General features: G+C 42.3%; 2 protein-coding genes across 4 annotated transcripts; one reads left to right on the plus strand and one right to left on the minus strand.

Annotated features, from left to right (window-relative positions):
- Window positions 1–43,240: 43,240 nt before the first annotated feature.
- Window positions 43,241–97,670, minus strand: USP12 (ubiquitin specific peptidase 12). Of its 2 annotated transcripts, XM_054039866.1 has the most exons (10): window positions 97,518–97,670; window positions 68,082–68,162; window positions 62,458–62,671; window positions 61,121–61,347; window positions 59,479–59,555; window positions 58,466–58,549; window positions 55,242–55,439; window positions 52,471–52,549; window positions 48,727–48,790; window positions 45,620–45,706 (listed from the first exon to the last, which is right to left on the minus strand). In XM_054039866.1, exons 1-9 carry the CDS (start codon window positions 97,563–97,565, stop codon window positions 48,773–48,775), a joined length of 1,026 nt encoding a protein of 341 aa, XP_053895841.1. In that variant the 5' UTR covers window positions 97,566–97,670; the 3' UTR covers window positions 45,620–45,706; window positions 48,727–48,772. The 2 variants fall into 2 exon arrangements, with proteins under 2 accessions (XP_053895839.1, XP_053895841.1); XM_054039864.1 differs by lacking the exon at window positions 48,727–48,790 and having other exon boundaries at window positions 43,241–45,706; window positions 97,518–97,667.
- Window positions 97,671–103,283: 5,613 nt separating this feature from the next.
- LOC128843207 (ras-like protein family member 11A-like) lies at window positions 103,284–115,703 on the plus strand. 2 transcript variants are annotated; one of them, XM_054039822.1, is made up of 4 exons: window positions 103,284–103,673; window positions 105,081–105,137; window positions 109,043–109,125; window positions 114,235–115,703. In XM_054039822.1, the coding sequence occupies exons 1-4, from the start codon at window positions 103,529–103,531 to the stop codon at window positions 114,700–114,702; spliced, it is 753 nt and encodes a 250-aa protein (XP_053895797.1). In that variant the 5' UTR covers window positions 103,284–103,528; the 3' UTR covers window positions 114,703–115,703. The 2 variants fall into 2 exon arrangements, with proteins under 2 accessions (XP_053895797.1, XP_053895798.1); XM_054039823.1 differs by lacking the exon at window positions 105,081–105,137.
- Window positions 115,704–121,896: the final 6,193 nt, after the last annotated feature.

Here is a 121,896-nt window from a genome sequence, read left to right on the forward strand (position 1 = left end):
CATCAAATCAAAGCACTGACCTATGAACTGAGAGGTGAAGGAAGCTGGAGCACCAGGCTTTCAGTGAACCCACAGTGTTTGCAGTGAAGGCAGCGGAATCACTGTTTCATATGATATGATCTCTCACAATTCTCAGAATAACAGCTCATTCCCAAGTGGAAATTTCCCTTTGTTAATTACCTTACTTTGAAAAATAGACCCGCCTCTGCATGACCTGCCTGGCTCGAGTTCAATGGCAGAAGAGTTACTAAGGCAAAAGAAGGTTGTATTTTTCAGAAAAGCTATTGTGCAACTCGGGCTTTCAGCACCGCTTCCCTCTGAATCCTCGCTGGGAGTTTCTTTTTCCTTAACTACTTTTCAGTAAGCATTGCGTGCAAATACACATTAGAGTAAACAGAAGATGTAATAACAATAATCTATGGTAATTTGGGCAGTTTTATCTTTGAAAATAGAATAGGGTAATAACAACACATATCCACCCTTATTAGTGTAAAGGTAATGCACGTTTATACACTCATATGTATCCTACACTTTCAAAAGTGATTAGTGAGTTTGAATGGCCAGCTGGAGTTGTTTTAAAGGGGTAGGTGCTCCAGTCCCTCAAAGGTGTCTCAAGTTGGGCACCGAAAAATGGGGACACTGAAAATCACTAGACACTTAAAAAAAAATGTAGGCCATACATTGTTAAAGGGACGGGGGCAGTTGGGTAACTGAGCCCCTGGGACAGAGTCACTGTTCCATTATGCTTTGCAGGTGCCATCTAAGCGGAGGAATGTAGAAATAATGAAGAACAGATCATAAAAGAAAAGGGAAGATCTGTTTGAATAAGCAAATCTTGTACTATGATCCCACTACAATAAAATTACAAAGATTCTCAGTCATCTGCCTATAGGCTGATCATCATCTAAGGGCAGGAAGGAATATCTGCCTGTGGTGTAACTTTACCCCACAGGTGTAATTGCATACAAGTGTATTTCATGGACTGTATGAAGCATTTGGCCACTGTCAGAGCCAGGATACCATATTGTCAGCAGTTGGGTCAATATAAGATTCTCTGCTCCAGGAGTGGCTGACCACCAAGGGCACTGGGCACTAGGCTTCCTCTACTAGGTGTGCCAGCACAGAATAGGATGTAAGGAGCCATTTCATAAAGCCTCCCAGAATTTGATGGTGCTGGTATAGTGCCCTGTGTCAGTCCCTTAGAATGCAAGCACTACATCCCCATGTGGCAAGTGATAACGGGAGGAAGGGAGAAAGCCGTCTCTTGCATTCTCCGTATGCTGCTCTTATGACCCAAGTAACAATGGTATTTTACAGGATGCTTGTAAACTTTAGCTATCAAACCCCCTCAACATCCAGCTTGACATATGGAAGAATCAGTATCTCCACTTCTTGATGGGAAACATCAGAGCCAGGATCAGATCTCGGGATCTGATCCCAGTCCAGTGCTCAGACACCAGATCACACGTCTCTTTCTCTCTCATGTGATCAAATGGGGCATCTCATGAGACATAATATTAACTCTGCCCCTCCCGGTATGATATGCACACACAACCGGATGTGAGCTACATTTACAATTACCCTAGAGTATTTAGGTAGCAGGATGCATTGCTATGTCCACTTACTACTGTTTCTGAGTTCCCACCAGTCAAAAGGCCCCCTTTCCCATATCAGTAGTGAATGACGAATGCCCTGGGCAGGACCCAAAGAATGCTCAGTGAATTCGGAGTACCCATAGCAAATAGCAGAGATAGTACAACAACATGGTTCCAGCAAGACCTGAGGCAGTGAATGGGATGGTAGGGCTTCATGTGCCAGGCCTCTTACAGATATGGGTTAGCCCTGTCTGCGAAGATTAACTCCAGTAGCATTATATGCTAGATCAGCCAGGTTGTGTGTATCAGCTATTACTGGGTTATGTCTAATTTGGACTGAGACCTCAGTGGCAGGGACCTGCAGCCTGCCCACATCTAATGCTCTGCTATTCTGAAATTTTGCAGAGGCAAGTAGGTGAAAAACACAAATCAAGTTTACATTCCAGTCCCGATAGAGATTTCAAGACTGTCCTTATGGCACTGCTCAGCACAGGGGACAGCAGTAATATTTTAAGGTGCAGGGACATTTCCAAAAACAAAGAAGAGGGATGTAGAGGAATCAGTCCTATGCAGGACTATCACCTTCCATACATTTAGTGCTGTGAGCCCTCAGATGGAGAGACAGTAGGGGGGAGCTTTGCATTGTGACAGAGGAAAGCTGCGGGCTGGACCTGCTCAACATGTAGAGTTAACATGAAGTGGCAGCAAGAGGACCTCAAACCTACATTTCCTGCTCAGCATTATTGGAGATCCTGCTTTAATAAACAACAGAGTGAATTCTCTGCTTTGAGGCCAAACAAGACCACAACAGAAGAATCTCACCAAATCCAAGGACCGTTGGGTCTTTTTATTTATCTTAAAACCAGGACTTCTGACATTTAGACAGGAACTGCAGCAAATCAAAGACCTTCCCTGCCCCAGATTCTGTTCTGTGCATCTGTCTAGTGTGTGTATGGCTTTTTTTTTTTTTAAAGTGCCCATTAGCCAGCAATTAATAATAATAATATCATGGGAGAACCATCCTACATGAATCATAGATTGACCCAGCTCTGTTTGCCCTCATATGGTTAACAAAAGCCATGACTAAACTGAAACCCACATCAAACACCTATGCCTCAAAATTCAAAGCCCAAGCCCAAGCCCAAGCCCAAGCCCCGCCTAGTCTCCTAGTTTGCACTACACCCCTCTAGTGTTAGCGACTAGGCCACTTTTATAGGTTACCTTAATTGGCCTACTTAAAGATAACAAGGCCACCTGCCCTGAGCAGATGAAGCCAGTTGCTTTTCCTCAGCCAGACAAGCTGGAGAGAAAAGGAGTTCACATTCAGCCACTCCTCACTAGTGTGACTCCCAACACCTGCATGCTGGCTAGGACCAGGTCAGAACTGTATATGGATTTTGCCAGCCTGCTGTAAGACCCAGATCCACAAAGGGATGCAAGGCCTAAGTCCCACTCTTAGTTGCCGCTGCCATCCACAACCCTCCTACTCAGCTGCCACCTACCTATAGGTGCCTACATTTTGGCTGTAAAAGTTCCCTAGGCGCCTAAGTTTCTGCCTCTCGGCATGTCCACTGCTGCCTCCATCTAGGTATCCAGTGCGATCCACAAACCAGATGTTTGCTCATCTATCTTGGGTTTGGGGCCGAATCTAGTAGGTGGTCTCTGAGCATGCTGATTGATTTGGGTCCCATTCAAAATCTGGCTGACAGAGGTAACAGCAGCCCATGTATAACTATTAGCCCTGTAGTCAGGGCTCTCAGCTGGGGTGTGGAATACCTAGGTTCAATTCACCTCACCCCCAGGTAGAGAGAAAAAAATGGAATATGGTCTCCTGCATCCCAGCTGAGTGCTCTAGACCCTGGGTTAAAAGTTAAACAGTCACCTGCTTCTGGTGTCTTGCATGGAGTGAGGCAGGTGCCTAACTCATTCCCACAAGAAACAGCTTAGGTACCTATGCCACCTGACTCCAAGAGAGATAGGTGCCTCACCCTATGAGAGGGGCAGGGCTTAGGACACACCCCTTTCATCAGCATCTCCTATTGGCTGGCTTAGCATGCAGGCTTTTTTGGATCTCATTCTTAGGCACCTGTCTCTCCCCAGTCATTGTAGAGAGCCTAGGTGCCTAAACTCAGGCTTTGTGGATCCCATTGTTGTTCCAGTGATTTTCTAGGCACCTAAGTCCCATTGTGGATCCGGGCCTAGATGGCTTTCCTAGGCAGCTCCTGGTGGCCTGTAAATATTCTGGCACCTTTTTCAATGCTTTTGGTGGTTTAAACAGGTGTTGAAAACGGGGGCAGGTTGATTTTGGCTCCAGGAGATTTCCTCCGAGGAGCCCTGCGGGATCTGTACATTCAGTTATTACAAAAGCTAGCACCAGAATGAAAAGACCTGTGGCAGCTTTAGGGTTAGGTTCATCAGCGCATCGGAGTGTCTGCACAGATCTGCATGCGTGTCCACACATGTCTGTTGCACATACATGTTATGTGTATTCCTTAAAGAAAACCTAGTAGCTAGAAGTAATTACAAAGAAAACTGGGGTTTGTATGCTCTATGTGGAGGGCATAATTGCAGAGTAATTACTAAAACACCCTGTAATGCTTCCAGCTACTACTGCAATGGAAGATACAAATGAGTTCATCCATAAATAACATCAATATATTCTCATTTAGGGATAATGCTACCAGGGAAAGGCCAGGGAAGAGTGGGGGATATAGATCTTCAGATTGATTCTTCCCTTAAGTATTTTCTTGGCACCCAGATATCATGGTGATGGGTGCTGATGAGATGAGATTAGACACCCAAAGGAATACGTGCAGTTGCAGCAGTGTTATTGTTGACTTTTCTTCACAATGTCATCATCTTGGGTCTTACGTCAAGACAAGCAGACTATTGAATAAAGCTCTCACTCTTGCTGAGAGGGCATGTGGTTGTCTGGGGAGCAGAAAGATTGTTTGCTTTAAAATCAGATACTCAGTCAATGGCACAGCAGGGAGATGCAGCTATTCCGATGGGAAATGAAGTTTGGTTTTTAAGGTTCTTTTTACAAACGAGGCATTTCTGTCCCCTGGCCAACTATTCCCTTGTCAAAACAGCACCACTGCAGGTTAACTGGCACTTGCACAGATGCGCCAAAGATGTTGCTAACTACCTGTTGACAGTGATGGTTTCCAGCATATTATCACTGTATCACATGTATGTAGCTCATATTCCCATGACATGCTGCTGTTTATAATTAAACACAAAAAACTACACTGAAGAATAGTATTATGTCTGCAAAGTCAAGTGCTCAGAAGTTTAGGAAAGGCCAGAATTAAGGTTGCTTGTGCATGTGCATTACAATACAGTCTTTAATTACATGGATCACGTAAGTATTTTTCCACAGGGCCCCAGCCAGCCCGAGTGTCTCTTTCTGGGCTCCTCATCCAATTCCTCCCTCACTCCTTCCTTGGGGCATTGTCCCAGTCTCTTTGCCCAGCCAGCCCCAGTTCTCCCACCACACCTCAACTCCATGTCATATATGTCTCCTCTCCATCTCTTACCCCATTCCCGCCCTACACTGGTTCCTAGTCCCAGTCTCCTTGCCCAGCCAGTCTGTTTCCTCAGCTTCCCCCCAGCTCCTTGTCTGATCTTAGCGTTTCCCCTATTGGGATCCCCTCCGAGACCTTCTCCACTCAGCTTATCCAGTACCCCTTGTCCCGATTTGGGAGAACACTTTCTCCAGTTCTCTGGGATCCAAAAACTCATTCGACTCCAACTCGTCATGCAGGTTACTTGAATAGGCATGTAACAGCCCTATGCCCTGGCTGGCTAGGCCCAGACGCAGGGAACTTAGGTACACCACAATTCCAAATCATGTCACACACTACACAGTTTATGGATATTCTTCCTAGCTGCTATTTTCTGTACTTCTTGAATCTTGGACATTGCACAGATCGTGTAAGGACCAATTGCTTACGTCCTCACCTCGTCCACATTTCAAGCTTATCAGTTCAAAGCGTGTCTGCTTACCTCAACCAGCCCCATAACACCATCTCCAGCCTGTTACTCCCTTGCTTACAGTTTAACCTTGCACTCAGATCAGGAATGCCCAGCAAGAGCTATGCCTACACCCCCCAACTAACTGGCTCTCAGTTTCCCTCACCAGCTCCCAGTCCCAGTCTCCTTCCCCAATCAGTTCCACTCTCCCCCTACCACTGGCTCTCAATCCCAGTTTCTGTGCCCAATCAGTTCCAGTCTCCCTCTGCCCCCTCTTTTGGCTCCCCATCCCATTCTCCTTACTCAACCAGCCTGCCCCCCTCACTCCTTCCTGCCTTCCAGTCAGTTTCTCTTCCCCCTCCAATCCCAGTCTTACCAGACTCCTTGTCCCAGTCTACTCCTGTCCTCCGCCCTACCCCCGTTCTGGCTTTTGTCCCAGCTACATTTGACTCAGACAGTTTCCTCCTCCACACTGCCTGAGTGCCAGCCAGGGAGGTCATTCAGAGCACAGGAGAGACAAGCTCTCTGCTCTCGGCACTAGTGCCCAGCCTGGCGCAATTGAGAGCAACCATTAGTCCAGCTTTGCCTCAGTCGTCCTAGGCTGGCGCATGCTCAGTTGCTCTGATAGCAGTCTGGTTAGCTTAGGAATTGGGACAGGCTTGAGCATGCTCAGGGAGGACAGATTCTTCAGAGGTTTTGGCTGAAAACATGGAAAAAGTCTCAATTGTGATTTTTCAAAGGCTTATAACTTGGCCAAATTTGGGTAGTTTGGGGACAGCAAAAGGCACAGGCTTGTTGGCAATTTTAGGTAGGAGTCCTACAATCAGGCTCGAGCTAATCACAATATTTTGCGCAAGGAGTGGATTTTATCCAGTGCAGTGAGGATATTTCCAGAAGCCTGAACATGCAGAGTGCCGTGCTGTACAGTGTTCTGTGCCTTCTCTCCTAATAAGCCTGGCTTGTGAGTGTTTGCTTAACAGTACATTATCCAGGGGACACAGGGTGTATATTGTGCACAGTGTATATATTGCTGCACTCTGCCCACTAATCCATCTCACTTGGGCTACCTGCACCATTCTAGACCGCTAAACAGCTTCAAACAGCGGCCATTTTTAAAATCGGCCTGTCAAGGAAACATTTCCTACTTTCCCATCCAGTTATGGAATTTGTCTTCTAAATTTCACAGGCCTCAGACTTAGGATGAGCTCAGTCCTAGCTCAGTGACTCCTCAGGGCTAGAAATAGGAGCTTTATACCAGGGGTTACCGAGGATAAAGCTTTTGCCTCTCGCCCTGGTGGATGGTGAGATATTTACCTTTGAATCATGACATTACTGAGGCTAGAAACACTACTACAGGTCAGTCTGGAGGTTTATTAGCTCTGAGGCTTGTATTTATGGTACAAAGGCAGCCATAGGGACAGGACAAATATCACCAGTGAATATCTTTAAAATCCTACCTATCTGTTTTATAGCCACACATAAGGCCTTTCAAATGGAGTTTGAATTGCAAACGAAGCTACATTTCCTTTAAAATGCAAGGCGTACAATGTACGAAAAGCATGATTCAGTGGAGTGGCACAAAGGTTGTATTGGCTCTTGGTTGGGATAAGCTGCATCACTCACTCTTGGCTTCATCACAGGTGAGTCATGCAGGATTCCAAACTCATGCAAATAAAGCTGAAGCCAGCTGCTTTGCTCTCTATCTATTTATGTGTCTGTCTGTCTGTTTATCAATCCTGAAATCCAGGAGCAGAATTAAGTGGGTTTTATGATGTTAGAACCTGTAGAATATTTGCCCTTTAATTAAAAGAATCTAAATATGGCCTTCTCCTGGCCAGAGAAGGAGAGACACCCCTGTCAATAGCTGTTGATCGGATCACATTTTCTGTAGCCACTTTTGTGCTGGTTTTTTGGCAAAAAGGTCAGCTCTGTTGTCAGAGATACATGTCACAATCATCTTCATGGATATCAGTGTAATTGTGTTTGATGACTCACTTGTTTAACAGGAACAGACTGCTTGTTGCTATAGCAATTCTTCAGTGAATTCTCCTTGGAGGGAGAGAGAATACCTTAATTACAGTAATGGCTCTTTGTCATGAGAAAACACAACCACCAACAATTATAATCCCGATGAGTTGTGAACTCAACCCTAGTTCGCTGTAACTTTTAAAGAGAAGTTTTACATTTAACCAATTTTGGTAGATGTGACTTTATTTACTTGTAGCAGCTGCCAAGGAGGGCTCTATTCAATCTTACTGCTAAGGGGATGGAGCATGCAAGAAGCCCTTTGAGTGCAGACTGCTCTTTGACTTCAGTGGGAGTTCCTTGCACAGGAGGCTGATGGGAGCAAGAGTTTTCTATCTGTACCTAAGGCCTTTCAAAGGGAGTTTTGAGGAGGATGAAGCTGTAGGCCCAGATTCTCAAAGGCATTTAGGCTCCTACCCTTTCAATGGAAGTTAGGAGACTAAATATCTTTGAGGATCGGGACCATATCATTGGGAAGAGTCTTGGGGCTAGTCCTCAGCTGTGGATTGATTGCAGGTGTAGCGGGGAGGCTTGGCTTCCCTCAGAGGCAGACACAGAGGGAATGCCACAAGCCGCCTGGTGGTCAGAGCCAGGGGGACCACACCCCACATGCCGGAAGCAGAAGGGCGGGACAGGAAGAGGAAGTATAAAAGGCAGGCCCTGCAGCTCAGTTGGGAGGGAGCTGCTGAGGGAGACAGATGTATCTTCCCTGCTGCTGGAGCAGGACGCTGAGGACCGCGCTGCCTGCCCTGAGGGCCTCCACGAGCTTCCCGAGACCCCGCCACTCCTGATGCTGAGGAGCTACCACTGCTACCCTTGGCAGTATATCCCGGGGAGACAGAGGATGACCCTGGGACGCAGGTACACCTGAGGGCGAGAATAGGAAGGAGCTGCTGAATGGGTCCAGTCTTGTCCAGCATCACAGCATCAAAATTTGCTGCTTGGGGAGACAGCAGTTCAGCTCCCAAGAAAATACCGAGTGACCTAATTTGCAAAAGAGATGAGCTCCCAAAGCCTCATTGGTTTCAATTAGAGCTGTGAATATTCAGCCCCTTTGGAAATTAGGCCACTATGTCCTAGAAGTTAGAGCTGGGAAATACTTGTGGGTGGTCAGTAGGCATTCAAAGCCAAGGAATCTGGCATAACTGCTGGTTCCAGCTGGCTCTTACCAGAGCCTCTTAAAGGTACAGTTCCCCACAACACTCAGTTAGTCATCTAGACTACTCTCTTGCCAGTGCCTGACTGCTTTCTACCATGTGTTGTCCACTGCTTTATACAGTCTAGTTTTAATAATCTCAGGCGGAATTCATCACTCCCCAGATCTTCTGATGTCCAGCTGACATTTTTTTCTTCTCCTTTATTTCATCCTGGTTCACTGAGTTTTGCCCCTCCTGTCTTCCCCAAATGTATGGAATCATTCATTTAGCTAAGATACTGCAGTAGTGTCCTGCTCATTTTCAGATTGGATCTGACCTTAGTTTTTTAATCAGATTTCTAGTTGCACATAGGTCAGACCTGTCTCTGTGGCTCCAAATGCCTGCCGGGTGCCCACATACAGACGTTTCAGTCTTTTGAGATCCTGTCTCTCTGCAAATAGGCCCTTTTCCCTCTTCTGGGGAGACCTTAATTGTATAGTTCTTAATTAGAGAAATGGTAACTATCACCATTGTTCATCGATGCCTTTTAACCATCCTGCTAGTGTTTTGTATAGACATGCTAACTTTAGCTTTAGTGCTTATTCAGTTAATTGCTTCAGAGAAACTAAACACATGTGATCATTCTTTATGTTATAGTCAGCAGAATCCAGTCCTTCTATCACTCAGTGGGGGCTGACTTTCCTTAACCCCAGCTTGTTTACCGTGCTATGGTCCCACCTCTCTGAACTGTGGATAGACATTACTGAGGCAGTCCTGCTAGCCCACGCTAGCTTTTTGTTTAGGTTTAGAATGGTCCTATAATATTTAGTCTTGATGTTAGGGGATATTTCTGTTTGTTCTCATCTTATACTAGCTCAGTTTTAACAACTATTGTAACTGATTAAAAACAGTGCCGGGGGAGGGGAGGCTGGAAAGTCTCATCCTTTTATTTTATTTACTAAAGTAATAAAAATAAAAACAAACAATGGAGCATGACCGAGAATTGGGCATCAATTTCAATACATTATTCGATTTCATTATTATTATTCTTTTCTACTTGTGAATGCAGAGAAACTCAGGAACCAATACTCGTATGTAACTATTACATCAACACCATAATGGATGAAACTGGACTTGGAAAACCCCTTAACTTTGTCTCTCTCTAGCCTCCTTCCTGTTAGATACTTTTCTTTCATTTGCAAAGAGTGAAGCAGAATGTAGGTTAAGCTGAACAAACAGAACTTTATTAAACCTGTGCACTGCTCTGGCTATGTGGCTGCATTGCTTTTGACCTTACTCTCCACATTCCCTGTTTTCCTGGTGTCCCATCAATAACAGCCCCTCCAGTGAATGTGGGCCCTCTGGCTCTAGTTCCACTCATCATGATACAGCCTTTCAATTTGATAAACATAATAATATAAAGAATTAATTGATGCCCCACTCCGTGTCCTTTATTTAGAGGTTGTTAGCACATAGCTGAGTTGGCGTCTTGTCTTTACCATAGACTCAGCTGGTTTACATGGTCTTTGATACAGTTTGGTCTCCTCAACAGGTGACCACACTGGGAATTACCGAGCTCTGTCTCCCCACCACCTGTCTCTGATTCTAGCAAGTGATCTCTGTGCAGCCTCCTCCCTTCCTGTGGGCTTGGCCTCTGAATGATTCTGTCTCTTTGTTTTGTGAAGTCTCTGTAGGCTCTCTCTGGCTTTGTCTGATGGCTGGTGTCTTCTGTTCCTTCGGATCACTTGTCCCTCTTGTGTAGTCATCTCAAATGACCTGGGTGCCACTGCATGACTCCTTTTGTCCATTACTTCTGGTGTCTCTCTAATGGCTGTATCTTCACAAAAGAGCCTGTCTTCAGGGCCAGCTGGTCCTTGGCTGACCTGTCATACTCTAGTATCTGCTTTCTCTGATTGTTGACCATCTCCTCTTGATGGAGCCTCCCCAGTTCTGGCTGCAACAGGTCTTCCCTCACTGGTAGCAGGGTTTTGGTTCCTCATCCCATCAGTGCCTGTACTGGACTGTTTGGCACGCCTGTGATGATGTAATTCCTAGGTGCCAAAATGCTAGCAAAGGGTCTGAACTAGAAGAAACAGCCTTATGTAAAAGTCTCTTCGCTCTTTTCACAGCGGATTCCACTTTACCATTACTTTGTGAGTATGCTGCCGATAGGGTTGTCAGATGTCTGATTTTTTTTTTTACCAGAATGACCAGTCGAAAAGGGACCCTGGTGGCTCCGGCCAGCACTGCTGACCGGGCCGTTAAAAATCCAGTCAGCGGCGCAGCGGGGCTAAGTCAGGCTCCCTGCCTGCCATGGCTCCGCACAGGTCCCAGAAGCACCGGCATGTCTTCCCTCCATCTCCTACGCGTAGGGGCAGCTATAGGGCTCCGCACGCTGCCCCTACCCAAGCCCTGGCTCTGCACTTCCCATTGGCCGGGAACCACAGCCAATGGGAGCCGCAGGGGCGGCGCCTGCATATGGGGCAGCGTGCAGAGCTGCCTAGCCCCACCTCCACGTAGGAGCCGGAGGGGAGACATGCTGCTGCTTCCAGGAGCTGCCTAAGGTAAGTGCCACTCAGATGTGTAATTGCCTGATGGCTTCTCTGTTACCACCATGCTGCTGATTCAGGTTGTTCTGGCCTCTACAGGTGCTATGATATCCTTGCTCTGCAGAGACTTTCAAGCTCCTTGCGTACTGGATTATGCAATGCCACTGGAATTTTCCTTCCTGTAAGCACACAGGTTCCACTGTAGGGTCTACTTCCAGTTGCAGCTTTCCTTTGAGGTCTTTGAAAACACCCCTATATGCTTTTAAAATTGTCTCCAATGTCCATGGGACACCCCCTTTTGCTTCTTGCACTGCAGCTATAAAATTCTGATGCTGCACCCTGATCAGATCCATGGCTTGTATGGCCATATTCCCCCAGAAGGGTCTGCGGTGCTTACCATCCACCATCACAAACTTCAGTTGGTACCATCTGTTATTTTTTGGGATACTTACTATGAGGTCACATTTTCCTATTGATTGCATTATATTCTCATTTACATTATTGGATTGCAACTGCTCTTTGTAATGTGTGTGTGCGAGTCCAATTCACCTCGAGGAAACACATTGCAGGAGGCCCTGCTATCCAGCTGAAATCGCATGACGTTTCCCTATTGACATTGTTGCATGCATGGAGGTTGGTATTGTCCCTTGTTGCTTTCCTGTCTTGACAGCCTGAACTTGATATGCTGTGGGACTCAAGGAGAGAGTCATGGTGTTATCACCACTGTCTGATGAGCCATCCCCCTTTTGTACAATCTGAATCTTCCTGAGAGCCTCTTCTGCTCTTGCACACATTGCTAAATGGTCCAATTTGCCACATTGCAATGCTCTCCTAGTGCAGGGCACTTCTCTTTACTCACTCATGCTGTCTACCAGAGTAAATGCATCTCACTATGGGCACGGAACACTGCTCTCCTTTGCTGTCATCTCACTGCATGTACCTCTGGGGGTGTTGTGCCCGCTATGGCTTTCACCATGTCTCTTGAGGCTTCTGCCGCACACCCCATGTCTAGGCATGTGTCCAGTGTGAGATCACCTTCCTGAAGCAGTCCGTCCTGCAGGGGGTGTTCCCAAATGCCACAGACCAAACTGCCCCAAATTGGAGGATCTGTCAGGTCTCCAAAATTATAGCAGGCACTGTGCGTAAGGCAGTAACCTAGGGTCCCTCCCCTTCAGATTAATCTCTAGTGAAAAGCCTGCGTCACTCCACAGATTCATTCTGCTTTGGGGACCAACAGGTCTCCAGCGCTCCTTGGACTGCTGTGATGAACTTCTGCGGTGGTGAGCTTCAGAGTGTTGCTGAAATCTCTGCCTGGCTCCCCAATAAGGTGAACTCATAGTTTTACTTTCCTGCTGTTGTCATCCTCCTGCATGACCAGGTCTGGGTACAGCTTGAACTCCTCCTTCCTCTGGGTCCATCCTTGGCTAGGTTTGGTGTCTGCATCCTTCCTGTTAGATACTTTTTCATTTGCAAAGAGTGAAGCAAGGCTTCAGACTGAGTGCCCTGGCTCACGCTGCCAGCTGCTGCACTTCAGAGAACTCACCGCTCAGATGTTGCTCCCACGTTTCATTAGCAAAGCACGCAGCTGAGTGCAGGCTAAGTTGAACAAAGGGAATGTTGTTAAACTCTGTGCACTGTTCTGTTCATGTTCTGTTCTGCTGAGTTGCTTCCAGCCTAACTCCCGCATTCCCTGTTTTCTTGATGTCCTGTCAATGGCAGTCCCTCCAGGGAACACTGGCGCTCAGACTCCAGTTCCCCTGATCAGGATACAATCTTCCTAGTCCACAAAGCAGTATCATGCCATACAAGTTATTCTCGCCACTGTACAAAACACGAAGGACATTGCCCCTGATCTCATGAGTCTACATTCTGAACGAACAGCTCAGAGACACTGAGGGGCCCACAGGAATGTGTTATTTTAGTGTATTTTTATTGATGGATTATTGGTAATGGATTTGGGATTGCTGGTGGAAGTCAGTGAGTGGGCTTTGCAGAAGACATTGTGACGTTTTTATCCTGCCTGCTTTGTACATGCCTATACATTCATAAATCATTTTCTTCAGATAAGGCTTTGAGCCAACTTTCATTGAAGTCAGTGGGAGCATTCCACTTGAAAGCAGAGGGAGCTGGAAAGCAGTCAGGCATAGCCGTCGAATTACAGGAAACTAGAACCTCCTATTTACAGGAACCCACTGTTTTAATTCTACATCTGAGGACACTTTAGCGATGTGAGTACCATGTAGTCACTTTAGCTATGACCGAATGACCGTATATTCCTGGGGAAGACGTTTGAGAGAAGCATAGTTAAGCTCCATTATGCACAGAGTATACTTACCGAGTAAATAAAAGACTTTTCCTACATTGTAACATTTCTGTTGCCACCTTCCAGAGCCCCTGAGGAATGGTGAGATATGGAGAAATTATTGCAACAAGAGTGGGGAAAGGTAAGGAAATCATTCATTCATTAAACTAAGATGTATTTGACGTTACCTCATCTCTGCACAGGCTCAGCTGAATGACTCGGTGCTTAAGACACTTAAGCCTTGTCTACACTACAAAAATTACTCATTGCTGACAATGGGAGTCAGCAATGAGGGAGTTGAGTTGGTGCTAAGCAGGTTTTAGATGCAAGTGTAGCCAACAACAAGGCATACTAGGTCACTTTTCAGAAGCCTCTGTTAAAACCTGCTTGTCGATGGAATTTCACTGAGGATGATTCTGGCTCCGTGTCTGTGAGCCTGAAGTGTTTTTGACAGACAGCCAAGCACCTGTTCTGACAAAGGGACTGTAAGATGGTTGGGATGGAGCTGTGACACACAAGTTTCCCATAGTAGGTGGGGGCTGGGTTGTGTGTTCGAAGCAGCCTGTGTAGAACTAGCAGACAGAGCTGCTGCTGGCTGGAGCCCCAAAAGGGCTACTGCAGCTTTTTATATTCTGTTGCTCCATCCAGCCTTGTTCAAAGCATTAATGGGAACTATGTAGCTTCTGTGGCTGGATCCTGCACCACTGATGACAATGGGGGGGGGTTATTATTGATGTCCCCGGAAGCAGGATCAGAGCTACTGGAACTACAAACAGTTCAAGAAAGATTATCCTGAGGTGTAGCCACTTATTTGTCTCCCAACAAAGCATTAACCCATCCCAGAATTCCTCACCCTTCTTGGCCACGTGTAAGACACAATGCATGTCTCATTTACAGTACACTCTGACAACCACCATTTTTGACTGAATACTCTCCTATATTGGCAGGCACCGTTACCAGGTAACAGGCAATGATGACTCAAGGAGCTGAGAGAAATCTCATAGCAAATTGTTCCTTTAGCACTTCCAGTCACCTGTTACTGAACCTCTGCAGGGATTTTTCCTGTTCTCTTTAAGCCAGGAAATTCTATGTCTCATGGTTACCTGATGTATGTTATGATGCTATCAACATGCTGTTATTGCCGTGCAGCCTGTTTTACTTGATGCTGCTGAAAGATGCCAGATTGACAAGCCTAGAGGTCCTCTATTTATCCACGGAATAGGAACAGCTCAGAAAAGGATGGTATAAGCGTCCCCCATGCTGTCTCTCCAAAGTGCTACAGTTCTGACCCGTACATCTGACCTTTACATCTCTGACCATCCTTACTAACAAGAGTGGTAATTGAAACGATAGCTTTGTAGTTCACTTCTGCAATCCCTGCATCTTTGTGTACAGCGCTATTCCAGCATTGCTTTGGAGGTGTTTGCTATCTCAGCCTGTTTGTTTGCAAACACTTGTATCATGATGCCAGAACGTGTTGAATTGCAGAGTGAATCACACATGCTGCTCAGTGTCTCAGGAACACTTGGGGCTTTTTATTATTAATTATTATTATTATTATTCTACTGTTTGTAAACATCTGCATAAAGATGATACTGAGATTTTTTTTAATGTTCTAGAATGAGCTTTGCACTTTACAAAATTCATATTCTTATTTAATATTTGTATTACAGTAGTGTCCGGAGGCCTTGCTCAAGATCAGGGCCCCACTGTACTGGGAGCTCTTCAAATAAAGACATGGTCCCTGGCCTTGAAGAAATTAGAGTTAATGATATAGGAAGGGTGGGGGTAAAGGGCACAATCAAGCTTTTATAGACATAGCTACTGTGATCTCATCAGATCTCTTAAGCAATGTTAAGCTCTTTAATACTGATATGGGAGCTCGTCAAGGAAAATCTAGGTAGGCTGTAACAGCGGTGCTGGAACAATTTGTATAGTTGTGGTGTTGAGAGCCACTCAACCAAACTGTAAACCCTGTATATGATGGAAATCACTTCAACCCAGGGGGTACAGCAACACCCCCAGCCATCTTAGTTCCTATGGGCTGTAGGAAATGATATAAAACAGGTTAGTAGGTGGCATGCTTTCTTCTGAGAATACTATGAAAGCTCTGGAAATGGGGTTGTAAACTGCACCCCTCAACCTCACCAGAGGGCGCTGCAGAGCACTTCTGCTTTGGTTTAGTGAAAATGGGACGTTCTGCAATGGTTTAAGGTTATATCCCAGTTCTATGTGGTTACAGTTACCTACAATCATTTGATGTTTAGCTTTTTATAACCTAGGCTGATGGCTTTTTATATTTCATTTGTGGTGACAGTGACATGGCAGCATAGGGAACTTTGTACAAAAAATAAGATGAGTGGGAGCTCAGGCTAAACTATACCACTAATAGATTCCTCATGTTACTAGTATTATTTATCAGGAGCCTTTAGCAATATGAGCTAAACCATAGGTCCTGATTTCCTCTGTTCATCGTGGAAGTGGACTCCTCTCCATACCCTGTCTCCCCCAGCCAAAACATGTATATCCTTGGGTCACACATGATATTTAAAAACAACCTTTAAAATATTATCTAGCTGAAATAGCTTTGAATCGTAGATTCAGGGCACAGCTGACGAGGCAAGTCCCAGTCATCTGCCTTTGCAACCCTAGCAGACAAGTGGCATCTGTCAAACAGACACTCTGACAGAAGCACAAGGAAAAGATAGGGCATGAACTAGTAATGCCTGTTAGCATGCTAGAGTTAATAGAACAATGAGTAACAATTTTAACTCAGTGCGCTGGGATTTATCTGACCTGCCAGGCAGAGGATGTGGAATCTCAATGGACAGTCATATTTTAATGGTGTAATCTGACACTGTTCACTCTGAGTCCTCAATGCTTGGAGCAAAGAGCATTGATGCATGTAGCTACAGTGAAACCTTGATCCTTTCTCTCTGCTGTGCGTAGCAATGGGTGCTGAGTAACCAAGAACCTGAATCATTTGTTCTGTGTGCACTAGAGAATAGCCTTGATGTTAAGCTGAAAACCTGCCTGAAAAGGGTGTCAAACAACCCCTAGTGGGGTGAGGGTCTAAGGTGATTTAACTTGCGGCTTTCAGTGTAACAAGTGTTGGTTATGCCTCAAGCTGAGCAAACTCACTCAACCAATTTCTTCTGCGTCTGTCTGCAAATTGCTGCCAGCCACCAGACAATTTTCTCAGGTCTGTTTGTTTGAAATTATTCGCCAATTTTTTTCTGCAGACTGAGTTATTTGCAGAGATTAGTTGCAGATCTTACATGGTATTATTGGAGAAACAGCATGTTATCATGTAACTATCAATTGTGGTCCTGATTTGCCTTTAACTTTGGACTCAATCCTGCAAGGGAAGGAAGTAGGGGAACTGGCAGGGGTTGTGACTGCTCCATGTGGTAGAAGGGTATGTTCACCCCTTGCCACAGAGGTTCAGAATCTTGGGGTACTTTTGGACCTGACCCTGCTCTTGGTAGCAACAATGGCTCGTATTGCTTTTTTACTTTTCTGCATTGCTGACGGTTTTTAGCCTTCTCTTGATAAGGCTGATCTCACCACAGTTATAGATACCTTTGCATCTCCAGGTTGAACTGTTGCATTGAACTATACTGGGAACAATCCCAAAGACAGCTTGGAACTTACAGCTATGCAAAGTGCAGTGGCCCACTTGCTTAAGTGGAATGGGTCAGCTATAAAGCAGTATACGGCCTGGGACCTACCTCTTGTAGGGTCCATCTTTCCCCTTGAATACTATTGCAACTGCAAAAGTCAACTGAAGAACCCACTCTAGTGGTCTGTAGAGGTGTGCTCTTGAGGACTGGAGGCAGGGCATTTTTAGGAGGGGTTCCTGGCTGTGACATCCACTCCCTCTCAGAGCAGAATGCAAGGCATGTTTGGTAGTCTAGCATCGAGCATATAGACCGGGGTAGGAAACCTATGGCATGCGTGCCAAAGGCAGCATGCAAGCTGATTTTCAGTGGCACTCACACTGCCCGGGTCCTGGCCACCAATCCGAGGGGCTCTGCATTTTAATTTAATTTTAAATGAAGCTTCTTAAAAATTTTAAAAACCTTATTTACTTTATATACAACAATAGTTTAGTTATATATTAAAGACTTATAGAAAGAGACCTTCTAAAAACGTTAAAATGTATTACTGGCACGCGAAACCTTAAATTAGAGTGAATAAATGAAGACTCGGCACACCACTTCTGAAAGGTTGCCGACCCCTGATACAGACCATTGCTAGGTTAGTTACGGTGATTGCCTAGGCTGTTACAGGAAAGGGAGGTGTTGGTACTAACATTTGTTGGCAGTTTATTGTGTTGCACCCATTGCTGTGGTTGCACAGAATAATTTTTATCAGTCAAATATGGGAGCACACTGGGGTCCTTTCAAACAAGGATCTGTCTGACAAGAGACAGTTAAGCACTAGCAGATAATGTAGATAGTGGTTTGTCCTCTCACCGATGGTCTGATCCTGGAGCAGACTTAGCAGGTAGCAGAGTTGTCCACCAGGTGATTAGATTTGCCACACGAATGAGTTGTGCACAATGTAATACCCAGCAAATGAACCAAGAGCCCTGTGGTCTATAAGCAGTGGTTCTGCTGGATGGAGGGAGCCACTCTCCTTGACCAAACAGGGAGGTGCTGGTCTTTCCTTGAAGGTGCTTGTAGTGGGGCAGCCACCCCACTCCCTGAGAATTTAGGCTGCAGGAGGCCAGTGGGCCTGCGCAGACAAACAGCGAATAAGAGAAGAGCTTATTGGGAGCCAATCAGAGCCCAGATTGGAGGCAGTCAATCAGGGCCAGGCTCAGCCCTATAAAAAAGGCTGCTCAGAAAGAGAGCAGTCAGTCTGTCCCAGACCTTCATGGGGGAAGGTCCCTCTCTAGAGGGGGAGACTAGCACCTGGGACAGCGCAGTGCTGGGCAGGCCCCGGGGAGCAAAAGGGAACTCCAGCCTGGTGTCTGCCAGACTACAGGCCCTGAGGGGAAGGGCCTAGCCGGTGCAAGGGGCCAAAGGGGAAGTGGACAGACGGAGGGGAGAGAAGGAGGACAGCGAGGCTGCCGCCAGAAAGTCCCTGAGCCAGGATCCAGAGTAGAGTGTGGCTGGGTCCCCCCCTTCCTCCCCTTGCAGTACACCCAACTGTCAGCCATTATAGACTACACCAGATCCCTGACCAGAGGGATTAGATGTTGGGGGGGGGGGTGGTTTGACATGGAGGCTGGGGTGTAGAGAAACCGCTGATCAACCTCTCCCCCCCCCCCCCCCCGGAAGGGGGTGTGGATGGACTAAGGGGCACTGCCAGAGGGCAGTGATCCGGAAGAGGACGCTGCGAGTTGGGAGCAATGCAGGTCCACCCACCAACCAAGGGCGGGATGACGGACGGGACACCACCAGGATGGGGCGCGCCACTGGACTGAGCTAATTCCCGGAGAAAACCAGCAGGAGGTGCCAGGTGGTGAGTCCCAACCCTGTCACGATGCTCTAGGCATATCTCCCAGACAGACACATCTATGAGCTCTCTCCTGGCTGGGGTGTCTGTAGTGCTATCTGAAGAGCTGTGCTACAGCAGTAACAAACTTTGGCTTTACAGGGTCCTCTTCCTGATCCAAGCCCATCAGTCAATTCTCTAGTCACACATAGGACTAGCTAAGTGGACAGCCATGGATAGAAACCTCCCCCGCAACCCATAACCAACTCCCAGTCATTCTGGCCAACTCTCCTGCAACTCCAGTGTAAGTGGACAGCTGAGGATACATGGCAGACGTGCTCTGCTATCACAAGGGCCAGCATTACCCACCTTTCCAATATGCCTGCTGGGAACAGGAGGTAATTACAGGCAGAGGGAAGAAACACATTCAGCTAGTGCAATTGCTTTCACCTTCACACTGGCTCTGGCAGAAAGACTTCATTTACACTTTGCTTACACTGTCAACTGTCTGTCACTTCACTTTCCCTTGTTTCTGCAGCCCTATGCTGCCGTCTTTTTCTTTTCTGAGCAGCTCCTATTTGGGAAACATCACATTTGCTTTGTATAGATGTACAGTCTGCCGCAGCTCAGCTGCCAGTCAGAGTTGGGATGTATGGGTGTCTGTTAGCAGGGAGGAACATGGGAAGGGGCCACACTGGGTCTCACCATTGGTCCCCTCAGCTCAGCATCCTGGTGTCAGGGGTGCTATGCCTCCAGCTATAATTCAGTCTCTCTGTGAGCATCTCCTTTATTGTGCCAGGCCCCAGGCTTCCCTTTTTTTTGCAAGGGTTAGACCTGCGGCTCCATTACCCTGAGACTGGGCCTTCTGGCTTCTGCACTCCTGTTTCTCACCATGGCTCTCCAATGAATTCAAATGAGTTTAGACCTCAGGTAGAGACTTTACTCCTCTGGAGAGCAATTCCACGAGCTGGCCTGTGCAGCAATGCACAGCAGCCTTTTCAAAACAAGCCAGCATTTATTAGTCAACTGGAACACAGTATTCAAGAATCCCTAGGCTAGTCCAGAAAAGCACAACTTCACGGAGAGCCCATGTAGGCAGTGTTACCTGCCGCCTTCCCCAAAACCTCTGAGATTTCATCTCTCCTGCCCTGGGCAACAGCCATCATGTCTCATAGTGTGCTCATACCCAGCCCTTTGTCTCAAGTTGCAGCACGCTGCACATGTTCCGCTTCCCTTGGCTTCCATCATTAAACGTTCGTGTCCACTGTTTGGCCTCCAGTGTATCTCCTAGGCAACTGCATTCATATGTGGACAGTTCTTGATAGTTCATTCATATGAGTGCAGATATCAATACCCCATCCATTATCTCCAGGTCCCAGAGGAGAATTTAAATCTTCCACATCCAGAGGATAACAATACCAAGCAAGTGAGGAAACAGAGTCACATATTATCCATTAAAAATATTATTGTACACATTCTTCACACTGGGTATAGCCCTTCCTAGGGTCCTGATACTCATGGTCTCACTGGTGTCCTTTTTTTACCTTCTTTTCCACTCATCACTTTTGTTGCTGATGAGAAAAGGGAGAAGAAGAAAAAACAGATTCCATGAAGGACCTCCCTATTACTCATTTATTTTACCTGGAAGGTGATAAGGGCCAGATCTTGTCAGATTTAATGGGACTTAGGTGCTTAGGCACTTCAGAAAATCCCCCAAGGTGCCTAGCTGCATCTTTAGCACCTAAATATCTTCTAAATGTGGCCCTAAAACATGAGAATGATGGGTGGCAGTACAACACAGCCAGCCAGTCCTCAATTGTTGTATCATGTTGAATTTAGTCTGTAATCCGTTTGGGAGAAAAGGGTCATCTCTTCACTTGTTTATGGGAAGCACCTCGCATACTTTTGGGGTCTCAAAAGGAATAAAAATGTGTGGCTATGTAGGGGAGGAATGATGTGCTGGGGGGCTGGATACAGGATTTTGGTTTGATCCTGTTTCTAGTTATTGCATCTGGACTACATTTCCCCCTTCAAGTGAAGTTTCAGTCCCAAGGAAATGTTTAGAGAAAGTTCTGAGCAACTGGGATGACGCAGCACTCCTTGGCTGATTCGGTGAATGTGGGAAGAGTCGGGAAGAAGGAAGTGTAATCTACTCCTATGCTACAGTTTTGGAAAATCCGCCTCACTCTGTTGAAATCATTTCACTCATTCACCTGCCATTTCTGACACCGCCGTGTGATTTCTCGGCTACGGAGTGAAATGCACAGCCCCGTTACCTTGATTTATTGTTCTTAAAAAAAAAAATTGAATTCAACCGGTGAATACATTAATAGCCGTAGGTGTCCTCATGCTGATTGATGAGATGTCTATGCCAGCGCTTCCATGTAATTGATCTCTGGGGGCAGATTCATAAATGCGCTTATGAAACTAGAATTTAAAAAATGTCTGCAGGGACAATGTGGCAGGTATGAAGGAGGAAGTCACAAAATCAGCTCAAATAGCTCCTGCACAGATTCCTGGATCCTTGTTTAATTTTGTTAAGTGAATTTGATGCCGGTGCAAGTTCCCATATTGACAGCACCGGACAGATGTCTTTTGCTTAGCCACAGAAAAGCTGCATCATAGACAATGGCAATATAAGCATTCCCTGCACCATCAGACCTGGCTTGGACAGATACACCTCTAAGAAAAGGAAAGTAGTTCAAGCTTCACACAATTGTTGGTCCCTGTACAGAGACAATGCCAGCATTGCGGTTGTCCGTGTAACCTTAATTCAGCCCCCTTGTGCGTATTGTGATAGACCCAGGCCAGTTGGGTACAACCAAGTAGTATAAGGCAGATATATTGGCCACTGGATTAGCAGTTTTCTGTTCCCTGACTGAGGGGCTGCTCCGGGCTAATGAGAACACCTGACTCCAATTAATCTGCAAAGAGTCAGGTAAGGCCATGATTAAGGTAATGTGAACACTTGACTCTAATTACGGTCCTTCTGAAGGGCTCACTCCAGTCAGGCTGAGGAGAGCCAAGTAGCCAGAGGAGAGGAAGTGCAGCTGAAGGGCTGGTTAATGAAGACCCCCTGAAGCCATCAGTAAGGAAGCCCTAAGAGAAGGGTGAAGAAGAGAGAAGCGGGAGAGCTGTGGGGAAGTGGCCCAGGGAAATGTAGCAACTCTTGCAGTGAAAGGTTGGCTGCCAACAGCTGCTACCATTAGGGTCCCGGGGCCAGAACCTGGAGTAGAGGGCGGGCCCGGGTTCCCCACAACCGGCCACTACAGAAACACCTCCTGGGAGGGGAAGACAGGTCCTTGTCAGGACAGGAGGCTAAACTGTTCTGAAATAAGCCCCTAGGGATAACAGAGACTGTGGGAGTTCTCTCACCAACCTCCTTGCTGGCTTACGATGAAAAGGGCTCAGTAGACTGTAACCCTGGCCCTAGAGAGAGAAGGGCTATGTGGAGGGTTGCAGTGAGGAACTGAGGCTATCATAAACCGCCTAGAAGCGCGGGACCCATGGGGACAAGGTTGGAGCTTTACCACAGTATGCATTATGATAGTCTTAAATTGCATGATCAGATATTATTTTCTTCACAGAACTCCTGCCTCATTCAGTACACAGGACAGACAATGCTTGAATAATGAGCAGCTATTCAATAGTTTGTTTTCTCCTCATTGTTCAATGTGTGGCCCCAGGCTATATTTATGGCACACTATTCAAACCCTACTCTGAAAACAGAATTATGAACTTCCTCAGGGCCTCTTCTGTGGTGCTCATCACTATAGTACTGTATCTGAATCCTTCATAAACATTAATGAATGTCTCTTTACAACACCCCTGTGAGGTGAGGGAGTGGTATTATGCCCATTTTACAGATGGGGAAACTAAGGCAAAGAGAGAGTATTCACTAATTTCAATAACCCAAAAGTATCCATTAATGTTGGGTACCCAGTAAGAGACACCTGATTTTTTTTCAGAGTACTAAGCATTATATAGCACTTTATATGCTCAAATCACAGCTTGCAGCTGTCAGTGCTCAGCACTTCTGCAAATCAGATCCCTGGGTCTCAGGTGAGGTACCCTGAAAAGAGGACCACACAATTAGTTACACCTGTGAAAAGTTTGGTTTAGATGAGGAAGTCTGTGACCGAGGCACGGGTAGAATCCAGTTCTCCAGGGCAGCACTTAATTGCCTTAACCTTGAAGCTATCCTTTCTCTTCCTGCAGTCCCCAGCCTCATTCACTGCACACCTTCATCTTCGGCAACAAATGAAGCAGGTGTCTTCCAGACAACCACCTCCTTCAGTACACAACTCTGATCCATCCCCAGAGCAGATCAACTCTGTGCACTGAATGAGGTACTAATAGGCTTTGGTACAACATATGAAGGTGGGCCAAGCCCAGGGTATCTATACAAGTGTATTTTTTTTCCCCTGTAAATCAGAACATAGTGATCTTGAGTTTTAAATGCACCACATGATCAGAGATGGAACTGAAGCAAAACCCTCTGTTCTGAGCACCCCTGAGCTCCAAAGACGGCTGGATCCAGACCAGGATCTTGCAATTCAGGCCCACCTGCATAGCTAAACTGGCCATTTGAATGGGAAAGTAAAAGTTTTGTCAGGGGGCTCTTTGCAAGATGGCAGCCGCAAATGTATTCTCTGGGCTGTTCAATCCATCCTCTTAAAATAGCCACGCACACTGGGTAGCCACCAGCCAACACGCAAGAGTGAAAACAGGATGCAACAAACTTCACACAGCTAGCTTTTCAGCTTTGAAGGTCAGCTCTGAATAGCAGCCTGCTGGAGATTCACACTGTAATATTCCAGACAGGCTAACATGGCTCTATTTTTAGCCTCCAAGCCCTCTTAAAACAACAACATCAACAGAAAAACCTCATGTGTTCTGTCAAAAAGAAAAGACCCAAAATATTTCAAATCTGCTGTATATCCATTCATAATGCATCTCCCATCCCTCTGCAAAACAATGAGTGAGACCCCAAGCCTTTTCCCCAGCAGTTTCAATGAGACTGCTCTGAATTCAGTCTGACAGCAAACCATGACCAGTTATCATGGCTACACTGCAATCTCTGATCCAAAGGTATTAAAGCAATGCGAAAGTTGCAAGGCAGGATGTAGAGACAGGCCCAAACCACACCTTGGCTCCCCACAAACCAGAACTTCAGGAAACTCACTCTGTGGCTCTGGCTATCCTTAATAACATGTGAAAAGGTGGGTCTCAGATTGCCCACATTATACTTACCTAGATTAGACAGCCCACTTCTGTGTCCATCTTAATAGCTACAACATGCTCCTCAGAACATAGGCTGTATCTTCTTCCTTGTGCACAGTGACAAGCTGTAATAAATAACAATGGTGATGACAATAATGTGATGACTATGCTCACATAATAAACGTCATCTGATAAATTGCATTCATTGTCCCCTTGTGACTTCCTCACCTGCAGTTATCCCCACCAATCCACCCCTGCCGGGAGCACTCGTAGCTTTCCAAGCCCAGTAAAACGGACAAAGCAGAATCTCCCCAACAACCCTGACCTGGCAGAGGGGAGGTAGAGATCATGACCTAAGTGGTCATGCTCTCTAGCCTCGGGTTCCATGATGTTCTAATCAATTGCCATGCTGACGGGGATAAAGTGACCTACTGCATGTCACTTCAACCCCCGGTGATGGGGAGGAGTTCAATGCAAAAAGCACACGTTGTTTATAAGAAAAGGTGCATCTCTTTTTGCCTTCTGAATGCCACCTGCAATTATGGCTGTTACAGCTACTGGAGGACATACACACAGTGCTGGCTGGGCTTTGCATACCAAATTGCATGATGCCGGCTGTGATGCTGTATGATTGAAATATGACAATTTGTATCATTAATATTGCCACTGTTAGACAGTTGCAACAAATCTTGTACAAAATATGTCATGTAAGGTATCAAAGGAAAAGTTACAATCTATCAAATATGATTATCCTGTTTGTATGTATGTATCATCTTTGTATCTAAAGTGATGAATATTGACTATGGACCAATATTTCCCATGTGTTTGCTCGTGGAGTAACACCCACAAGGTAGTTTACATTCAGTCTAGCCAGCACATTGTGAATGAACCATTCAAGTCAATGGCCCATTAAAGAACACAATAGGACATAGAAGAAGCTTGTCCCCTCCAGGTGAGTCTTCCTCTGGACACTTCAGCCAAAATATGGGTAATGGCTGCTCCTGTGAGTCATAAAAGCATGCAAGGGCATGTGACTTGCTCATGTGATCCTGGACTCCATTTTGTACCTGTAATTTCCCATAAACTAAAATTGAGAGCAGCCCCTCCACATGTGAGAAGGTATAAAGGACCTTGGACACATCTCCATTTTACCTCTTCCCTGCTCTGCTCTCTGGACTGTGGACTTACACTAAAAGGAGCGTATTGACTGAGGACCTTCCAATCTTCTGGAAGTTACCTGAGACTTTACAAGCCAGCAGTCTGTAACATCAGTGCTGCAAATCTGATCCAAGAACATGCAATGATTGCATGTATATGACTTCCTAAACCATTTTAACTCTCCTCTTCTTTTTGTTATAAAAAAACCATTAGATTTTAAAAGCAGCAAAGAGTCGGATGCATCCAAAGAAGTGGGTATTCACCCATGAAAGCTCGTGCTCCTATACGTCTGTTAGTCTATAAGGTGCCTCAGGACTCTTTGCTGCTTTTAAAGATCCAGACTAACACGGCTACCCCTTTGATACTTTAGATTTTAGTTACTACAGAATTGGCAACAGCATGATTATTGGGTGAGATCTGAGTTATATATTGACTTGGCTATGTGGCTGATCTCTTGGGATTAGAGGACACTATATGTGATTTTAAATTGGTTTTCAGTAACCACTCATTATACAGTCCAGTGTCTGGGCAGTAAAGCAGGGAGATTGCATTTTGGACTTCTTGTTAACCAGCACAGTGAGACAGAAGTTTACTTTTGTTACTAGTTTGGTATATCGTATGGAAGAATAATCACCAGTTTGGGGTGAATCTGCCCTATTTCTCAGCAGTCTGTCCTGAATCTAGTATTCTTAGCTGTGACCCACTGAGGCACGGTGACACCAGCTCCTAAAACCCAAGGGCTGTCAGGGACCTGAATCTTGAGAGCAGGAACTAGTGTGTATATCTCTATACTGTATTATCTGTATATATCTACTGTATTATCTGTTTCTTTAAGAAAGCAAAATGAGACCAGCCCTTCACTCTGTTTACACATGGTAAACTATCTGGAGAATGCTGGTGGCCCACCTACTGCCACACTACCCATTCTGCTCCTTTATGATGCATCAGCTCAATACAATCCCAGAGAATCAGAGAGGGAAAAGACCTAGTCAGTACCTTCCCATGGCCAATGTCAGACTGTTCCCCGTGGTGCCTTTGCCAGGACTTTGTCCAGTCCACTTTTAAATGATGCAAAGGATGAGGATTCCACTGGGGAGACTGGGGCTAATAGCCTGCGGTGCTAGAACTGTCTGAGCCAAGTTTGTCTTTAATGGGGTTACACTAGAAACAAATCTGGCCCTCTCCCCTGCTGTATAGTCTATATTTGCCTTTGCTTGGCTTCATCCCAATATTCTTAATTATATCCCACCCACTCGAGACCACTACAAGCAATTCCCTTTCCTCACCAGTGGAAACCCTTTACACCCTTTGTACCCTTGTGTACATTGCTCATGCACAGCTTTCATTGTCACTTGGCCATGCTCTCTTTGTCAGGCAGCATATACTCCCCTCTGCTGGATGGCAGAGACAGGAGTACAAAATGCAGTGAGGAGGCCACATGAAGGGTTAAGAGAGCTCTGGAGTACATTGTCTAGGCTGTATAGCTGCCCACATGCCTTCTGAACACTCCTAGGCTGCTCCCCCATCTTTCTACTCCTGGTCCTCACTATTATGGCATCTGAACCACCTTGGTACTCTCCCCCTTTCCCCTCCCGCTCATATCCCATACCTCGGCCAGTCCCCATACTCCAAGGGACAATGTGGCACAACAATGATTCTGCCAAAGTTGCAGGTCTTGCCCAAATAAGATTTCTGTGGATATTTAATGAGATAATGGGTGTCTATATCACTTAGCTCGCTCCTTAGAAGTCATTCCCTCCAGCCCCTTAAATCTCTGTGCTAATCTTCTCTCTCAAACCAGTATCATTCTGGCACAAGAGACAGTTTCAGAACATGTTCTAATCTGAGTCCCCTGCAGATCACTGGGGGATCCTGCAATGGTAAGTGAGGCACTTATACTTGTGCCAAAGTATTATAGAAATATAACTGATTTTTTTTCCCAGTTGTAGCCTCATCCGTAGTGGGAGCAGTTCATGTGACAGGCAAAAAGTGCCAACGTTCTCATCTCAAACACATGCACCAAGACAATGACCATTCTACACACAATCAGACATCCTCAGCAGCAGCTAGTGCTGCTGTCTAAAGCACCCTGGTTTTCCCAGTGTCGGTATTGTTTCCTACATATTCAAAAGGGAAATAATGTAAAGTGTACTTCTCCCGCCTCCCCCATCAAAATTGTTCTCTCTGCCTCCTTGGAGAATGACAATGGAACAGTCTGTAGAATGTTTCGTGGCACAATGGAGGCTGTGATATTTACCAGCTGAATGATCTAGTTAGATGGATAAAAATTCCAGGTGGACATGATTAGTGTTGATTTAGCACCCACAATATGTTTGATACTATATTGTATACAAAAATAAAAGCAGTCTTTTCCCACAAGAGCGTACAGGAAATCTCCATGAGACTGCAAAATGCTGCCCAGCGGCGAACCTAAAGACACTGAGGAGAAATGGGATTAACACTTTTCAGCAGAGTTGATGGGTTTAAATTCAACTCAAAGAGCTGAATACCACAGCAATGTGGGAACAGATCCAAACTCTCTCAGGTGGGCTGGATCCAAATCTCTAGCTCTTTTGGAACTTCAGATTTGACTTTCAACTGAAACCCAAAACATCTTCGCGGCCTCCAAATAAGCATGGATTTTTCAAAATGGAGTGATCATGACTTTGTGGAAGAATTACTTCTTATGTCTTGCTTACAACACTCCTGCTAATACATCCCAGAATGATGTTTGCTTTTTTTGCAACAGTGTTACACTGTGACTCATATATAGCTTATGGTCCACTATAACCCCCAGATCCCTTTCCGCGGTACTCCTTCCTGGGCAAACATTTCCCATTTTGTATGTGTGCAACTGATTGTTCCTTCCTAAGTAGAGTACTTTGCATTTGTCCTTATTGAATTTCATCCTATTTACTTATGACCATTTCTCCTGTTTGTCCAGATCATTTTGAATTATAATCCTATCCTCCAAAGCACTTGCAATCCCTCCTGGTTTAGTATCGTCCGCAAACTTTATAAGGGTATTCTCTATGCCATTATCTAAATCATTAATGAAGATATTGAACAGAACCAGACCCAGAACTGATTCCTGCGGGATCCCACTTGTTATGCCCTTCTAGCCTGACTGTGAACCACTGATAACTACTCTCTAGGAATGGTTTTCCAACCAGTTTTGCACCCACCTTATAATAACTCCATCTAGGTTGCATTTCCCTAGTTTGTTTATGAGAAGGGCATGTGAGACAGTACCAAAAGCTTTACTAAAGTCAAGATATACCAAGATATACCATGCTTTCCCCCATCCACAAGGCTTGTTACCCTGTCAAAGAAAGCTATCAGGTTGGTTTGACATGATTTGTTCTTGACAAATCCATGCTGACTTTTACTTATCACCTTATTATCTTCTAGATGTTTGCAAATTGATTGTTTGATTATTTGCTCCATTATTTTTCCGGGTACAGAAGTTAAGTTGACATACAGGAGTTCAGCCTAGTTGATCTAATGGGCCCTCAAGTTTGGTGAAAACAAATAACCTAGAATCCATGTGCCTCCCTCTCCCCAAACTTTAGCTTATATTTGTTAGTATGTATTTATAGAAAGCTTTGACTCACAGGAGTTTATCATGAAAACAATCATGAATATCTTATTACAGGCAGCAAAGTAATGCTCCTCATTCGTGATTGCAGAAGGTCTGTCATTAACACCCAGGCCTTTGAGAAAGAGGAAAGGATGTTATGCTTGTGATAATGCAATGCTTTTTCTTTTTATGGCTCTTCATTACCAGCCTCTGTCCCCTGATATAAAAAACTGGATTCTGATTCAGCTCTATTGACAATCAGTGAATGGCATCCTTGCTGACTGCAGGGCAGGGGGAAATCGAAACAGGGCCGGTTGCCAGGGGTGTTTGTTACAGAGGAGGAAATAGCAAAGATGCTCTGTTTAAAGAAAACCTAGAGCCTGATTCCATTTTCAGTTACGCCATTTAAATCTGAAGTGACTCCACTGATTTCAGTACATTTATTCTAGACTTACACCACTGTCACAGAAAGCAACATCTGGTTCAGGAGCTGTATTTTTCCTTTGTTTTGCTTGCTGCAACAATGCATCCTTTAAACTTTTTTTCAATGAGTGGATGCTGATGGCTCCCTATCAGCATCCTTGGTGTGACACAGACCATTCAGAAAGCCCTCCCAACCCTGAAGATCCACAGTAGAAAATTTTTTGGGATTGACCTCTTATTGTGTCCTGCTGGGTGAGTGTGCTCACTAGGGCTTAGCATGAAGCGAAAACCTGCCCTTGTGGAAGAGGAATGATGTTTCATTAAGAAACACAAAGTGTCAGCTAACGAATAGTCTAGGACACTGGGATGTCACTTCCTGGGCTCCCAGACACACTTGTGTGAGAATTGTATTGTAAAATAAATGAAGTGGAACACAGAAGCCAAATAAGAAACCTTGGCAAAGTGTATACGCATGGGGACAGGTTTATGAGCCCAGTCACATCCACCACTAATTAAGCCTGAAAAAAAGAGGTCTCTCAGAACCAGCCCTCCATTAATTTTCATTGGTCCCTCGCTTCCTTTTTACTGCCAGACAATGTCAACTCAGCTTTATTAGTGAGCTGCCAGCACTGTCAAGGAGCTGCTCACTGCTGTACTTCTCCTCAGACAGCACCATTAGCAGTGTGGGCACATCCTACCCCATTCAGATTCACAAAGGAGCCAAAAAGGGATTGGCTGATATAGGTGACAATTATAACTCTGGCTATCTTAATAACATTTTGGAAGGGATACTAAACCTCCTGCCCCCATGCTTTAGTCAATGTCTCAGTGCAATCAGGATGAGACCTGACGTGAGGGGCAGAGTATTCTACATCTGCCTACTGGAGGGTTATCTGGTACGAGCCCTCATTGGAGACTGGGTACTGAACTAGATAGCCCCTGAGTCTGATCCAATGCAGCAGTGCTTATGTTTTCTATGTTCCTATCCACAGCATGATCTCATTTAGACCAATATAAAACCCAGATAATCTCACCAAATTCAATAGCCATCTCTAGTATAAGCGCTCTTAGAATCAGGCCCTAGCATTTCTACATGCTGCAGTCAATAGACTCAGAGTGGCCCTTTTAACATGCCAATTTCAGGTCCCTTCTTAGAGTTCATCAGCCCCACTGATCTTTTTCCAACAGCTGCGAGTTTACCAGCATCGGTTCCTTGTTCTCACATTCAACGACCTGTCAGTTGTGCTGAGACTAGTGCCTTGAATGCCAAGATGGACGAAGATTTTGGGAAAGTGGAGTGCAGTTAGGGACAGATGAAGGCAATACACAGCCCACGGCACACTATGATTTTGAGTCCCCTGGAGTTCGGCACAAGGAATAACACTTTGCATGTATTTGATTAAATTCTGCCCTCATCTACATCAGTGCAGCTGTACTGATGTCAACTAGTTTGAACCAACATAACAGAGAGGCAGCATTTGGCCCAGAAAGTCCCTTTCGTCTGAAACTCTCAAAGCACTTTACAAAAAGGAAATATTATTAACATCATTTTGCAGAGGGTGAAAACTAAGGTACAGCGAAGTTAAGTGATTTATCCACGAATCAAGGGAAAATTAATGGCAAATTTGGAGTAGCCTCCAGGTTCACCTGACTCCTGTTTGCTTAATATAGTGTACTGTCTGTAATACAGCGGAGTTCACTGGTAAAAACATTACTACATCTCTCCTAGCCTTATGGGCATGAGCCCAAACTCAAACTGGAATTTATATGACAGATAAATTTAAATACGAGCCTTTCTTGTATTTTCAGCTCGTCAACGACCCAACCCAGCATGTGAACCATTGATTGCACTCATAGGCATCAAGAAGATACTTACAAATTGGTGCAAACTGCGCCATAGGCTGGGTAACAGGTAGTTATTAGATAATCAAAGGTGTCTGGATTTCCTACGGGGCAGAACGTACCTGTACTCTAGTACAGTTCTACTACTAGTACCCAAAATGGGATGTTACTGGAAGATGCCTGAGATGGAAAGAATCCAGCTGCAGTTTCAAAGCTCAGCATGCGTTTGTGGCAGTGAAAGTTAGAAAAAAACATCTTTTTACTTGCAAACTAAGCAAATTCGACATGGGAGTTACCAGGACAACACAGCCCCTCACAATGCCACCTCATGAAAGGATGGCAGCATTATTGAATGCATGCAACTCAGCTGGAGCGCCTTTGGAAAATCTGGAGTGGAATTTTGTATGGCTTGTCTGAACTTCTGTTCCTAAACCCTGATCAGAGCCACAGATGGGATGCGGGGGAAAGAGAATCCGTATGACTGGAAGGGGGTGAGATTCCACCATTGATAGGAGACTCTCAGAAGCTGCTACAGCAACTTTGACACCAGAAATCCCAGAACCTGAAGACAGTCACTCAAAGAGGAAGAGCTGGGCTTCCTTCCAGAAAGCTTCTCAAGCCCTTCATGTTATTTTTCACTGTGCTGCGATATAATTAGTTACAGTTCTTTAGTAACTGTCATTCACCAGCATGCTGGGTTTTCTTTTCTTAGGAATATGACTAACTCAGGAGTGATTATAAAGGCTTTGGTGGGAGGGGGAGGGGGAGGGGAAGGAGCATTCACATGAAAAGAACTTCAGGACCCACCTTTTATTTCACAGAAGAGTAAAACGTTGACAGTGTTTAGGAACCAGTTTGTGATTGGTGTATGACTCATGCCTGGCAACCTCTGGCCACAGGAACAATTGTTGCACAATATACAACAGGGGGTCTCAACCTTTTTCTTGATGAGCCCTGCCTCAACATGCTATAAAAACTCCAGGGCCCAGCAGGGAGAGGGACCTCAGGACTCATGGCCAGGCGGGGGTGTGACATTGCACACCATATGCTTTATGAAAATATGCTTATGGATGTGAATATGATGTAACTGGAATATGCTTTATCCAAAAGGTCTCTTGTAAGGTATCATTACAAAGCTTATAATCTACCAAGTGTGTTCATCCTATTTGTTTGCATGTATTATTTCTATGTCTGGAGCTGGGAGAATAAGATATAAACTTGTATTACCAATGTAAACATATTAAGTGGAAGCCATTAAGGGTGCTCCAGAAACAATCAGTGGTAAACGGCCCTAGTTACTTGAGAGCCTTCCTATGTACGTGTGGGCCAACCCATGGGGAATGGAGACTAGGGGTCTTACAGTGACATGTGACCATGTCACCTGATAATGAAATCCATCTTAAATCTGGTACTTTTCCATTTAGGAGGAGGGGTGGGGACCCAGAGAGACAAAGGATTCCCGCCTTGTGCCAAAGCTATAAAAGGAGGTGCAGCAGGACAAAAGGGGCCAGTCATGAGAAAACCGCTGCTTACCACCTAAGATGTCTGCTGGAACTAACAAGGACTGTACCAGGGAAAGGATTGAACCCAGACTAGGAAGGAGTCTAGTCTATGAAAAGTTTATTGGAACATCGCTGAGGGTAAGATATTACCTGTAATCAGCTTCTTAATCTATTAGGTTTAGACTTGCGTGTTTTGTTTTATTTTGCTTTGTGACTGACTTTGTTCTGTCTGTTATTACTTGAAATCATTAAATCCTACTTTTTATACTTAATAAAATCACTTTTGTTTATTAATAAACCTAGAGTGATTAATACCTGGAGGAGCAAACAGCTGTGCATATCTCTCCATCATTGTTATAGAGGGCTGACAATTTAGGAGTTTACCCTGTATAAGCTTTATACAGAGTGAAACGAATTTATTTGGGGTTTGGATCCCACTGGCTGCTGGAGAGAGAACCTGCTGAGCTGTTTTTGGTTACAGTTTGCAGCTTTGGGGCCATGACCCAGACCATGAGTCTGTGTTGCAGCAGGCTAGCGTGTCTGGCTCGACAAGGCAGGGTTCTGAAGTCCCAAGCTGGCAGGGAAAATGGGTTCAGAGGTAATTTCAGTACATTAGGTGACAGTCCGAAGGGGATCCCCGGGACCGAACCCATCACAGGGGGCCCTTGGGAATAGGTGTAGTTTTACTTTTATCTGGGGGAGTGGGGGGCAAGGGCTGGTGTGGCTTGAGCCAGCTCCACAAAGAGGGATCCAGAGACGGAGTGCCACCTCCACTCAGGGCCGGCTCCAGGCACCAGCGCAGCAAGCAGGCGCTTGGGGCGACCAAGGGAAAGGGGCAGCACGTCTGGCTCTTCGGCGGTGGGTCCCTCAGTCTCTCTTGGAGGGAAGGATCTACCGCTGGATTGCCGCCGCAGAAAGAAGCGGCGCGGTGGAGCTGCCGCTGAAGTGCCGCCAATCGTGGCTTTTTTTTTTTTTTTTTTGCCGCTTGGGGCGGCAGAAACACTGGAGCTGGCTCTGCCTCCACCCCAACTCACTCAGGAGCCACCCAACCTGTCTGGGCTGTAGGGTGCAACTAAACAAATATAACTCAAAGGGCGGACTCAGTTCAAAAAGTTTTAAAAACCGCTCAGGGTGCAGGGAGGGGGTAGCTAGGGGCTGTGTGGGGGAAGTGGGGTAGCTCAGGGTGCAGGCAGAGGACAGCTAGGGGCTGTGGGCAGGCAGAGGGGTAGCTCAGGGGATAGCTAGGGGCTGTGGGCAGGGAAAGAGGTAGCTCAGGGTGCAGGGAGGGGGTAACTCAGGGTACAGGGAGGGGATAGCTAGGGGCTGTGTGAGAAGAGGGTAGCTCAGGGTGCAGGCAGGAGGTGGCTAGGGGCTGTGTTCAGGCAGGCAGGGTAGCTCTTGGCTTTGGGTGGGGGCGCAGCTTCAGTCCCATGCCGCTCCCAGCTTCAGGGGGAGGAAGGGGCATCGGCATCAGACCTGTGCCGCTCCCGGCTTCAGGGAGGGAGGGCACCGGCTTCAGCCCCGCACCACTCCAAGCTTTAGCACTAGGGCTTGGAGCACTGGGTTTCAGCCACAGGGCCCTGCAATCCCCTGAAAGGGCTCACAAACCCCCAGAGGGCTGATCTACACCACTGTCCAAAGCAGCTGCTTTGCTCTTGAGACACAGATCCAAGGCAAAGTAACTGGTCCTCCAACAGAGGGGGGAGACTCTCATTCATGTATGAGTGCTCTCACCATCCAATCCCAACTCACTGTATCATATCAAAAAAAGGTTCTGGCTCCCCTCCTGGCAAGTGATGAGGATAGGAAGGGCTCTATCCCCAGGAGCCTGCTTTAAGGCACCCCTGAAGTTCGGGGCACTTTTCCTATATCAGCCAAAGAGCCAGACATTATGGTGATGAGCACAGTGCAAATGTTATAGGAAGACAAGTCAGCGGCACTGCTATGGGTACCTGCATGGCTCCACAGTATGCCAACATCTTTATTGTTGACTTAAAACAACACTTCTTTAGCTCTCGTCCCCTAATGCCCCTTCTCTACTTGCACTACATTGATGATATCTTCATCATCTGGACCCAGGGAAAAGAAGCCCTTGATGAATTCCACCATGATTTTAACAATTTCTATCCCACCATCAACCTCAGCCTAGACCAACCCACACAAGTGGTCCATTTCCTAGACACTCCTGTGCTAATAAACGATGGTCATATAACCACCACCCTATACCGGAAACCCACTGACCGCTATACTTACCTACATGCCTCCAGCTTCCATCCAGGACACACCACACGATCCATTGTCTACAGCCAAGCTCTAAGATACAACCGCATTTGCTCCAATCCCTCAGACAGAGATAAACACCTACAAGATCTCTATCAAGCATTCTTAAAACTATAATATCCACCTGCTGAAGTGAAAAAACAGATTGACAGAGCCAGAAGAGTACCCACAAGCCACTTACTACAGGACAGGCCCAACAAAGAAAATAACAGAACGCCACTAGCCGCCACCTTCAGCCCCCAACTAAAACCTCTCCAGCGCATCATCAAAGATCTACAACCTATCCTGAAAGATGATCCCTCACTCTTACAGATCTTGGGAGACAGACCAGTCCTCGCTTACAGACAGCCTCCCAACCTTAAGCAACTACTCACCAGCAACCGCACACCATACAACAAAAACACGAACCCAGGAACCTATCCTTGCAACAAAACCCGATGCCAGCTCTGTCCACATATCTATTCAAGTGACACCATCATAAGACCTAACCACATCAGCCACACCATCAGGGGCTCGTTCACCTGCATATCTAGCAATGTGACATATGCCATCATGTGCCAGCAATGCCCCTCTGCCATGTACATTGGCCAAACTGGACAGTCTCTACACAAAAGAATAAATGGACACAAATCTGACATCAGGAATCATAACATTCAAAAACCAGTGGGAGAACACTTCAACCTCTCTAATCACTCAGTGACAGACTTGAAGGTATCAGTTTTGCAACAAAAAAACTTCAAAAACAGACTCCAAAGAGAGACTGCTGAACTCGAATTAATATGCAAATTAGACACAATTAACTTAGGTCTAAACAGAGAGTGGGAATGGTTGGGTCATTACACTAATTGAATTTTTCCCCCCATGTTAAGTTCTCCTCACATCTTCTATGGGTCATCTCGATTATCTCTTCAAAGTTTTTTCTTCTGCTGCTACTGATAGCTCATCTCAATTGATTGGCCTCTTACAATTGGTATGCGTACTTCCACCTTTTCGTGTTCTCTGTATGTATAAATATCTTCTGTCTGTGTGTTTTACTCTATGCATCTGAAGAAGTGAGCCATAAGCCCACGAAAGCTTATGCTGAAAAATTCGTTAGTCTCTAAGGTGCCACAAGTACTCCTGTTCTTTTTGCGGATACAGACTAACACGGCTGCTACTTTGAAACCAGAGAGATGAATGGTATTTTGAGCCATAAAAGGATTAAACAACAAATGAATGCACTTTGTACCACGTTCTGCTCTCTGTTACCTGGGAAGGCATATTTTTTTGGGGGGGGGGAGGGGGGGGAAGTCCTATGGTTCTAGCCCGCACTTAAATCACCCTTTCCTGCTCTATATAGCTGATCTCTGAATGTTCAACCTGAGAGGAGTTACAGCTGCTTGGCTCCTTTCAGGATCAGGTCCTTAAGCCAGGAAGATATCTGCTCTCCTAGGAGATCAGAGCCAGAGGAATCTCTAGAAGGAAGCAGGACTATGACTGACTGTAAAAGCAGCACATTGTCCGTAGGGTCTAAAGTACGACCTCTCTGAGTTTGTGTAATGATGAATCTCTCCAATTTTCTTCACAAGCCAGTGTTCTCTGGGGAACAGGACCTAGCTAGGGAATCACTTCAAAAAACCTGGTGTGATGGCAAGGAAAGGGGGCAGAAATAAGACACAGAGCCTGATGGGACCAGCCCTTGAAAAGGGATGTGTTCAGAGCTTAGAGATAAAGGTGAGGAACGTGGATGGAAAGGAGAGGAGAAAAATCTTCCAAAGACCTATGGATATGGCTGCCTCTAAGAGGGCAAAGAAGAGCTTGGGGGGACAAACCCATACAATCCTAAGTGACTAAGCACAGTGCCTTGCAATGGTGCCCCAAACATGTGACCGATGGGTACCAGATTGTACTACAGCACTGGGTTTTTGCAAATTCTCCCAGTCTCGTTTCAATGCATTTAGACATGCAGATAGTTTGTTACCTAACACAACTGCTTTTTAAACAGTTCCACAGACCTCTTAATGGTCAGTCAGTTCACTTTGAAGCTAATGCAGCGTTCTCTCTCCATGTTATTTCATGAACTGCTGGAAGTCAAACATTGCATAATTAGTTCCAAATCATTTCCCACCCCCAATTGTTCCAAAAGCGACCAAACTCCTAATAGCAGTTGACATCAGAAGACTGCAGCATTGAAAATTCACAGGCAAGCTGCAGACAACAAAAGAAAACCAAATAGAAAATACCCATTAAAGAGGAAGCAGCAAAGCTGTCACCAAAATATTCAGATGTCAGTTCGCTGCTTTTAAAAAAATATGTGGAAAATAAACAGCTGGAAACCCTTGCATGATCACGAGTGTGACAGCAAACCACTCATTCTAGATCCGAGCTGCTGCAAAGAAACTCCTCTAGACAAGCTCAGAAAGGAGCAGAAGTGGAAATCAACTGCTCTGGCACAGACCTTATTTGCTGAGCATTGCAAACAGGGTGACAAGGGGTGCTCTCATCGCCTCAAAGTATAAGGGCCGTGTCCACAGTGCTATCCTCCTACTAGCAGTGCTTTCATTCCCATTCACATGGATTCTTTTAATTACATAAAAGCACTGACATTTCAAACCTTGCTCCACTCTTGGTGAGGTTTCAATGGGAAGTTTCCATAGACATCTTGTCAATCTGTTTGGAGCCTCCCATTCACCCATTTTATTTGGCACTTTCACTCCTTCATAGAAATGCTCAGAGCAGTGCCCCTAAGGGAGCCTGAAATGCTTCTTCCAGCAGAGTCCTTTTACTGCAGCAGGTTTCTTTTGGTTTGTCTTATTGCCAGCACTTCCTTTGAGTAGGGACACATCTCACGAGACACAAGAACAGCAGCTTTCTAATTACTGCCCTTTTAACGGCGAGACTCAAACCACAGAACAGCAGCCAAAAATTGAACTGTGGACTCCAGAGAACACTGAACCAGATCCCTAGATTTCAGGGTGATTTCTGAAGGGTTTTTGTTTTGCTTTAAAGTCTCATACTTTTTAAAAAAAATCTAAAATACCATGGTCTTCAAATCGCAGGCTGCAGCTCTTGCTGATCTTATTGGCTTTTTGTTTTCTAAGACTGTGGAGGATTGGAGATGTAGTAGGTGGCACTAGAGATACCATATAAGGGAAACTTGATTGACTGAGAAGGAAAGTGTTTTTTATTCAGCCTGCTTGAAACACCTACTCAGCTCGAACAGGAGAAACGCTTGGAAGAAAAGTTGTCTTTGTTAAAGATCCAACAACCCAAGTCTCTTCGGCTGAGGGCTAAGTCAGCTCCCAGTCTCTGAAGTTTTCAACAAAAACAAAATGTGACACTTCAGATATTTCTAAGGCAACCCCCCCTAAAAGAAAAACAAAAGCACACAAGCAGGAAAAGAAACCCTCTCAAATATATTTTTATATCAGGGTTCTCCCCACCCCTCCCGTGATACAGCAGAGAAATAAGGGCAAAAGCTCAGTTTATCCCCTTGCTTAAACCCACTTTAGGGTCACCTTAGTGTATCTAAATTTTGTTTTGTCTGGATATTTCACACTTTGTGAATCCTCTGCCACCTCCCCATTCTGTCTCTAAAGCCCTCTTCCTTGCGACTCTCTGAAGTCCTTTTCCCTAACTTTCCTTGCCCTTGGCTAAAGATGTATTATCAACCTAGCTGAAGCTGGCCATCCATCATCCACTCTGTATTTTCATTCTCACTTAGTATCTCATTGTTTTATCTGCATCTCATTGGAAGAGAGATGGAACTTAAACCCTTCCACCCACTTCTTTGTGGGAAAACAGTCATTTCTGATCACAGGACAATAAGAGACCACACAAGGAATGCAGAAGTTGGTTCAATAAAAGATTTTACCTCATCCACCTTGTCTCTATAATGTCACTTGCAGTCATTTCCCCTCCAACCCATCGTCTTAGATTGTTCAAACAGGACTAGATTCCAAGAGGTGCTGAGCACCTGCCATTGTGCATTGCTATAACTGAGAACATTAAATGGCAGGTGGTTTCCCATTTATTAGTACTTCATTCTTAATTTTAGGTCTTATACATGAGTTATAACATGTGGGGTCCCGCAGGGATCTGTTGTGGGTCCAGTTCTGTTCAATATCTTCATCAATGATTTAGATAATTGCATAGAGAGTACAGTTATAAAGTTTGCGGACAAAACCCAGCTGGGAGGAGCTGCAAGTGCTTTGGAAGACAGGATTAAAATTCAAAATGATCTGGACAAACTGGAGAAATGTCTGAAGTTAATAGGATGAAATTTAATAAGGACAAATGCAAAGTATTTATTTAGGAACAAACAATCAGTTGCACACATACAAAATGGGAAATGACTGCCTAGGAAGGAGTACTTCAGAAAGGGATCTGGGGATCGTAGTGGACCATAAGCTAAATATGAGTCAACAGTATAACACTGTTGCAAAAAAAGCAAACTTCATTCTGGGATGTATTAACAGGAGTGTTGTAAGCAAGACACAAGAAGTAATTCTTCCGCTCTACTCCGCGCTGATTAGGCCTCAGCTGGAGCATTGTGTCCAGTTCTGGGCACTACATTTCAGGAAGGATGTGGACAAATTGGAGAGAGTCCAGAGAAGAGCGACAAAAATGATTAAAGGTCTAGAAAACATGACCTATGAGGGAAAAGTGAAAAAACTGGGTTTGTTTAGTCTGGAAAAGAGAAGACAGAGGTGACATGATAACAGTTTTCAGTATGTAAAAGGTTATTACAAGGAGGAGGGAGAAAAATTGTTTTTCTTAACCTCTGAGGATAGGACAAGAAGCAATGGGCTTAAATTGCAGCATGGGCGGTTTATGTTGGACATTAGGAAAAACTTCCTTTCAGGGTGGTTAAGCACTGGAATAAATTGCCTAGGGAGGCTGTGGAATCTCCATCATTGGAGACTTAAGAGCAGGTTAGACAAACACCTGTCAGGGATGGTCTAAATAATACTTAGTCCTGCCTGGAGTGCAGGGGACTAGATGACTTCTCAAGGTTCCTTCCAGTCCTATGATTCTGTACCAGCTCTCCACTCCCTCCAAACTGAAAAATAATTAACCCTCTAGCACCCATTACTACTTTTGGCAGCTTATTTCATTGCCTGTTTTTCTTGTCACCAACTTTGTCTATATCTAATCTAAATTGCCCCTGCAGCAATTTACTTCAACGACTTTCATGCTTCAACAATAAATTGGTCCCCGTACTTTTAATAACCTTTTCAATACATGGGTAGTTCCCTAGAAACCTCATATTTTCTTGCATAGAAAAGACAGGAAGGGCATTCAACAACATAGCAGCCAAATGCCCATGGCAAAGACACAAATGTTTCATTCCCTTATCACGTATCACTAAGATGATGAGCAACATTCAGTAAAGACTGCCAGAATTTTTAGACCTATATGTAGAATGGCAGCCGACATGGCTCAGTTTTTTCATTTTTGCTCTGGACTGAAGTGATTCCAAACAAATTTTAAGAAATGATCTGGATTCTTTCCAACCTGATGCCCTTTTGCTTTGAGAAATATTGTGACTCAAACTCAAAATGAACAGTTTAAAAAAAATTCATGTATTTGGAAACTATTGCCAAGAATACTACTCATTTCTCTCCCTCCTACCCCCCACCCTGTCCTATCTCCTGCAAGTTGTTAAACCACTATTGTATGGAAAATGAGGGGCTCTTGGGGTGAGAATGGAGGGGAAAATACTGAAAAAGCTTCATGCTTAAGCAATGTTTGAGCACTGTTGTATTTTAACTAAACCTGAATGGATATGGACAAAATTGTCTGCTTGGAATTAAAAGGCGCATTACGATTTAACCTTATTCCAAGTTCTCTCTCCAAACAAACATTCAAGCACAGAAATTTTGCTAGCATGAATAAATGACAACCACCATCTTAGCCAACACACCAGGGATTAAACTGGGGACATCCCAAGCAAAAAGCAAAAGCTGAATTAAAGAGCCAAGACACTAATTGGGGCTATAACAGACTCTCATCCTCTGCAGATTGGGCAGAGGAGGACCTATAAGGGGGGGAGGGGAAAGCCCACAGGATTACAAATAATCATGAAAAACAAAATTATAAGATTGACTAGTTATTTTATCTTAGTTTAAAAACTTTAAAATGATTCAGAACCACCAAAATATGCACATAACTAGCAGCCTGTGTAACCACATTATGTTACTGTTGTCTTCCTGCCTCCACTTTCCCCCTCCTTGTTTTAGGATAAGATCTTTGAGATGAGGACCACTTTCTCCTATATTTTTGTACAATGTCTAGCAATAACAGAGCCTCCACCTCGATTATGACCTCTTGATACTACCATAAAGAATAAAGGTGACTGCCCCAAGTTAGTCTTATTCTAGGGTTTCTGAACCTATATAAACCAGTTTACAACTGTGTTAAAAAACTGTCAGTGTTTGAAAGCATCAAACATTGCCACATACTCTCTGTTCAGAGTTTGTACAACACCTAGAACAGTGGGGCTCTGGTCCATGACTAGGGGCTCCTAGGCATTACCGCAACAGAAATAGGTTATAGTATGGAGCGGGTACTAGGGTGCTTCCCTTCAAAGCACATATCAATGCCAAGAGCAGTTAGTTAAAATAAACGGCTCAGAGTAAAGTATAAACAGTACTCATTTAAAGAACAAGTCATTTCCCTTAGCAAAATATCCAGTCTCTAAAGGAATAAGGAGAAAAATGTGTGAATCTTCATGTTCTTAACCCATGCTATTGTCCGGCACACCACTGCAATTACTCCACTAATACCATATATACTGTAAACCATAACTACTCAACTCCATTGCAGAGAAAAATCTAATCCCGTTTCATCACTGCACATGTGAACGAAGCTCAAAACCAACTGACTGTGTAGATGGAGGCAAATTGCACAGAAAAAGCACAGAAAAAGGGAGGAAGCTTCCAGAAGTTAATAGTGCACAATAGCAAATGCTAGCAGGAATCCACATTTAGATAATTCATTACATTTCAGGGGGTTGTTCCTTTCCATGAATACTGAGGACTGGAGCAGGAAGGTTTTACTTGTCTCATGGACATTTATTATTCTATTTGCCTCCTTGTACCAGTCAAATCGGATTTGTTTTAAAGGCATTCTAAATTGAGCTGGCATGGTCATTTCAAACTAAAGAGATGCTAACAAGAATGTGCCAAGTACAAATATTAATTCACAAACAACGTTCCTTGGGTGTAAACTCTGTGGGGCAAGGACTCATGTGTCTAAACACATTGTGGGGTTTACTGGAGTATCAACATAATAGTATGGTGTGGGGGTTCCTATCTGTCACAGTTTGCAGAGATAAATGGGCTACAGGACCAGGATCCGCCCACTCTCTCACTGAGCACTAGTTTTTTTCCTGTAGGGAGCGGTCTCATTGAAGCGAACTGGGTTATTTGAAGAGTAAACCACTATTGAGCATGAGTAAAAATGACAGAATCTGGCCCAGAGTTATTTCAGCAGAAGCAAATGCTAGAAAATCAAATCATGAACCTTTCCGGCCTGAGCTATATTTTGAGGTGATCAGATATTAATTTCTCATATTTGTTTCGGACTACAATGGACCAAATTAATCTTGGATGCAAACAGGTAAAATTCCCATTGAAATCAATGGACGTTACCCCCACTTGTGCTAAAGTAAAATTTGATTCCGTTACTTATTGCCAATATGTGACCTACTAGGATAAGGAAGGGAATTTATTCTGATTTTAAATGCTTTTTTTTTTTTTAAAAGAGAACCTTTCTTACTTATATCATTTACTTATATAGTCCATATACTTTGATCTGTAAACTCTTACTTATGTGAGTAGGCCTTACTCACCAAGTTTTCCCTTTGAGTGAAGTGGGTTAACTCATGTAGATGGCAAACTCTTCAGGGCAGGGACTTCATCTTTGGCTGAAAAGCTCAAAGCACATGTATGGCACCAGATACATTTTTAATCTTTTCACTTGGGTTAACACCAGATTAGTTAAACCAAGTATTGAGTAGCAATGTCCTGCAGAGTCCACCTTAGACAAAGGATTCCTTTCATAGCCCTTCCATTCCCACAGCCATCCCTTCCACAGTCTATGTGAATGAAGTCTAACAATTAAAGGACTGGGGGAAGCTGGAGATTTGTGGGTACTAGTTATCAACAAATAGTCTCAGAAAATTAATTTGGAGAGAAGAAAAAACAAAAGGGGCTTGTTCACTCTTGTCAAAACTAACCAATTACTTTTATTTTTCATCTTTGAGTGATATTCACACCATTCAAGAAAAAACATTTGGGCCATGTGCCTGTGAACATACATGACCTTTATTGGAGACAGGTGGGGTCATTAATTATACAGAAGTAACATCACACCATTCTCTTCCAATTTAATCCCATTTAGTTTCCTTATAAATCTGTAGCAAAAGTGCACTTTTAACAGTTCTTCTTTTAATCTATAGTATATATTCTTTCAATATTATCTCTCTCAAATCAGATATTTTATTTGTAAAAATGTTTCACCAGATATACAAAATACATGTATAGTGTTCTGCATCACTTTTTTGTGTTTACTGTTTAGATTTGTTTTTTAAACTCAGTGCGCTCTCTTTTTGCAAGAGTTACTGATGACAGATTTCTGTTAGTGTCACTATCCGGGGGCTCTGGGTTTTCCGGCGAACAAGTGGAGAGGATTGCTAACCAAGAGCAATTTTCACACAAGTAGGAACAACAAGATGACAAAAAAGGTTTTACGGTTACTGATTAAATCTCTGAAAATGAGAGTACTTTGCATAATAAAAATCAGGAATTGACTGTCCATACTTTTTCTTCTCGAGAAGGAGAGGTGGGAGGGGATGGAACTTGTAACCAATTGTAATATGCTAATATTTACTAATTTCCATTTTAAAGAAAGGAATTAATTGCTAACAGGAGGTTTCCAGTTGTGAAAGGGAACAACAGATAATGAGTACAGCCACCATAAAGGACTGCATGTATATGATGGGTTGTCTTCATGAGGACAATATTTTGGTAAAATATTCTATTTATCCCGTACAAATCACAGAATTGCATAAATTAAATGTCCTCATAGATAACAATCACCAGTGCGTACTACGAAATGCTGTACTAAGACCAACAAGGTAGAAGACAGCTTTGGTGTTATTTAACAAGATGAAGAAAGGAAAATATCAATATCCACTCATGGTTTAGAGCCAGCTATGACAAGCTTTGGCACTGTAAAAGGACTTTTCAAAAAGAAAATTACATAAAGGGTTTCAGAGATTCCTTATAAAATCCCTTTAATCTTTTCTTTCTAATTATCCTTGAGATTATACTATATACATTTGTAATGGATAGTTACTTAAATTCAGTCTTCATAAGACTAACATACCTTTCCCCTGTTAAGCAAGGCCTATAGTGGCATATCAAATCAGAGAGCATTTTCAGGGGCAATGATTCACATGTCAAAACTAATGTACCCAACAAGATGAAGAGGAACTCTTTGCAAGGTAGTGTATGTTAACCTTTGTTTGTTTTTCTTCCTTAATGGAAATTTCTTATTTCAAAGACTAGGAACAACTGGATTAGTTATGTAAATAATGTTTTCCTTGGTTAACTCTTCACAATTAGTGCTGCTTCTGGGTATTATCATAGGCAGATATGGTCCTGCATCTGTTTACTATATACTGAATGAAATGCTGAACAGATCCTGTTTCAGAAGAGGGCACTTTTGGCTTATGCAATAGCTCCAAGAAATACTGTAACTTTAAACTTTCTATAACAACTGGTTGCAAGACATGCACTTTTAAAAGCTCAACTGCTTCTTTGCTCCCCTTGAATTTGCAGCATTGTGGCTTTGAGAGTCAAACTTTTGCTTAAAAAATTAAAAAGTACAACAGATTAGGTTAAATGTGGAAAAAAAATTACATCTTCTGGAGGGGGGAATAGGAAGTAAAAGTTAACAATATACAAAAAAGAGTGCTATTAGTGTTATCTAAAACCAAGATGATACATACTGAGGAATTTATAATGCTGCAGAAATAGCTTTTTGTCTACCTTTTTAAAAATTACAGACTTGACGTTTCCAATATGTTTTAGCACTGTACTGTTTCGCATGTCTGAGTCACCAAAAATATCCAGCAACTGGCTGCTGCTCATATCTCAAAATATGTGTTCAGCTGACACTGAATATTGAAATCATTCTGCTAAAATACAGAAAAATGACGATGATAGACTCCAAGATATAGCCTCAGGCTGACACTGAATGGTAAAGAATTCCACAATGCTACTTTTAAAACCTTTCTTCAGTTCTTGAACAAATAAGCAGCCAGGTTTCAAGTAGAGGTAACCCAGATTTTGGAAGCTAGCAATGTAAAAAAAAACCCAGAAAGAAAATCAGAGCAAAAGCTCTTCTTGTTATGGAAGTCAGCACTCATCCTCCAAGAAATGGCAGAGGTAAACCTTTCTTCTCCCTGCTGGATCTCTCATGGTCCTACAGCAATGATGAGGAATTGTTTCTGCTGTCACTGATGTCCTTGGGACATAACCTTGATCCCTTTTTTATTTGTACACATTTATCATTTCAGTTTTAGTCTCTTGACTGGTAGAAGAGGATATATCCGGATTCTGAGTTTTTGGAAATGTCTGATGTTAACCCATAGAATTCTTCAATGGCCTGGGCATCAATTTTCTGCAATTCAACAAGACATTAAGATTAGACCCACTCAAAATAACCAACACTGAGCACATACACCCTCCCCCAATGAAATACTATTTCCAGTTTACTATATGAAGAAGTTGACTGAAAGCTACCCAATATTAATACACCAAACATTTCTTCAGTAGATTAAACTCCTTAATTTGGAGAAGATTAAATCAGGATAAATTTATAAGACTGTCAGATCAAGAAAATAGTGCACTGTGAAGCTACAGTGCACACACAAGGGCTCTATGAAGGCCTGCTCTAAAAATTCTAGCTGACATTTCACCCTCAGCTCTTTCCAACAACTGGAGTCGCCACCTTCCCTTACCCAAAGCCATGCAGCCTGTATGAAGATGAAAAACAGTCTGCTGTTAACATGGGAAAATATCTCCACTGGATAATACGGAGTGCGCACAAAATTTTTAGTAAATTCAACAGGCAGTCTAAATGAACTGCTACCTCACAAGAGGTGATTGGGGCTTCAAAAATGAACACAACTCCTGCACTATCGATTACTAATCAGGATCACCTATCAATAATGTAACACACAGTCACTATTTTTCACATTAACTCTGTAAGAGTATACAACAAATGGGGCTTGCTCTCCCTGGAATCTAGCATCATGCTGACTAGTATGATGTTCAGAACCTCACGAGTATTTAGATAGGGGAATAGCTTCTTTTCAATACAGACAGGAATAAATTTCTTGCCTACACAATTTAAAATTGAGAGAAAATTATTGCAGGAAAGCACAGCCAGAAAAATGAGTTTTGCATTTTGCTCTCAAAGCGGTGAAGCCTATGGTCATTATCTCTTGCGGGTGTGAGTTCCACGGTCGTGGTCCATCTTCTGCGAATGAGTTGTTTCTCATTATTGGTCAACAATTTCATTGTTCCAGTAGAATGCAGCTGTCCTGAGAGGTCAGTGTCAGGAAGAGAAGTCTCAGGCAGCAAGAGCTAATCCCATGTAAGACTAAATTGGATTCTGCAGTCAATGGGGAGCCAGTACAGAGACTGAAATACTAGAACGAATGCTCATGACCTGTGTTGCTAAGCAGACAATGGGTTCCTTTAGTATTTTAAAATGCCTTTAGGTTAAATGATCCACCAGGATAAGATGATGGCCTGAGGTGGGGAGCCAAGAGGAAATCAGTCTAGAGCGACTGAAGCTGCAATCTCCTCTACCATCCCCAAAATAGAAGATTTGGGAACCAGAGAGAAACTAAGAATATGAAAGAATCGCTGGGTGACCTTTAATACTATCCCACACAGCAGTGAAGATGGCCTTGGGATATCACAAAACCAAGATTCTTGGTCCAAAGAAGAAACTCTGCTTTGGGTGGAGGAAACAGGGAGCGTTTTCTGCTTGAACACACAGAGGAAGGCCCCAAGCTACAACTCGTCTAAGGAACCTCATCAACACCAAAATGGCTATTAGTACAGAACAGGCAGGAGATACAGTCCTTGGTATGAAGGAGTCTCTCAGAATTGATAGCATCTTGGTTCTGAGCGCACAGATCCATATGGAGTCAAATATTCAGGACAAAAAACAGTGGCCTTTCTTTTTTTCCTTCTCTACACCTCAGTTCTGAGGGAGAGAGCAATGGTACTGAGGCTTCACAGTACGTGGGCCAAAGGGAGTATTTCCCTCATCAGATCAGGGGTCTCTTGGGATTCAGACTTCCACATGGCATCAAGCAAGGAATAAAGGCTCAATGCCAACTCAAACATCATACTGAGCTGCTTTAAGGGTGTACCAGAACTGAGATTCTTGGTCCTTTTGAGCCCTCAGGGTTAAGGTAGCACAAAAGGCATTTCTCAGTATGTGCACCTCAGTGGGACATAGGCAGCATTACATATGCAGGGCTGTTAAGCACATTTTCACATTACAACTGGCATCATTTGAAACTGGTTACCTTGCCAGCCATCCTATGAAAATAAGAGGTGCCCAGTACAGAGAAACAATTAACACACAAATTAACTGCAATGACGCAACTACACTATGCTAGCTATAATTAAAAGCAGGAGAGTTTAGTAACAACCTAAAATACAGCAAACAGAAAAGCAGCTGGAGAAATCTAAAGGGACTCCAATTAGACATCCAACAGGAACTAGAGGATAGCACTGCAGCTCCATATATAATGTTCAGGCTGAACGATCAGTACCACAAGGGAACTTGCCTGCAGCCCCAACCACCAAAGCTTACTAGAAGTTTCCAGTTAAGAAAATGCAGAGTGCACAGGCTGAACCAAGCATGTGAATTTGTACAGGTGACAGCCAAAGAACCACCAATTTGTTCCTTAGTATGTTTATGTGCATGAGCAGATCCAGCAGCTTCAGCAATGTTCTGGTGGTCTGCTGTGAAAGTACTGGTCATACAAATGAAAGCTGCCTGAGTGTGCACTCAATTTTGAAGAGAATGTACATTACCTGCTTGTTTAGGCCAGTGCTTTTCTTTTTCCCCACCCACTTTATGAGCCTGGGGCAACACACACTTGGTAAGTTGCCAGAAAGATGCAACGAACACAAAATGGAATTACAAAGGATATGATTTGAAACAAGACATGCATTATGTTGTGTGAAAATCCAAAATTCCTCAAATGCATGCATTTCAAAATGCTCTGAAATTCTGGGGGAAAATATATGGGACAAATAAGTGTATATTTTTCCAAAGTTCTTTTCCCAGGAAGCCTTGTATATGAATATTGAGGAGAGAAAGATCAGTCATTCTAACAGAAAAAATACTCTCAAAAGCATATTCACCAACAGACTTAATATAATTATCTGGCAGCTCTGCAAATATTCTCTGCTGTTTAATTTAATTTAAATACCAACCAACTTACCATGAAATCAACTCTATTTCCACTATCTAGCATTTTGAATATAACCTGGAAATATTCTTATGGATTCACTTATTTTTAAATTCTTTGGTAGCATAGCTATATATCCTAACTCATTTCCACATTCACAGATTAACAAATTAGAGACAGAAAATAACTATTTGATTACCTTGTCTCCTCCCCCTTCCATAGCGGGATTGTTTTCACCAATATACTCAAGAGTTTTGTCCAGCCTAGTTTTAAAGTAACAATCAGTTGATGTTTCCACCAGTTCTCTTTGGGAGACGGTTCTACAGTTTAACTGACCTGATATTAAGGATTTTTTTTTTTTGCTTTGCTATTGAACCTATCATCTTTTGATCATTTTCTGGTCCACCCAAAACAATACTTTTCCCTCCACAGCATTTACAACCCTCAAATAATAGTTAGAGTTATTGCTCTCCTGAGTAACTATTTAGCTAAGCTACAAATTCGTTCTTTTTATCTTTCCTCATAATTTGGGGAAACCAATGTGGATAATAGACACTCTCCCCTCTACTCCATATAGAGATTGCCACTGTGCTGCATCACTTTTGGTTGCTACATGTGATAGCTTGGCAAGCTCACAGTATAGGAAAGTGCATTTATCCATATTGCTCTCAAGTCATTTGGCTTTGTATATTATTCTATTTGAAGTCAATTGGCTTTGGTATTTGACATGTGACAGGTTTTCACATATACTGTAATAATACACTTTTACCTAAATAACTTTCATTTACCTGATATTTTACTTGAAACTTGAACCTTCACCCAAGCAAAAATGAAACAAGACTCCTTCACTTTGATTGCATTTAGCAAATCTTGAAGCTAGTAAAAGAAGAGTAAACTGCTTCCAATTTACATTTCAGATCCAAAAAATCATAGCATTTATAACAAAAAGGTTATAAAGCTTTTTGAAGTCTTACATTCTGAAACCAATAGAGACAAAAAGATTTATCCTCTGTTCTCTTACTACTTGGCAAAGCAGGCACAGAGGCTTTGGAATTATCTGTGAGCAGACTCAGGAAGACAACTTTATATGTTTCATACTTAGCAGGTTAAATCTCCAGGGCTTGAAAAGTATACTTGCCCGCTTGTCCCTGGTGTGCAGGGACTTCCCCAGGCAAATGATAAGGTCTATGCCTGCTACTTCTGCAGAATCTAAGCTTTATTTTTATAAATTACTTTTTCATGCCTCATGATTGTGAATATATCTTTCTGAATTTGACCTGATGAAGTACTAAGTTTCCTGCAGTCTCTCTGTGATACTAAGCAGCAGCAACATGACACGAAACCAAAATGGTCAGTTTCAGAGCTGCTAATCAAAATCTTGTGGGGAGCAATGAAACTGACAATCATTTCGATTTCACTGTGTAGTTTCTTGGACAAGCTAGAGCAGCAGCAGCAAGGAGCAAAGCTATTTATAGGAACACAGGACTCACAAAAGGAAACGGGATGGGCAAAGCTGTAGCCCCTGTTCCTGCTACAGCCTGCAGTAGGTCACCCCATCTCGCTAATCATTACAGTAGCCAGGATAATTCCCAAAAACACATTATTCAGGGCAGGTGTACTGTATCTGGGGGTGGAGGGCATAGGTAGGGAATGGACAGGAAAGACATTGCTTTTCTGACAGAGGAGGGTGGGAGGGGAGCTTCAAGTTTATCAGACCCTTCCAGTTAGAAGCAGATATGAAAGACAGTCATTGAGTGGAGTTTCCTGGTAGGAATAGTCTACACTCTTCCCAGTGGGGCTTTTCAACAGGACTTTCGTACCTGGACTTCACTTATGCCAAACATTTCCACCCCTAATTTTTCAACTGTGGCTTTCAGAACATACGGGATAGGAACTTGTTTTAAATGTAAAGACTCATCCTGCAGAAACTGATGACAATCCCCTGCCCCGCAGCTGCCACTCCCCTCCCCTCCCCTTAATATGGGAAAAGCTTCCCATTTGCCAGGGGATTTTTCAACTGCTGAATCTCCAGCTTTACAAGAGCTACATTCTGGATTCCCAATCCTGAGGAGCACAGTGAAGATTCAAGAGAGAAACAACTCACACAGACAACACTATTTACAGATCAGTGAGATTATGAGGTTAAACAATAAAATTTCACGTTTCTTTAAAGCATGACTCAGGTAAGAAAAGTGAATGAAAATCTGGCATCTTTGTCGGAGACAAATCTACTCTGTGTCTTCTAGATCAGTGGTTCTCAAACTAGGGCTGCCACTTGTTCAGGGAAAGCCCCTGGCGGGCCGAGTCGGTTTGTTTACCTGCCGCGTCCGCAGGTTCGGCCGATCGCGGCTCCCACTGGCCATGGTTCGCCGCTCCAGGCCAATGGGGGCTGCAGGAAGGGTGGCCAGCACATCCCTTAGCCCATGCTGCTTCCTGAAGCCCCCATTGGCCTGGAGTGGCGAACCATGGCCAGTGGGAGCCACGATCAGCCGAACCTGCGGATGTGACAAGTAAACAAACCTGCCCAGCCCGCCAGGGGCTTTCCCTGAACGAGCGGCGGCCCTAGTTTGAGAACCACTGTTCTAGACCAAGCCAGCACACATGCAAGAGATTAAACCGTATTCTGTTCTTACTCATGGTTCAGTACAATTGCCATCAGTGTTTTCAGACAGAGAAATTTTGCTTTGTCCCATAAAATGAGCAAATATGACATGGAAGAATATATAACAACATGGCTATTTTATGGCCTCTTTAAAAACCATATAGGTTTTTAAAGGGGTTTTTGATAGCTGCTTTCAACTACCTTTGATAGCTGCTTTCAACGACCTGAAAGGGGGTTCCAAAGAGGATGGATCTAGACTGTTCTCAGTGGTACCTGATGACAGAACAAGGAGTAATGGTCTCAAGTTGCAGTGGGGGAGGTTTAGGTTGGCTATTAGGAAAAACTTTTTCACTAGGAGGGTGGTGAAGCACTGGAATGGGTTACCTAGGGAGGTGTGGAATCTCCTTCCTGAGAGGTTTTTAAGGTCAGGCTTGACAAAGCCCTGGCTGGGATGATTTAGTTGGGATTAGGTCCTGCTTTGAGCAGGGGGTTGGACTAGATGACCTCCTGAAGTCCCTTCCAACCCTGATATTCTATGATTCTACCTTGGTGCTATTACTAATCAGAGTTTGGACTTATTTTAAGGAGTGATCTAAAAAAGGCCAAGAGATAAACCTTCATGTTTTTAAAATACAACTCAATGGGATATACAACAAAATGCTGCCACATGTTCATGTGTGTATATATTTTAGATACATACTCAAAACATTTATAGGCAAGATATTTTGTGGAGTACAAAATAAGTTTATTTTAGCTAGAGTATATCTAAATACTCTACTAAAGATCAGAAATCCTATGGATAGCTTCAGTATCTAACTAACCATGTGCTCACAAGTCTCTGATTTTCTAACTCTTTCCACAGATCTTGCTACCTGTCTGTGGCAAAAATCAAGACTCCTTCCTTTTACCTACTCTTAACCTACAAAAGAAGATGAAAGGGTGTTGAATTTAGTGTTGAGCTACAGCCATCAGAAATATTTAGGATCAATCCACTGGCTCTAGAAAGCAAACTGGTCTCGAGAGAGCCTGAGATATGGGAAAAAATACCCTGGTGTTTTACATTCTTAACCGAACAGTTGTGGTTGTACCAAATAGATGTCATCCTCAGTCTTCTGCCAAGTGATTAATGCAGCCCCTCAGTTGAGCACGGTTCTACAAGTCAATTATATATACACAAATCTGCTCAGAACTCGATGAGGATGCCCCATACACATATTTTGTTACAAATCTTTCATGGATGCAAAATGAATTCCTAGATACTGAAACAGGATCCCTGCACATAGCTGGAAAATGGCACTGTCCATACTGTTTTCACAACAGTAAAGCAATCTGTATACCTACCTCTACAATGTCGTCATCAAATAGCAGCCAAAAGCCATGGCTCTTCACTATGGTGATATAATGTCCACGGTTTGGACCGCTGCCAGAAAAAAGGGCAAAGATTTATTACACTGATGCCTACATATGAAAACCAAAACATTTGTAAATAACTCAAGCTATTATAGATGGAGCTGATAGTGCCACCTATAGTTAAAGTTCTTCCAGTGTAAGACCTTATTTTCAATTGCCTATAACTTTGCCCAGCCATAACAGTTTGCCAAACCTTAACATACTGGGTATCTACCTCAGATTTATTTAAAAATAAAGAAAATAAAATTTCAGCAAAAATGGTTCGGCCATTTTTGAGAACGAGGTTAGGGGCAATAAATATGTTGTTCTGACCACATAAAAAAAATCCATACAATGGTTTGGGTAAGAAGCTTTAGGGTCTCTGCTTTGGAGCAAGGACTTGATATTTAGTAACAAGAATGTGCCATTTGTGATTCTCATGAAAAAATGCCCAAATCAGCCAAGTTACAAACCTTTGGGAGAAAAAAATCTTAGTTTGTGCTTGCTCAATAGAGACATGTCAGAGTTTGACAGCTACGTTCTCTGAAGATTCCATCTGTACTGAGCACGCTTCAGACCAGGGCTGCAGGCACCACTCAGCTAGACTTTCTGTGCAATTGCTGCTCCCCATTATTGTGGCACTATCACCAGAACAGAGTGCAGAGAGACCCTCTTGCATGTGCTCTCAGTACTCTCCTGTTGGAAGTGTGGTGGAGGAAGCTGCCAGATCCAAATGCAGAGTGAACAAGAGCCAGACCAGATGGGTAAGGGTTGCAAAGGAAGTAGATTGGGACAAGGAATTTTTTTTTGGGGGGGATAGCTCAGTGGTTTGAGCATTGGCCTGCTAAACCCAGGGTTGTGAGGCAATTCACTTAGGAATCTGGGGCAAAATCAATACTTGGTCCTGCTAGTGAAGGCAGGGGGTGGACTCGATGACCTTTCAAGGTCCCTTCCAGTTCTAGGAGATAGGATATCTCCATTTATTTATTTATTTATAATTTAATGTACACTAGCACTAGGTAAGCCACCAACTGCTGACCTTAGACAGTGAGGGAGCAAGTTAAGGATAAAACAAGAAACTAAACTCTCACTTTTTCTGGCTTTATTTTGTGTTTCATTTAGGAACTGAACAACACAAACATAAAATAACATAGCTTTTTTAAAGGACTTTACTGTGTATGGGGAAAGTGATTCTGTAGCCCCATTCAGTGTTATAAACTGACTGGAATTAACAATTTCTGCTTTAGAATGAAGCCTTTTTTTGTTTAGAATAGGTAAATTAAAGTGAAGTTATTAAAGCAAAACATTTTAAACAGCTGTTTTAAAAGATCTAAAATATTTAGAAAATAAATTTGTACCTGGTCTATCCTAGTATGTTAGGTTCCAGCCTGATACAAGTTTACAACAGAGCTGTGGAACTCCTAAAAAAGCCAGTGTTTACAAAACAACAGCTCTAGAGCACAGCTGCTGACCCCTTCAATAAGACAAAGTCACATTGACCGCCATTTCTATGTGTCATTACTGAAAGCTATATTTATGCTTATTGGAATGTGTGTCACAGCTAGCAAACTTAGGATCCAGCCCTGCAAACTCACAAGAGAAAGTTTGGACAGGATCCTTTCTTTTGCAACATCAGTATGTTGTATGAAAATGTATTTCAGAACTATATCACAATATCAGAAACGTACAGCACAGACAGCATAAATAAATTCAACAGACACCGGCATGTGTTGGTTTTGTTGGCTCTCTAATTTTGACACTGATACTTTGGAAATATTCTATGGACCTTATGCTAGATTTCCAACTACTTTAAGATTTACCCCCCACTCCAAAAAAACCCAAAGAACAAATAATCCCCGACCATCCCATCCTAAAGCCTGGTCTAATCTGAAGCGTAATATCAGCATAGCTTCAGGGTTGTAAAAAACCATACCTCAACCGACATATCTATACTGACGTAACCCCCAGCATACACACAGCTATATTGACCCGAATAGTCTTCTTTTGACACAGCTAGCTTTGTTCGCACAGGTGTCCCTACACTAACAGAAAAACCTCTTCTGTTGGTGTAGGCTGTGTCTACTCTACAGGGCTATCCCGGCATAGCTATACTAGCACAGTCTCAACATAGTATAAACATACCCCATTTTTGACTTCTGTGAATAACATTTGATCTTTTCTTACATAATGCAGTGTTCGCAAAGGCTTTTCTATTTGCATCAAGTTTTTTAAACAAAATATTCGTTTTTCAATTATTTTAATTAAATTTTAATAATGCTGGATCAAAACTGTGCAGCTGATTTAAAAAGCAGTATGCAATTTAACCACTTGGTGGCACCAGCATTTTTTAAAAAAATTTAATGATCTAGCAAGTGGCAACATACAAACGGATTCTATTTTGAGAAATTTGTTTTTCCAAGATTTCCTTTATTTCATTTAGCTTTCCTGGAAGCTTTAGCATATAAAGCTTAAAGCTATATAAAAAGAGCAAGGCTGAGACTGTGCACTCCGTATAGAAAAATAGGCTGAAAATATTTTCAAAAATATGTTTAAATGTAAAAACATGTAAAAACCTTTTTATTCTTTCAGTTGATTAGCTTAGATGTTGCTGAGACTGTTCTCCATTGTCAGCTGCTGCAGTGGTATTCAAATGTACATGAATGACCAGGTGAGTTAATTTTCATGGAAACTCATGTAAAACTCAGAAAGCATTGGAGACATACCTGCCACAGTGAACAACTACAGCCACAAGGTCATACATTCTGTCAGGGTTTGTAGCATCTCCTGAAGTATTAAAGAGCCGAAGCTCCAAGGGAAAGACTACACGGTAGGAGAGTTTGGTGTATCGGTGCAGCTGGTCCATGTATTTGAACCTTTTTAAGTGCAGAGCTAGAATCATGGGCAACTTCTTCACTCTCATTCTGGACCATAAAATATATTAAACATAGAACATCACATTAGAAAATACCCCTTACATTAGATAAACCTTTTAAAAGAAAAAATTAGAATGTGTTTAAATGATTAAAAAAAGTTTAATCTGAAATTCAGTTTTAATGAAGATGATCTGTAAAGAGCTGCTTTTTATACAAGCATTTTGGTACAAGTGGGAAAGATTTATACCACAACTGACATCCACATGCAAAACAGCTGCTTGCCTACACTGAACCAATCATCTTTCATCATATGAGGGAAAGTGAAAGATGGAATAAACCTCTGTCCTTCTGGACTGGCTTCTATTAACTAAGAAATGAGAAAAATAGATTTTCTACATCTGTGGCTAAAGGGGAAAACGTTCTGGAGGCATCAAACTGATTACAACTAACAGGGAAAAAGGAGTGATGTCTGGTAGTTCTTTAGGGGAGGAATGTGAAACTAACCTTTTGGGGTCCCCTCTGACTGTAGGAGCTGCTCCGAATTTATGTTTTCCCTGACATTTCCCCACCTCGAATGTCAGTTATTTTGTTGTTTCAAAGAATTGTGATTGGATTAATATTGTAAATTTACTAGGGCTGTCAAGCGATTAAAAAAAATCATGATTAATCATACGATTAAAAAAATTGTGATTAATTGCACTGCTAAACAATAATAGAATACCATTTATTTAAATATTTTTGGATGTTTTCTACATTTTTAAATATATTGATTTCAATTACAACACAGATTACAAAGTGTACAGTGTTCACTTTACATTTATTTTGATTACAAATATTTGCACTGTAAAAAACAAAAGAAACCGTATTTTTCAATTCACCTAATACCAGTACTGTAGTGCAATCTCTTTATCATGAAAGTTGAGCCTAAAAATGTAGAATTATGTACAAAAAAATAACTGCATTAAAAATAAAACAATGTAAAACTTTAGAACCTACAAGTCCACTCAGTCCTACTTTAGCCAATCGCTCAGACAAACAAGTTTGGTTACAATTTGCAGGAGATAATGCTGTCCGCTTCTTGTTTACAATGCCACTTGAAAGTGAGAACAGGCATTTGCATGGCACTGTTGTAGCCAGCATCACAAGATATTTACGTGCCAGATGTACTAAAGATTCATATGCCCCTTCATACTTCAACCACCATTCCAGAGGACATGTGCCCATGCTGATGACGGGTTCTGCTCGATAACAATACAAAGCAGAGCAGACTGATGCATGTTCATTTTCATCATCTGAGTCAGATGCCACCAGCAGAAGGTTGATTTTCTTCTTTGGTGGTTCGGGTTCTGTAGTTTCCGCATCCGAGTGTTGCTCTTTTAAGACTTCTGAAAGCATGCTCCACACCTCGTCCCTCTCAGATTTTGTATGGCACTTCAGATTCTTAAACTTTGGGTTGAGTGCTGTAGCTATTTTTAGAAATCTCACATTGGTACCTTCTTTGTAAAATGAACATATGCTGGGTCTCATCCAAGACTGCTATAACATGAAATATATGGCAGAATGCGGGTAAACAGAACAGGAGACATACAATTCTCCCCCAAGGAGTTCAGTCACAAATTTAATGAACGTATTTTTTTAATGAGCGTCATCAGCATGGAAGCATGTCCTCTGGAATGGTGGCCGAAGCATGAAGGGGCATACAGATGTTTAGCATATCTGTCATGTAAATACCTTGCAACACCTGCTACAAAAGTGCCATGCAAACGCCTGTTCTCACCTTCAGCTGACGTTGTAAATAAGAAGCAAGCAGCAGTAGAACAGGAGTACTTGTGGCACCTTAGAGACTAAAATTTATTTGAGCATAAGCTTTCGTGGGCTACAGCGCACTTCATCGGATACATGCAGTGGAAAATACAGTAGGAAGATATATATATACACAGAGAACATGAAACAATGAGTGTTACCATACACACTATAAGGAGAGTGATCAGTTAAGGTGAGCTATTATCAGCAGGAGAGAAAAAGAACTGTTTGTAGTGGTAATGAAAATGGCCCATTTCCAGCAATTGACGAGAAGATGTGAGGAACTGGGTGGAGGTGGGGGGGGGAGAAAGCATGGGGAAATAGTTTTACTTTGTGTAATGGCCCATCCACTCCCAGTCTTTATTCAAGCCTAATTTAATGGTGTCCAATTTGCAAATTAATTCCACTTCAGCAGTCTCTCGTTGGAGTCTGTTTTTGAAGATTTTTTGTTGTAATATTGCGACCTTTAAACCGGACAGTCTCTACGTAAAAGAATAAATGGACACAAATCAGACGTCGAGAATTATAACATTCAAAAACCAGTTGGAGAACACTTCAATCTCCCTGGCCACTCGATTACAGATCTAAAAGTCGCAATATTACAATAAATTAGGCTACTGTATTTTCCACTGCATGCATCCGAGGAAGTGGGCTATAGCCCACAAAAGCTTATGCCCAAATACATTTGTTAGTCTCTAAGGTGCCACAAGTACTCCTGTTCTTTTTGCGAATACAGACTAACACGGCTGCAACTCTGAAACCTTTTTTTTTTTTTTAAGCGATTGGCTGAACAAGAAGTAGGACTTGAGTGGATTTGTAGGCTCTGAAGTTTTACACTGTTTTGTTTTTGAGTGCAGTTATGTAACAAAAAAAATCTGCATTTGTAAGTTACACTTTCACGATAAAGAGATTGCACTTCAATACTTGTATGATATGAATTGAAAAATACTATTTCTTTTATCATTTTTACAGTGCAAATATTTGTAATCAAAATAATATAAAGTGAGCGCTGTACACTTTGTATGCTGTGTGGTAACAGAAATTAATACATTTGAAAAGGTAGAAAAACATTCAAAAATATTTAATACATTTCAATTGGTATTCTATTGTTTAAAGGTGCAATTAATTGTGATTCATTTTTTAAATCGCGATTAATTTTTTGAGTTAATCGCACAAATTAACTGCGATTAATCAACAGCCCTAAAATTTACACTAACATCTGTCCCTGCCAAGAGAGAACATTAACATTTTCCAGCATATCCTAACCTTACCTCTTCTGTGCTTCCTGTTTACTGCGACACTGCTCACAGTAGTATTTATATTCACTGCATAAAGTCTCAGTATTACTGAACCCCCTGTGGAAGTTGAGAGCAAAAAAATTAATTACAAACATGTGGGAACCTTAGTCACCCCCCCACCCACCACTACTTATCATTTTACTATCCTGCTGCTATCACAGAAAAGAAATATACCACAGATAAAGATTTCTCTCAAACAAGAATACCTCCCAACCGCTGGTTTTAACTTGTCCCAGTCCCATGTTGTGGGATCTAAGATTCTATCTGAGGAAATTTGGATATGGCTCCCTTCAGAACATGAACTGGCCAGTATCTAATCATCAGTCAAACCGAGGCGTAGAGCACACAGCAATATAGACTGTCATGGTTTTGGTTGTCCAATTATCTAGTTCACACCTATTGTGTGATATCTGGGGACATGTACAAAAATTAAAACTCATTAACACTGGCCATAATTTGCCCACAAAAGCACATAATCACCCCCCACCCCAACTCACTCATCATTAGTGCCGTTATCCGCTATTAAAAAGCCAGGTCCAATGAATGCATCTTGCATAGCGCTGGGTTGATAAGCTTGGGCTTTGACAGGCTATCAGAGAGCGAATTCTAAAGCAGAGAGCTGTTCAACAAGAATGCCCTGTTGCCTGCCCTCAGAAGCTCAAGCACTCTTTAACAAAGAGCGGGAGCATTTCAGCAAAATGCAGCAGCAGGGTGACAAAGTAAAAATATTTTGAAAACAAACATGAATACTTAGTTTTGAAAAACTCTGAACACATGACGTAGTATTAACAGCCTTAAAAGACACAATTAAATGGATAATTCTTACAGTTTTGGTAGACTTTCTGTATAACAGGATCTTGAGCAGAATTGATTAGTTTACGGTAAGCTTGGGTCCTAAACTGCTGCACAACTGAATACCTAAAGTAGCCACTCCATTCAGAATGTGTGCAGATGTGTTTCTTCCAACCAGATTCCTTTTCATTTACCTTAGGCAGTGCGTAATTGATGTATTTTGTTCCACATCAACCGATAGGTCCAGGAAGTCCTCATCTTTGCTACTAACCTTAAAAAAAAGAAATACTTCATTGCGGCTTGGAATCTGGCAGGTTTAGAATTGCTTCAAGTCCCTGAAATGGTACAGATGTTGTGATTGCAAGTAAGAAGCTTTAGAATTTGACGAATGTATAAATGCAGTAAGTGGCCCTTTCCTGCACTACTCGAGAAATACTGAAACAATCTGACGTGTAGTTATAGTCCAAAAAGAGACTGTAAAAAAGGAACCTCCTTGTACAATGTCTTCCCCATGTGCCTGCAAGTCATATCTGCCTATTTTACTGACAAAACCAAGTTTTTACCACTGTCAGCACTCAGAAGGCTAGACAGGCTTTAAATGGATTCTATACTACTTTGTACAGCAATACAATTATCTGCCATATTTCAGACTCTTTAGTACTGGGAAGGATATAAGAGACAGAAAGAACAGGATTTTCAGATGCTGGGGTGAGTGATAAGGCCTGGCCTTTAGGAAAACACTAGACTTGTGAGCCAATCACATTTAGTCTCAAAATCCCTGAGAAAGAACCCCATTTGGTGCATTTTTAGAAAGTTCATTTTTAGAGCATAAAAATAATTTAGATTTAAACTGCTGACTAGTATTTGGAGCTATTGAAAAAAAATGTTGCTATCCAATATTATACTAATTTTTCTTTTCCTCCCAACAAGGCTTTCATTTGTTTGAAATACTGTTAAACCAATGACTACATGGCTAAGTACAAATTCCCAGCTCAAAAGTGGTTCTTTCAGTTTCAGTCTTTCTGATCCCTCCTTCATTCTCAACACAGTGATTATGGATTAACAACAAGAAATGTAATCTTTTGACTTATAATATAATTATAATAATATATGGAGATATACCTATCTCCTAGAACTGGAAGGGACCTTGAAAGGTCATCAAGTCCAGCCCCCTGCCTTCACTAGCAGGACCTAGTACTGATTTTGCCCCAGATCCTTAAGTGGCCCCCTCAAAGATTGAATTTACAACCCTAGGTTTAGCAAGCCAATGCTCAAACCACTGAGCTATCCCTCCCCCCTTGAAAACACTTGGTTAAAACACAAATTCAGGAGTACCTTTCCCAGACTTGAAGAAGAAGCCTGTGTAGCTCAAAAGCTTGTCTCTTTCACCAACTTAAGTTGGTCCAATAAAAGATATTACCTCACGGGCCTTGTCTCTTTAACATCCTGACACAAACATGGCTACAACACCACTGCAAATTTAGCATTGTAAGTAAATGGCGAGTAACTCTTGTGGAAACACAACATACACTATGATTGTCACAAGAAATTACAACAGGACAAAAAGGTGGCTCCTATCCGTCAGGTGCAAACTGCTTTGGTGGAAATGGGGAGGGGGAAGGAAAGGACACTGCCCTTTTATTAAGAAACATACCTTAATGAGTACTAGTTTGAATGGACAGCTGATACAGCCATAAAATAGGTTAGGTTCAATTTTTAATCAGAAAATGTTCAATTTCATCTACCCTAATAAATGAAAAATTTTGTTTAGAATTAGGGAAAATGGTCCAGTGCCTTTGAAAATCAAATAAAGAGATGTTTTGTTTTTCAACATACAGCTTCACAGTTAAGACATCTGGTTTCGTTGGTTAGTGTTCCCTGGAAGATTTCATGGACCCATGTCAGATCAGTCTTGTCTCCTTCCTCACTCTCAATGCTGCCATTCTGGAGTTTGCCATTCTGTTTCTCCTGTTTTTTCTCTTCTTGCAGTAAGTCAGCAATAGTGTTTAGTAGGTAGTTTAGGAATTCATGTGCATCTTGCTGCATATAATTATCAAATAATTCTGGAAAGGAAACAGAAAAGATTGTGAAGAATGAAAGAGCATAACAACAACGCTATCGTTAAAGCACAAACTTTATACGGCCACTCTGCTCTCGTGAAGCACTGCACGTTCCTTTCTCTCTTCTATAATTTTTAAATTCTTTTAGCCACTGCTATTAGTTAACAGTATTTAACTCTCTAAATCATGTCAGTATAAACTATGTCAAAGATGCTATATGAAACAGAGCTGTAATTATGTAGTTCTAGCAACAGTTGTTATGGACTTCAGGTTACGTGCTCTCCTACTTCTTGTCTCCCAGGAGGAAGGCAGCCTTCTAAAAATTAATTATGCTCCTTAAGTTAAGGGAGGCTGGCCTGACAAACATATAAAATTGGCTTCCATTGATTCTTTTGGGGAATGAGGGTAAGATGAGTAAGTTCAGATGTGCTGCAAGGGACCACCGGTACATGAAGTCCAATATCTTACCTCAACAGGAAAATGAAAAAAATCCTATAACAGTAAATCAATGATAATTTACAATCTCTGGGCTTGAAAAGATAACATGCATGAAGGTTCTTCACAACTAGTCCTGGGAAATAACCACTGGATTCCCAATGCAAAGAAAAACTGATTACCCATTACTTTTTCTTGCCGAATACAGAAGAGAAAGAGAGGGTGAGAGTGACTTTAAGCCACGTCTGAGCTTTCCTAATCTGGCCCTCACTATGCGTGTACCCAGTCCATGGTACAGTTTAAAGCATTGCCAGTGATGCTCTAAGTTGTAATGGCTTGTTACAGACCTCTATATTGACATTATATTAGCACAGAATAGCCAGGGCTCCCTACCCTCTGTGTGATTGGCCGACATCAGGATGGAATCACTAAACCAGATGGAAAACCAACTTTAAATAAAGATATTTTACAGGGACCATCTACCCACTCTTTATACTACACAAGCGGTGAAAATTTGTACCACATAAATCGGGGCATGAACCTTTTAAAAACCCAGTTAGTAAAACTTGCCAAATGTCAGTCACTAGATATACTTGAAAAGAGTTCGGGTTACTTAAAAATGCGCAGCCTAATATCCTAATATTGAAATTTGATCAGGTACTTCAGTTATTCATTTACCATTTTCTTTCCTCAACCGGGAAATAAATTTCTTGGGTGGGATGACTCCCACCTTCTTCTTTTGTGTGGCAATGCTGTTGAAGAGATCGGAGAGGCACGTAAGGAGGCTTTCCTTCTTCCGGGGCTGGACCTTGTATGCCAAAACTTTTTCCCGAAACGGACGACAAAAATAAAGTGCCTGTAGGACTGAGTTGCAGTAGCAGGTATTGCCAAACTGGTTAAAACAGAACAAGACACATATTTCCATTATTACATCTGTTAAAAGAAACCAACAAAGAGAGACTGAGGAAGCTAAGGACAAGCAACAGAGGAGTACAAAAACTAATATGTAGAGAAATATTTTTATGAAATTAAAAAACTTTTCTAATTGAGACATTCCATCTGAAATGCTGGAAACCTAAATCACAACAGCATGAGAATCAAAATGTGAATGACAGATCATGACAATTTCTTTGTCTGAACAGAGCAAACTGTAACAACACAAAGTGTGAAAAATGAGATTTTTTAAAATTTTGTCTAAAGTTATATAATTAAGGAAGGTTTTCTGCATAAGATTTTTAGCATGATAGACCCATCCAAATTTTGGTGTTCTGAGTAATCACTTATTGCGAAGGTATTGAGAACTGACATTTGTAATTCTGGCAAAGCAACAGACTAATGACCTTTCTAATTAAATATCCATATGTTAACTAGAGAGGAAGCCTATTTTTATGGAAGATGTTACCATGGGCCTTTTAAAAAACTTTTAACTGTTATGAGACGGTATCCTCAATAGTTATAGTGAGGAATGTTCATAGTACTAGGTACATCTTATTAACAGAAAAAAGTAAAAGAAAACACTGGAAGGACACTTACTGAATTTGCATTCTTTACAACCACTGAAGAGTTTTAAATGAAAAATATACAAAGGTTCATCAGTCAAGATATTTTTAAAAGTGATTTTTGGGACAGAACTTGATAAACCTTGAAGGTGCTTCATTTTCAGAGGCCCCTCCAAAGTGGCTCAATTTGGACATGCAAAAGCTAAGGCAACAGAGTCACTAGTCATTGTTTAAAATCTTGGCCATAATTCCCATCGGATGGGAGAAACTGAAAGTAAACATTAGATCGAACTGCTTTCAATCTTGGAAGCCCAGATAGTGTGTAAGTAAATTTTCTCAAACAAAGTTTCAATTACCAAATTCTTTATGGAAGACCAATTACCAAATTCTTTATGGAAGACCATCTCTAAAATACAGAATAATAAACTGTAATAAATAATTACAGTATCTGGGTAAATTGGGCCAAGCATCTTACACCCGTTAGAAAACAAGGATCAAGAATGGTACGTATTAATGAATAATCAGTATGTGCTGTGGATCAAATGGGAAATCTTAGCATTGATTATAAGAACTGAAGATCAAAAGATTAGCCTATATTTCAAGGGATTGAACTAATAGTAGCAGAGTTTCATCTGGAGCTTAACACATGTCAATTTAAAGGTGGCATGATTGACAAGAAGAGCAGCTAGGTGGAACAGATTCTCCCTTATAGGTGCTGAAGTAGTATTGCTTTCTCTCATTTCTTATGTAACTATGTTAATATAATACCTTTACCAAACTTACCAAGGATCTGGATCAAAGCAGTTATCTTATCTGCAAGTTTTTTTTCTGTGGTAATTTAGTTAGTATTAAAATTCTATTTTATTTACACAAGCAACCACCATAGTTAATTTATTGAGTGGAGGGCTATGTGTATGGGCGATAATACAATGAATGTCTGCTAAGAGAAGGCTATTCCAGGGTTTGTCACAGGCAGGTAAAACTAGTGAGTGACAGCATGGTTATTAGTCCTGCACAGGACTGAAGCTGCAGTCACTGATCTGAAGATGTGCTACTGAGAGACCTAAGACCATAACATGGACACAAGGAGCAAAATGACAGGATGGTAACTGGTAGCATCACTGTATCCCTTCAGATCAGTTCTATTACAGTATTGTAACAAGGTCACAATAGGTGGATTCAGATTTTGTTTTTGCCTGTGTCAGATACCAATATGCCTTTTGAGACAACAAGTAACACATTAAGTATTTCCTGTTTACAATGAAATATTGGCAAACACACATGATGCAGCGATATCTAAGAGCAGCTGTTTTACATCTGCCATATCTGAAGGCTGTGTCATTAGAGGACAGGGCTAGAGGCGATGTGCTCCAGATTGCTTAACGAGGAGAAACACTTAAAACACTGAAAAGTTAGATGCTTTTATACAATGACATGAAATAGTTCATTTTTGGTGGTTTGGTTCCTTCTGTTTATAGTAATCTGCTCAATTTATTTTATAATGACTGGATTGTATAACATTTTGTTACTCAAAAAAGCCAAACAAACAATGATTTCAGGTCTGCCTGTCCTGAGCATTTTCTTGTAAATGAGCTCTGCATCTCAAGAGCATTCTGGGTGAAATATTTTAAACAAACATAATTAACATACAAATAAACCAACTGTAGAATACTGATAATCACATTAAGTGGTACTCTGGGAATATGGCTACAGCGTGCACCAGAATTTTGTATAATTACTGTGGCAGAACGATTGCAAGTTAATAATCAATTTTCTGGCTGAGAGAAATATAAAATTAAAATTTAATTCATGCAGCTCAAAAGGTTGCAGCCTTGTCATCCTTATAGTTGCATTAACATCACTTTACATGGTACATGAAACGAGGAACAATGGTTCAAAATTGTTAGTTACATGATCAAAAGAAATATACAAGCTGAACAAACATTTAATTTATGTTTATTCTTAGTTCATCTCTTTATTAATAACCTATAAGACTGAATAACCAGCACATTCATGAAATTTGTAGATGATACAAAATTGGCAAGGGTTGGCAACACCAACGATGACAGAGAAATAATGCAAGAGGACCTGGAAAGATTGGAAACACTAGTAGAAAAGAAAAATGAAAATCTTTTGGAAGAATACTAGCTCATATATTTGGGGGGGAAATCCCCAAAACATATTTAATGGGAGGCAGGATCCTAGAAATTAGCAATACTGAAAGAACAGGAGGTTAATAGAGAAATTGCTGTCCATTACTAACCTCCAGTTCTTTCGGTATTGCTAATTTTTGGGTTAGAGAGTTTACACTGTGATATGGCAACAAAAAGGTCAATGTGATTTTTGACGGTACACACAGAGGAATCAGATCACAACGTGTGGAATTGATAGGTCCTGCGTATACAACTCTGGTGTGATTAACTATGTTGCATCCAAAAGTGTGTTAGGTACTTTACAAACACAAAAAAGCACATACCTCAAAGAGCTTGTATTAGAATCTCAAGGCCCAAAGTAGTAAAAACACCAACAATGAAGTCCTGGCCTCATTGAAATCCATAGCAAAACTTCTACTGACTTCAAGATGGCCAAGATATCACCCCAAATGTACTGAAGAACCCAGCTACTGACCTTGCCCTCATTTGTATTACAGAGACCACTTTCTGAAATAAACATTACAATTATAACATTTATACTATACAATTTTAAATAAAATATCCTTTTCCTTTTGTTCATGTTGTGTAACAGCTCTTTGTCTAGTCAGTTTCACTGTTTCTTCTTTATAGTCAATTTCCCCTATAGGAGCCCACCCAGCAACAGGAAAATGTCATTGTATATCCACGAAAAATGACTCGAGGATTCAGGCCAGTAAATAACATGAAATTACTTTTAACTAATAAAAAAAAAATCAAAACACATTATTTTCAGTTTAAGAAATCCTGCTTAAAACAAAATATTTAGCTCAAACGCTATCTAATTTTAATTGAATTTAAAATAATTTTAAAATTACCCATCTACAGAGAATTCCCAACAGACTGCACTTTGAGGACAGGAGCCTCTTAAAATTTAAAACGTTACAGCTTCACAATAGAGGATTAAAAACTGAGGAGGTCAAAAACTGTTCTGCAAACCCTTTTAGGTGCTCCAGCTGATTTCACACTTTACCAAGAGGGCTGAGACCAACAGGAGGGAAAAAAATGAGGTAGTGGGGAAGGAATTTTTGATATAGACATAAAAATCCAAAATAATTATCAAAGGAAACAAACTACAGATATTAGACATATTTTGTCCTTTTGAATATTGCATGCAGGGCCGGCTCCAGGCACCAGCTTCTCAAGCAGGTGCTTGGGGCAGCCGCTCCGGTGAGGGGCGGCATGTCCAGGTATTCGGCGGCAATTCGGCGGACGGTCCCTCACTCCACCTGGGAGCGAAGGACCTCCCGCCGAATTGCCGCCGCAGATCGCGATCGCGGCTTTTTTTTTGTTTTGTTTTGTTTTGGCTGCTTAGGGCGGCCAAAACCCTGGAGCCGGCCCTGATTGCATGTGGCCGGTAAAAGGATTATTCTCTATTTTTAGAAGGCAATTTTTTCTTCTTCAAACTATTTATCACTTTGGTATATATGCTACAACAGAACATGCCTTCCATATTTTCCCATTATGATACAAATCTCAGATGCATTGGAATGGCCATTAACACAACACTTAAGGAAGATAATTCAGTGCGTTTAGATTGTTGAGTGTCTGAGAACATGATCTGCTACGGACAAAGCAAAAATCAATTAAATCAAATGAGTTCACAATGTGCAGCTGTAGGCAAGCAATACTTTAGTAACTATATTAGCACTATTCGGTATATTAGGTTGTTTCAGTTCTGATGTGAAATATGTGTCTAAGGGAAGAAGAGGTAAATTTAATTTACTGTGGATGAAGTTAACCAGAGCCATATTTTTCACATGAAAAATGAACTATGTCTTGTGATAATTGTAAACATTTCACTTTTTTACATCATATTATTAATAAAAGGGTGTGACAGATTGAATGTTACATTCACCTTCCTTATCCAGAAGCATTAATCTGACATTCTAAACATAAGTGATAGAATAATGTTGCATTCTTTTCACAATCCTTAATTTAATTATAACATTGCAAATTAGGCAATTTTTATGGCCTTACAGGCCTTAATCACACTGTAAACACGAAAACTGACTGAAGTTATGACAAACAGTTGTTTTAAACAGGAGCTCTCATGCTGATGCAAGCCTGGAAAAAAAGTACATTTCTACACAAAGGGAATTGACTTAGCTGGTATTTTTCTGTATTCTCCGATCTTTCCTCAAACACGACTGTCCCGTCTAAGCCCATAAGAAAAACATGGGATTTGAAAAGCAAACAGCTTTTTTTGGTTTGAGCCTTTGGGACTAAGACCCACCAAAGAAACAGTTTAATATCTGATACATCTTCATTGGTGGAGGACCATACCCTGTTTTTATCTACCCTATGTCCTATTGGCCTTACCCGCTTTAATTACTCTGATCCTACATTTAAAAGTGTGCCCAAGTATGAACGTCCCACGGAATTTTGTAATCATTAACATTTTCTATTTCACTACCGTTAACTTTTAAGATTAATCTTTTAGTTAAAAACAAAAATTAGCATGCATGTTACAGGATGTAGTGCTTAAATAGATTTCTATTTTGTGCCAGAATTACCCATGGATAAGGTTCTAAAAGAGAATCCTGTCAATTTCAGAATAGGAGGATTGAAATAGAAAGCAGCATTTTAAAAATAGTAAAGAAAATTCACTCACATTGACCAAGCCAAAATAATGTTCATTCACAGGAAACTGTTCAGGACCAATCTCTTTCTCCAAAGCAGAGGCATTGGCGCCCTGGGGAAAACAAAAAAAATACCCACATATGACTACTAGGAAAAAACTCACTCTCCCTCTCAAAAAAAAAAAAAAAAAAAAAAAATCTAATATTCATGCCATTTATGTCAAACAAAGAGAGTGAGAATGGAACTGTTAATTAAAACATTTTATATTATACATAAGGGAAAGTGAATGTAGATGTGAAGCAATACTTTAAAATAACGCCCATCAGCCTGTAGCTTAGATTTCAGGGTTCAATGAACACAATTGTTTAAAATCTCTTTCCTTGATTCTTAAGAAGTTGTGGGATAAGACAGCTGGACCAGACCTACCTATTAATGTAATAGGTCCCTTTTCATCAAAAATTAATTCAACGTTAGACTATTTGTGCATTTCAGATTTTAAAGAAGGATGGTAAAGCAAGTTAATACCTTGATGAAAGACAGATATTGAACTTTGCTGTACAATCTTTTAGTGAGTCTAAAATTAAATTGCAACAATTTACAATTTTACAGAGAATGTATTGGACTCCTGCATACTAATTCAAATGTTATCTACAAGGCAGTGATGTGTGCTTGCAAGGCTGGAATCAGCACGGTCACATGACACATTTTTGTTCAACTGTTTGATTCTACATTATTTCTAGAACCTAACTGAAAACTAGAACACAACCTTAACAATGCTGGTGCAACTAGCTCTAGCATAGTAAGCTTCCAGCAGAGGTGCTGGGGAGCATGGCAGTGAACAACAGAAACAGTTTATTAATGCTAGACAATGGAAAAGCAACATCTTTTTTGGTTTATGTAATTCTTGTAGCATTAATTTTAAAAAAAAATAAAAAAAATTTTTTAAGTGTAAACCAGAAATGTAGCTCATTTTCAATATTTCCAAAGATATTACAAATAGAAAAAAAGTATGTGAAAATTGTTAAGTACTGGTCTTTTTTTAAAATCAAACAGTTGCAGCTGCCATATTTTCACAACAAATTTTAAATTATTCTGAAAAAATGATTTTATAACATTTGAGAGTTTCAAGAGCGTAAAAATGTAATTTATCCCTCGCTCTTCTCCCCCCTCTCCCTCCCGATCCCTCAATGTACCTGCATGGACCTGCTTATAGGAATAGGACCTAAAACATTATTTGCAGTTAGCTGTACAACTCCTAAAAGAGCAACATAGTATGGACACTTCATTTAAATTCATTTCATATTATCAAGATATCATGCTTTCATCTTAAAAACTCCACTTTATAATATCCCACTATGGGTTTATATTTAAACGAAGATACTGCCTTATCTTGAAGTGAACATCAAAACTACAAACTACTGATCAAACTGAGGGATTTTTGCACTTGAATCTATACAAAAATCTGCTAGAGAAAAAGAGTGTTTTTCCATATTCACTAAGGAGATCTCAGAATAGTCAGTCATCCAGGAAGGTCATTTAAATTTAGTGGAGCATGTGCTGTAAAAATAAACAAGGAACTCAAAATAAATTCGCTGTGTAGATGGATTAAAGAAAACAGACTGAAGCGCAGGAAGAATGATAGGCAAGATGGGTGCCATGAGAGAAAACAGATCTTTAAGTGGAGGAGGGTGCTACAGGAAAGGAACAATGTGTCTCCCTGAATCATCCACTGAGGAAGTCAAACTACACGAGAAAGTGGATTACCAGAAGATACTACCTATGAAAATGTATGTGAAGACTGCTGAATAATCTAGAACTGTGCCTGTCAGTTGCCAGGTTCCAATTTCAAGTCTTCTGTTAGCATCCTATTTATAGCTCAAACAGCATTTTAAGGCATCTGAATCACTAATGACAAGTGCTTTTCCATAGCTATTTTTTGAATCTAAAGATGCTTAGACATGCTTTGAGGCCTTTTAATAATCTCATAAAATCTTTACAATGCTGTTCCATCTTTTTTAAATAAATGTAACTGAAAGTGAAAATTAAAATATTAAGTAAAAAACTATATTAATGAAATCTGACATTTGCATAGTTGAAAATCATAAAAAATTAGCCAATGCAAAAGGTGATGTTCCAGCAGAAATATTCTTTTCGCTATTTTGCACATCCTTTAAGTTTTTGATATGTGATGAACAGTAATAAACTAAAAAAGTGGCCTGCAGATGAGAAAAAAATTAGGATTGTACCTCTTTTGCATCTTTATGATGTATAAAAGAATACAAAGGATTCTCACCCCAGCTTCCAAGGTTTTAGCTTCTGCTCATATTTTACATTAGAAATTCAATCTTTTCTGTTCTGTTGTTCCTGGAAAGCATTATTGAGAACAGGTAGGATTAAGACATTAGAGATCCTACTGCTCTGGTGAACAGTCTTTACACTTGGGTATATCTACGCTGCAGGGACTATACAAGCATATCCACACTACGGGAAATATACCGGTATAGCTACGCCACTGTAGCTATGCCAGCATAATCTGGTAGCATAGATGCCGCTTATACTGATGTAAGGAGTTTTTCTGTCAAGGTAGAACACCACCTCCCCAAGCAATGGTAGGTAAATTGACAGAAGCAATCTTCCATCAACCGATTTGTACCTATACCGGGAGGTAAGTCAGCACAGCTGCATTGCTCATGGGTGTGGATTTTTCACACCCCTGGCCGACAAAGCTATGTCAACCAAAATTTCAAGTATAGACCAGGCCTAAATCACTGAAACCTTGAAGAAGAATTGAACAAAACAAAAAGTTTAAGTATATTATTGCTCAGCCTTGCAAAGTGCTATTCACCCATTTCCCCACAGTTAGTAATGTTTTTAATGAACAAGTAAATACTATAAGCATTTTTATCATCAATCACTAGGACAAATGATGGGCAAGTAACTTGGGCTGTTACATTTTCATGGTAACTTTGTAAAGCTGATATGACTAGTTATAAAAAGTAGAAAACTTACTATTAAAAAAAATCTAGTTTAACTAGAGGTATGGAAACTATGCAGTCAGATTTCTTATTTCAGATCTATAGGGAATGACCTAGATTGAAGAAATAGAAAGGAATCACAAAACATAAGAAGCAACATGATTTGTGATAAAAATTGGTTAATACACGGTTAAGAAACTTAGATTTTGACAGATTTACAAATGATCCTCTTCATACACATACGTGATAGATCTCTAAGGTCTTTACTGCAGGACGGTGATCCTGTTACTGAGAAACACACAGAGAAAATTAACTAGGTTACTGCTGAGGTGTCACAGCCCCAAATTTAATTCCAAAAACTCATTGGTAACAGTCTTAGGTAAAACCGTGCCTACAGAACACCAAAATGTTTACACTCAAATCTTCAAAATGTTAGGGTGCAGAGCTACAACAGCCAGACAAAGAAAGCGGAAGACTGTACAATAACCTTGGTCATTATGTTATTAAAATATGATGCTTCTGAAAAGTTGAAATGAAACTCTCTGTCCCTTTAATGCTCGGATTTCAGAGTAGAGATCATGTTGCTACTACTTCTAATAGTTTACAAATTAATTCTGCTGTTAGATGACAAACTGGACTGCTTAAAAGTAGCCAAATTGCTACTGCACTCATTGTTTGTGGCATAACTGACCTCAACTAGCATCACATTTGCTACATATTTTTCAAAGAAATGCTCTTTAACATTATCAGATAAATTGAAATGCTACAAGTTTCAAACATCATGCAATTGTGCTAATCAGATTTTAAAATGTAATCTGATGGAGCAAGCACATAGTCATGCTCACAATGGCAAACTGGGAAAGGGGAAGGGAAGAGATCTCCCCTGCCCTCTTCCCCTTCTCCCCCCCAATCAAAAAACCTAGGTTATGCAAAAGTTTAGAACTGTACTTTGAAAGAATAAGTAAAGAGACAAGACTTCTGTTTTATTTTTAACTAGAGAGCTGCCTCAGGACAGACAAATACGATCTGTTCATGAAGAACAGTACCCGGTTTCCAAATGTAAATGCCGGAAACAGGAAGCTCTTTACAATTCAAAATCAAACTAAAGTGCAAAAAATTATTACAAACTCTTACCATAAATTGTCATTTGAGAAGTCATAACTGTTTGTGCTTGCAGTAAATCTACATAGTGGAAAGTGTTATATATTCCATATATAGACAGCAATACAATATTCTACGGTGATAAATACAGGGTGAGAATTTACACTTGACCTGACGGTAAGCTGTTTGCTGGAAACCAACAATGACTGTGTCACCTATAATGCAGAAATGCAAGATTTTGGTTTACTTAACATACATGATTAAAGCTGTGTATGGGGGTTTAGGTTTTAAACTACAGATTATAAACAGAGATTTACTGATTGTTTGCAAACTAGTTTGCTTCCCAGGCTACTGATACAATTCTGATTAAGAATGACTCAATCACCTTAGTACTCAAAAGCTTACAGTTAAGCCTAGATAAATCAGATTCAGAATCTCAACACTGGTAATTCACATGTATCATGTTACCTTTTAGAATAACATTTAGTGGAACCAAATACTTTTATTTAAATCTGGTTCTCCTTGCTTTTTGCATAGGAACTCTGTCTTCCACCTCTGTTCCTCTCTCACTTCTCAGCATGCTTGTATTTCAAAATAACTCCTTTACAGTATAAAGAAAGCAGTTAGGTGGACAAGATTAGAACTGATTTATTATCCCCCAGCCCCAGGGACAAATAATTCCTTCCAAAAAGTACATCCATGAGCCTTGGAGTATGTCCATGGAAACTTGTAATATAAATACCTTATTCTTAAGAAACTGTGCTGATATACAGTACTTCCTCTCTGAACCAGTGTAACTTTCTATACGTAGCTATTTGTGCAGAAACTAAACATCAATTATAAATTCACCCAGTCAGCATAAATCTTCCAGCTGAAAGGCTGCCTGATTCTAAGAATATATCCTCATGGTTTTGACTAAAGTGGTGATACTATTTACACCACTTGACAATCAGAAACAATGCACACTCACCTGTGCCCAGCAATTTCTACCATATTGCAAATCCTATGGAGCTGCAAGGAATGGGGACAATCTGTCCTGATTGAGATCTCCCCCATTCTATTTTATTCTGTTATAAGAGCACAAATATTGTCTTACGGTTTGATACAAAGCCTGCTGAAGTCAATGGAAATCTTTCAACTGACAGACTGGCCTTGGATCAGGTCCCTAGTATTTAGAGGGACTGGAAACTTGAATTTTGGGTTCCTTCAACTTGCTTAGTTCATGGTATTGGACAAGTCACCTAACCTTTCTGTGCTGCAGTTTATCCGTCTGTTAACAGTGATAGTTCACCATACTTCACAGAAATATCATGAAGTTTAGTTGTAACCTGCAGGATTTTGCACAGGAAATACTAATCTACACATTCCAAGCAATTATTTCTTTCTTTGCTTGCAAGTAGGGGAAATACTGCCATCTGCTAAATTGTGACCAAAGATCATCATCATCTGGGGATAATATATATTCTACAATAGTTGCAGCAACTACTCCCCAACAAGTACTGCTCATGGATATCACTAACATCTACATTAGGGAGCGCCTGCCTAGAATGATTGTATACTTAGTTCCCTGCCAGCCACAAAGAACCTTAAAGATTATCCCGTTAAAGGGTACAATATTAATTATAATAAATAGCACATTACTCTTGAAGTGACAGAGCAGAGCCCAAGAAACTGCAAGGCAAGTTCATCTATATACAATTTAAAAACTGATTTAGGAGCTCTGACATCTGGAAACCCATCATGGAGTATCTGGAGAGAGGAAAATAGCAAGGTCCACCAAGATCTGTACTGAGACCTGTGCTGTTGAACATCTTCATAAATGATCTGGAAAGAGGTGTAAACTGTGAGGTGGCAAGTTTGCAGATGATACTAAATTACTTAAGATAGTTAAGGCCAAAGCTTACTGCAAACGGTTACAAAGGGATCTCACAAAACCGGGTTAATGGGCAACAAAAAGGCAGATGAAATTCAATGTTGATAAATGCAAAGTAATGTACACTGGAAAAAATCTCAACTATACATATAAAATGATGGGTTCTAAATTAGCTGTTACCACTCAATAAAGAGATCTTTGCATCATATCTGCTCAATGTGCAGAAGGAAAGAGAGACATAATAAGACAGAAAATATTATAAACCAACTATATAAATCCATGGTTCATCCACGTGTTGAATACTGCATGCAATTCTGGTCAACCCATCTCAAAAATGATATATTAGAATTGGAAAAGGACAGAGAAAGGAAACAAAAACTCATTAGGGGTATGGAACAGCTTCCATACAAGGAGAGATTAAAAAGACTGGAACTGTTCAGTTTGAAAAAGAGACGACTATGGGAGGATATGACAGAGGTCTATAACACCATGATTGGTATTACTCCTGGGGGATTCTGCGCCACTGTGTGCATGCAGAATTCATGTTCCCCGCAGATTTCTTTGCTTCCCCACAGAAAAATGACTTTCTGATGGGGAAGCAAAGGGAAGCCGCAAGAGCAATCATGTGCCGCTCCCCAGCAGTGCGGGTGCATTGTTTCAGGAGCAGCTAGCAGAGAGGTAAATCATTGTGGGGGAGGGCTGGAGACGCCCCAGCCAGTGGCTTCTACCCTGCTGCTAGTCCCGGCTGGGCAGGAAGGGACTTCCTCTTCCCCTGCAAGGAGTGTCCAGGCCTAGGTCAGATCCGCCCCCAGAAACATCTCCAGCTGCAGGAAGCTCCGCATTCCTCTACTTCCTGCCTCCATCACTCCTCAGTTGTGGTGGGGTGGAGTCACTGTATGGGGAGCTGCTTCCCCGTCCGCCTAACCCCCCATGCATCTGGACCCGCCTCATGCGCAGACTGCCCCGCCAAACCTCACCCCCTGCACCAGAACCCCCCAACAGAGCCCCAACAGAGCCCCCTGCACCTGAACCTACACCCCGACAAACCTCACCCTCTGCATCCGGACCCCTCCCCATTGAGCCCCACCTCCCTGCATCTGGACTGCACTCCTGAACCCAGACCACCCCCACACAACCAAACCCTCACCCCACCTGCACATGGGCCACTCTGACAAGCCCCCCGCACCCAGACCCCCACTCCATTGATCCACACCAAGCCAGCACCCAGACCCACAGCCCACAAAGTCAGCACCCAGAGCCCCCTGTTGAGCCCTCCACATGCAGACCCCCCCGATGAGCCCCAACCACCTTCACCTGGATCCCCCTGCAGAGTCCCAGTGCCTCTGCACTCAGAACCCCTCCAATGAGCCTGTTCATCCAGATCCCCCCGCACCCAGACCCCTCACCAAGCCACCTGCATCCAGATTGCTCCACACAGAACCCTATCATCCCACACCTGGATCTTCCCACACTAAGCCCCTCCACACTTGGATCCTGCTGGGCTGAGCCTGCCTGCCTACATCTAGTGTACTTCACATGGAGGGGCAGGGCCCCGGGGTGTTTATTGGGCAGGCCTGGCCCTTGCACTGTGTCAGGGTCAGATGCAGCCTCACTGCCAAGTCTGTGTTCGGGAGTGGGTGGGGGATGGGAATGAGCCTGTAAGGTGATCTCCCACCTCTGCCTGTGCTCCCATTGCCATGCTGGAGCCTCCACATTTATTTATTGACAAATAAAATTTGCAGAATTTTAAAATATTGTGTGTAGAATGCCCTCAGGAGTATTGGTATGGAGAAAGTGAATAAGGAAGTGTTATTTACCCCTTCACATAACACAGAGTCTAGGGTTCGCCTAATGAAATTAATAGGTAGCAGGTTTAAAACAAACTTAAGGAAGTACTTCTTCATACAATGCACAGGCAGCCTGTGCAACTCACTGACGGGATATTGTGAAGACAAAAAATATAACTGGGTTCAAGAAAGAATTAGGTAAGTCATGGAAGATAGGTTCATCAATGGTTATATTATCCAAGATGGTCATCAATGCAACTCCATGCTCAGAGAATCCCTAAACCTCTGATGGCCAGAACCTGGAACTGGACAACGGGGGATAGATAACACAATAATTGTCCTGTTCTGTTCATTCCCTGTGAATCATTCGGCACTAACCACTGCTGGAAGACAGGATACATGGATAGATGGACCATTTGTATGACCCAGTATGGCCATTCTTATGTTCTTATGAAACAGGTACTCTGGTGGTGGACCTCAGGTATAGAGAACAGTTAAAATCTAAGTTCTTCTGTAATTACCTTTCATCTCTCAAACTGGTTCAAATGGGTACACAGGCCAATATCTGATTCAAATAAAGAAAGAGAGAAACTGGGAATGACTGAATACATGCAATATTAATGCAAAGTGCACTAAACAAAAGCCTTTTAAAGCAGCTTTTGTTCAACTGGATGAGGTAAGAGGGGAGTTGAAGAGACTAATTTTCATGAACTGTCAACTTAGAGAAGCTGTCTAAGTTAGTCACCCACAGAACTGGTCCACAAAACCTCAAAAACTATTGGATTATTAACTACAAAATTCACCAGGTTTGGAACCAAGATCTATCATCTCTGGTGATTTGCAAGCTATGGATGTTTCTGCTCAATAAAGAAGTCTTAATTTATTCACAGCTCAATACACAATACAAGTGAAAAATTAAAGTGTATGCTCCCATGTCCCAGTCAAATTATATTGTTAGCTCAAGAAAGTAAAGACAGAAGAGATTTATTAGGTAAATTGTTTTCTCCCACACCTCTTCAGCCAATGCAAGATAGTTCTTATAGGATATCTGAAAGCTTTGCCTAGTCTAGTTTTAAATGATATCTGCATATACTCCTTCACAAATTAGATTTACATCTCTAAACATCTGTTTACTATTCATGACTACTTCAACATGTATTGCACGACTGAATGGATTACACACTGCATGATTTGTCCAGAAGAGAACAAAGTCTGGAGAAGAGAAAGTGAAGGGTGACAGACATTGTTGGATGTTGGAGAGAAGTTAATTAAAAAAGCTCTGCTTCCACTGTAATGCTTCAGCATATACAGGATAACACAGGCCCCAGACAAGGCTGTGCTTCAACTGAGGGGCTCTTCTGATATTATAAAGCATAAGAAAACAGTTGGGAGTGGTCTAAGAACAACTGCACAGTACAGAGTGAATTATGGTCTAGTGATGACAATAATCTACATTTGAAACTAAGAGTAAACTCTCACGCTTTAAGTTATATTAAGTACTAGCAATTAATAGCATTTGCAACTCACTGAAGTCCAAATCCTATTACAAGTTTATTCCTCCACAAACCACAGAAAAAATAAATAATGTATTATTGACAGAATACTGATAACTATCCTACAGAACTTGATGTAATTAAATGAGAGCAAAGTTTATGTTCATGTATGGGCAGGGCTTGAAAAATTCATTGATACAGGGCAAGACAGTAGCTTCTACGGTTGAATGTTATGAACTTCACCAGAATTGAAGTTTCTGTTTAAAAATAAGTTTCTCTCTCTTGTGGATGCAAAGATACCTTTCCAAACGTGAAATGGGTATAAAACCAATGCCATGCTATCTTCCTAAATTTGCAACCTGACAGCATCTATGCCTAATATTGTTGCTCATAGATTTAGTAAGCAGCAAAAGAGTTAAATTAATAAGACCGTCAATATCACTGCTGCTATTCAGAACCTTGCAGGCAGCAGGGAAACTGTCCAAGATCAGGTCAATTTTAAGCTGCTGCTTGGAAAAGCCACGAGTAGGCTTGGAAGAATTAGATTTTTATTGTAAATGTCGATAAAGTTAGATTTCACCATACACATACAAAATACAGAAAACTATTGCTAGTGACAATAACAGAAATGTACAGCTAGGTGAAGTAATAAAAATGCTGATTGAGAAATTATTAGAGTTTGATTTAAGGATATTTAATTTGTATATTTTGACATGTGATGTTAATAATCTGTGTTTTGTCAGTTATAGCCCCTTTATCTTTTTGAATCTCACCATCTACTGTCATTAAGTATTTATTGTCTGAACCCCGCCCCCCATGATTTCCATCAACTGTGAAAATTTCAATATTAATATTAACCATCAAAATGATCAAAAAATCAAAATTGAATTCTGCCAAGCCTATCTATGAGCATCAGATGCAGATACTGGAACTATTCAATGTGAAAAACAAGAGAGAGACTGAGAGAGGGGTGGATTTATGGAGGGCCCCCTCCTACATCTCCACCCTAGCAACAGTCAAGAAGTTCAGGGGGGGAGGGTTAGAAGCTTTACATTTGTCAGCCCCTACTAGCAGGAAACTACTAAAGATGAAAACTCTCAACAGGATTCAGAGACATCACCATGATCAGATTCCAGGCACTCTCCCTCCCTCAGCTCTTTGGAGGGATTGGATTTAGCTTCCCAATTTAGTGCAGTCCACTAGCTATTAAGCACTTGAAAAAAGAATTTTAAGTCATACAGAGGGAATGAGGGCAAGGGGGGATGGGTGATGTATTATGGGGTAAGCTAGAAAAGAGAATCAGGATATGGAGAAAACAAGAGATCTGGGAGTGGGGGAAGTGGGACAAAGAAAATAAAAGTAGAGAAAGAACTATAAAGGGGTATAGGGAGAGAGAGAAAAAAAGAGGAAATAGACATTTAAAAGGTTGTGATACACCATGATCTCTTGCTTTATCTTCACTTTTTCTTTAAGATACAGAATATAATAAGTTTATGTAATACATTTAAAAGAGAGCATTAAATACAATGTTCACTGACAGTGCTACAATTAAAGACAGAAATGTTTATTCTTTTAAATTGCAGGGAGTGAGGAAGTATTAAGTATTTTCCATCCTGATTGGTTGGATTAGTCTACAGACTAGTAAGCATTTGATAATATTTTTTCAAACTCTGCATAGAACATCCCTCCCCTCCAATGGTGTCCCGCATCCTGACCATATACTATTTTTTAACAAAAGAGTGAGTTATTTTTAACAAAAAAGTGAGTTATTGATAACTCTGCTTACTTTGCTACACCTATTTAATGACAAGTTATGCACCCAAGACAGATACTGTATCTAGATAAAAAGAAGAACAGGAGTACTTGTGGCACCTTAGAGACTAACAAATTTATTAGAGCATAAGCTTTCGTGGACTACAGCCCACTTCTCCGAAGAAGTGGGCTGTAGTCCACGAAAGCTTATGCTCTAATAAATTTGTTAGTCTCTAAGGTGCCACAAGTACTCCTGTTCTTCTTTTTGCGGATACAGACTAACACGGCTGTTACTCTGAAACTTGTATCTAGATAGTTACTTTAAAGATTATGCACTTTATCCTCAACTTGGGTTTTTACTTTAATACCTAAAGCAATTTTTTATTTCTTTATACAACCCAAAGAAATTTTCATATAACTATTCACAAGATTAGTAGGGAGGGATAGCTCAATGGTTTGAGCATTGGCCTGCTAAACCCAGGGTTGTGAGTTCAATCCTTGAGAGGGCCACGTAGGGATCTGGGGCAAAAATCAGTACTTGGTGCTACCAGGGGGCTGCACTTGATGACCTTTCAAGGTCCCTTCCAGTTCTATGAGATAGGTATATCTCCATATATGAATATTTTGAAACGCATTTATCATTAAATCTGAGTTAAGAACTGCATCTGTGCTGGAGATATGCTTTAGTTACACAGCTTTCTTGAAGTTACACATATGTAAGGGCATGAAGCTGTCACTGGGTTTCTACCTGTCTTCATCACTGTTACAAAGCTTCTTCAAAACCCCAGGAGGGGAACAGAACAAAGTTGTTGGTTTTTTAAAGGGAATGTGAAAAATCAAAAATGCCTAAGCACACAGTAAACATGCCAAACACATTTCATTCCAGGATGATTATTTTATATATATCTATATCTATATATTAGAAAACTAGCAAGAAAGAAGCAGTTGCTCAAAGAACAGCAAAAGGAAATAAGAATTGCTAGATCCTTTTCATATATCTTTCCCTACTATAACATTTTTCTGGTGACAGCTTATTTATTGAGGATTGTGTAGACACTTTTTATAAACGATTCCTGCAAAATCTGTGGCAAGTTTGGTTAACTTACTGACGTGCTTCATCACTTCAGGTTATAAACATTACAGCTCACTTCATAACCACTCATTTGGAGACCAGAAGACATTTTAATGTGAACTTTTGATGCTGTCATACTAGAATTCCTGCATCATCATCAGGCTGGATGAATGGTTACCTGGTTTTGGGCTCCCACACCACTTCTGGAGCCAGCTTAACAGGTTCAGGTGTGGCATAGTTTGAGCACCAAGACCAACCATGCCCAGGGCAGCCCACTGTGCATCTCGGTGCTATGGAAGATACTGCACCCGTGCTGGATGGTTGCTATTTTCATGCCCTGAAGGTCTTCTGAAGCTGAATACTGCTATTCAGTGGCCAATGATTGGCTCGGAACTATTTGGCTTCGTTTCTTAGTTTTTTAAACCTTGTCTTGCCCACACACAATTGCTATACAGACTATTCAGCCTAATACCCTAATGTTCTCAGAGCTACAAAAAAAAAAAAAAAAAAAAAAAAAAAGCCCACACCAGTTTATTTACTCTGTGTGTGTGTGTGTGTGTGTTTTAAAAATATATAATTTTCAAAAATGTCACTACTTCAGCCCTATTTATAATATATTCAAAGGCTTTAATTATTCCTCCCTAGATTATTCTTAATAGACTGAAGCCCAACTGGTTAATTTAAAATAGTGATTCCATGGATAATTCCACATGCTCAGTGGAAATTTGACCATGTGTCATTCTGCTAAGATAACAAAGTTAAAATAATTTTTAAATTCAGAGCAGCATATTAATTTTATCATCACATATTTTACATCGCTGAATCCTCCCTATCCAATTGCAGTTAATAGATAGGTGGGGGGAGGCAGTGGGGTGAGAAGAGGGGGTGGGGGCAATTTGGGACGTGCAGGGCTGCAGCGGCCAGAGAAAGAGACGACTTTCCCCAGCTCCGGGGCTGTGGCTGCCAGGGAGAGACCCCCCTCCTTCCCAGACTAGCTCCGTGGCTGCTGTGGCAGGGAAGAGACCCCCTTCTTCCCAGCCTGAGCTCAGGGCCTGCCATGGCAAAGGAGAGAGGGCACAGCCATCACATTAGAAAGGTAAGACTACTGATATTAAAATATGAGTTGTGCGCTTTTATTTTTAGAACAAAAACGGTAATTTTATTAAGTTTGTTTATATAGCACTTTTATCCAAAGTGTGTTACAATAGTTAGCTAATGGTACAAACAACATTTGGAAAGATCATTAAGTGGTCCTCTGAGACTCTCAGCAATTTTCAAGTGGTCCATGAGAAAAAAAAAGTTTGAGAACCACTGCACTACTGTTTGAAAGCTACTTGCAGTGGCTTTGTCTACAGTGGCCTACTTAATTTAAGCATCCTGGGATCTGAGAAAAGTTTATTTTTACAGTACCACAAAGATGTGCACAGTGCTTTACAGACAATATAAGGCCCCTGCCACAAGGAATTTGCCACCTAGAGAAGAATATCAGGCAAAAAGAAAGGAAGAAGGATTAAGGGGAGATCTCAGTATTCTCACACTTCTGATCAAACTGTCTGTACTGGGCTATCTTGATTATCACTTCAAAAGTTTTTTTCTCTTACTTAATTGGCCTCTCAGAGTTGGTAAGACAACTCCCACCTGTTTATGCTCTCTGTATGTGTGTAAATATATCTCCTCAATATTTATTCCACTCTATATGCATCCGAAGAAGTGGGCTGTAGTCCACGAAAGCTTATGCTCTAATAAATTTGTTAGTCTCTAAGGTGCCACAAGTACTCTTGTTCTTTTTACAACATATTTGATTCACCGTGTGCCTTGCTGACTTTTTCTAATTAATCATTTTTGTTTTATTTGACTAAACATTTTATAAATTAGCAAAGGAGCTTCAGCACCAGAGAGCAAACCAGAAGTGGGTTTTGAGATAGGCCCTGGCAGGACACCGCAAGGGAGCATTAAGATCAGAAAACTTAGTTAAGTGTACAACAGGAGCAAGGGAATGATAAGAGATGTAGCAAAAGCAGAGCTGTTTAGAACTTGGAAGAAAAGGAAAAGGAATCTGTATAGGATGAGGTGTTTCCATAAGGCCTTCCTGCCTTCACTTTGCTAGACTGGCTAAGAGCAACCATTCCAGTTTTATGAGCACTAAGAGCTTGTCTATGCTTAAAACGCTGCAGCTGCGTCTCTGTAGCGCTTCACTGAAGATGCTACCTACTCGAAAGGGAGGGGTTCTCCTATCAATGTAGGTAATCCACCTCCTCGAGAGGCAGTAGCCAGGTCGCAGGGAGAATTTTCCTGTCGACCTACAGCTGTCTACACCAGGGGTTAGGTCAGTTTAACTGCGTCGCTCAGGGATGTGGATATTTCCCACCCCAGAGCAACATAGTTATACTAACCTAACTTCTTAGTGAAGACCAGGCCTAAGTTACCACTTTTTTTTTTTTTTTCTAGTTTTAAGGTGTGTGTTTGGGAGGTGATATTTGTTGTTCAACAGGAATATGAGAAGTGATTAATTGAAGATGTATCCTTCCCCAAATTTTAAAAGACAAGGCTTGTATGTCAACATCAGCCTTCAGAAAGGAGAAAATATCTGTTGCCAATTTTTAACTCTTGGGTTGTGTGCTTGCAGAGCCCAGCAGCATCAAACTGAAATGAGATGAGGGCAGAGGGGAACTGTCAGAAGCTCAGCCTGTCTCACATTGTGATTTGTGTTTTTAAATGATCTTTTTTCATATGACAAATAAGGCTGCAATTTTAGGCATAGCAAGTTACAGTAAACTGAACTTCTGATTCCAGCACTCACTATTCTTAGACAGGTGAAATGAACCAATAATCTTGAAAGGAAAGTGGGTACAATAGTGTCTTGGATTTAGCATTTCTAAATTCAACAGAACCTCACTAATTTCACTAACCTCACTGATCAATGGACTTTACAACCGGCACAAACAAAAATGGCTGCCTCTGCCCACTCCTCAACAAAGATTTAAATTGCAGAGTGCTGCAATGTATCATATTACAGTCTTTACTAAAATTACAAAATATTGCAAAGTAACTATGCATATCATAATTAAACTGAAATTCATAATTTAACTATGCATAACATAATTAAAACAAATTAAAACATATAAAATATGTTTTATACTTCACTTTAATTATGTTTATTCACTTAGGGGCCCAATCTTGCAAGATGAAATCACTGAGATAAAGGCTCTCATGACTTCACAGGAACTAGTCCTTATTTACTAATGTACAATATCCATTACAGTGGAGTCACATCTTACGTGGGGGTTAGGTTCTAAATCAGTGCATAAGGCGAAAATCGCGTATAGTCAAAATTACCCTTGAAAAGCCCTTAAATCGCCCATAAAGTACAGTATACATGGTTTTGTGTACAGTATACAACCCTGTACAGTAATATGTATAAATGTATAACGTATACAGTAATGTACAGTATATAATAAAGAGTACATATGCAAAATATAATTTTACAGAACTGTATTTTTAATTACATAAGAGAGAGAGAGACGGCAGAATGAAAGAATAAAAAAGGAAAACAGTAAACCTAACCACTCACCATTCATCCTGGATATTCTTGCTAATCTACGACGATGACACCACTATTGGGGGGTTGTCAGGGCTCGATGTCGATCCAGGAGACGATGGGCCAGGCTCATCTGCTGCTGGTTGTTTTTTCTTGAAAAACATGGTGATCGGCAACTGTCGCTGTTGTCTCCTGAGCGGCTCAAACATTTCTTGATACGGTCTCAAATCGTCCGTAATACTACGTGTGATTTTGAGGCTTCATTCCATAGAGGGATCGTATTCATAAATTAAATAATTCAAGTGTTTCGCTACTTGGAACACTTCAGCAAATTTATGAAGATTCCAACTTGCTGGCTCTTCCTGTTCGTCGTCATCATCTTCGTCTTCTGTAGACGATTTTATCAGTTCCTCTAACTCTTCGTTAGTCAATGTTTCTCTATGGCTCTCAATTAATTCTTCAATTTCTTCCTCAAGGATGTCGATGAAGCCATCACCACCCTCTTGCCTGGCCACCTGAACAATGCATTTCACTTCTTTATCAATGGTCGGGAAACCCTTAAAATCATTCACACATTCTTTCCAGGTTTCGCCAACATGCATTGACTGTTTCAGGCTTGATTGCCTCACTTTTATTAAACAGGCAATGGATGCAATCAGCAATGCGGAAGGACTTCCCAATCTTAATGTGATGGAGTGTTGGATCAGCATCCATAGCGCTATGTATCTGTGAGAACGTAGGCTTCATGTATGTGGCCTTGAAACAGCGAATCACACCCTGGTCGAGAGGTTGGAGGTGGTATTGGAGGGTAGAAAGACAACTTCAACGTCATTATGTGCAAACCGGAGTGCCGCAGGGTGGCCAGGAGCATTGTCTACGATCAGCAACACTTTAAAGTCAAGTCCTTTCTCTTCGAGGTACCGCTTGACCTCCAGAATGAAACACTTGTGGAACCAATCCAGAAATAATACTGCTGTCACCCAGGCCTTTTTATTTAATTGCCAGAACACAGGCAGGAGATTTTTGTTCTTGCCTTTTAGGGCTCGGGGATTTGCAGCCCTGTAGAGCAAGCCCGGCTTTATTAAATGCCCAGCCGCATTGCCACAAAACAACACAGTCACATGGTCTTTAGCTGCTTTGAAGCCAGGGGCTTGTCTTTCTGATGTCTAAATGTTGGGGGTTGGGCATTTTTTTCCAGAAGAGCCCAGTCTCGTCAGCATTAAAAACTTGTTCCGGAAGATAGCCCTTTTCTTCTACGATTTTCTTTAATTGTCCAGGGTAGGCTTTTGCTGCCTTTTCATTGGCAGATGCAGCTTCACCAGTAGTCTGCACGTTTTTGAGGTTGAAGCAGTTCCTAAAACTGTTAAGCCAACCTTGGCTGGCTTTGAATTCCTTCTCATCAGAAGGCTGTCCCTCTTCGGTGGGAGGTTTGAACAGCACATAGAGGCTAAGCGCTTTTTCTTGCACATGTTGCCATCGATAGGCACACACTTATGGTTCATGTCTTCCAGCTGTAAGTTTAATGCCTTTTCAGTCTTCACTAAAGTCTTATCACGCACCTGGCTCGTCACCTTAGCAGTTATTGGAGCACTTGATGCCATGGCTTTCTCTCTCTTGAATCTTGATGGCATGGATGCTAGATTCGTTGTGGTCATATTTACACGCCACATTGGAGACCGACATACCGTCTCTCAGTAAGTCCAACACAGCCAGTTTTTCCTCCAGCGTTGGAACAGATCGCTGTTTCTTCGGTTAAGCACCAGATGAAGTAATTGGCTGGCGTTTAGGGGCCATGTTGTACGCAAAATACGTATCTTTAAACACCAGAATCACACTCAGCACAGCGAGATGCTCACACTATGAGACGCACGCAGGAACTGAGACCGACTGAGGGAACAGCAGATTCACATCTCCCAACTCACGCTCACTCCAAGGCATATGCTCATTGTGCACGTATAGTTGAATTTGCATAAGTTAAATGCGTGTATGATGCGACTCCACTGTACTTTGGAATGGATCTGCCAGTAATTCACATACGGTGATATTCTGCAATTTACTCCTGGGGGAATTCTGCGCCCTGCTTGTGCGCAGAATTCATGTTCCCCACAGAAAAATAACTTTCTGACATAGAAGCAAAGGGAAGCTGAAAGAGTAGTCATGGCACTCCTCCCTAGCTTTGCAGGTACATTGTTTCAGGCACCCGAAGCAGTCAGCTGAGAGCTAAATCACCACAGGGTTGGGGACACCCCAGCCGGTGGCTCCTACCCTGCGCCGGGATCAGCTGCTATTCCTGGCTGAGCTGGAGGCAGGAGAGGATGGGGCTTCCTCTTCCGCTGCAAGGAGTGGCTGAGGCTGTGTCAGATCCACCTCCAGAAACCTCCCCTGGCTGAAGGAAGCTCAGGATCCTCCCCTGCTTCCTGCCCCTATCTCTCCTCAGCCACGGGGAGAGGGGTCACTGTATGAGGAACTGCTCCCCCATCCACCCAACCCCCATGCATCCTAACTTCCCATACCCGGACCCCCATACCGCCAAACCTCACCCTGTACATTCAAACTCTTCCCAGCCCTCCATACCCGAACCTCACCCCACTGAACCTCAACCCCTGTATCTGAAGCCCCCTGCAACCAGCCCCCCACCTCCAGACGCTCACCTTTGCACCCAGACCACCCCCCACCAAGCTCCCTGACCAACCAAACCCCTGACCAGCCCCACCCTGAGCCCCCACATCTAGACCCACACTCCACTGACCTCCAACTAACTGCACCCAGACCCCCCACTGAGCCCCAACCACCTTCACCTGGAAGCCCCTGCAGAGTCCTATTGCCCCTGCACCTGGACCCACCCCCCAACAAGCCTCTGTGCATCCAGATCCCCCCACACCTAGACTCCCCCATTCAGCTGCCTGCACCCAGACTGTCCCACACAGAACTCTCACCCCACACTGAGCCCCTTCACACTTGGATCCTGCCTGGTTCAGCCTGCTTGCCCCACACCTGGTGCACCTGGCGCAGAGGAGCAGGGGCCCAGGGTATTTCTGGGGCAGGCCCAGCACTTGTGCTATATCAGAATCAGGTGCAGCCTCACCACTAAGTCCGTGTTCTAGGGGGAAGAGAGGGGCTGCATTGTGATCTCCCGCCTTCATGCAGCCAGTGGCCTGTGCTGGAGCCTCTGTCTGTTTATTGACAAATAAAACTTGCTGAATTTTAAAATACTGTGTGCAGAATTTTTAATTTTTCAGCGCAGAATTCTCTCAGGAGTAGCAATTGTATGCAGTCCTAGAATAAGGTTGTAGTCCTAAAGAGCCCAACTAAGGAGGAGATATGAAAGAGATTGATGGATAAAATGGTAGGAAATATAGAATCTCTGTTCAGACTCAAACTTCACAAATTTCAGGAAACCTTTGCTCATTTAAAATACGGCATGATCAACCAGCCAGGGAAAGTGAACTCATGTCCCAAACAACGGCACAGCTCCAGTTCTCTTCTTAGGCCTCTCTGTATTAACAGATTATAAAACAAAACAATTCAAAATAGTCTTACTATCCCAGAAGTTCTTGTCTTAGCCTTTATCCCCACAGCTTCACAGCTCTCTACAACTGAGCTTTCTCTGCAGACACCCCGTGTGATATAGAAACCCCTTGGCAAAGGGTTCCCTGTTCTTTGCAAACAGCTCTAACTTCAGAACTGACAAACTCACTACACCAAAGACAGGTCTTACACACTATTTATCCATAAAGAGTACATGGTAACGTATCTACAGAAAGCTCGTAACTTGTCAAGACTCAATCTCTGCAAGATATATGTATGGGCAATATTTAAGGAATGCTTTATGAACTTAGAGTAGAAATTAGTTACCAGGAGGCCATGCGTCTCGGTGATGACCCATTCAAGCAAAAGTGAGTCGTCACCTCTTGCTAGTCAGCTGGCGAGGTAATGCAAGGTTCTGTAGTCCCAGGCCACATCCCAGAACACTCAATAGAAAACCGTCGGAGACAACAAAAAACTATCAGAACCCCTTGGAAGTGAAAAGGAACATTACAGCAGGCAGGAGATCGCCCTGGCTATGAATAAAGACAAAAGACCATTTTCAGAGTGACAGACTGTAGGGAAATGCACCATAGATCCATTAACTAAGGAAAACCCCTGGCAGAGGGGGGTGCTTTCATGGATGTTTGGATCCTGGTTATTGAGAAACCAGCCAGCTCTGCAACGGACTGAACTTTGGGGAAAAGTCTACTTTATTAGATAGGAAAGGTAACTACTGATAAGTGTAGACTAAGGTTCTCATTTAAGATTTGGTTTTATATTGTAACAACTTGTTTCCCCCACTTGTTTCTGGTTAAATCTTTATTCATTCTTAAATAAACCCACTTTGTTTCATTATTAAAGTAGTTCACAAGTATTGTGTTGTTTACAGGAGCACTGGTTTAAGGTAAAACTGGTGTGCACAGCACCCTTGGGTGCAGAGGATCCAGAATTTCTGTGAGTAGCCAGTTCCAGGAGCTGGATATCACAGGGGAACAATTCAAAGGGATTTGGGGGTTGGGGTGCACCTATTGTTAACCTGCAAGGCAAAGAAAGGGCTGGCATAAGCCCAGAGGAGAGTGCTTGAGTGGCATTGTCAAGCAGCTGCCACCAGAAAAACAACCCTCCTGCTGGAGGCAAGAGGTAACAAGGTGATACACAGCCCTGGCAACCCCAAGAACCATCAGACCCTCTCTCAGTCCTTCCTCCTGTAAGGTGTAGACAGTCCACTCCCAGGTCCTTCCCAGAGCTGGGGTTTCTCCTATCTGACCCCTCCTTATGAGGTAGGAAGTCTTCTAAGCTACAACCTATCAGGCATACAACTAAGGGCTTGGCTACACTTGCGAGTTACAGTGGACTAAAGGAGCCCTGGGCGCACTAGCTCACTCCCTGTCCACACTGGCAAGGCACGTAGAGCGCTCTGACTGCAGGGCTAGAGCGCTCCTAGTACTCCACCTCAGCGAGTGGAATAACGTTTGATGCGCCCCTGCTGGAGCGCCGCGGCGCCAGTGTGAACGAGGTGTTGCATTACTGTGCTCTGATCAGCCTCCAGAAATGTCCCATAATCCCCTTAAGTCAAGTGGCCACTCTTGTCACTGTTTTGGATATGCCCATTGAAAGCCCTGTTTGACAGCCGGCTGCTTATCTGCTCCGAGACAAAGCAACCATTCGTGTGGAATGCTGTGTGTGAGCGAGAGAGGCGGGGGAGGGAGGGGAGGTCTGCTGCTGTCTGAACTTACAAGACAGCATGCTGACATGCTCTCAGCCCCCCAAAAACCCACTCTCTCTCCCCCCACATACACACAACACACTCCCTGTCACACTCCACCCCACCCCCCCATTTGAAAAGCACGTTGCAGCCACTTGCATGCTGGGATAGCTACCACAATGCACTGCTCTCTGTGGCCATTGCAAGAGCTGCTAACGTGGCCATGCCAATGCGCTGTCAGCTGTCAGTGTGGACAGACTACAGCGCTTTCCCTACTGTGCTCTACGAAGGCTGGTTTAACTCAAAGCGCTCTACATCTGCAAGTGTAGCCATGCCCTAAAAGCAGGCACATAGCCTGCTAGTACAGCTGCCCGTTTGAAAGGGCCCAAGGGCACATGCCAGTCCATTATTACTAGAATCTATTTTTCAAACTGAAAATGAATTAAAATTTTTGCCTGAACTTCATATATCAGTGCCAAATAATGACAGATCAACACTAGGAAAATATGGAAGTGGCTATTGAGGAAAGGCGAAGCCTAACATTATGAATTTATGAATGGGATGCAATTTCAGCTATTAAACATTTACATGCTGGTATAGAGAAGTAGGAGTATTGAAATCCAGTAACAGAACCTATTAGGGGATCAGAATGGGGGCATTCACATCTTGATACATGATGAGTTAAGTAGATAAATCACTGGGCATGAAGTTGAACATACAGACAAGAGGGGCACCGAGGACAACACAAAATGATTGTCTACAATGCAGCCCATTATCCTGACCACAAGGTCAGAGCTCTCTCAGACGGACATTTGAAAAATTACAGACTAAAACAGTCTGGTTTTGCAGATGAGGGGATGCACATGGTGTGCAAGGAGGAGAGGACATCTAGACCTTTACGCTATGTTTCCTACATCGTGATTACTCTAACTTCCACACTTGTAAGCAGAACAGGGAATTAAGATGCAGTAATACAGAACACCACTTGAATCACCTCATGTACATTTTGCTGTTTTAATGGATCTCCCTAACTACAACCCACTGTTTAAGGTGTCAGCATCTCATAGCACAATGTCAAAAAGGTTCTAATACACTACTCAGTGAATGTTTTGAACAACAGACTTATATGCTACCCCAGTGTGGGTTTACCCATGTTTCCCATTGTTCCATTGGGTGAGGGTTACAGTGCTCCACTCCATGGAACAACCAAGGGTTTGGATCCTTAAACCAGTGGATAGCTTGAGAATAATGGGTATATCAAGATTTCACACATTCCAGAAGCATCCCTGTGGAGACCGAAGGTTACAGAATAGCTTCCAAGGCTCCCTCAGGATTCACATTGCCAGTCCTTATTGACAAGTGCTTCAAAACCCCACCACCTGAAAGGGATGGTGCAACAGCACTATCTACAACTAGAAATATCCCACTCCCTCTCAGGCAAGCATGCTAGAGAGAACAGTTACTCAACTCCATTGTTTTTCTCTGTCCCTATGTTGAGCTCTACAGCCCCCCTGGTACTACTTAGATGTCTGGAGGCAAGAGAGAGAAACTAACAGCTGCTGCTCTCCCTCCTATTTAAGTTCAACCACAGTTGCTAGCTTCTGTGCTTCACAGCAAAGGGAGCATGATGAGCAATGATCTGACTTACTAAAACACAAAATCAGAGTAAGTGTCTCTATCTCAACTTATTTAGTTTGACGTTGGCCAAGAAGATATGCATATTTTTATTTTTCATATACCCAGAAAAGCTTATGGCTTCACTTTATAAATCCAAAAGGAAAAAATGATGCTTTTATGTGAAAACATGGAAAGAATGTTAAATTTAAAATAATGATCCAATTACAGAGGGTACGTCTATACCCAGCCGCTAGTTCGGCGGCTGGCAATCGAACTTCTGGGTTCGACTTATCGCGTCTTGTCTGGACACGATAAGTCGAACCCGGAAGTGCTCGCCGTCGACTGCGGTACTCCAGCTCGGCGAGAGGAGTACCGCGGAGTCGACGGGGGAGCCTGCCTGCCGCGTGTGGACCGAGGTAAGATCGAACTAAGGTACTTCGAACTTCAGCTACGTTATTCACGTAGCTGAAGTTGCGTACCTTAGTTCGATTTGGGGGTTTAGTGTAGACCAAGCCAGAGACTCAGCTGACCTCGAATAATTTACCAGATATCTACTATCTACCAATTCAAACGACTGGTGATGGGCCACCAGAATTGTCCAGAGGCCTGTTGAGAAGCTCAGCCCAATCCTTGCTAATGGAAATAGGAAAAGTATTAGCACTGGTACAAGGTGATGTCTCTTGACCGTCTATGGGATTTCAACCTTCTTTCATGACAGCCTCTTGTAATATCAGAGGACTCCACCACACCAACTTAGGCTAGGTCTACACTACCCGCCGATCGGGGATCGATTTATCGCGTCCCACAATCGATCCCCGAATCGGCGCTCTTACTCCACCAGCGGAGGTGGTAGTAAGCGCCGCCGACGGAAAGCCGCAGAAGTCGATTTTGCCGCCGTCCTCACAACGGGATAAGTCGGCTGCGATACGTCGAATTCAGCTATGCTATTCACGTAGCTGAATTTGCGTATCTTAAATCGATTCCCCCCTGTGTAGATGTACCCTTAGGCAACTGAAGGGAGTTTCTATCCTTGCCCCAGCACCAGTGGATCCATGAATCACATCCACTGGCCTCACTTCCAAATCTCCACTGCTCAGAAGCATGCAGGGAGGGATGCACAATGTGGAGAACGCATGCATATCCCTTACACGGGCTCCCCAAATTTCACCCACTGTAATAGATCTATGTGTTGCCAAGAGGCAATTACTAGATAAATCATATACATCCTTTTGGAGCTGGGACTAAAACCCCAGCTCCAAAACTGCAAACTTCTACCCACTTGAGTTTAAGAAGTTCTCCCCAATAGTTGGTTCCTTATCCATCTTTTTGGGCTAGCCACTAGAGGGAGAGACATCAAATGTTTAGAGCCAAATTAGACAGCACCACCAACTGCAAAGTAAAATCACACTCCTGGACTACAGAGAAGGCTGGGATCTCCCCTAAGAAAGGTGTGTACTAAAAGACCTTAGTCATCTCAATAACTTGTTAAACCACTTTGTGTTCTGGGTTTGGTTTTTTTTACACCTCAGAACAGGAACTTCCACAAAGGAAAGGCTACTGCCAAGCCTGGCTTTAAATTCAAGAACTAATGGCAGTTGTATAAATCTTCCAGAAAGGACATACTATATGATTTGCCAAGGGTTACAAACAGTTACAATTTTTTCTAAAAAGAGTAATATTTGTTAGTGTTAACTATCCAATCTCTGATCTTAGAGTGGGGAGTAACGTTTTGTTTCCTTTAACTGAATTTTAAGTAAGACAAGTCACACAATTGGAAACAAAAGTCTGAGTTAAAAGTTGAACTATTTCCCCCCATTATTTACTATTTTATCCATAGATAAAACTTCCCCATAAAGTTACCAGTACAACAAAGTTTTAAAAACATGTGTCAGTGAAAATGCAATAAGACAATTCAAAAGCTTCACTGATGTGGATTATGTGTGGGGCTCATATGGCAAGTGACATGTTTATTTACAAGTGAACTGCACAAAATGAATAGTAAAAATACTAATTTCATTTCTTGCAAGTTGTTTTCTATGCTCAGTATTCAGTCCTCTCTCGCACCAGTACTAAAGATAATAAGTAGGCCCATGCTATACTGATCTGGTAGACAAAAATAGGACTACCATTAATGTGTATGCTGAATTTGTGTTCTCCGGGTGTGCCTTGCAAGCTTTGCAGAGCAATTAGATGAGGCTCTAGTGGGAAGTGGCCTTAATTAGCTTACTGTGATACACCAACATTGCTGTTAACTCCTTGTTAAGACACATCACAGGAATCTGAGATAGAAAAAGATCAGATCCCTGCTTCATCACTCATTGCTATACAAGTGTTCTGCTGCAGTCCTGTCAATGCAAAAGCTACAGATAAAGCAATAAAACAAGCTGATTTCTGACTCAAAGGTTTCTGTGTTAAGCCTCAGTTTTATGACTAGCAGAGGGAGGAAGCTTTACAGACTTGCTGTCCTGCCAGGGCTAATGAAGGCCCTATAATATCTCATTTCCTTTCCTTGAAGGTTGTAGTATGTGATTTAACATAACTTTCGAGTTAGGTGCAGAGACAACTGGGACCATACTTGCTCAGGTATGAGATTTTAAATAACTTCAGCACAAGATCCATGTGTTTGTCCAAGGGGCATAAGGGGATGTAAGGAAATGTCACCAATATCCTCTCCAATACATTCTCCTAATAAGCATCACAGCCATTTACAAAAAGAAAAATGAACCTCATGAAATATGTGACAAAGACCTCTGTTGGTAGGAAGGGAGTTAAAGTCAAGCAGGCCCAGCATAAATTTTGGCTATGGCCTATGGTTAAGGCTGCATGTCTGTCACGGAGGTCTGTGACTTCTGCAGCGGCTGGTGTGGCTGGCTCAGAGGCTGCCCAAGCCAGGCAGCTCCTGGGCCAGCAGCAGCAGCATTTTGGGTGTGTGGGAGGGGGCTCAGGGCTGGGGCAGGGGGTTGGGGTGCGAAGCAGCACTTACTGGGGGGGGGAGGGGGTGTCCCGGCTCTGACTGGCATATCCCTGCAGCTCCTAGGCGGAGGGGCCAGGGGGCTCTGTGCGCTGCCCACAACCATCGCCCCTGTAGCTCCCATTCGCTGCAGTTCCTGGCCAATGGGAGCTGCGGAGCCAGCACTTGTGGTGGGAGCAGCACGCAAAGCCCCCTTGGCCGCCCCTCCCCCTAGGCAGGGACATGCCAGTCGGAGCCGGGTAGGGAGCCTGCTAGCCCCGCCAACCCCCCCCCGCCCCCGCCCCCAGCACCAGCAGGGGTCCCAGGCTGGACACCACTGCATGCCTCCCCCCCAGCACCAGTGAGGGTCCCGGGCTCCCCCCCAGAGCACCCCCAACCCAAGTTTTAGTTAGGAGTATATAGTAAAAGTCATGGGCCGTGAATTGTTGTTTACTGCCCGTGACCTGTTCATGACTTTTCCTAAAAATACCGTGACTAAAACACAGCCTTACCTATGGGCCACTGATAGTCCACCAAGAACTTGCTAATGGTTTGTGGGGATATGGCTAGTCACATGGTGTTGGCTCTACTTTTCAGCTAATGAATCACAATCAAAGGCTGTTACGATACATGAAATATTTTCCTTACATCCCTTTCTAATGTTTGCAATTACTGTAGTTGCCACAGGATGTTCTGCAATTGTGAATGGGAAGGAGGGTGATCACACAGAGGAAGGAGGGTGTCCATCAGACACTTGAGATATGATCCACACTACAAAAAGTTTGTGATCCCTTTAAGGAGGGTGGTTTGGTTAGGATTTAAACTCAACAGTACAGAGACAGAATTTAAATGATCAATTTTAATCTTCTGTTTGTTTATTTTAAAGAGGTTGTATTGTCCATTATAATGAGACTGGGAGTCAGGAGCTCCAATCTGGGACTATGCATCCTGTTCTACCACAGACTCATTTGTGTGATTTTCAGCACGTCATAACTTCCTCATGCTTTGGTGTCCCAGTCTATAAAACATAGATAACACCACAGAAGTGTTGTGAGGATTACCTCACAACTTTGAAGATGTAAAACACTTTTACATGTGTCACATCATTAAAATCCTAAAGAAAAGTTAATTCCCAAACTTACCTTGTAGAATGGTATGGTAGAAGAGATTATAATATTTTGGATTTACTAGACATTAACTTAATCATCAAAGGTGTAAACTTTAGTATATTGGTTTGAGTTAAATAAAACCACTGCAACCAGCATACTGTACTAATGTTTCTGTATTAGTTTGAAAATAAAACTATAGGTAAACTTGACAATAAACTCAGCCAAGGTAAATCAAATAACTTTACATTTTTATATCAATGTTTATCATGAAAAATGCCATAATACTTTATGCAGGGCATAAATTAGGGATCTTTAAGCAAGCAGTCCTCTCTGGGATGAAGCAAAGCAGTCTGCGCCAATAGCACTGCAAAACAGTTTTTGTAGAAGTGAAAAATAACTTCTCCGCCTGAAACAAAAATGAGCATTCAAATAGGCAGAATCTACCTCCCTAAAGTTGGAATTTGCTGAGGACACAAAGGTTAATTACCTACTCTTGCGAAAAGTTGTACTTCAAGATGAATACTGATATAACATGGGTATCTGCTAGTCACTCATCTACTATACCAACCAAAAGCAAAAGCAGGACAGGAGTAGAAACAATCCAAAAATGCATGCTTGTGGCCGTAGTTACCAAGAACAAACCACTGAATATTGGAAGTATGATTTGAAGTTGGTTGATGATCACAGGAAACACTCAGCCTTACATTTGCCCTCCTAATTCTCTTACTCTGATGCTCAGCCTGTTGAGATGGGGAATTTGTCCAGAGTACTAGCTGGGGCTGAGTCAATCACATGCAAGATGGGCAGGGAATTCTGTATCAAACCCTGCATCAAAGCAACTGTCCAACCACTTCCCATGGCTTTATTTTCACTTGTGTTTACAGTGGGGAAACATAAGTGCATGCATGCACGTGTACACTTTTAAATGGGCTTGTGAGGAGTTTTCAAAACCTGTAATTGGGAGGTTTGTTCTAGAAAACCTAGTAGCAGAGATTACTCAATTATATTTATACTTTTCATTAAATCAAGCTCTTAGCACTATAAATCTGCAACCATACCACACAATATGATCCAGGCAGATCTCAAGTTAAGTAAATTGGGTAGTCAGTACTTCAGGAGACCACCTCAAAAAATACTGAATTGACATCCCAGGATCACTATGCTGCTAAACTTACTGTCATTTGGCTGCAATGTAAAATTGAGGTTCTGACCACTTGTGGTTATTAAAATCCCATGGAACTATATGAAGAACAAGATCATTGTGCTTGAACAACCTGATCAAATTACAACTCATATAACTACATCCTGCCAACCTAAATTCCAGCAGCAATTTCAATTGGATAAAAGATTTTTCTGCACGAAGAAGAGTTCTTAAGATGTTGAAGAGTTATTGTGTACTATTGTGTTACAGGTGCAATTTTTGCAGGACATGCAACTGGTTTTAGTGGTAAATTAACTGGTGCATGATTCAGTGTGTTAGTTTTAGTTTGTTAAAGGCACTGCATAAACGTAAAATCCTTAATTACTGTACAGTATGATGAATCCTATAGTAATAATACATATGAAACTCATGCTACTCTTATTCAACATATTAACCTGAGTAAAGGTTTACAAATTTATTTAAAACAATTATACTAGCTTATGGGAGCTTCCCTCTTGGGACTAATGATTGCAAATGCAAGTGTGAAGTTTGACATTCTCCAGTTCTCTTAGTCCATCCCGCCTCACTTTTAAACACTTTAAAAGGTTCATGTGGGATCAGGGCCTAAGCAACTACTCAAAGGACTGACAAACAAAAGGTTGTTTAAAGGAGGCATGTTTCTCGAATTGTGGAACAAACTACTGTTCAGATTTGGCCCCATTCCTGCACCAAGTCTCACCGACTTTGTGGTCTCTACATAGGAGCAGGGCTGCACTGGCATGATTCTGGGCCTGTATTTGGGGAAATCTTTTTGGGCAGGAAAACCGAGGCCTGTACAGCCTTTCCTGTCCTAAGTATTTTTCATCGCAGCCATCATGTAGTGCCAGAGAAGCTTTCCTTCTCCACAGTTTGCCTGTTCCACACCCCGTGTTTCATAAGGGTGTGTTTATAAACATGTCATTCCTGATTTTGCATTATAAAAAGTTTTTTTTTTAAATGCACACTCTTGAAGGCAGGAACAGTACCTCCTAGTGTGGTTAGAAAGCACCTTGCACACTGTGAGTGTACTCACAACCTAAATAAATAATAGTAACCATACAACGCTCTGTACAGTGTCGGGGGGTGAGGGAGTAAGGGGATTATTTTAATAAAATGTTTTAATTCTTGATATCTACTCTGTTAGAAAGGGGATCACCTGGCTCTTGCGATAAGGGAAATTTTCCTAATACCAGGGAGAGTGCATGTGTGGGGGTGTCATGATCCCTGCGAGGATGGGAGGAAAGGAAGATCTCCCATGGGGGTCAGAGAAAAGGACAGGGCACACTCTCCAGATGTGAGCACTGGGGAAAGGGAGGGGGTGTCTCTTGGCTCCCAGGGAGCTGGAGGCTCCAGGATAAGGGGGGAGGTCAGCCCCTTGGGAAAGGGGAAGGGGGGGAGAATCTCTTAGACACCAGAGAAGTAGAGGCTCCAGAAGGAAGGGCCCCCCTTAGCCAGTCGGGAGCCCTGGGGGAGAAGCAAACGGATCTCATGGCCCCCAGGGAGATGACGGCTCCAGGGGGAAGGGCCCCACCCCTCCAGGCGGGGCCCCTGGGGGAAGGGCAGCCCTTTGGGAGGTGGAGGCTCCAGAAGGAAGGGCCCCTATTACACCAAGCAGGAGCCCTGGGGAAGGGATCTCTTAGCCCCCAGGGAGGTGGCGGCTATGGGAGGAAGGACCCCACCGCCCCAGGCCGGGGGCCCTGGCGGACATGAATCTCCTGCCACTTGGGGAGAGGAGCCCTGGAGCGGTGTCTCCGGGGGCCCCCACACCGCCCCGGCCCCGCACTCACCATGGTACAGATGGAGGCGAGTCTCCGGACCGTCATCAGTATTTCCATCCGCCCGACCCGGACCCGGACCCCACAGCCGCCCCCGCGGCCGCCGACGCCATGTTGGGACCCAGCCACCCAACTGACAGCGGCAGCCAGAGCCGCAGGTGGCGCAACAGCCAAAGGGATCCGGGCGCTGCCGGTGCGGCAGCGAAATGGCGCCGGGTACCCCCGCTGCCCTGCCAGGAAGGCCCGCCCCGCTCCTCAGGTCCCTTCCGGCCGCCCCCCCGCCCGGTCACCCCTTCGCATGGAGCGTGGGACCAGCCCACCGCCTCCCTGCAGTGCTCCTGTCCCCGGGGTCCCGCCTCGCGGGGCAGCCGAGCCAGCACGGGAACCGCCACAGGAGCGGCCTGGAGCCAAGGCACAGGGCCGGGAGTCAGGAGACCCCGGCCTTGCTCCTGGCCCTGCTGCTGAGGCCCGGTCTGCACCCACCAGGTAGAGCCTTCCTTCCACCTGGGAAGTGTCCGCGCTACAGCTCTTTAGTGGCCTGAATCACTTAGCCCTGCCGTGCCTCAGTTTCCCCATCTGTAAAAAATACCTACCTCACAAGAAGGTGATGTGAGATATTATTAATCTTTGTGAAGCACTTTGAGATCCATGGGCAGAAGGTACTCAAGAAGAGTGAAGTGTTGTTAATATTTATTAATTGTTCTGGGGGAGTGCCCAGAGGCCCCCTTCAGGATCAACCTATTAAGCTGTGCATTGAACAAACGTAGAGAGAGACTCTGCGAGTTTACAGCTATGCATAATTATAAGGAGAGGCCTACATATCCGCACCTCAGGGGGTGGACATTTTTCATCATGAAACTAAGAGGGGACATGAAGGACCTTATGGAAATTTCTTTATTAGGATTTTTTTTCTGTATTCTGGACAAGAGACCAGACCACCACCAAATTGGATTGTAGAGATAGATTTGATAAAGAAGCCTGACAGTGGTTTTGCATTAAGTAACTTTATGCCCTTCTGTAGCATGTTTAGCTATCTAAGCAGAACCACAAAATGGATTATTTTAGTGCATAGTTCTGCGAGTGATCACAATGGTCATCGTTCATCAATGGGAAAAATCAGTGAATGCTATTGCAGCTTTGCCTGATGGCACATTGCATACCAGGAACAAATTCTTATTTTTGTTTAAAAATACATAAATATACAGATTAATAGAAAGGTTGCTTGAGTTTATCTGGAAAGTTAAGTTTTATGTAGAATGGTTTATCAAACCTAGAAATAATCTGATAACTTTTTATTAGCTACATGTGTAGTTCGGTGGAAAGGTGCTGGTTAATAATACCAAAGACTGAAGCCCTGTGTCTAGTTGCAGAACAGGTACTGCATGGGAAGTGACAATACAGACTGCCCCTTACCTGTGTCTCAACTCTGACCTTATGGAAACACCTCTATGGATAGGAGGACAGTTCAGCTTCCAAGGCACAATCTTTTTTATGAGGCCCACAGGCTTCAGCTCTGTTTGGGTTGTTTGCCTGCAGCTATTTTCCCTCATACACGTTGCATTTTCCATGTCATTTAGTACTTGCTCTCACGGGAGAGCATTCAGTTATTTCAAAAAAATAATACAGACATAAAGAAGGCTAAGTACCATTTTAAACGTTCCCATAGAGCGTGAAGCAACTAAACTAGGAACAGGAAATCCACAAATAATGAGATTAGCAGAACCTTTAACTAGTTTTTTTTAATTGGTTCCCTCTCTCCCACATCAAAATAGAACAAAATCCTTACAAATATTTATTTTTAGTATGGTAGCCCCTGGAGACGTCCATCAGAATCAGAACTCCCACATACTAGGTAAAACATGGAATAAAAAGGACAATCCTCTGAAAGAGCATCTCCCTACTTTTACCCCTCCCCCCAATCAAAAACAAAAAATATATTTCCCATGAGTCAAAGTGAAAGGCTGACCAGACAATGGAAGGGTTGTTTCATACATACACAGTATTTGATACTGTTCTATTGTTACATTTTCTTATATAATGCAAGAATATTTTTGTACATTTCACATTTATGCTAATTTTAAGATACAATAAGCAGAAAGATCACAAAAAATGCCACTTTTGTTTAGTGCAAAACCTCTGCATGGTGTGAGAACTGGCCTTTGGGCTGCAGGTCTGCTACAAAGAACAAAGAAAGTCAAACAAAGCTATAAAGAGCAATCTATTGTTGTTTAAAATGTATTCAGAGTCAGAGGAGTTATACACAAACTGCCAGCAGCGAGTCTTGTCACAGTATCAGCTAAAGCCTACTACAGGTATATTTTCTCTTTTATTTAGCTTCTTTTCCCAGAAATGGCTCATCTGAATGTACCAGTACAGAGACCATTTGCTATAACTGAGGATATACATTATCTAAATTAACAGTTGTTATCAATACATTTTCAGGGAAGGCAGAATAGTCTTGTAGTTGAAACTCAAGAATAGGAGACAGGTGTGACTCCAAGCCTGACCACTGACTTGTGTTACCTTGAGCAGATTGCTTCATCTCTCTGTTCATCTGTCTCTCCCACTGTAAAATCTGCAAGGGTTAATTGAAGTTTTAAAAGCACATTGTCATCCTCATATAGAAGACATGCTAGAAATGCAAAATATGTTTTTTAGGATGCTCCCTGCCTGAATGTGTGTGAGTGCCAAATAAAAGAAGTAAAAACACATATTTAAAGCCATAGCCAAAAGCAACATAGACTAGTAAATACATATCTATGAAAGTTGGTGCAGAAATAAATAACACAATCTCCCCACAATATGCACACATAGAATTTGGGATGGGACCACCGGAAGGGTGTTTTGTGAAACATCTAGAACTTTTGAAAAAAGTTTTGGATTTTACTATACTTAGAGTTTTGCAAACATTTCCCCCCCTTAATTTAAGCCATTGTTTTCCCAAGGAAAGTTTAATTAAAACCATATTACCCTAGCGAAATGTAAGCCCAATGTACACAAACATAATAAAGATCCTCTTGAAAAATAATTCTTACTCTGAATTATACAATCCAAAAATAGTGTGATTCCCTCAATATGGTTTCACTCAGCGAAATGCTATTTTGACAATGTATAAAATTGAATAAAGAGAAGATTAGGAAGCCTCAGGCTTTTACTACATAGTTTAAAAGAACTGTTTCAAGAATTTGATTCTAAAATTTAAGATTTTTATAAAAATGAGTTGGGGAAGGTTGTTGGGTTTTCAAAACTTACTGAGAATAAAAATGTTTCATGATATATTTTTTAAAATTTCAACAAAAAAGTTCCGGAGAGGGAGTTAGGCATGGTTTTGGAAACTACAATGGTTAGAAACTCAAGAGTATTGTGATAATGCATAAGAATCTGAAAGCAAAACTGATTAGAAACAGAAATTGACTGGTCTAGTTTGAGGAGCCAACCTGAGTGAAATGATGTATTAATGATGAAAAATAACCACGGGCCAGATTCTCAATTGTTTCACCAATTTTCCTCTACAGAGGATCTGTCTCTTACAGTTCTGTGTTTCTGAGCTGAATAGTTTGAGGTATAATAACACAGATGACAAATTTGTTTTTAAGTATATAAATATATCTTGACAGTTTTGCTGTATATTGATTTTAAATAACCTTCCATGAAATTTGCCTAAATGAGAGAGCAGGATAAATGGAGAAAGGGAACAAGAAACACTTTTGTCAGAGTAGCTGGCATTTCTATCACAAGACCATCACAATGTTTCTGCTATTATGTACTGGAATCAGTTGTTGTGCTTTCCTTTAGGACTTCTAAATAGGTATATGTTCTTCTATCAGCATTTTTGCTTATATACATCATCCCTTGTCACATTGCTAACTTATTTGGCCTTTTCCCTGTGGTGACAGTCTTTTGGCCTCCTAGTGGTTTGGCATATGTTGCCTTATTTGTATATTACTCATCTACATATGCTTTCAATAGCTAATGACAACAAAAGGTGCCTTCATCCTTTAATTAGTTTTTTCCAATGAAAGACAGGCACAAGAGGACAGCATTACCGGCTGATCACAAGAGTTGCTCAAATCAAGTTTTTTAATATATTCAGACTTTGGCTTAGTAACACATTTAGAACTGAATTATTATTTGATCAATATATTCAATCAGAATTCCACTCCCCCTCCCCAATAAATGTGGCCTGTTCCCACGAAACTTCTGTGAAAACGGAGCAATTTTTAAATGAAATTTCTTGTGCCATATTTTTCATCATTTGGATGTTTGAGAACTTGCTTTCAGATTCTCACTCTTAGAAATTTGGAAACTGTGGCGAGAGGCCCCATGCCCCAAAAGCTACATGGTCTGGTGCTTATTCACAGGACTGGGAATCAGCTGATCCTCCTAGGTTCTATTCCCACCTCTGGAAGTGACTATAATAGTTTACAAAGCAATAATACTTGGCCCTCACATAGCAATTCAATACGAGTGTTATTTAGTGGGTATTTATTAGCAGCCTCATTTTACAAATGGAGAAACTGAAGCTTCCTAAGTCACTTGACTCCTGTGCCTATTTCCCTAGACCACTGTGAACCAAGGCCAGATTTCAAGAGCTTAGCATCCAATATGCACTCAGCATGCTGAGCTCTTTTGAAAATGGGAACTGGAGCTCTTTTGACAACTTGGCTGTAGTGCACTGAGAATAGGATTGGGAGTCTGGAGACCTGAGGCCAGATTTTCCATTCTGCTACATTAGTTTTCTGTCACCATCATACTCTTGGATCTTAAAACCTACTCTAGGGGGAACTCAGGGCCATGCTCTGACTGAAAGACGCTGCAAGACCCTGAATTCCCTGCATATCGGGATCAGACCCAGAATAGCCAGCTCTGTACTCTTTTCTCTTACAGGAGGCTCCAGTGCAAAAGGTGTTGCAGGGACAGGAGAGGGTAGTGGCTAGTGTATTCCCACATCTGGGCTGGCTCATCACCCACACACAGACCTTTGTAGCCATGGAACACGTTAAGGCTGCCCTAATGTACACTGGAGCCCGCAGCGCACCATCACTCCCTGGGCTGGGCACAGCAGCACAGTAGGGATGCATGTAGGCCTTTTTTGACTCTAGGGTTGACAGTCCATCACCAGCACCAAATTCACTTTAAAATGTCCAAAAGGACAGTTGTGACTTAGCACAATGCTGACACGCAGACCCACACCATCTAAGTACAGACTCATTGCATTGTTACACCGTTGACCAATGGAACTATTAAAAAAAAAAAACCAACTATCAATAAATGATTCTGTTCTTGAACGATAAGAATGAAAAGTATTGACGTTATTTGTATCATCTAATAACTTACAAACACTCAAAGGTATTGCTTCCTGAGAAGCTGCAAAATACAATCTAAATTTGATTAAATCCTCATTATAATGCAAAGGAATGTCCATCAGCTCAAGCTCTCTTAAGGGATCCAAGTGCATTACCTGTACACAACAGATCAGAATGGACAGCAGAGAATACTGGGTCCAATTGAAAGTACAAAGGGAATTTAGATAGGCAGAACAGAATTATTCTAACTACAGTTTCACCAGGACAGTTCAGGGTGGCCATATCTTGCTGAAACAAACATCATTACGATTAAAAAAATCGGAGGATGTGTTTTCAGCTCAGAGCCAAGGTACAGCACGTAGAACAGGCAGCAAGAAAAGATAAAGCAACAGAGCAAGCATGGTTCATAGGAGGCACACACTTTATGCCCTGTCTAGTGGAATGTCACGTTTTGACTTCTGATTGGCCGAGTAATGCAGGAGTCAGTTTTCACTGGAGTTGATCAGAAAGTTTCCCTCTGCTTTGCAAAGTCGCTGTCTGAGCAGAATCGTCGGAAAGAAGAGGCCAGTTGCTCTGATACTTCCCTAAAAAGCTACTTAAATGAAATGAGAGGACTTCTCTATCCAAGGATTTACAGCCTAGAAAAGAAGCAAAGAAGTTATTTTCCCCTTTTTCTCCCCCTACTCCCAGTAGAGCTGATCAGATCTCAGTTCTGGCATGCGTCTCATCTCTCAAAATACTATGTCACAGTATTCTACTAACTTTCTCTTGCTTCCCATACCCGAGAATCCTGTCTTAGACTGTGTGCCCAACAAAATCATCAAGCTTGTTGTACTTGGTGGCAGTAACGTTGGCAAGACAGGTAAGTCCACAGGGCTTTGATTGTATTTACAATGTAAGTGTATTTACATTTTATGGTCAAATTGATCCAAGTCTGTATGTACTCCAGACCATAACTTTGTATATGTTTAATTACCGCTTTAAAAATGCTCGGAATTTTCTATGAGATGGATCAGAACATCCGATATATGTAGTTCAAATGTGAGGTGGCATTGTCACGTGGTTAGGGCATTGGGTAGGTGTCCAGAGCCCTGCATTCAATTCTCAGGAGTACCACTGACCTACTATATGTTCTTGTACAAGTCACTTCACTGTGTCTCAGTTTCCACATCTGAAAAATGGGACTAATGATACTTGCCTTCCTGGTGTGTAGCACTTTGAGATCTATGGATGAAAAAAGTATTATTTTCCACATATTTTTCTATGATTTGGGGTGGGGGGCAAGGAAGAGAGAGAAATTGAGTGTTTAGTTTTTGTATGTGTGGGCTGTGATTTCACAAATAAGTAAATTTTAATAGGAACAAACTTTGTTTTACTATATCTGAGGTCCCACTTCCACTTAGTAAAATTTAAGCAGTCACCATTTATAGAAATGTAAAGTAGCTCATTGCAGATAGTGGCATATCTGCATAGTTAAAGAGCTGACTAGATGGGGCTGCCTGTCAGTGGTGGGTGTAATAATCTTTAAAAATGGAGTCTGTGAGAATGCTGCATGCAGATAGGGCTTGCAGAATCAGATCCTTCGTTGTTTGTCAGTTGATTAATTTTGCCAACTGATTTGGGATTAAAGGCACTATAGAAATGTTGCTGTTACTGTAAAAAAAAATACCACAGTTCTTCTCCGAAAGAGATCAAGAGACAGCAAAATGTCTTCCAAGCTTTCTAGCCCTAGGATCTTTGAAACCATCAGAAATTAAGATGAGCAAGAAGTCCCCGCTTGCTGCAGATTGATCACTTGCACAGCACGTCCAGTTTGTCCAGTGGATAAAATGAGTAGATTCACAGATTTGAGGCCAGAAGGGACCACTAGATCATACAGTCTGACCTCTGATATCCATAGACCAGGTCTTAAACTTGGCACTGTGAACCATCATAGTATTGTAAGAATTTCTTTGTTTTAGTTCATCAAATTATTTTAAGCCCAAAGGGCAGATTGTCATAGCTTCATTAACATTCACATTACTCCATGAGTAGCCCCATTAAAATCAATGGGACAACTCATGGGACAGGGTGCTGGCAACCCAGAGGGATGGTATCATACTCTGGTCCCAAATCATTTCCTACACGGGCAAAAAAATGGAGACATATGCCCAGAGTAATACGTGAACAATGTTTACTACACTAAGTCAGCCAGTAAGACATTACATGCATTCTGCAAAGGCTGATATTGACTCACATTAAAGGCCCATATTTTTTCCTTGTTTTGCAGCCCTGGTTGTGCGCTTTCTCACTAAAAGATTTATTGGAGACTATGAGGCCAATACTGGTGAGTCTATTTCCTAGTGCGGCATTACAGATAGATTCCATTTCCAGACACTGTGTATTACAAGAAAGTGAAGCAGTTAGATGTCCATAAGGTGCATATTTCTAGTTAATTGCCTTAGGTTATGAAAACAATAAATCAAAGGCTCATTATTTACGATCCTTTTAGTCAGTATTATTTCCACGCTGATGGAAAAGGATCAGAGGGAAAGATTGGCTTGGGGACATACCTACAGTAAAATGCAGAATCAAGGAATGTTTCATATATCAGCTGAACAATAGAGGCCAAATGCTACCCTGCCTGTGCAACCCCAGTGAAGTCAATGGGATTTCACTAGAGCGTAAGAGTCAGCCCAGAATTTTGTCCTATGTGTTTGCTTTTTTCAGTGACCTTAGTGCTGATGTAGAATGCTAGATTGAAGTCCTCTGTACCCAGGACAGGTACAGTGGTAACAGAAGCTTTCCCCACTTTGCCCTGCTATTTTGTCCAATCCTGACCCACAGGGAACATATCAGAGCAGGGGTGGCCAACCTGTGGCTCTGGAGCCCTATGCGGCTCTTCAGAAGTTAATATGCAGCTCCTTGTATAGGCACCGACTCCGGGGCTGGAGCTACAGGTATCAACTTTCCAATGTGCCAGGGGGTGCTCACTGCTCAACCCCTGGCTCTGCCACAGGCCCAGCCCCCACTCCACCGCTTCGTGCCCCCACCCCTGAGCCTGCCGTGACCTCGTTCCCCCCTCGCCCCTGAGCCTCCTGCATGCCATGAAACAGTTGATTGGGAAGTGCAGGGAAGGAGGGGGAGGTGCTGATCGGCGGAGTTGGGAGGCTCTGGGAACAGAGGGGGGATGCTGATATGGGGGCTGCTGACATATTACTGTGGCTCTTTGGAAATGTACATTGGTAAATTCTGGCTCCTTCTCAGGCTCAGGTTGGCCACCCCCTGTCTCAGAGGGTATGATGCTGTGACCCATTTACTCCACACCCTCTTTGCCAACCAGGACGCCCATTGTATTGGCAGGGTCTGTAAAGTGGATACCTGTGTACTAGGAACCGTACTGAGACCCAGCTAACTCATCTCACATGTAGGCCACCTAACAGCTATGGGTCAATGATCAAGCTTGGCAGGATTCAAACCAGTGACTTTGTAATTGTTTTGCTTTGGGAGATACATGTTGAGTTGAGAAAGAAGAGTCAGAAATAGGGATGGTAGAACCAGAAGCCTTTGATCTGCTGTGCCTGTCTGGTGAGTGATGGTCTGGAAGCTTTTACTGAGTGCCCTCTTCCATTGACCCTAAGTAAACCTTGACAGTTCAGTCTCTGTACTGCTTCTCTTTCTTTTCCTCCACCTTTCCTGCAAGACACTGTCAATCAAGCTAGATTTCTAAGTTTCACAATGGATTGCTGCCAGATACATTGCTAAGAACTGCATGTTTTTTTTCCATTAAGCTACCAGCCCTACAGCCATACTGGAGCAGAAACAAATATGCTAAAGATAAGAAACAGGTGTTAGTAGATCTGTGATCACATGACCATGTTTCTCCTGCAGCTGGATATAAGGCAGAACACTATCAGCATCTGGAAGTACCTGCACTTTTTCCTGTGATATATTACAGAGTAGGGATAGTATATTGGCTGGTCTTGATTCATGGGTTAGGTATCTCCCCATAAAACAGCACAATCTTTTCCAGCTTAACATCTGATACATTTTCATAGGGCTCACAGAAGAGTTATTCATGCAGTGCAGTCAGGTTTTAAATGTACTATTTTAATGCTGGATTCAAATGCAGTGAACTTTGCCATAGTGAATGTCCTCATATTCTAAATGTTTCTATGAGCTCAGATATTTTTCCATTGGAGCAAAGACACCTGCTTCTGTGAACCAAATTTTAGAGACATTTCTCACAGGGATGATATATTGTTTTAAACTAAGGTTCACACGCATCACAGTTGGCGCTAATTGGCTTGTTCATCAGTACTCTGAATTGAGGCCAAGGACTGAATAGGCCATGAAGAGTCAACTCCCTGCTATCCCCTAGAGGAGATTCCTCCAGATCAAAGTTGAAACATATTGCCTAGGCAGTAGCAGCGAAGCTTGTACTGGGACAGTATGAACAGTGCCACACTGACAGCTGTTGAGACTGTAGTTCTCTGTTTAGCCATGTGTAACAGGGGCTCTCACCTCTTGAGTACCTCCTGCTGCTGTGTGCGGTACTGCAGTCCTTTTTCCGCTCCTGGTGTCCCATAGGTTGTCGGCCTCACTTGGCAGGTTGTCAGTGGCTTGGCCCTCTATCCAAGTCACAAAGTCCAAATGAACTCCTTCCAGGGTAGTAATGAGTCCAATAAATGAAACAGTCTCTTTGCCCTCGCTAGGGTCTTCAGTCCAGCTCTGGGCCCTTTTACTTCAGCCCTTCACTTGGACTTCCCAATGAGACTTGTCCCCTACTCAGGATTTACATCACTTGGCCTGGGAACCCAGGCCAACCCACTAATCCAGGTTCCGATCCTGGGACCCTATGCATAGCAGCCATGTACTACTCACTTCAATTCGTTGCTGCTATTTCATTGAGCCTCTTCCCACCTTCCCCCCTTATCTTCATCCCTGACCACAGGGTTAAAGTTCTCAGGTCCTCTCTCTCTCCCATCTTAAGCAAATGCAGCCAGAACCACACTCTGGTTGTTCCTTGAGCTCCTGTGGCCAGAGAAGAGTCCCCTGCCTTGCTCCTCTGGTCCCAGCCAGGAACTGCTCGGTTAAGGCCAGCAGCTCCTGATTAGCTGCTTCTGTGCAGCCTCTCTAGGCAGGCCTGGAGGACCACCTTCGTTGCTCCTTTATTGGGGCTGAGTGTAGTAGAACCATGTAGTAGCATGGGGCCACAAAGGGTCTGTCACACCATGTCACTTGTGTTATGTTTTATAGCTAAACAAAGAGGACATCAGTCTCCAAGCTGTTAATTATCATTATGTTAACCATGGATACTTCATAAACCCCAAACCTAAGCTTTCTTTATGTTGTTGGACCTGCAATACAAAAACAAATATAGTTCAAACCCAAGCCTAGAACTTTTATCCAGCCCTCATGTGCTGAACCTTACTGATTTGGATAAAATGGAACCCGGATACATGCCATCCCTGCTTTGGGGGTTTCAGAACCATAGTCTGACTGATGAGATTCTGCAGACCCATAATAATAACCTAAACTCTCTAGTCTTAATGCATGGTTGTGTGCTCCATTTACAATACTGTATGTATTTGGCATGCTTTTCCTTGCACTTCCAGTAGAAATCCATGGAAAACAGCTCACTCCTTTAACAGAGAATTCCCTGATTCACTTGTGATTACATGTACTTCCAGTCTGCATTATAGAAGGGTGCTGCTCTATGTGGAATCAAAGGCTTATTTTAAGTGGGCACAGAAATCCCATTCAGGTTGTCCTCTCTCATTCCAAAAGAGGTAGCAGGCCATTAGGAAGGAGTCATCTGTCAGACAGAAGAACAGATATTCCTCAGTAATGTGAGTCACAGGAGAAATTGTAGGCCAGTATTTGCAACCATGGAAAATGGATTCCGGATTTGAAACTATTGTGTTGCTCTTTGAACATGTCACATAAAATAATCTGGCCTGATTGTTCCATGGGTAAAGTAGTTTATAAAGAATTTAATTTAATTTTTAATAAAGTTTAAAAATGAAGAATTTAGATACAGCCCAGGGTGGTGGAAACACCCAATCAAGGAACATATATAATACTATGTTACTTGAGCAACCAAAAATTCACCCCGGTGTAAGGGCTAGCATGGGACCTAGGTACCATATAAGTCCCAGGACTCAGAACTGGAATATTCTGATTTTGACTGGACTTACTTTTTTTTCTCCGTTACATGTACTGTCTCTAATTATCTTACTTATCTATTAGGTGCCTTGTATTCAAGAAAATTCACCATAGACGGAGAGCAGATCTCCTTACAAGTGCAGGATACACCCTTTGTCTCATTGGAGGTAAAATGTCTGCTCAATGCATTTATACTTCAGAATACAGTGGGTGTCTTTTGTTCATTGCCAGCTCTTTGGTCTCCCCTATAAGTAACTCTTGTCATTAGCAGATGTGCCTGAGCCAGAACCTCACATCCAAATGTGGACATCCCAACTCAGATGGCCTCTGCCCTGCCGCACCTACTCCTTTAAGTCAGGCCCCTTTCCAGTTAAGTCAAGGCCAAAAGAAATGACTTAGTGCAGCCCAAGCTGAGGAATAAAACTGCAGGGTTAGCTTGCTTCAACCAAGTCCTTGCTTAATCTAATTGCTGGCCAGGAGTTCCTGTCCCTGGATGGGCAGAAGGAACTCTCAACTGTCCAGAGGCCAATCTGGCTGCTCAGGTCAGACCTCCTCTCCCAGAGCGAATCTCTCTTCCTTCTGAGGGACAGTCTTTATAGCAGCTGTAGAAATCTCCAGCTGGGGGCCGCCTTAGTATCTGCATTAAACCACTCCTTACTTCTCTGATGCATGAGGTGGATAAGCCCCATCACACCAACTCCCCACCAGATTTCAGGGTGTTCTGATTAGAATTCATGGCTAGGGACCTCTCCATATAAGAGCAGTGCTACACTGACTCTATTTTTTTGGAGCTGGTTTGGAAGTAGACCAAAATGGTGGAAATTTCACAAAAGCACCAAATTTTGTGATTTTTTTCTCCTTGAATGGTGGAAATCTCACAAGATCAACTGTTTTCATGAAGTTTCTAAGATTTAGGGCCAAAATTAAGTGCATTTTCATCAATGCTGAACCCAAATCCTAGGTTTGGTTTTTCCTTGAAACCAAATCCAAACCCAGACTTAACCTAGCATACATCTGAATCCAAACACCATTTATCAACCTCATCCTCTCTCATGTCAAACCTCAAAAGGTTTGAAGATCCTGTTTAGTTTAGATAAGCACCTGAAAATACAGATCCTTCTCTGTGTCCTGGCTGAGTTATCCCCTCCTGAGTTTGCAGAGCTGGGCAGGAAATCTCATGTAGTCCAGGTGTCCATCTCAGTTTTCTTTGATCACTATAAATTGGTTTAAGTGAAAAGCCAAAAGTCCCAATCATGTCCCATGCCTTTTTAGAATGTGGGTGGGTGAGATGGAGGAACATACATCCTGGTCATCATTCATTCTGAATGCTACCATCATCCATACTGACAAAAGGACGGCAGAGAAACCTCCAGAACCCTTTACAAAATGTTTTGGAAACTTGGTCAGATTTTGTGGGGAGAAATAAAAAAAAATATTCTCTTTCTATAAACAACTATTTTTCCAAAGAAATTTAATTTGAAAACCACATGTTTTTCTAATGAAGCAGAAGTCTGTGCTATGCAAACAATATTCTATTTTGAAAGAAATTCTTACCCTACTTGTAAGGCTTCCAGAGGAATAAAACAAGAATAAAAATGCATGCAGAAGACCAGATCTCACATTTTGGCTAGAGCCAAACAGAACTTGACACTTCAAAGTTTTGAGTTCAGTTGAACCCCTGATTTTAGTGGGTTTTAAATTTAGTAAAAGAAACTCTCCTATCAAGGACACAAAGTACAAAATGACATCAACTGCAAAGTATAGTCTTTCCATCTATTCATAAAAATATAGCAGATGATCAAAAAGTTGTATTGTAGTCTGAAGCCCTAACGAAAAGCCCTATCATTTTCAGAGGATGAAATTCATCTCTGTGCAGAGTCCCAGCATATGGCTTATGTGCCACTTACACCCTCAAAATAATGCTTAAGTGGGAATTAACTGGTGCTAGCTCTCTGCATAGGTGTGACTATCCCCCAGAGAGCCTGTTGACAGAAATTAGGCACTGTCACCAGGAAAGCATGATAAATACATAATAAAGGGAATCCACCTTTGATTCTATCCTAGGAGTGTTGGGAGAGTGAAGGAGGTCCACTCCCCTTCCTTTCTCTCCAGATATAAAATCATTTTTCAAATTTCGCTATTTTGATTAGACATTGACCCGAGTTTTGATTTCTCGAACCAGGGCTGAACTCTGCAACATTCAGGGGTGTTACTCTCAGAGGTTTGGAGTCAGCACTATTTCTAATTTAATTATGGAGGCTTCATTTCCTTTGTCCCAGTCAAAGCCCTGCACTGTTTCAATAATTCCCACAAAAGCTTTTTAGCTTGGGTCGGTGTTCGCACCAAATGGTATAATTGAAGTGATTTCAAGGGCTCATTTCTGAATTGAGCCATCAAAAGAATGTTTGACTAGGTTGTGTTTATGTGTTTTCTGAGTAGGTCCTTGAGCAACAATGAGTCACTTGCACTCTGAGATCTGTGTGCAGTGATTTCTGGAGAGAGTCACGTGGAGTTACTCAAAACTCTAACATTGGAAATGTTAATGTTTAAAAAAACCCAGAAGCAGATAGATAACTGGGTTTGTTAGATGATTAATTTCTACTTGAAATATCCATAGCCAGGGACTGTGTGTAGTTTTTAATTCGAAAGGAGACATGTCTGTAAACAAACTAGCTCATTAGTCGTTTATTTTTGTGAATAAAACGTTCCACTGAGGATTATCACATCTATCTTACAGCTGGCTGGGCCCAATAATTGTAACTGAGAACTTCTGCTCAGGAAAGCTCTCTGCATGATGCATCTGTTTCTCCTTGTTTGTAGCAACTAGTTCTTTTCCCTGCTAAAATGAGCTAGCTGGTGAAAGGGGCCAGGGGATACAAAGGAGGGCTACTTATATACAGATCAGTTACGGTAACAGTGCAAGCTTCCCCTCTCCCCACACACTGCCCTACCAATGTGCTGAGCTGGGGCACCAGAGAGTTCACTCACCTTAACTTTTTTTTGAACTGCCAGTGAAGATATCTATTCATTCTAAGTGTGACTGTGGTGTTTGTGAGGTTAGACACCTGTTCAGCAGGAACTGGATTGAGACCCAGCAGCTCATTTCATATAAACAGCAGTCACTTCTTATATCCTGAGAGATGCATTCTATGTGAAGATGATCCATGGGTATCTCAACCCTATAATGGCTTAGGGCGCTGCTGTACCAATGATATGGCCTTACTGCTGAGGGCATCCCACAGTGCTACTCATAAGAAAAATCCAAACACGGGATCTAGTGTCATGGCACTGTGAGATGGAAGAGATGAGGGGTTAATAGATTTTTTGAGCCATTGCCTCCGATGTCTGTGGTCTAAACTAAAGAAAAGATTTTCAAAGGGCAATTAGGTACCCAACTCCCATTGAAAGTTGGGCCCCAACTCCCATTTGTACCTTTGAGAAATCTCCCCCTAAAGTAAAGATTGCTCTTTTAGTTTTGCCTACAGTATTCCTCCTGCTGTCTGATCAGTTATTACATAATACATTTAGGCCATTATTTTCAATCCCAAGTGCCTGAAGTTAGGCTCCATATTTAGATGCCTAAATAAAGTGACCTATTTGGGGCGAGTGCTGAGCACCAACAAACTCCACTGAAGCCAATGGGAGCCACACGTGCTCAGCACCTTTGAAAAATCAGGCCACTTTTATTTAAGTGCTTGAATGTGGATTTAGGAGCCTAACTTTAGACAGCCAGGGTTTAACATTTTGGCCTTTTCTCCTATTTTCTTGCTGTTGAAGTTAAATATCTGTCAAAAAAACTGTTGATTCTTTTTCTCGATGTTTCATGCTGGAGAAGAAGAGAAACAGAATTACCATATGAATAGAACAACGTTTTAGTAACGGGGAAGGGTCTGAGAGGTTGCCGAAGTTCAATTTTAATTTAGGGTGATTCGGTTTTGGGTCTGTCCTACAGCTTTCACTTAGCCAATTAACTCATGGATTATTTTTATGCCAATTTATTCTGGACAAATGTATTCATATTGGGCCATTCAATAATTTGATAAGGCTCCCAGAATTTAATTTGGCAAAAGATGTTGGGCCAGACATTGCAAGATGCTGAACATCCCCTGGTTAGGTTCCAAAGGTTCCAGGAGACTTTAATTCCCTCTGACGTTAGTGGTGACTGAAGGTGCTTAGTACCTTGTAGGATCTGACTTAGAGTGGAAGAAGTTACAAGGACTTGTATGTTGGTTTCAAAGTGCCTATAATATTGGCAGAAACGTTTCTTATCAGACCAAGCCCACCAGACAATAACATGCAAGCCTAATCTCCCTGTCTAATTGAATAAAACCCCAGCAAGGATATTAAAAGTAATCGATTAGGCTAAAAAAAAATCATACTTAGAAATGAACTGATCACAACTCAGGCCAAAAAGTAACACATCAGCTTCCTTTGCATTGTTTCTCTGGTAATTGTTATTCCTGTCCTGATTAGGAGCAATGATGTTATGAGACCTGATATGGGCGCTCTTGGACTGTGCAGGCATGACAAAAAGACAGCTAACAGTAATCAGAAATCCACTGCCTCCTGGAGAAAGTAATCAGTGTTCAGGCCACCATTTATTTTCAGCTCCAGTGAACAATCACTTGCAGCAGATTATTTTTTCTAAAAAAACCTTTTAATCTGAATATCCGGAGAAACTTGCAGATGGTAAGATCCATCAGACAGTGGAAAAGTCTCCTCAGGGAAGTGGCAGAAACCCCATCCTTGGAGACATTAAACAGTGGACCGAAAGAGGCACTAAAGAAGGCACTGTAGGGAACAATCCTTCCCTTGGATAAGTGGAGCTAGACTAGATGACCTAACAGGTTTTTTTGATCTAACTTTCTGGCTCTAATCTTGATGATTCCATTTATCACCCCTGATAATGGGGAGAGGGGTGCTGAATACTGATTCAATAAATACAAAATCCATTTGAACAAAGCATCAATGTTTTGACCATTTTTTAACCACTGAACAACTGCCTGGTCTCCACTCCAGTATCTGTGCTGCCGGGTCCTGTTTATATTCCATTGACATATCATGGTATTTCATCCTAGACCTGGTACATCCAACAGCAGTCAGAGATGCTTTTTGCTTTGTATACGTGTCAGATTAAGTAACAGCAATGTGATGAAATGGAGCAATTGCCTGCTCCCAATGTTGTATGATCACTTGCTGCTGCCCTGTCTGATGGTAGCTTTTTTTGCTTCTTACTGTCTGTTTTCTAATCTCTAATCTCTTGGTTTTGATGGCAGGATGATAATGACAGTATTTGCTGCCAGGAGCAAATAAACCGTTCAATCTACTGGGCGGATGGTTTTGTATTCGTTTACTCCATCACGGACTACGATAGCTATCGGGTCATCCGACCCCTGTACCAGCACATTCGCAAGATCCATCCCAACGCCAACATCCCCCTGCTTCTGATGGCCAACAAAGGGGACCTGCTGCGAGCCAGACAGGTGTCCTCCAGAGAAGGGCTTCAACTGGCCAATGAGCTGGGTGGCAGTTACTGCGAAGTGTCAGCCCGGGAGAACTGTGAGGGGGTGCACGAGGCCTTCCAGCAACTTTGCCAGGAGGTGGGCAGGATGATTGGGAGCTGCAATGGGGAAAAACGGAGAGGGCTCCACCTCATCCGGCCCAAGTCTCCAAACATGCAAGACTTAAAGAGACGTTTGAAACAGGCACTGTCTTCCAAAGGGAAATCTGCCACTACACTTTGACCTAGCTGACAGCTAATTCAAAAAGCAAGCAAGCAAGCAAGCTGATATTTATGTGTCTGTTTCCTCAAAATTCAATAGGCACATTGATTTTTAAAGATCTCAGTTAAACATCCTGTTTCCTTCAGCAAAAGGACCTATAAAATGGGTATTTCTGAGCAAGAGCTTAGAAACTGTGTTTAAAAAAATAACGTCAAAAGCTATGCACTTTTTAAAAGGAGACATTGCCAAGTAGTTTAGGTCTACAATTTAGGTTTCATTAATAAGAAAAGATTTTTAAAATCCTAGAGGAGCGAAGAGAAATGTCTTGGGTTTTTGCTTTGGGATGTAAATATTCCCAAACACAAACATTAGGGAGCCAAAGCATGACAACAGGAGAATGAAATTGACTATATACAGAAAGTGAAACTCCACTAGACTACTTTCCTTATTCTGTGCTAGCTAAGTGACATTCAAAAAGCAACCAAAGAGAAATGGTGAAAACGATGTGAGATTCAAATTAGATACTTTAAATTATGTTATAAAGTTATTAATAATAATGGGAATGATTTTTTCAAATATGATTTTTATTATTACAGTGCCTTTTTAAAGGAAATGTAAAAAAAATCACAGTTCTCTGATTTTTTTTATTTTTATTATTACAAGTAACACCCAGGTTGACTGTAACTGAAAGATTGGAGGAAAAAGATATGTTTCTCTTATTTTTTTCTGTTTGTTTACTTTGACAGCACTTTTTAGTTAGTTTTACTATAGTCTGCTTCCTGCCTTTTTTTGTGGGTCTTCCACATGGCAACAGGAGAGAAAAAACATAAAAAAAAATAGAGAAGTGTGATTGTAAAATCACAAACATGGAGTGGCAGCATCTCCTTGCGTTGTGTCTCGGCATGCGCATCTCGCTGTATAACCTTCATCACATGATTTTTTTTAAAATAGGATCTTAGTTTTGTTAGCATTATTTGTAGAGAAAAAAGTTTAACTGTATAAATAAAATTAATTAACCTTCAGAGCAATTCCCACAAAGCCCACTCAGCAGATGAGCCAATCTTATTGCCTGCAGTTGGTTTGAATATGTTTGTGTGCGTGTGTGTAGCGGGATGGTTACCCGCTCCTGCCCTGAGGGGTTTAAAACAGGGCTGTGGATGGGCAAGATGCCTGGGCTGATAGGGAGGAAGCAGGCTCACCTGGAGCCATGCCCCAATCAGGGCCCAGCTGGCCCTATAAAGGCTTGAGCCAGGCACTCAAGCTGACAGTCTCTCTCTGTGTTCAGAGAGAGAAGGGTCTGGCTGCAGGGAGCTTTACCAGACACCTAGATTGGGAGCAGAGCTGGGGAAGGGCCAGAGGAGCTGGGAGCTCTGGCCTAGAAAAGCCCCAGGCTGCAGGCCTGGCAAGGCCTAGTAGGTGTAGGGTTGCAGGGGGCAGCCCACGGTAGGTAAAGGCAGCCAGTCCAAACCCCTTTGCTTATGATGAGTGGCTGATACTGTAGTCTGCCCCAGTGCACGGGGGCTAGATGGAGACTGGGCAGAAGCCAAAACTGAGGCAAAGTGGGGATAGTGGGTGGGGAAACTCAGAGAAAGTGGGGTACTGCCAGGGGGGCAGTATCCAACACAAAGGCAGCAGGGTTCTGGGATGGACGGGGGGGGGGGGGGGGGCAATGGCAAGTGGATCACCGGCCTGCAGAGGGTGCTCCTGGGTTGAAGAGCTAATTCCCAAGGATGACCAGCAGGAGGCGCTGCAGGGGTGAGTCCACGGTGCTACAGTGTGTATGTACACAACATTAATCCACAAGGCCATACAGGTGTTGCTTCATTAGTTGTGCATTGTATGCAGAAGTGGCCTATAAGTGGAAATGGACCAAACCACAACACTAATCCTGTTCCAAACTTTCAGAGAACTCAGAAGTCGCCAGGTTGGGGTTGATCCTTGTACAAGAGATCATTATCCTGAGTAGGACTAAGGGAATAAATAGATATCTCTGTGAGGTACAATACAATCCTGATGCTTTTACATGCACAGGCCTGCAGCAGGAGTTAATGATTTGAAGGTAACTGTTATGGATTAATCCAAGAGTACAGTGACTCATGGCTCCATCTGTCTTCAGTGCTTCACACAAACATACATAAGAGGAGATTTATGTTGCATTTTTTATAAGAAAGTATCAAGGAGGGCTGGACAGCCTAAGATGCTTTTGCGACACTATTTGGTTAGAAGTAATTTCACTAAGAAAACCATAGCTCCATTCTTACTCAGCACACAGCTTCTTATGGGCATATTTGAAGCAAGAGGAGATTAAGTGACAAGCAGTCATGCTAGGGTGGCCAGGGCTGAGCTGGTATGTGAACTGAAAGTCTTTTTTATTATTATTATTTTATTTTAATAAACAAGGCTATTTGAAGCTGTATTCTGTGGTCTGGCCAATTTTATGGCAATAGCAACAACACAAAGGCATCCATCATACTGCTCTTAACCCAGAGTGGAAAAGAACCAGGTTTGAGCATGCAAAAGCCAAGATATAATGGTTATTTAACAGGCTCTCTCAGCAATTTACAGGAACATTAAGTGCAATAAACTTCAGTGAATTACACTGAGGAACACACAGATAATATCCCAGTTTAGAAAAATCCATAAGACTAGAATTACAGGGGGATAATACTGAGCTAAAACCGTCTTTAAGGTATAACAAGCAACAGAACTGTAGATTTAGTTTGACATATGCAAGTATTAATGTAGTGTAGAGATTCAGAAAGATGTAACTTTGCTTGTCCCCTATTTAATGAAAGCCCTAAGTAGGTTAGTTTAATCACTAAGATTTACTTCATCCATGTTCACAACCTGACCACAATCTCAGAAAGGGGGTGGATGCCGGAAAGAAGGGAACATACAAATAAAAAGTTCCACCTTCTCCAAAAGAATTAATGCCTAAATTTGTTAATACAAAATATCAGAGATCAACTGACTCAGCTGGGTACCTACATGGATGGCTAGAGCATGCCCCTTGCCTCAATGTCCACATTGCTATTTTTAGCATGCTAGCTAGAGCAGCGATAGCACTTGTCTGTCCACCCAGGCTGGGAAGCTTGCTTCCAGCTGCAGTACTGACATACCCTTGGAGCCCAATCCTGGATTAGTGCCAGTAGGCTGCAAGGAAGGAGGGCTTGAATGAAGATGCTTGGCACACAAGGAAAGGAATGGAAGGGAAGATTGATTGGGGATTCCAGTAAGAGCATCAGGCCAAATTCTGCTCTCAGTTACGCTGGTATAAATCCACATTAACTTGGTTGAGAGAATTCCATTGCACAGAAATTATCTGTAGAATTATATTTCCTTTGTAAACTTTTTCCATTATCTTAGGTTGGCTCAAATCAGATACAGCATCTAGTTTTCAGTGGGATTTGCAGCCAGGCTCACGTGGGCATAAATAAGTCAAATGACTTGCCTCGAGGTTAAACAGCTGAGTAAGTGGTTCAGATGGACTTTGAAACCAGGTCCTTTTTAATTCATTCTCTCCCTTTGCATCAGCCACCAGCCCACACCACTCTCCTCCATCTGTATACAAAGCAAGATGAGCTGAGCTGCATCGTAATTTCAGGAAGAGAACATAATTAACAATGGGCAAACTTGTCCAAATGACAAGTTAGGCTATGCGCTGACTGAGCAAGGGACACTTGCTAACACCATGCACTATTGTAATAATTCTGAGACTGGGCTTGGGGCTGTCAAAGATATTTATTAAATGAGTGTTATTTTCTGTAGTTAGTTTTGTCAATTGCATTTCTTGTAAATTCTTTGTAATTCCTTGCAAAGGCAACATGATTCACTGGAGAGGGATGTCAGGGTTCTATCCCCAACTGCTCCACAGACTTGTGCGAGCTTGGGGAAGTCTCTTAACTTCTCTCTGCCTCAGTTTCCTCATCTGTAAAATAAGGATATTTACCCACCTTTGCAAAGTGGTTGTGGATCTATACATGAAACACACTAAGGAATTGCTTCCATTTACAATAGAGATGGTTTTAAACCACAACACCCAGCACCCCAAAGCTAAGGACTGTTGGCATCCAGGATTTAGATTCAGAGGATGTTAATGCTGGGAACCACACAGAAAATTCAGAACTTGATTTCAAACACCCTCTACATTTCAAAGGGGTTTGTATTCAGCATTTTGGTTCAGGCCCATCTCTAGCTTATGGGGTTTATGCTGAGTTGTGGGCTTCAGTCTTATCCAGAGTTCTGATGGGAACTGGAAATGATGCATGGTAAACCTGTTAAAGAGACCTTGTTAGCATTGTTCCCATAATGGGTTGAACTTCTCCTGGATGCATATCAAATGGATTGTGAAGGGAGAAGAAAATCAGATGATCATCTCCCTCTGTATGTGATTCATGTCAGGTTTGGAACGAGAGGGAAACAGTCCGTTTCCAAGACACCAAACAAAATAAAACATGCAAACTTCGTCTATAATCTGGAATGGTCACCTGATTGCCAAAAAGGGCCAATTGAAAGATATTGTGAAATTGCCGAGCCGATGATGGCAATTGGATCTCCTTACATCCAATGTCAAGGTTGGAGACAGTGGATGAAATTCAGACTTGCCACAAGCAACTGCAATTCCATTGACTTCACTGGAGTAGCAGCTACATATACTAGGTCTGAGTTTGGCCCAGGAGCCAAATGGAGGTGGCACACATGCTAGTTCCTAATCTCCCATACATTTTTAGGCAGTTCTTAACCTCATTCATTGATGGCTATTTTTGTGGATGGCACAGGTGAGCTGTCTACATGAAAGTTAAACATCCCATGTTTCATTTAAAACTCCCAGAACCCCAGACGCTGGAGATGGAAAAGACCATCCAGTCCATCTCCACTGGGGCCAGTCCAGGCTTGTCCCCTATAGCACTTTTCCTAGTGCTTCATTCAGTCTAGTTTTAGAAGTTCCAAGTGAGGGAAATTCCACAACTTCTTTAGGAGACTATTCACAACCTAAAGACTGAATTAGCTAGACTTGTTTTGTTCTCATACATCTCAGTTCCTACAACACCCTGATCATTTTAGCTGATCTTCTCTGACTTCCCTCCAGTTTATCAGGAAGGTTCTATTTTGTAAACTCCCATGCAAGCTACTGATGAGCACAGAACAGCTGTTGAATTAAAATGCACAGTCCCTGCTCTGTCAGATTCTTAAAGATTTTGGAATTGTTGGATTAAGAAAAGGGCTCTCTAAAACTCAGTTCTACTCTCCTTTCAGCCATTAATCTCCTTAGTGATGGGTGCAAGCAATCTGTTACAAAGGGACACAGTTTATCTTAAATTATAGTGTATCAGGGTGGGTTCCTGTAGAGAGAGAAAAACAAAATGTGAAGCAGATAGATGAGTTGACAGGTTTGGTAAACATCTCTGAGCTGATTTATTTGAGAGCAGTTAGACCAATCCTTCTTTCTTTAAAAAATATTTTTTCACATTTTCCATTTTATCCAAATGGGTTTCAAGTCAAAGCCTCTGGATCTCGTCTCACAGACACTTACTGTTTACTCCACAGCAAGTTGAGGGGAAGCTGCACATTTTCTAAATTTGATGGGTGAAAAGTACACATGCCTTGAGTGCTGTTATAATGAATGATTGTGGAGACTGTTCCTATGGACAATGGTTTTTTTCATTCTGGGTAATAACACAAAATGCTAGCAATCCGTAGCTGGTCATTTTGGAAAGATGTGAGTTTTGCTTACTGGATCTGGAGGACAAACTGTACTTTCTCTGTTGCTTAGAGAGTTCACTAGATACATGGGGGTTGTGCCTTTTCAGACATAGTCTTTGAACTCTCACAAAGAGCTGAATTATGTCATGCTTGACCATGATCCAGGTTTCCAGTAATTTACTGTGTTCCATACTGTTCTTGCACTTTAAAATTCCCAAGATCCTGCTATATCATGATGAAAAGGGTCGAAAATTTTTGAATATAACATTAAAGTGGAACACCCCCACCCCCAACATACACACAATTTTAAAGGAATATTGTAACATCTGTCAGGGTTATGGTTTTACTGCACAGCAGAATCATTCAGCACTTGATGGTGACTGTAGGGATAGAACTCACAGCTTCCTGCTCTGTAAGCACAAGCCCCAATCACCTGACCTGAAAGAACCTCAATTATTTGTCAGCAGAATGGTTTCTATCACAGAGGGCTGAACAGTTCTGTTTCCATCCAGTAGGGAGGGGATTCCCCTCCCCCCAATATGCTGCCATGTATATTTTCATTTTACATAAAGGAAAGCCTGTCCCTAAAACATCTGGAAAGGGAAGAGGCACAAGAAAGTGTGTCTCAAAGTTGCTCCTACGGATTCTGGAGTCGGGGAGAGAAGGCAATGGGTTGTGATGAAAGGTGAATTATCCGATTGGATGGAGGTCACTAGTAGGGTTCCTCAAGGATTGGTCTTGAGACTAATCTTTTATTAATGACCTTGGCACAAAAAGTAGGAGTGTGCTAATGAAATCTGCTGATGATACAAAGTTGGGAGGCATTGTCAGTACAGAGGAGGATCAGAATATTAAACAAGAAGATCCGGATGACTTTGAAGACTGGAGTGACAGAAATAGGATGGAATTCAATAGTGCAAAGTCACGCACTTGGGGACTAACACTATGAATTTCTGCTACAAGTTGAGGGCTCATCAGTTGGAAGCAACAGAGGACAAGGGAGACCTGGGTGTATGAGTCAATCACAGGATGACTGAGTCACCGACGTGATTTGGCTGTGAAAAAGGCAAATGCAATCCTAGGATGTAGGGCTGAGGCATTTCCAGTAGAGATAGATAAGTATTAATGCCACTGCACAAAGCACTGGTGAAACCTCATTTGGAATACTGTGTACAATTCTGTAAAAAGCAACAGAGAGTCCTGTGGCACCTTATAGACTAACAAATGTATTGGAGCATAAGCTTTCGTGGGTGAATACCCCACCCATGAAAGCTTATGCTCCAATACATTTGTTAGTCTATAAGGTGCCACAGGACTCTGTTGCTTTTTACAGATTCAGACTAACATGGCTACCCCTCTGATACTTGTGTACAATTCTGATCACCCATGGTCAAGAAAGGTAAATTTAAACTAGAAGAGGTGCAGAGAAGAGCTACTAGAATGATCAGGGGAATGGATAGCCTATCTTATGAGAGAAGACTGGAAGAGCTTAGCTTGTTTAGTCTAGAAGGC

The sequence above is a fragment of the Malaclemys terrapin genome, chromosome 9 (assembly GCF_027887155.1).
Source record: "Malaclemys terrapin pileata isolate rMalTer1 chromosome 9, rMalTer1.hap1, whole genome shotgun sequence".
NCBI lineage: Eukaryota > Metazoa > Chordata > Testudines > Emydidae > Malaclemys > Malaclemys terrapin.

What these genes read in the sequence shown, in the direction of transcription:
- USP12 (XM_054039864.1), bottom strand. Translation starts at nt 97,565, where the DNA reads ATGGAAATACTGATGACGGTCCGGAGACTCGCCTCCATCTGTACCATG. An exon ending in TCGCCTCCATCTGTACCATG is followed by an intron (nt 68,163 to 97,517) that starts GTGAGTGCGGGG and finishes TGTTTTCCCCAG; the next exon opens with GGCGCCAATGCCTCTGCTTT. An exon ending in ATTATTTTGGCTTGGTCAAT is followed by an intron (nt 62,672 to 68,081) that starts GTGAGTGAATTT and finishes TGTTTTAACCAG; the next exon opens with TTTGGCAATACCTGCTACTG.
- LOC128843207 (XM_054039822.1), top strand. Translation starts at nt 103,529, where the DNA reads ATGCGTCTCATCTCTCAAAATACTATGTCACAGTATTCTACTAACTTT. An exon ending in CAGTAACGTTGGCAAGACAG is followed by an intron (nt 103,674 to 105,080) that starts GTAAGTCCACAG and finishes CTTGTTTTGCAG; the next exon opens with CCCTGGTTGTGCGCTTTCTC. An exon ending in AGACTATGAGGCCAATACTG is followed by an intron (nt 105,138 to 109,042) that starts GTGAGTCTATTT and finishes CTTATCTATTAG; the next exon opens with GTGCCTTGTATTCAAGAAAA.